The following is a 132,217-nucleotide window of genomic DNA, read 5'->3' as shown; positions in this document are numbered from 1 at the left end:
TTTGTGTCCCAGACGTGGGGGGAGGCCCAACTCCAGCAGCCAGAACTTAATAGTATTTACACTTGCCTTCCCAAGTTGAAAATATCATGTGGTATTCTATGCTTTTTGTTTTTATTCCAAAATATATTTTTAAAGAGGTGTTATTTTTCAACAGATTCACAGGTCAGTTCTTGTGGTGTGGTCACTTGAAACCACAACTGTGTCATTTAAGCTGTGATGTGATAAAGTCATAACCACTTGTTTCTGATCTGTGTCCTCAGCTCACTGGTGGCTTATTGCTGGGTTTTAAAGGTGTTTTTAACTACATGTGGGTTTTTTTTCTAACTTGTGTGTCTTTAAAATTGATTAAATGGTAGTTTAAAAAACCATGTGTGTATGTTTGCTATTTTCAGAGAATTCCATCAGAATGCCAGCCCCCTCATGAGAATGGTAGTCTTCAGTTTGGTGACAGTATTGTTAAGGGTCACTGACTCCTCAACTGCTTAAACACTTTTTTGGGAGGCAGTGAAGAAGAAAGGACCGACTCCTGGTCCATACTGTTGACTTTTTTCCATCTCTCATGTCTGGATCTGGTTTTTGCTTTTGAGTAGTAATACCAGGAGCCCCATTTAGTAAGAGATTTCTCTATCATGATAACTTAGGGGAACTTGAGCATTCTTGGGCACTTCTTGATTGTTAACAAACTGTGGAAGAAGTACCTTATGTTCATTGCTATTGTGCAGAGGCACTGGGCTAAACAAAGAAATAAGTCCAGACACTTTCCATATGGAAGACCTTAGAATATCCACCAGATTTAATTACACCTTTTTGAGATTCTGGGCCTTGCTGAAAAGTAGTGGTAACCAAAAGCAATTTGTGTAGCATTCCTATTCTTGTGCTGGGTAATAAGAGAATTAAACATCTTGCCTTTGAGGGAGCTATTTAGTAATTGCTGGGCCATAGACACCATCAGAACTTTGTTAGATCCCTGGGGAAGTGCAAATGAAATGAAGAGGTGAGGAGGAGGGGGCATGGGAAGGTCTGGGGTGGTTCCTTCGGGCCTTGCCTCCTGGCCTCTTGTAGAATCTTACTGGGATGAGAAAGGGAGTTGGAGAAAGAAAAGCTCTGCCAAGAATTCTATAAAATGTTTTCCACAACAAAATAAGAATAACAGTAAAAAAATATATTCAAGTATATAGAACAGGAATGGGGCTGGGCAGGTGGCTCAGTGGTAGAGTGCTTGCCTTGCATGCATGAGCCCCTGGGTTCCATTCCTCAGCACCATAGAAGCAGAAAAGCTGGGAGTGGTGCTGTGGCTTAAGTGGTAGAGCGTTAGTCTTGAGTTGATGAGCTGAGGGACAGCGCCTAGACCCAGAGTTCAGATCCCACGACAGACCAAAAAAATAAAAAACCCCACAGAAATAACAGGAATTATGCATATTTAATCTATAGTTCTGCCAACAATATGCTTACTATTTGACAATTTTTCTCCCAATTTGGAAAAAGGAGTGATTGTAAAATTTATCATTTTTGGCACTATGATGTGTCTGCTAAAGAGAAAGAACCTATGCTTGTTGATACAGATGGATTCCCAATTCACACAAAGCAACAAAGTTTTGTGGAATTTGGTAAATTTAGAAGAATCTTCAGCACAATATGAAAAAATACTAACATCCAAAGTCCTGTAGGCAATATTGGTGACCTGTCTAAACTCATTAGGAATTACTTACCAGTTTTGTGTGCTTATTAGTTAATTGTCCCCTCCCCTCCTCTATATTAGGCTTCATATAAGCAGTAAAATACATTCAAGTAAATACAACAATCATCCATCATCCTACTACTGACAACCAGTTTTAATATTTTTGGTATATTTCTCATTTGGTGGATAAAGATAAATATATATAGTACTAAATTCTGGAACTTCATTTTGAGTTTAACATACTTCATTACTGTTTCACTTGTGTTTATGTGTATGGACAACAGCAAGAAGAAAAGAATGGATGGCAGCCTTATCCAGATGAAAGAATATGTGTTTAGTGGACCTAGTCCAACACAACACAGCAAATAAGTTATCCTATCTCATTTGTGGTCTTGGAGGCAATGAGGATTGGTAACTATGCATCTCTTACTTTTCACTGGAGCAATGTTTTTACCTAAAGGTATTTTCTGGAGGACTATGAGGACACCAGCAATTAATTGAAATCCTATTAACTCTTACCCAGAAAGTAGATCATAGAACAATTCAGGACACACTCAATATGAGGAACAGCTGTATGATGATCATCTGATTTTCTGAGTCAGTTTACTCATGGAACTGACTGGCATGGAAGAAGCAGGGCACTTGATTCCTGCAGTCACACGCGCCTGGCAGTGGGTTCTATCGGCAGTTTGTGGTGATCTTTGGTGGGATCTGTGTCTTTCTGTTAAAACCCTTGGGTTTTAACCTACATTGAAGTCCAGTGTCATCCGATGGCCCTCTCATCTCCTTGTCTCACCTGCTCCTGCTGCTCTGGCTACCTGACACTTACTGACCACTGAACATAGAGAACATGTCCCCACTTTGGGGGACTTTGTCCTCGTGGTTTCTTGTGCTTCACCACTCTTCTTCCCAACAATGGTCTTTTCCCTCACTTCCCCTTGGCTCCTGCTTCTGCACACCTCAACTCTTTATATGCTGTGCCTCCTGACACCTGCCACTCTACTGCTGATGTTATGCATTGCCCATCTCTCTTATTAGAATAAAGACAGGTGGCCAGGATTTTATCTGTACATCCAGTGCTGCTGTACATCCAATGCTCAGAATTGTACTCAACACGTTATAAGCATTCCATAAATATTTGCTGAATGGTGAGCACAGTCACTTGAGGTGTTTGGAATATAACAGGACTCATTAACTTGGATGAGTAGAATGAGTGACCAAGCTGATCTCACAACCGAGATCTTCCTCTTCCAGTATAGTATTAAATATCCTATAGTTCTCCCATGGTTTACTTATGAACAGTTTCTCTCCTAGTAAGTCTACAGGGGCATTCTGTTTTGGAGACTACCAAAGCTTTATCTAAACCCTTATTATACAACTATTAAGCTGCTTTTTTAAATAAACCATTCCTCACAATCCTGCTTAAATAAAAATGCCACTGCTGGCGGGAGTTTCTAGCCAATGTTGTAAGGAAGGACCAGTTAGAAACATTTTTTTTTTTTTTTATGGCCAGTAACAGAATTTTACTCTCTACCATTGAGCCAGACCTTCAGCCCCAGTTCACATCTTACCTTGACCAATAAGTGTTCTAAGCTTCCTCTAGCTATAATTAATTTTTTCATTTGCAAAGCATGTATCAGTGTAGCATGCAGAGGGGTACAGAGGAAATCCAGGGAAGAGAGGAAAGAGAGATGGTTAAAATGTCTGCTGTGAGTAAACATATGCGGAAGAGGGAGAGAATGTCAGAGAACTTTATCAAGTAGTATCAAGAACTATAAGGTATACACAAAAAGTGAATGATAAACCCCAAGATTAAATAGTGAAAATTCAAAAAGGCTAAGGAGGAGAATCTTAGATATATTCTAGAAAATATTGTGACTAGATAAAGACTATACCATGATACATAGGCTCGAAGATGCCCAAATACATAAGTCAAGGTAAAGTCAATATAGAATCACTTAGTGGGAAATTTGGGAATAGAGAAAATACTGCCTAAGAAGCAAATGGAAAAGCAGCTCTTTAGGCTAAACATTAGTTTTACCAAAAGTTTCAGGAAAAATTATAAAGTAAAATCAGAAACATAAAAAAAGGAATCAGCCGGGTACCGGTGGCTCATATCTGTAATCCTAGCTATTCAGGAGGCTGAGATCTGAGTATCCCGGTTCAAAGCCAGCCTGAGCAGGAAAGTCTGTGAGACTCTTCAATAAACCACCAGAAGTGGCACTGTGGCTCAAGTGGTAGAGCACTCAGTTTGAGCTGAAGAGCATAGGGACAGTGCCTAAGCCCAGAGTTCAAGCCCCATGACCCACCAAAAAATTAAAAAAAAAGAATCTATGGGCTGGGCAGGTGGCTCAGTGGTAGACTGCTTGTCTTGCATGCATGAGGCCCTGGGTTCGATTCCTCCACACCACATAAGCAGAAAAAGCCAGAAGTGGTGCTGTGGCTCAAGTGGTAGAGTACTAGTTAAGCTGAAGAGCTGAGGGGCAGTGCCCAGGCCCATAGTTCAGGCCCCACAACCAACAAAAAAAAAAAAAAAGGAATCCAGTCAGGCGCCTGTGTCTCATGCCTGTAATCCTAGCTATTCAGAGACAGATCTGAGGATTGCAGTTGGAATCCAGCCTGGGTAAGAAAGGCTGTGAGACTCATCTCCAATTAATCACAGAAAAAGCCAGAAATGGTGCTGTAGCTCAAATAGTAGAGTACTAGACTTGAGCAAAAAGAACTTAGGGGCAGCACTTAGGCCCTGGGTTCAAGGCCCAGGACAAGGAAAGAGAGAAAGAGGGTGGGGGATGAGAGTGAGAGGAAGGGAGGGATAGGGCAAGGAAAGGAAAGAAAGAGGGGTGGAGGGAAAGATAAATGGAATTTAGTGCTGCTGAGTAATGTGCTGACCTCATTCCTTTTAGGATAAGATCTCACTGTATAACGCAGACTGTCTTGAACTTGGGGTCCTGTTCCCTTCTGCTATTAGGAGGCATATGCCACAGTACACAGCTCACACTGAAAAAGTAATGAACCTTTACCAAGGAAAAATTGTTGGATCCATTAAGATATGATAAAATGAAACTAAATCTTAGATGAAAATATGGGGCTGGTGGAATTTCAGAACATACCAAGTGGTATATAGGACTTACACATGTTTATGGTATAAACTAATAAAAAAAAAACCCTCAGATAATTGAAGGTGTTAAAACCAATGAGTGGACCTAATGCATTATTAGATGTTAAAAATCCCTGAATGGATCAAATGCAGTATTAGCTCTGTGTGTGTGTTAAAGGGAGGAGGGAAAGTTCACTTGTCAATACATTTTTGCTTCAGAGATTAATAGAGGTTCTAGGTGCCCACTTAGCTTGAATAAGATACTAAGATTCTGGAAATGGGCAGGGGTCATAGGTCTTAAGAAGCAAAGGCACTGGACCTAATGACTTAATTCTGTCCTAAAAATTAAAAATAGGGTATATATAAAAAATGTTGCTGGGTGCCAGTGGCTCATGCCTGTAATCCTAGCTACTCAGGAGGCTGAGATCTGAGGATCACAGTTCAAAGCCAGCCCAGGCAGGAAAGTTTGTGAGACTTGTATCTCCAATGAACCACCAGAAAACTAGAAGTGGCACTGTGGCTCAAGTGGTAGAACACTGGTCTTGAGCTGAAGAGTTCAGGGACAGTGCCCAGGCCCAGAGTTCAAGCCCCATGACTGACCCCCCAAAAAAACAAACAAAAAGACATTGATAAAAAAAAAAAAAAAAAAAAAAAAACCTTTAAAGTGGCTGGGTATTGATTTCCAGTAGTTTCTGACCAGGCAATGTCCATTCTCTTCCTCTTAGTCCACATCATTTTCCTGACCCCTGCTTGATCTCTCTGCTTTCTCTAGGGTCATTCATTGTTCAACTCCCAACTGGTCCCCAGAAGACTGTTCACCCTTCTAAGCTCTCAACTCTGTCTCCTAGCCCACCTTATTCTGATAACATCTCTCTAGAACATCATTATCTACTTCCCCAAGTGGATTGGACTGTGAAGCACTGGACTCTGCACCTTCAGTTTCTGCTAGGAAGAATTTGGTGATGAGAAGAGCTTTCAGAGTCTGAAACAGCTGTGCCCACACATTGAGCTGGCGCTGTGAACAAGTGCCTTGCTTGTGGATTTCATCTGTACTGAATCAGAATTCTCTCCAATTCTAAGTCCTCCTGACCAGGAACACAGGGTTTACATTGTTCCCTCCTCCCTTGCATCTTGTCTGTTCTTCACTCTGTCCCCTGGTGCATAACTTTATTTTTGGCACCATCCTCGTGTTAAGGAACCTGCCTTCTATGTATTTTTATGTAGGAGTATGTAATGCCACAGAGCATCATGTTGCCCCTCTCCTCTCCAGCAATGAGTATCTCAAGTAATGAGTTTGCCTAATAGATGTGTGTTTCACATCCCTAAGAAGTCAGAGAATTCCATGCGGTGAAATTGAAGGGGAGCTTTCCCTTCAAATTTTTGTGTACTTTCCAAAATACAATAAACACATTCTTTTTATGATCCAAGAAGAACAAATTTGTTTTTGTTTTGCCAGTCCTGAGGTTTGAACTCAGGGCCTGGGCACTGAGCCTCTTGTGCTAAGGCTAGCGTTCTACCATTTGAGCCACAAGCACCACTTCCAGCTTTTTCTGTGTATGTGACCCTGAGGAATCAAACCCAGGGCTTCGTGCATGCTAGGCAAGCACTCTACTGCTGAGCCACCTTCCCAGCCCCAAGAAGCATAATTTTTTAAGCAATGTGTGTGAAACTTCTTGGGACATCTATGGAAAAGTGGGCAGGTAGTCAATGAAATATAAGCCATGTGAAGCGAGTTGGAGTGCTGAGGTCATCATCCCAGTGTGCTGATGCTGTGGAAAAAGATGAGGAGACTGAATTGCAGTGCTGAGGGGAGAGTAGTGAGGAATGCAGAGAACATTCCCATTTTCCCGGCCTACAGAAAACCACACCGCAAGGGCTGGAAAGGCGGCTCAGTGGTAGAGTGCTTGCCTTGCATGCATGAGGCCCTGGTTTCAATTCCTCAGTACCACATAAGCAGAAAAAGCCAGAAGTAGCACTGTGGCTCAAGTGGTAGAGTGCTAGCCTTAGAGCTGAAGAGCTGAGGGACAGTGCCCAGGCCCAGAGTTCAGGCCCCACGACCAACAAAAGAAAAAAGAAAAAAAAAAAAAAAACACACTGCAAGTAGAGAACCTGGGCTTATTTGAGCTGTGCCATTACAGCAAAACCTTTATGCTGCATTTGCTAGAGAGGCAAGCCATGTAAACCACAGGGATACCCAAGAACATGGGAAGACACGATTTGGAAACAAAACTGGTGAGAACTCATTTTAGTTACCCTTTGCTGCAAAGGCAGAAAGTGTTAGAGGCCATGAGAGTGCAAGCAGCCCGCAGCACTTGCATCAGTCACAAAACATTTGTTCTCAAAGCAGATATGTGCTGGGCACCAGCAGCTCACACCTACAATCCTAGCTGCTGTGGAGGCTGAGATCTGAGGCTCATGGTTCAAAGCTAGCTTAAGCAGCAAAGTTCATGAGACTCTTATTCCAATTAACTACCAAAAAAAAGCTGGAAGTGTATCTGTGGCTCAAGAGGTAGAGCACCAGCCTTCAGTGAAAAAGTTAAAGGATAGAGCCCAGGCCCCGAATTCAAATCCCAGTACTTCCCTCCACACCTACACAAAAAGAACCCCAAATGGGGCTGGGAAGGTGGCTCAGTGGTAGAGCGCTTGCCTTGCATGCATGAGGACCTGGGTTTGATTCCTCAGCACCATAGAAGCAGAAAAAAAAAGCTGGAAGTGGCACTGTGGCTCAAATGGTAGAGCGCTAGCCTTGAGAGCTGAAGAGCTGAGGGACAGTGCCCAGTGCCCAGGCGCAGAGTTCAGGCCCCACGACCAACCCCCCCCCCCCAAAAAAAAAAAAGATTCTGTTGCATTTTTCTGCCAAGGCTGGCTTCAAATGTTGATCCTCAGATCTCAGCCTCTTGAGTATTTAAGATAATGGGTGTGAGCCACCAGCACCCAGATCCTTCCTTCTTTCATTCCTTGGGTTTTTGTTGTTGCTGTTGTTGTTTTTGCCAGACTTAGGGCTTGAACTCAGGGCCTAGGCACTGTCCCTGAGCTTCTTCTTGCTCAAGGTGAGCAGTCTACCACTTGAGCCACAGCGCCACTTCTGATTTTCTGGTGGTCAATTTGAGATAAGTCTCTCACAGATTTTCCTGCCCGGGCTGGCTTTGAAGCACCATCTGCAGATCTCAGCCTCCTGAATAGTTAGGATGACAGGTGTGAGCCTTTGGCGCCTGGCTTCTCAGCCTCTTGAGTAGCTAGGATTACAGCTATGTTCTACCACATGTAGCCCAGTAACTTTAATTGAAAAAAATTCAATTTCAAAGATATTACTTAAATTAAACATTTCATGTATAAACTAAAAATAAGCACACTGTTTGTATGTCACCTATGTTTGTGTATGTCACCTCAACTCCAGATCTCATGACAGAATTGAAATTGATTTCAGGGGGCTGGGAAGGTGGCTCAGTTGCACTCATGAGGCCCTGGGTTCGATTCCTCAGCACCACGTAAGCATAAAAAAAAAGCCGGGAGTGACGCTGTGGCTCAAGTGGTAGAGTGCTAGCCTTAAGCTGAAGAACTGAGGGACAGTGCCCAGGCCCAGAGTTCAGGCCCCACAGCCGGACCCAAAAAATAAAAATAAAAAATAAAAAAAGAACCCCAAACAACAACAAAACTCCCTGAACTACAACAAATAACTAGAAGTGTCTTAGTATAACAATTATTTGAGGCAGGAGAATGTAGTGTGGAAGAATTGTACAGCAACTCCATTTTCCCCAATGACTGCAAATTCCCCATATCCTCTTGCTGCTCACCCCTCTCATAATTTTCATCATTTCTTTCTAGTCAGTTTTAGATCACAAAATGTTACCCAATCTTTTTTTTTTTTTAAGTCGGTCATGGGGCTTGAAATCTGGGCCTGGGCACTGTCCCTGAGCTCTTCAGCTCAAGGCAAGCCCTCTACCACTTGAGCTACAGTGGCACTTCCATTTTTCTGGTGGTGTATTGGGGATAAGAATTTCACAGCCTTTCCTGCCTGGGCTAGCTTTGAATTGTGATCCTCAGATCTCAGCCTCCTAAGTAGTTAGGATTACAGGTATGAGCCACTGGTGCCCAGCTGCCTAGTCATTTTTAAGTCATTAAAGTTTCTCATTTTAGTACTGAAATGCTGGTCTCAATGATGTAAAAAAACATGAGCTGAGAGTGTGTTCCTTCTCTGGTTTAGATCTGCCTTGGAGCAGGAGCTGGTTGACAAATATATTCCCTCCCTCTCCTTACCCATCCCACCTTGCATCCCGGTGTCTGATGCCCCAGCCATCTGACATTAAAATGTGGACTAAAATGAGGCTTGATTCTAATCCCTTCTGCTCAGATTAGTATCAGGGCTTCTTTGAGAAATATTACTAAAAGCCAATTGGGGCTTAGGTATGGCTTACATGATAGAGCAGCTGCCTAGCAAGCTTAAGATTTTGAGTTTAAATTCCAGTACTGCCCAAAACAACACGCATGCACGCGCGCATGCACACATACACACACACAAGACAAAAACTTCACATGGAGATCTGTATTTGGTGGCAGAAGGAACAGGAGGTCTAGGCAGCCTGGGACCATGGCTGACGCTGAGGTGGGCTTGGCCAAATTCTTCATAGAGAAATTCTCCCCATATTATTCCACAGGACCTGGAGGACATGAGTCACTCCTCGGGGGCAGAACTTGGCCTGGGCATGAGCCTGCACATACCTAAAGCCAGTGTCCAGGCTTGTAGAGAGAGGAGTGGTTTTACCAACAAAGTGGTAAGCAGTTACAGTGACTGGGGGTAGGGGCTCTGGCACCTGTGGGAGGTGGGTTACAAGGTGGGGGTGGGATGGTCAGGGGCCTTAGAGGCCCAGCCCTCAAGCCCACACGAACATGGCTGCTACGGTTGTCTTTTCTTTTTCAATGACGAACTACATACACAGTCCACATGGTCCCTGTGTCTCAAACCTGCTGGGAAACCTGGCCAGATGGTTCAGATGTTTGCTGTGTTTCAAATAATTCAGATAGCTTGAGAGGTTTGGGCGCAGCTCCCCGTTCCAGGGCCACAGCTCCACTTCCTGTGTTGCTATCACCTTTGTAAAAGGACACCTGTCCTTCTGGGTCCTCAAAAATGTAATCTTCTGAGTAGTTGTTCCAGATTTGAAACCGCTGATTTGGACAGTCTGAAAATGGACTTTCATTAGATCAGCTGGGAGCTGTTGTGAAATCCCCTTCCCCGGGCCTTATCCTCAACCAGCTGCAGTTTTGATGTCTACAACAGTTCTTGGCCACAGCAGAAGCGCATCAGCCAACTCGGGAGAAAAACCACGGAGGAGTGTGCTCCGTGGATGTGACTTGGAGGGACAAAGAGGACCCTCGTGCCTGTGTCAGGAAGCCCCCCGGCCGGCTGAGCCCCCCAGGCCTGTGTCAGGAAGCCCCCCGGCCGGCTGAGCCCCCCAGGCCTGTGTCAGAAAGCCCCCCGGCCGGCTGAGCCCCCCAGGCCTGTGTCAGGAAGCCCCCCGGCCGGCTGAGCCCCCCAGGCCTGTGTCAGGAAGCCCCCCGGCCGGCTGAGCCCCCCAGGCCTGTGTCAGGAAGCCCCCCGGCCGGCTGAGCCCCCCAGGCCTGTGTCAGGAAGCCCCCCGGCCGGCTGAGCCCCCCAGGCCTGTGTCAGGAACGACACCCCCCCTCGCCCCCGGCCGGCTGAGACCCCGCAGAGGACCAGTCACACTGGTGATTGTCCAGAGCTCTGCAACTGTCACCGAGTGTAAGGGGTGCAGTCTGACGGGTGGAAGCGGGGAACCACAGCCACAAAGCCCACGCCAGGGGGCTTTTCCAGGAGGGGCCGGTCACCCTCGGTGTCCAGCTCCGGGAGGCGGTGCCAGTTCTTCCGCGTATAATTGTGGTTTATTTCTCTGAATAAGCTTAACTGCAGTGGAAGGTTGGGTCACACGGTAATATAAAGGGTGACCCAGACGCCTAAGTAAGATTGCCCGGAGCACTCGCGAAAATACACTCATCCGAGGTCAGCGGCAGTGCCGCGGGCGGCCCGGCTGCGCCAGCCGCGCCGGCCGCGCCTCGGCCCCGCCCCGGGGGCGTGGCCGCCGACGCCCCGCCCCGCCCACGTGACCTGTCAGTTCCCGAGCCGGGGGAAGATGGCCGCCGGTCGTGGAGAGGGCGACGCGCTCCGAGCCGCAGCCTCTTCTTTCCGCGTCCTCTGACCTTGCCGGTGGTCCAGCGGGCGGGTCTCGCCGAGCTGAGGACTGAGGACGTCGTCTGCGGCCAGAGTGGAGGTAACCAGCGGGGCTTCGCGGGTCGCCGGGGAGTGGCCGGGGTGAGGTGACGTGAGGAGGGGGCCTGAGGCGGGCCGGCCCGGAGGGTCTGGGGCGAGTCGGTGTGGAGGCCGGGCGGGGCGGGCCCGGCGCGGAGCGGGCTCGGGGCGGTGCGCGGCCGGGCCTGGGGGGAGGTGCGGGCGGGAGGGGTGCGGGCGCGGGGAAGGGTCGAGGCTGGGCGGGGCGGGGTGCGGCCTGGGGGAGTTGGGGGTTCGGGTCAGGGGTGGGGTGAGGCCTGGGCGGGGAAGGCGGGGGGTGCGGGCCAGGAGGAGGGTGCGGGTCGGGGGGAAGGTGCGGCCCGGAGGAGGAATGCAGGTCGGTGCAGGTGCGGGCGAGGGGAGGGTTCGAGGCCCAGCGGGGCGGGTGCGGAGTTGGGGGGATGGGAGGGGGCTGCGGGGAGGTGCGGGCCCGGGGAAGGGCGGCGGTCGGGCGGGGCGGGTTGCAGGCTGGGGAGGGTTGGCTGCCTGCGGGGGCAAGGGGCGGGGCGGGCTAGGCCGGGCGGGGAGGCGAGGTGCTGGCTGGACGGGGCTCGGGGTCCGCTGGGCGCCGGGAAGGTCTGCGGCTCGCCTTCCCGGGGCGGGGCGCGCGCGGGGTCCGGGCGGGGCGGGCCGGGAAATGGTGGGTTTTCTTCGGCCAGGCCCCGCAGCCGCTCGCACACCCGCAGGAGAGCCCTGGCAGTCGGTGCTGGTGGGAAGGCCGATGGCCTCCCTGGCGCGGTGCTATTGTTTTGCATGCTTGGCTTTCGCGCGGGGCCCCGCTCCATTGTGCTGCGCGGGCTTTTAAAAGCTTTGCGGAGGAAGGGCGGATTCTTCGCTCGACCGGAGCCCTGCACGCTGCGGCAGGTATTTTTCATCGCTGTACTTGGATGATCTCTTTGTCAGCCAAAGAACGGGATTGTACTTTTTCGAGTTATTTTGGCATATAGAAAGGTTGAAGCCATCGAAGGTATTTTTCTGTAAATAACAGTTTTATGGAGTCATCGCTGCTCCCTAGAGGTGATTTTTTAAGACTGCAGCTGCCCTGCCTGTTTATGTGGAACTGGGGCGTGGCCCCAGGAAACACCTCTTGAGGGTGATTCTAATGTGTAAGGTTCTGCCTACATCTTGACAACACCTGAGAGCAAACAGCTACATTTTAAAAAGAGATCGTGTCAGGTGGAAGTGGAGAGCCAAGGTTGAAAGATGATGTAGTTCTTTGTTCCCTCGTCCTAGTGTGATGGACTGTTTTATCAGTGCCCCGTGAGGGTGATTGTTGAAATACCAATTTGGGGCCAATTTTGTAAGTCTACCCGATGGGATTCTCTGTGGGAATGAGACAGGGTAGAGTATATGAGAAGCTCTTCAAATAGTTTTTTTTTTTTTTTTTTTTTTTTTGTCGGTCGTGGGGCTTGAACTCTGGGCCTGAGCGATGTCCCTCAGCTCTTCAGCTCAAGGCGAGCGCTCTACCACTTGAGCTACAGCGCCACTTCCTTCAAATAGTTTTGATGTACACTAGTTTGAGAATCCTTTTGTATTTTTCTTCACTGTGTGAATGATTTCCAGAGTGACATTGAACTCTAATTTCCAGGTTTTCATTTCTGCCACCCAGCTATTGGAAGCATTTCACCTTCTCCCTAACTCATCCGGCCTAAGTGGTGGGGAGAGGTGGGCATAACCACGCCAAGAAACGCTGCTGTTCTTGCTGGCTTCTCTTCTTTTTGCTCCTTGCCGCACCAGTCTCCAGCCACATGCACAGACTTGTAGTCATCTTCCACCTGTTTCTTCTTCTCTAGTCAGCCACATGATGGAAATTTACTGGGACTAGCTTGAGTCTTGCACTTAATGGTAACCAGTACAGACCAGACTAGACCTCTCCTCCCCTCTCTCCTCTCCTCTCTTCTTCTTTCTTCTCTCCTCTCCTCTCTTCTCCTTTCTTCTCTCCTCTCCTCTTCTCCCCTCCCTTCCCCTCTCTTCAAACCACAATCTTCCAATCTCAGCCTTCCCAGTAACTAGGATTATAAGTGTGAGCCACCAGCACCCAGCCTAGGTTTTCTTTATTCATCTAAAGTGTGCTGGCATCCTTTGTGTTCTAGACAACATCTAGCACTGGGAAAATGGTGGCAGCAATAAGGGAAGAAAGGATAAATGCAGAGATGACCAGAATTTAAAGCAGTCAGGAAAGCCCACTGCTGAATTTCTGACCCCAAATACACAAACAGAATCCTGTAATGAATCCATATATTCTTGAACCCATGTATTTTGATCCCTATCCAGTATGTTGCCAATTCTATTTTAGGCATTTTCCTCTTTTCCTGTTACTTCCCTTTTGCTGAAGAACTGTCTTCATAGGCAAGAATGGCATCTTATTCCACCCATAGCAGAGTACTTGCAAATTACAGGTTCCCAATGAACTATTAGATTGAACTGTTACTGATGTGTAGCTGTGTAGAATGTATTTTCATGTGATTATGTGACAAAAATAGATCACCTTCCCTTAAATAACTAGTTCAAAGGACATCTTTTGGGTAGTTAAGGCAAAAACAGTTTTGATTTATGGTTTTAAAAACTTTAAAAAAATTTCTGCTTAATATTAGTCTAAAGACTAAGAGTATTAACCTTTTTATGTTTTAAGTATCCAAAGATAACCAGGTGCTGGTGGCTCATGCCTATAATCCTAGCTAGCTACTCAGGAGGTTGAGATTTGAGGTTTGTGGTTTGAAGCCAGACCAAGCAGAAAAGTTTGTGAGACTCTTATCTCTAAAAAAAACTACCCCCCAAAACCTGGAAGTGTCACTGTGGCTCAAGTGGGAGAGCACTAGCCTTGAGAACAAAGAGGCTTAGGGACAGCACCCAGACCCCGAGTTCAAGTCCAGGATTGGCAAAAACAAAACAAAAGTATCCAAAGATGACACACATACAGTCTTCATAACAGATTATGGGAGAGGTAACAAGATTGAAAAATCTATGACTTTGAATCTTTGTTTTCTTTAATGGTTGAACTTGATGTCTATAGCTGCTTTTCTTAATTGCATTCTTCCCAGTTTTATGTAATACTGTGATATTAAAAATATTTGGTCCATATTAGGGCTGCTAGATGTTTATGTGAGTGTTTCACATTTTTATGTTAAAGTAACTTCTACAGAACAGTCAGAATAGTACAAAGAACACTTGTCTTCATTCATATATACCAACTGTAAAATAAATGTGATCCTGTTCCCAAAGGTTTCCTAGAAATGGGTGATTGTGATACATTGTTGTATTCGAAGATGTAAAAGCATATGTGAAAGTCTAAAAGCACATGTGAAATGTGATGTATAGATGATATTAGCAGGCAGGGAAGGGCAGTAGAGGGTTGAGGGGAGAAAGGGAGGAGGAGATCCAGGAGAGGTGACACAGAGCTGAGTTGAAGGACATGTTCCAGTTCAGTAGGCGTGCCAGTGCTGGGTCAGGCATTCAGGCAGGTGGATCAGCCCCGGGAGCATGGGACACTCATGGTTGTGCAGATACAGGGTTCTGCTGACTGCCAGGCACTTCTTTGAGCACTGGAGGTTGAGTACTGGGACAGAGATAGTTCCCATTCTCATTGAGCACGTTTATTGGGAGCAGGAGGTACGAGACATTAAAAATAAATGGTGTGTTAAAGTAGCTGAGTGCTTTCTAGAAGAATAAGGCAAGGTTATGGAATGGGGACTGATAGATGCAGAGGTGATGGCTGATTTATAGAAGATTTAGGGAGGCTCGGATCAGGTTGACATTTGTACTAAAACTGTGTGGCCTAGCAGAATGAAGTACTGAATTGTAGGAGATGAGCTTAGGGAGACTGGCAAGGGGTAAAGCAGATCAGATAGAGCCTTGTAGGCCATGGCAGGTATTTGGGATTTTATTTTGAGTGAGAGGATAGTTGTTGGGGTGGGGGAGGGCTGAGCTCAGAATACTTACAAGGTGGTCACTCTGGCTTCTATATGGAGGTGGTGAGTACTAGAAATACTGACACCAGGATACAGTCACTGCATTTGGGTCCTTGTGGTTGGAAACTTATGAGAGACGTGGGATAGAAGAGGCCACAGGAATGTATTGTGTCATATCTGGAGTGTGCCGAATTAGTAAGATTTGACAACCTGATCACTATTTTTGCTTTGGTGTCCTTTGTTTGTAATGGGAGAAAAGTAGAGGGCACCTACTAAGCCACAGGTCCTTTCAGGACAGTATTCTGAATATACCAAAATGTTGTTGATATGTTAAATTTGTTTACAGATTCTAAAAATAAGCACTTTTTAAAAATCACATACACACACACACACACAAAATATATATATAGTTTTTTTTTGGGGGGGGGGCCTCCGGTCGTGGGGCCTGAACTCTGGGCCTGGACGCCTTCCCTCAGCTCTTCAGCTCAAGGCTAGTGCTCTACCACTTGAGCCACAGCACCACTTCCGGCTTTTTTCTTTTTGCTTATGTGGTGCTGAGGAATTGAACCCAGGGCCTCAGGCACGCAAGGCACGTGCTCTACCATTGAGCCACCTTCCCAGCCCACAAAAATATTTTCATAGCGTTAGTATGGCTATATCTACTACTGAAAAATATGGCAGAATATATCAATTGTTTTGCTGATTGGTCAAAAGAATACATATAATCTTATAGCCCCATTTGACAAAAAAAAAATGCTTATTTATTTAAAGAATACAGTGTCTTCTATGGGCCACGAACTGGGTTAGGTGATGAGGACTTAGTATAGAACAACAAATAGTCCTTCTTTTTATATCCTAGTGGGAGAGACTAAGAAAGGGTGGTTAAGAGATGATACTTTTCTGTTATATAAAATAGCTGATATTTATTGTGCTCCTATGTATTAGGCACCATTTAAATCCTTTTACATATTTTACATACAGTTATTTAAAGATGAGAAACTTAGACAGGCAGCCCAAGAGAATCACCAAAGAGGATAGCACAGCAAGTGGTCAAGTCAGGAGTCAAAACCAGCAGCCTGGCTCTGGGGTGCCTACTTTTAATCCCTGCTAAGACTGCCCTTAACAAGTTTTTCTTGAAGAGTCAGCATTGAGATTCATATGCAAGATGAAAAGCTGCATTATTTTTTCCTTGTGATGGTTTTTTTTTTTTTTTTTTTTTTTTTTGGTGGTGGTATGAGGGAGTTAATCCCTCAGCCCTTTTTGTTTTTTGTTAAAGTTATTTTTGAGATAGGGTCTAGTTTATGTCTGGGCTGCCCTGGGTATCAGTCTTCCTGTTCATTACTTTCTGTGTAACTAGAATACAGGGTATACCACCATGCTGTATATTGAAATTTGGCGGGGTGTCTCTAGTTTTTTTCTGGGATTACCTTGAACTGTGATTCTTTTTTTTGTTGTTGTTGGTGGTGGTCGTGGTGCTTGAACTCTGGGCCTGGGCACTGTCCCTCAGCTCTTCAGCTCAAGGCTAACACTCTACCACTTGAGCCACAGTACCACTTCTGGTTTTCTGAGTGGTTTATTGGAGATAAGAGTCTCACTGTCTTTCCTGCCTGGGCTGGCTTTGAACTGCCATCCTCAGATTTCAGCCTCCTGAGTAGTTAGGTTTACAGGCGTGAGTCACTGGTGCTGGCTTGAACTGTGATTCTTTTACTGTTTGCCTCCGGAGTAGCTGGGATTATAGGCATGAACCGTTATGACTGCCCTACAATAGTTTTTTTTAAGTGAAAATAAATATAGATATATCAAGCAAAACAAAATAACACAAGAGCCAATCATCTCTGCCTACCTGTGGCTGCTTTGGTAGAGTGGATCAGAAGGTGTACATCTAAGTGAAAGAAGCAAGTTGAGCAAAGGCAGGTGCATGCAGCAGCATGACAGGTGTGGGCAATAGTGCTTCAGTTGGTCTGAATGGTGGTGTGGTGAGGCTGCATAAAGCAAAAGAGCCAATCTCTGATGCCAGTCTGAAGTATTACGATTGATACTGTAAGTGCGGGAACAAAGAGCATGCTGGGTATTGGTGGTGGTGTTTACAAAATCTCTTACTGGTTTCCAGAGATAAAAATATATGACATATTTTAGAAAGTCAAGGTGTTGTATACATGTCTTTGCTCTGATGATTAAGATTATGTGGCACTAAAAATCCTTACTTTTCTCTTGGTTTTAGAGTCAATTCCTAGAAATTACTGGATCAGATAGCATAAGCTTTGTTTGAGGATTTTGGTTAGTTTATTTCTAACTATAAATCATGTATTTTGTTTGTTTTTAACAGGCAAAGTAAAGGTAGCGACAGCTTTCTACAAAAATGTCAGTTCTGATTTCACAGAGTGTAATAAATTATGTGGAAGAGGGAAACATTCCTGCTCTGAAAGCTCTTCTTGAAAAATGCAAAGATGTAGACGAGAGAAATGAGGTAAAGTCACATGTCTAAAATGAAGTTCTTTTACAGGTATTTTTTTACTGCCTGCTCTGTAACAGGCACTGAGTAAGATAAAGGTGATTCTGGCACATGCCTCTCACCTTTGTTATTCAGGAGATGGTAATTAGGAGGATCATGGCCTTGAAAGGCCAGCCCCAGCAAAAAGTTAGTGTGGTATCTCCCCCCTCCCCTCCCCCGCCATTCCATCGTTTTACCAGGTAAGCCAGAAATAATGGCATGTGTCTGTAATCCCAGCTATGGTGAAGCAAAGATAGGATTGTAGTCTGGGGCCAGTCTCAGGCAAAAAAGTGAGACTTTACCTGGAGAGTCAATGAAAGGAAAAATGCCTAGCGTCCTTTCTCATGTAGTAGAATGCCTGCCTAGATAGTGCACAGCCCTGAGTTCAAAGCATTAAAAAGAAGAAATAGGTGATTCTGGGACTCTCACTCAGGCTTAATCAACTGTTGTCCATTAAGTGCTTCATTAAAATGCTTCATTCTAACATATAAATGATTGAAAAAAGGTTGAATTTAGGATTTGAATTCAAGACTTGAATTCAGGGTCTCTTATTGCTAAGCAGGTGGTCTTACCATTTCAGCCCCAGCCCCAGCCTCAGATTGTGATCCTTCTACCTAAAATCTCTTGGAGAGAGATCACTGGCACACTCCACCAAGTCTGGCTTGGTTGAGAAGGGGTCTCACTAACTTTTTGCCTGCTCACCTCAAACTGCAGTTTTCCTGATCTCTGCCTCCTAATTAGCTGGGAGTACAAGCATGAGCCACTGTTTTTCCCTTAATTTCTTTTTCCCCTAATATTCAGGAAGCTTGACTCCTGAAAATTAAAGCTTCTAGGAAGCTTTAGAGAGCATCTGAGACTCCCTTCCTATGAACAAACTCAACAGACAAGATTAAGAATTAAAAACATTTTTTTCAGTAGTTTCAATTCTGTTCATTGGTTGTACATTCCCACACCTTAGGACTTTAGATGCTACATCTTTAAGAGAAAGCTAAATAAGTTATATGTTATTAATAAACATTGATTTAAGTAAGATAAATGATATTGATACTTCATCATGCATAGAACAACTGAAGGTTATTTGGCATGACTAATAAACATTTTGGATACATTTTTAAAAAAGCAAAGTATGTGTTTATCTTATAAACCTTAAGGAAAATAATTCTGTTTCTTAGAACTATATTTTCAATGGAATGTAATTTTTTTGTAGATGATATGATCTTTATGCAGGTCTAGGTGTATATGTGTATGTTTATATGATATCTGTGTATAGACATGTAAAGATACGTAGACATTGTTTATAATAGTTTTCGAAGTTCTGAGTTTGAACTCTGGGCTTGCATTGAGTGGTAGAACTGGAAAGGCACTGTACCACTTGAGCCAGGCCTTCAGTCCCCTATACGTTTTTTATTATGGTGAAACATATATAACATGAAATTTTCCATCTTAACTATTTAAAAAAGTACAATTGAGTTGTATTTGTACATTGTGTAACATTTTTCTACATCTTTTTCATCTACAAAATTAAAACCATAAATAACTCTCTCTTTTCTCCATTTCTTACCTTTGGAAACTGCCATTTTACTTTATTTGTCCTAATTTGATGCTTCTGGTTATCCTATACAAATAGATTTATATGCTACTTATTTCTATATTTTTGTGGCACTGGTCATTGAACCTAGGACATTGCATGTGGTAGGCATGTGGTATTGAGCTAATTTCCCAATCCTTATTTGTCTTGTTATGACTGACTTGTTGTGACTAGCATAATATATCCTTATATTTTATTCATGTAGTGGCATATAACAAGAATTCTTTCATTTTTAAGCCTAATATTCCATTTTATGGAAAGCCCATGTTTTATTTATCCATTCATCCATGGAGGATGGAAATTTGGTTTGTTTCCCTCCTCTCTGTCTTCTCCTCCTCTGTTCCTTTCTCTGCTGCCTTGTCTTCCCATGCCATCCTCTCTGTTAGCTGATACTGGGGCTTGAACTCCAAGCTTTGTGCTCTTGCTCAACTTGTTCTCTTACTGCTTGTACTCTGTCACTTAAGCCAAACCTTCATTTCTGGCTTTTTTTCTGGTTAACTGGACATTCTCTAATTTGTCTGCCTTGGCAGGCTTTGAACCTTGATCCTTAGATTTCAGCCTCCTGAGTAACTAAGATTACAGGTGTCAGCCACTGGTACCTGGCTGCTTCTATTTATTTCTTTCTTCTTTTAAAAAAATTTTAATGTTTATTTTTCCTTTTAATTTAATTTTTTTTTTTTTTTTGGTTATGTGATACCGAGGAATCAAACCTAGGGCTTCATGCATGCTAGGCAAGTACTCTACCACTAAGCCATATTCCCAGTCCTGCTTTTATTTCTTGACTGTTGTGAATAATACCACTATGAACATGGTATGTTTGTTTTTTGTTTTTGCCAATCCTGGGGCTTGATCTCAGGGCATGGGCTCTTTTTGCTCAAGGTTAGCACTTTACCACTTGTGCCACAATGCTACTTCTGGCTTTTTCTGTGTATGTGGTACTAAGAATCGAACTGAGGGCTTCATGCTTGCTAGGCAAGCACTTTACCTCTAAGCCACATTCCCAGCCGTAAGTATGTTTTTAATGCTGCTGAGTTGATAGTTATTATTGTAACTTCTTATTTTTTAGACAGAGTTTTGCTTTGTAGCTCAGGTCAGAGCTGAACTTATTAACTAAGCCAGTATAGCCTTGAACTCTATATCCTCCTGACTCAGCCTCCCAGGTGACAAACACTGCCATGCATGGCTGTACTTTACTATTTTTGAAAAAATGTTTATATATGTGCACATGTGTGTATGTGTGTATGTATATACACTTAGACACATACATATGTACCCACATACATATTTCATTTTGGTAGGTAATTTTAGTTTAACTCTGTCACCATGAAATGCTTGATATAAAAACTTGTTATTGCAACCAGATACCAGTGGCACATGCCGATAATCCTAGCTACTTAAGCGGATCATGGTTCTAGGCTAGCCTAAATAGACATGTGATGCTTTCTTTTCAACTACTAGCTGGGTATAGTTATATGCCTATCATCCCAGCTATGTGGGAGGCTGAGATTGGGGGGATTGTGGTTTCAGGCCAGCCTATGCAGAAAAGTCTGCAAGACTCTTATCTGAATGAGTCACTAGGCATGGTGATGCAGGCCTGGCATCCTGGCTATAATGGGAATCATAATAGATGGTCCCAAGCCAGCATGTGCCCAGCAAAAAGTAACACCCTCAAGCTAACCAGTTCAGAGAAGGACTGGAGGTATGGCTGAGTGGTAGAGTGCCTGTCTAGCAAGTATAAAGCTTTAAGTTCAAACCTCAGTGTTTCCAAAACATTTTTTTGTTATTACAATAAAATATTACCCAATATTACTCAGTTCTGAAAAAAAATCTTTGTAGAATTTAAAAAATTTGCTTGGACTCCCCTCCCATTTTTTTTCTTTTTTGTTGGTTGTGGGGCTTGAACTCTGGGCTTGGGTGCTATCCCTTGGCTCTTCAGCTCAAGGTGAGCTCTCTACCACTTGAGCCACAGCACCACTTCCGGTTTTCTAGTGGTTTATTGGAGATGAGAGTCTCATGGACTTTCCTGTCCTGGGCTGGCTTTGAACTGTGATTCTCAGATCTCAGCCTCTTGAGTAGCTAGGATTACATGTGTGAGCCACTGGTGCCCAGCCCCTCCCATTTTTTCTTGTTCATATTAATAAGTTTTGGTTACCTCTCTTGGAAACACTTAAAAAATTTTTTTTTTTAATTTTTGCCATCCTGGGGCTTAAACTCAGGGCCTGGGGACTGTCTCCGAGTTTGTTTTGCTCAAGGCTAGCACTCTACCATTTGAGCCACAGCACCACTCTGGCTTTTCTGTTTATGTGATACTGAGGAATCTTAACTCAGGACTTCATGCATGCTAGGCAAGCAGTCTACTAAGCCACATTGCCAGCCCACTTTTTTTAATTTTTAAAATACTTTTTAATGTTATTATAAAGGTGATAAATAGTGGGATTACAGTTACATAAGTCAGGTAATGAGTGTATTTCTTTTTTTTTTTTTTTTTTTTTGGTCAGTCATGGAGCTTGAACTCTAGGCCTGAACGCTGTCCCTCAGCTCTTCAGCTCAGGCTAGTGCTTTACTACTTGAGCCACTGTGCCACTTCCGGTTTTCTGAGTGGTTTATTGAAGATAAGAGTCTTTCCTGCACTGGGCTGGCTTTGAACTTGATCCTCAGATCTCAGCCTCCTGAGTAGCTAGGATTACAGGTGTGAGCCACCGGCACCTAGCAAGTGCATTTCTTTTTAGACAGTGTCACCCCTTACCTTGCTCTCTCTGTTTTTTCCTCCTGCCTCTACCCACTTGAAAACAATTCTTAAACATTTGATCAACTAAATAAAAGAATGTAAGAAAGAGTAGCCCGACACTGTACTTACAGTACAGTTGACCATGATTAGATTCCTGCTTCTTTCTACTCTGTTTATAAACTCTGTAAATCTCTTGGCATGTAAAGAGTGCTCGTGATGTCAAGTCCTTGCTCCTTATTGGACAGTGAAAGACTTCTTTCTCTCTCTCTTGCGCGCGCGCACGTATGTGTGTGTGTGTGCGCGCATGTGCGTGTGCGTGTGCACGCGTCTGTGTGTGTCTGTGTGTCTGTATGAGTCCTGGGTCTTAAACTCAATCAGGGCCTGGGCACTGTCCCTGAGCCTTTTTGCTCAAAGCTAGTACTCTTATTACCAGAGCAACAGCTCCACTTCTGGCTTTTTTGAGTGCTTAATTGAAGAGTCTCAATTAGAGTTTTCTTGCCCTGCTGGTTTCAAACCTCAATCCTCAGATCTCAGCTTCCTGAATAGATAGAATTACAGGCGTGAGCCACTGGTGCCTGTCTCATTTCATTATTTTTTGGTGGTCTTGGATGTTGAACTCATGGCTTCATGCTTTTGAGGCATTCTCTATACCACTTGAGCCATGCCCAATTCTTTTTGCCTTTGTTACTTTTTCAGGGTCTTGTATGTATGGCTGGGCTGGCCTGGACCACAGTCTATTTGTACTTCCCACATAGCTAGAATGACAGGCATGAACTACTACACCCAGCTCTTGATTGAGATAGGGTCTTGTGTTGATACCTGGGCTGCCCTTGAACTATAAGCTTTCCCTGATCTCTGACTCCCAAGTAATTAGGATTACTTGGACACTAGCACCTAGCTAAGACTTTTATTATTTATTTTTATTGTTGCAAAATAACAAAGCTTCTCCCTGGTATGCGGATAGTGTTGAGGTGGGACAGTATTCTCCTGGACAAGAAAATGAAGTGGGCTATAATCTAGCTATTTAGGAGGCTAAGATTTGTGGATCATGAGTCAAAGCCAGGGGCTGAGAAGGTGGCTCAGTAGTAGAGTGCTTGCCTCACATGCATGAGGCCCTGGGTTCAATTCCTCAGTACCACATAAGCAGAAAAAAACGAAAATGGTGCCGTGGCTCAAGTGGTAGAGTGCTAGCCTTGAGCTGAAATGCTGAGGGACAGTGCCCGGGCCTAGAGTTCAGGCCCCACGACTGAAAAAAAAAAAAAGTCAAAGCCAGCACAGGCCGGAAATTTCATGAGACGTTTATTTTCAATTAACCTCTAAATGGCTGGAGGTGAAACTGTGGCTCAAGTGGTAGAGTGCCATCCTTGAGAGAAAAAGCTATGGAACAGTGCCCAGGCCCCTGAGTTCAAGCCGCTCTACTGATAGAAAGGAAAAGAAAGAAAATGAAATGAGATTTTAGAGACAGATTTTTGTTGTGTGTTTATAGACTAAAGGGAGTCTCAAAGGAAGATTTGAACATATTAGTTCCACTGCAGTTATTAGAAGTACGTGCATTCTCTTTGGAGATGACTGTCTAAAAAGGCAATGGTTATTCAGGTCTGAATCACAGAAATAAGTAGAATGGGGAGTTTAGGAATTAGGAAGAACAGAAAGAAGTTGAAATAGTAGATGTTTTTCATTGTGGTCTGGAGGGAAGCTGAGGTAAGAAGGATCTACCTGCGGTGCAAAGTTCAGTCATGCATAGTTCTTCTGTTTCACGTGGTTTCTTTTTCTTGATGTTACTCTAGGCAGTAGAGCAGGCATGCCTTAGTTCATTTGTGCTGCCTTGATAACAGAATTCCAGACTGGATAATTTCTAAAAAAACAGGGTTTTTTTTCCCCTCATGGTTTTGGAAGGTAGAGGAGTCCATGTTCAAGGGGCTGGCATCCAGTGAGAGCCTTCTTGCTGCTTCACAGCATGGTAGAGGCTGAGGGCTGAAGGATGGGTGAAAGAGAAAGGGAATGGAAAAGGATGCAAGGGAGCTGAACTTACCCTCTTATTAGGATCCCACGCCTGCAATAACTAACCTGTCATCACAGTGACACACTAATCTGTCCCTGAGGGCTATGCTTTCATGACCTAATTAAGCTCTTACAACATCTGCCTTTCAACACGGTTGCATTAGGGATTAAGTTTCCAACACTTAACTTTGGGGGATACAGATCATAACAAGGGGATCTACAGCTTATACATCCCAAATTTTTGTAAAGGGATAGTCTTGAGATTTGATAGGGTATGTAAATCTTGATGGGAATGGGACCTTTAATAAGTCATTTTCAAATGCAAGTTAAGACATGGTAAGTTACTCTTTACCTCCATCTGCAACTATAGTTATTGGATTGGTTAAGCAAGAACTAGTAGTTAAAACATAGAGTTCAAGATTCAATTTACAGCTGGGCACTGGTGGCTCTAAGTGTAATCCTAGCTACTCAGGAGGCTGAGATCTGATAAGCCAGCTCAGGCAAGGAAGTCCTCAAGACTTAAATCTCTAATTAACCACCAAAAAAGCTGGAAGTAGAGCTTTAGCTCAACTGGTAGATCACTAGCCTTGAATAGAAAAGCTCAGGGGCAGTGCCCAGGCCCTGAGTTCAAGCCACAGGGCGCGCGCACACACACACACACACACACACACACACACACACACACACACACACACACACACACACACACACACACACACACACACACACACACACACACACACACACACACACACACACACACACACACACACACACACACACACACACACACACACACACACACACCTTTTAAGAATCTAATAAAACATTACACATCACAACTTTTTGTGAAATTCTCAATAATGTAGCTACAATAGGAATACAGTTAACTTTACTTTGCACAGCATATGATAGCTTTCAAAACAGTGCTTTGGACAAATGAAGGTTTTGTTTTTTTCATATGACAAACTAGTGGATTCATCCTAACATTGGTGGCTTCTGGGCACCCTAGGAACCCAGCCTCTGATTTCCTTCTCAGCACTGAGCCAGTTACTTGCCTCAGCTGTATTGATACTTTCCAACACTCTCTATATATTGAGCAACAAGGGAGAAAAGGGCACAGGCCAGCTGATCTCCTTGGAGAGTCTTGGGAGACCTTGCTGAAGAAATGTAATGGGATCATTTGTTGCTGTAGTGCAGGCACACTACTGCCCAACAAAATCCTGCTCCTCTCTGAGAGTGTAGGCCTACAACTAGTCAGACTACTGACACCTTTAGCTCTAGTTAATCAAATTAAAGGCATCTTCCTTGTTTATATTACGGATATTTATGCACACTTTTTTTTTTTTTTTTGGTCAGTCATGGGGCTGAACTCTGGCCTTGGGCGTTGTCCCTGCACTCTTCAGCTCAAGGCGAGAGCTCTACAGCTTGAGACACAGCACCACTTCTGTTTTTCTATTGGTTAATTTCACAGACTTTTCTGCCAGGGCTGGCTTTGAACTGTGATCCTCAGATCTCACCCTTCTCAGTAGCTAGGATTACAGGCATGAGCCACTGGTGCCCAGCACACATTTATATTTTTATTTCATTTTGTGGATCACTTATCTTTGTGAACTATCTGAAGTATAACTGTAATCCCAGATAATAAACAGAGAACTCCTCTGTGACTTGGAAACTACTACCTTAAAAACTATTGTGTAAATTTCATGCACTTAAATTCAGGGTCTGGGTCTGGCTTTAATTTATCAGTAGTAGCAGTGACTTTGATATCTTACCTTTTATCTAGTAAATTCTACCTGAAAGGGATGCTATAGAAAGAATGCCAAGAAATTTAGAGCTGACAGAGGTGTTCATGGTGTAGTAATTATGTCTCTAGTTATGACTCAGAATCATAAACATAATATTTAAGATACTCTGCTTAACAAGAAAAATTGCTCTTTGGAAAGGTGATCATCAAATTTAATGTCTAAAATAGAAGCTTTTTCACCTGGAAAATCTATGTGAAATACACCTCATTCCCTAATAAGTGATGTGCCTGTTTCATAGAATTTCATATCCAAATCAGTATGTAAGAATATCTGTTTAATGTAATTTACTTTTGTATTTTATTTAAACTGATATTATGTTTTAATCCTTAGTTGCATTATCCTATAATTACATTTGTATTTTTACCAGTTATTAGAATTATTTACTTATTTGTATGTTGCTCTCATAGAGTTCTAAGTTCTTTGAGAGTTCATTTACTAAACAAATACGTGAGGAGTGCTGTGTGGCAGTCCATAGACAGTACGGATGCAGCAGCAGAGCAGGGTGTGTCCACCCTCATGCGGTTCACAGGCCTTGCGAAAGATATAAAAGTCAGTTATTAATCATGTAAATAAAAATTAAGTCCAACTGACAATTCATAGAGTACAGAGGAATTAAAGGTGCCCAGAAAGTAGGTGGGAATGGCACAGGAGAGATGGAGAGGCAGACATTTCCTGGTCTGTGTCATTCAGGAAATCTGTAGCCATGGTAAGGATATGAATTCTTACCCAAAGATCAGTGGGACACTGAAGGGTATGAAGCCAAGGAATATTTCACATTGCCATTTAAAGAAAATTACCCATCCTTTCCCCTACCCTAATGCACAGTAAGTAGGTACACTAGTATTTGTGAAATTTAACTTAATTTTTTTCATATTTCTCTTGTGTTTTAGTACTGTTGGTACCCAAAGCTTAACTGATTTGTTTACTCTGTTTCCAGGTCTGTTGTATACCTTGGCACTTTAAGAAAGTGATGTTTATGCTGTGCTTGCAGTAAAGGAGGCTTCTATTGGAGGTGTTTGTTCTACCCCAGGACCACCTGCCCAGCCCTGCCCTGTTTTCAGGGCTAAGGGAGCTATCTCTATATTCACTTTAGAAGCACAGAACACACTGACTGAATTAGCCAGGGTTTAGTCTAAATAATGATATAAGAGAAGGCATAAACTGCACATGTATATTATATGTATAACATCTATGTTATTTGTTTACTCTTTCTCTTGTCTTGCTCTAGATAAAGCATAAATATGATTAAAACTCTTCTATACCCTGTTCTTTCATTATTGTTAGAGAATTTGGTTGCTATAGATAGCCTGAGATTTTGCTTCTATTTCATTAATTTCCAAATCATAATACTGTACATGTTTGCTGATTTTTAATAAATTTACAGTGCCTCAGATTATTGATACTATGGGAAGAAAATTACATTATTTTTGTTTTCAATTCTTCATAACACAAAACTAAAAGTTTAAGGCTGTTTGTAAATGAAAGGAAGACAATAAGTACTGCTTGTGCTGAACTCACCTTCATGGAAAGGCAAATGCTACATATCTAGCAGCAGTGCTGTAATGCATACAGGTTGTCTTGATAATCTCCTGTGTCTCTTCCATTCCCCAGTGTGGCCAGACTCCACTGATGATAGCTGCTGAACAAGGCAATCTGGAAATAGTGAAAGAATTGATTAAGAATGGAGCTAACTGCAATTTGGAAGATTTGGTATATGTTAAAAATCATTTGCTCATTAGTCTCTTTCTTTTTCCTTAACTGTCTTTTTTTTTAAGAAGTCATTCAAAAATAATTGATTAAAAATGGTATCTTCAGACATATCTCACCTTTACCTAATGTGCTGTGTTCGTTAAAGAGTAATTCAGGAGAGAATTTTTTTACTGGTATTGAAAGATCTTGAGTCTTTATGATTTTATATAGAACAACTGGCTGAACAGAAAGCACACATGCATATATAATTGAATGCCTGCCTAGAAAATCTCCATGCATGAGTCATGTTTGCTTCCTTCCTGTGGAAGTCATTATACTTGAAAATATAAAGATACATCCTCTACTGATACAGCTTCTGGATACATCCCAAGAGGTTGTATTTCCTTTGAATTTCCCTTTTTGTTAGAATTGGTTTTGAGTGTCACTTAGCTACATTTAAAAAATCAAATTATTGGGCTGGGAAGGTGGCTCAGTGGTAGAGCACTTGCCTTGCATGCCTGAGGCCCTGGGTTCGATTCCTCAGCACCACATAAGCAAAAAGAAAAAAGCCGGAAGTGGCGCTGTGGCTCAAGTGGTAGAGTGCTAGCCTTGAGCTGAAGAGCTGAAGGACAGCGCTCAGGCCCAGAGTTCAGGCCCCCACGACCGGACCCCCCCCCAAAAAAAATAGGATACTTGATCTTTTATTTAAAAAATAAGGGAGAATAATTATCACATAATTTCTGAACTCTCAACATGGAGCTTTTGTCCTATAATAGCTTGTACATGTGCTTTCAAATCAGATTACAGGCTCTTTACTGTCAGTTGATAGTAATGGTTACTATGGACTTGAAGTTTTGGTGGTCAGTGATATAAGTAGACAGAAAAATCCTTAAGAGAGCTTCAGTAGTATTTTATAGAAATCAATTTGGTATGATTGTTTAGCATGTGAATTCAGCTTTTTCCCCTATTTGGAATGTCTTTTTTTACTTTCAAACATGTAATTTTGTATATGTGTTCAAGGATAACTGGACAGCACTTATATCTGCATCAAAAGAAGGGCACATACATGTGGTGGAAGAGCTGCTTAAATGTGGGGTTAATTTGGAGCACCGTGATATGGTATGTCCATTTTCCAGAGAATAGCGTTAATTAACTGAAATCTTATTAGCAATAATAGATCCATCTTGTATTTTTGTATATAAAGTGATAGTAAAGTGATGATTTTAGGATTTGGTGGACATGGCTCTCACGAATTTTTTCTTCATTATAGAGCTTGAACTCACAGCCTGGGTACTGTCCTTGAGCTCCTTTTTATCAAGGGTAGCACTGTACCATTTTGAGCCACAGCTCCACGACCAGTTTTCAGGTGGTTAATTAGAGATAAGAATCTCACAGACTTTTCCTCTTGTGCTGGCTTTGAACTGCAATCCTTTAGAGCTCACCTCCTGAGTAGCTAGGATTACAGACGTGAGCCATCAGTGCCCAGCTCAAGGATATTTTAAACCCTGGTGGTCTCCCTCTTTTAGAATGTTCTTTGTCTTAATTTTCAGTTTATTTCAAGGTTTAAAATCTTGCTTTACAGATCAGTCAGTGCTTTATCATCATTCTGTTTTTATTTTTTTGTCCAGAGGTCCTATAGTATTTGGAGGTTTCAGGGAAATACTTAAATAATTGAATATGATTGTTGGAATTTCTGCTTGGATAAAGACTTACACGAAGAGGACAAGGACATAGAAAGTTTACTGAAGAAAAAGTTTTAAACAGCCAAAACCAATCTTAAAATTTTGGAGGAGTCCAAGCTGCACAGTCCTTGTTTCAGATTTTGTGATCTAGTGTAAGCCTTAGAGTAATCAGTCATGGTTGTAAGAATTTTGACTCATTCCATGTATTCTTCCTTTTTTTTGGCTGGTCCTGGGGCTTGAACTTAGGACCTGGTACTTTCCCTAAGACCCTTTGTATAAAGGCTAGCACTCTAACAGTTGAGTTGCAGTACCACTTTCTGCTTTTTTGAATAGCTTATTGGAGATAAGAGTCTCATGGGACTTTTCTGCCCATGCTGGCTTTGAATCTTAGCGTCCTGAGTAGCTAAGATTATGGGTGTGAGCCACTGGCGCCTGGCTCATTCCATATATTCTTATATTTTGCTGGAGAATCTTGGGAATTTAAAACTACATAGTAACTTCCTTCCCAAAACAATGGTGTTGCAAAGATATATCCAGCAGGAACTTGAGCAGTAGAATTTTTATGTATGGGTATGATTCGTTTTTATACCCTCTCTCTTTTTCTTTGAAGGGTGGATGGACAGCTCTCATGTGGGCGTGCTATAAAGGCCGGACTGATGTAGTAGAGTTGCTTCTTTCTCATGGTGCCAACCCAAGTGTCACGGGTCTGGTAAGTGTTCATCAAAATATTAATTCGTTAGGTAAGTGGTAAGTTTCCTCAGGGAATGCTTAGGCTACTTACACTTGACTTATCATATCAGTGATTTTAAAATACTTGAGAATTTTGTAAGCTAACTTTACTTTTTATTTTTTGTCAACAAATAAGTCTTAGAGCTAAAAACATTTAGGTAAAAGCATTTAGCTCTAAGAGTTATGGCTATATTTCAAAAGGTAAATTTGAAATCCTTAGGTATCTTGCCTATGGGTATGCATTTTTGCATATAATTTTTCTATATATCTGTTCTATATATTTATACTCTTTTTAGTTTATATGCCTCTATTGAGTTGCATGTTGGCTAGTTACATTAAATGTGTTGACTATAAGAGTAAATGTGTTCATAATAATACTTCGTTAAGGTTGAATGTGTCTTAGTTGCCAGATTTGTGTTAGGAACATTATTTTTCTTTCTTTATTTTTTTGTCGGTCATGGGGCTTGAACTCTGGGCTTGGGCGCTGTCTCTGAGTTCTTCAGCTCAAGGTGAGCGTTCTACTGCTTGAGCCACAGCGCCACTTCCGGTTTTCTAGTGGTTTATTGGAGATAAGAGTCTCATGGACTTTCCTGCCGGGGCTGGCTTTCAACTGCAATCCTCAGATCTCAGCCTCCTGAGTAGCTAGGATTACAGGCATGAGCCACCGGCACTTGGCGTTATTTGTATTTTTAAGTAGAATTGTTTAATTGTTTAATTTTACTTTAAAATACCTTGATAGTTACAAATATCTACCTAAAAGATTGGTTTTCTCCCTGTTTTCCCCTTCTTTCCTCTCTTCCTTCCCACCTACCTGTCCATCCCAGCAGTACAGTGTTTACCCAATCATTTGGGCAGCAGGAAGAGGCCATGCAGATATAGTGCATCTTCTACTGCAAAATGGGGCAAAAGTCAACTGCTCTGATAAGGTAGGTTGGCAGAAACTACCTGTATTCCACTTTGGGTTAGTCTGCATAAAAGGTCTAAGTTATAATCATTTTCATATATCTTCTCTAATGTATTTTATATTTTGTATATTGCTGTATTTTATATGGACATATAGCTTATAGATGGACCTTTATATGTATTACATACTACAGGTGTCTTTTTGATGTTTATGTGTCCTATTAATCATTCTCAGTAGACAGTGATAATGAATTCACTTCTTTCCACCTTCAGTCCTATGTATTTTCTCTAAGTTGTTACAACAGTAAGCTTTCTAAAATTCATATTTGCTTATCTTTCTCATCTTTAAAATCCTAAATTCTGCCCCTGGTATAATGAATGGAGATAAGCCTTCTCTCCCTTTCTCCTGCTGCCTGTACCCTAGACTTGAATACTAGTCTGCCAAATGATTTGTGGTTTCCTGCAGCCCTTGCCCTTGGCCTGGTGTCATGCCCTTTCCTCCTCAGCTTCTCTTGATTCTGGAGGACCAGTTTATTTGATGCTGCCTCCAGAAAGCTCTCCAAAATGTTCTAAATGTTCTATTTCTTTTATTGTTTGTTTAAAAACCCTTAGCACTTACCTCAAAAATTGATGTAATGATCTTATTCTTTCTTTGGGAAAACTTTGGTGGCTTTCACTGTTTCAGGATAAAGCCTGACTGTCTATAATCAGACTGTTGGACTTCAGAAGAATTGAAGGATGCATCTGTCTTTCCTAAGATATGAGAAACAGTGAAAGCTTGTTGAAAATTAGAAGCTGTGTAGCTGTGTGATGGAAAAATTGTTTCTGATTGTAAAAGTTAAATAGGGGCTGGGCAGGTGGCTCAGTGGTAGAGCGTTTGCCTTGCATGCATGAGGCCCTGGGTTTGACTCCTCAGCACCACATAAGCAAAAAGAAAAAAGCCAGAAGTGGCGCTGTGGCTCAAGTGGTAGAGCTGAATTGCTGAGGGACAGCACCCAGGCCCAGAGTTCAGTCCCCACGACTGGACCCAAAAAAAAAAAAATTAAAAAAAAAGTTAAATAGATAGAGTTGGTTAAAGAATAAGCATTTTGTGCAGTGATTCATCTATTCAGGAGGAGGAAGAAAATGAGAGAGATAGGATTTATCTAGGATTAAAATTATATTGATGTAAGTAAGTACTTAGGTGAAAATTTAATTTTGTTAAAATTCATATTTTGAGCTAGTTTCTTCAGTATGTATCTGATTATAGTTTAAAATGCTTGTTTAACAGTATGGAACCACTCCTTTGATTTGGGCTGCACGAAAGGGTCATTTGGAATGTGTAAAGCATTTATTGGCCATGGGAGCTGATGTTGATCAAGAAGGAGCTGTAAGTTTTTTTGTGTTCAGCCTAGTAGTAGAGAGATGTTTTTGGTTTTAGAGAAAGAACATTTTAACTTGGTATATGCCTAGAAAAACTTACTTCCAGTTTTTAAATTGTATTAATGTAGAAAAACATGTATTTTCTTTCTATTCTAAGTATGTTACGTTAAGAAAACTATGATAAGTACATGTTTATATGTTTAATGATACTAATAAGTACATGCTAATACACATAAATTTTGGGAGATCAAATCTATTAACAATAATTTTTCAGTATCCTATAAGCTGCTTGAAAAAGTCTTCAAATATTGTCAAAAGAGCTTTTATGCTCTATTAAAATACTTTTTCCTAAAAAATTTAAAATAGTAGTATAACCTAGCAGATGTAGATACCCTGCCTTCACTACTTCCTTTTAGGAGAGTTTGTCAGTATGGGTGACTTGTCTTTTTGGCTATGTTATTTTAATATGAGATAATCATAGCTAATTAAATGTACAGTTTTTAAAAGAACTACTTAAAATAAGAACCTCTTTGAAAGTGGGTTTTTAGGTCACTGCTAGACAGTATTTATTCACTGTTTTACTTCAGTTTTTCCTATAAATTTTATCATGAAGAATTTTTACTTTGGGACTGAGGACATGGCTCAAGGTAGCACCTGCCTAGCAGATGTGAGGCCCCAAGTTTTGTCCCCAATACTGAGGGGAAAAATAAAAGAATTCTTAGTTTGATGCTTGATCACCTTACTTTGTATTATTTAGTTTAGAGCATGTTTAATTTTTAGTCATTCTGTCAGTTAGTTTCTATTTCATTCCACTCATGAGAGCCTGTTCATTGTAAATATGTCCAGTTTCAAGTCTCACTTAAAGCCTTGAATCCTCCCACTCTTCCTAATGACTGGAGAATTCATATTTCTTTAAAAATCGTAAGTACACCTCCCAGCCATTTTTGGTAGGTATATAGTTGTTGATTTTGAAATCTTACCATTGGAAAGACTTTTAGTGGCTAAAGAGTGTAAGTCAGTTTTATAGTACTTGTTAGCATGCTTGAGGCACTCTGCAGTTGATCTCCAGTACTAAGAGAAAGAGAGAGAAGGATAGGAGAAAGAGGAGAAAGAAGAAGAGATAAAGAACTTAGTTTGTAGGAATGTTTTCTAGAATTTACTGATTTCTTGGAATTTTTTTTTAAGAATTCAATGACTGCACTTATTGTGGCAGTAAAAGGCGGTTACACACAGTCAGTAAAAGAAATTTTGAAGAGAAATCCAAATGTGAATTTAACTGATAAGGATGGAAATACAGCCTTGATGATTGCATCCAAGGAAGGACACACGGAGATTGTACAGGATCTGCTGGACGCTGGGACTTACGTGAACATACCTGATAGGGTAAGTTAGGGTTTCAGATTCGCTTCTGGTGGCAAAGTGGCTGGTAGATTACCTTAGCTGTGTCTTAATCCCTTACAAATTTCTTCATGTCTAACACAAAAGTTGTTATAAGTTTTGTTTCTACTCTTGAAATGCGTAAGTTTAAGACTATTCAATCCTTTTGAAGAATGTCCTTGGTTACTTTTCCTAAATAATTTTGTTATTGAAAAACATCATACTTAGCCAGGTGCTGGTGGCTCACACCTATAATCATATTTACTCAGGAAGCTGAGATCTGAGGTTGAGGTTCAAAGCCAGCCTTGGTGGCAAAGTCCCTGAGACTCATACCTTCAGTTAACTACCAGAGACATGGAAGTGGAGCTGTGGCTCAAAGTGGTAGATGCTTGCTTGAGCAAAAGAGCTTAAGGACAATACCCAGGTCATGAGTTTATGCCCCAGGACTGACAAAAGAAAAAGAAAAAGCAAGCAAGCAAGAAAACATGTCACATTTGGCTGGACTTGGGTTCCTTACCTGTAAGCCATGCCACAATGAAGGCATAGGTGACGGGGTCATGATCCAGGGCTAGCCCTGGGCCACAAGCAGGACCCTGTTTGAGAAATAACTGAAGCCGAAAGACTGGAGGTGTGGCTTAGATGGTAGCATGTCTACCTAACAATCTTGAAACCCTGTGTTCACACCCTAGGACTGCCAGAAAAAGAAAAAAAATGTGACATGTACAGTTAGCTTGTGACTGTCCTTCGTGTATATTGTTGTTAGTCATAGCTGGTGCTATTCATTGTATCGGGACTTAAAGAAATTCCTTTACACTGAAAAGTTTCATAATTTGCCAGACATGGTAATTCATGCCTATAATTCCAGCTACTTGGGAGGCAGAGGTCAGGGAGATTACAGTTTGAGGCCAGCCTGGACAAGACGTTAATGAGACCCATATCTCAACCAATAAGCTAAAGGTGGTAGTGCATTTTTATAGTCTCTAATGTAGAAGGGATAAGTACAGTATAATCTTCTCAGTCTGGGGTATGTTGATTCTAGCACATTGGTGAGGTACAGTGAACGTCATTTGAATCTTGCACTGGAGGAGGAAGCTGTCTTGTGTTCCACTGGCCTGAGCCTGCCCAATAGCCAGATATTCATGGACACTAATCTGAAAACCTATACTCACCCTTAATTAAATGTGGCTCTAGAACCAGTGATAGAGTGAGTTAGTGTTACAGTTCCCATTGGTGTGTGTGTTCCCGCGTGCGTGTGCACACGTGTGCACACGTGCATGTTTGCATTTATGCACATATGCATATATGTGTGTGTGTTAGTTCTAGGACTTGAACTCAGGGCCTCAGCAAGGTCCCTGAGTTTCTTTGCTTAAGACTAGCACTCTATCCTACTTTTGGCTTTTTTTGGTAATTAATTGGAGATAAGAGTCTCAAAGTTGATTTTGAACTGCAGTCCTCAGATCTTAGCCTCTTGAGTTGCTAGGATTACAGGGATGAGCTACCATTGCCTGGCTCCCTTTGGCTTTTATATATAGCATTATCCTAAAGTTTTTAAAAATTATTATGTCATGTCCAAATGTATTTTCTCTTTACTGAAGCCAATGTCATTTTATTTAACTCACATTTGTAATGGTAGATTAACTTCCAAAAGACTAGGTTTTCCAACTTGATTTGCTAAGTTTTTATTTCATGGATTCTAATTTTGAGGCATAGTGTCCTCTTTTCCTTACACTGAAGACTATTAATATTAAGTATTATTATTATTACTATTATTTCTGTTTGTGACACTTTTCCTAAGAAAGTTTTTGAGCAGCTCTATAGTGAGAAACTTTAACATATCAAAACTATCCTCATTTCATCACCATTTGATCTTGTTTTTGTCTTTTCAGAGTGGGGACACTGTATTGATTGGTGCTGTCAGAGGTGGTCATGTTGAAATTGTTCGTGCACTCCTCCAGAAGTATGCTGATATAGACATTAGAGGACAGGTGCGTGTGATTATCCAGCTACTGTTGTTACCTTGGATATATGTCAACAGATCACAATGTTATTATTCCAGCTTTCCTATGGTGATAGGCTTACCTAATACATTTAATGAGTATATTATTATTGTGATTATTATTATATCTTATAAATATTCACATCAAATTAAATTCAGCTAGAAGTAAACCTGAATATTGATAGCTTTTTAGCACAAATGTCCCTTGCTTATACAGATCCATTCATCCTGAAATGGACAGTTTGTGATGGGAGGCCTTGGTAGCAGTGGATGGTGTTTCTCTCTCTCCTTTTTTTTTGCCTTTTAAAAAAAAATAATAACTTTTTTTTAAATTGTCAAAACACCATACAGAGGGATTACAATTACATGAGCAAGGTAATGAGTACATTTCTTTTTTTTTGTTTGTTTGTTTTGTTTTTGGGTCTGGTCATGGGGCCTGAACTCTGGGCTAGGGCGCTGTCCTTCAGCTCAAGGCTAGCGCTCTACCACTTGAGCCACAGTGCCACTTCCAGCTTTTTTTTTTTTTTTTATCTTTTGCTTATGTGGTGCTGAGGAATCGAACCCAGGGCCTCAGGCATGCAAGGCAAGTGCTCTACCACTGAGCCACCTTCCCAGCCCATGAGTACATTTCTTATCAAGCACTGTTGCCTCCTCCTTTGTTTCCCCACACCATCCCCCCTCCACCCGCCCTCCCCCTGCTGCTTTCTCCCCCCTCACCCCCCCAGTTTCTCTCTTTAGCATATGGTTTTGTCTTCTCTTTCCCATCCATGCAGCCTGCCTTTCCTAGGCAACTTGGCAGTGTCTATGGATTTGGCTTCAGGCAGTCACAGCTCATAGAGCTACAAAAGTATTTGTTTTTGCTCAGGAAAAGCAAAACAAATAGTAAAATAAGATCTAGATAACATCAAATAGTAGAAATTTATCTAATACTTTGAAAGCTTAAGATTTTTTTTAAAGTTCCTTTTTTTTTTAATTTTTTTTTTATTGTGAAAATACTGTACAGAGGGGTTACAATTACATGGGCAAGGTAATGAGTACATTTCTTATCAAGCATTGTAGCCTCCTCCTTTGTTTCTCCTTCCTATCCCATCCTCCCCCCACTAAAAAAAGTTCTTGAAGCCTAAAATGACAGTACTTTTCTGCTTTTTTTCCCTAATATTTGGTTTTAAAAAAATCTATTATAGCTAAAGCTATTTTTGAACTAATTTAATAAATAATGTATCTATTCTATGCTTAATACAGTGCTTTTGAAAACTGTATTTCAATTTGGGAGAATTTATTGATTCTTGTTTTATGCTCTAGCAAATCTGAGAGTCTTCAGGTAGGTAGGGAAAGAGGGTTCACAAAAATAGAGACTTTCAAAGGCCTTTTAAAAGATTGTTGGATTTTCATTATAAGAGCGAGCAAGAATGGGTATTTTGACTACAACTATGGTAATAATATGAGAACATTCAAGAAAATGGGCAAGTAAGGACTGTCCTAAAGCTAGTTTTGTGGAGGTGGTGGGGATACTGGGGCTGGGCAAAGATGGAAATAGAGAAGTAGAGCAATCATGCCAGAGCACCACATTTTCCCATATTTGGTGGAGGTTTGTATACCACTGATCTGTCAGTCCTGCTTCCCTGTGTTGGCGTCAGTTTGGCTTTGTGATTATCTAGCTCACCTTGCCAGGTCAGTTGTGGAACAACTTTTTTGGATTTTGCATTTAGGAATCTGATCAGGATAGAACAGGATGCAGAAGGAATGCCAAAAATGATAACAGTAATAATGCTTTATGTCAAAATACATTATTTTACATTACCTTTAGAAAAATTGGGCAGAATTACTTATTATATATTATAGGTGAAACTCCTTAGGTCAGTTTGTTTTTTTCTTTTTCTTTTTTGTTGTTCTTTTTTTTTTCAATGATATGAAAATGTTTACAATGTAAAGTTAGGTTAAAAAAAATGGATACATTGCGGGGGGAGGTTTGGGTTGGGGGGGCGGGGGGAGGCTGGGAAGGAATGGGAAGGGTAAACAAAGGAGGAGGCTACAATGCTTGATAAGAAATGTACTTATTATCTTGCCCATGTAATTGTAACCCCTCTGTACAGTATTTTCACAATAAAAAAAAACAACTGCAAATAAAAAAAATGGATACAAAAAGCTATATCATCTTAACTGTGTGATATATACACCTAGAAAATAAATACACCAAAAGTTTTTCAAATGATGAATTATAAGTTTTATTTATGTTTTATACTTATTTAAATTTAAAATTTGTTGGGGGGGGGTCCAGTTGTGGGCCTGAACTCTGGGCCTGGACGCTGTCCTTCAGCTCTTTAGCCCAAGGCTAGCGCTCTACCACTTAAGCCACAGTGCCACTTCCGGCTTTTTTTTTTCTGCTTATGTGGTGCTGAGGAATCGAACCCAGGGCCTCATGCATGCAAGGCAAGCGCGCTAACACTGAGCCACCTTCCCAGCTTAAATTTAAAATTTTAACCAGACGCCGATGGTTCACACCTGTAATCCTAGCAATTCAGGAGGCTGAGATCTGAGGATTGCGGTTCAAAGCCAACCCGGGCAAGAAAGTCCATGAGACACTTGTCTCCAATAAACCAATAGAAAACTGGAAGTGGTGCTGTGGCTCAAGTGGTAGAGCATAGCCTTGAGCTGAAGAGTTGAGGGACAGCGCCCAGGCCCAGAGTGGGGCTCCCAAGCCCCACGACTGACCAAATAAATAAATGAATAAAAATAAATTTAAATTTTTTCTACACTTGAAACCCTCACTTATCTAAGTAGAGGGATAGAAGTAAACAAAACTGTAAAAGTTTATAATAGGTATCTTTGCACTCCCAACCAAGACTGAGTGTGCTGGCATATTTATGTGACTGGTCTAAGATTGCAAAGTTCAGACAGTGACTCCTTCTAAGCCAATGCATGGTCCTGAAATCAATTGAGTTCTAAAAGTGTAACTTATTAATCACATTGGATTGTTACTCTTAATGTCAAGTAATAATTAAGTTTTCTTAGTCTTCTTCATAAAGAATTTCTCAAAAATAAATCCCAGATGACATACAGATCACTACTTCCCTTCATGCTGCCTGTTATAATGGCTTCTGAGAGAACTGTAATTTACAAATAGCATTTATACTGTATCTTATAGGAAGTATTTATTGGTGTGTTTTAATTACACAGGACAATAAAACTGCTTTGTACTGGGCGGTTGAGAAGGGGAATGCAACCATGGTGAGAGATATCCTGCAGTGCAATCCTGACACTGAAATATGCACAAAGGTAATGTCTCCAAGAGGAGGAATGTTACTTTCCCTTTGTAAAGGAGAGGATAGATGAGTGAAGCAAAGAAGTGGGGGAGGATATAGTCAAAAATTCAATGTATAGCCTATAAAATTAAGGAAAGTGAGGGAGGGGTGGGCAGGGAGGGGTGAGAATGTTGGAAGGGGTACTGATCAACACACTGTATTCATAAACTCCTTTCTACAATATTTAAAATGCTTTCCATGTTAATTTAAAACTTTTTAAAGAATATTTTTTACCAGTGTTTTTATTTCTGTTTACATTATATAGGACCTGCACAAGAATGGTGACTATGAAATTATTCGCTACAAAATACAGAACTAATTAATCTACTACTATATTGCATTATAATTTAAACAAGGCACCTTCTCCCTTTTGTAAAAGTCATCCATCCAATTCTAACAAGCTGTTTTCCTCTTTGCAATGTGAAGAGGTTTTTTTTCTACTGAAAATTACATTTCTGCTGAAAATTACATTGGCTATGTGTACAAAAAAATAGAGACAGGGCTGGGAAGGTGGCTCAGTGGTTGAGCGCTTGCCTCGCATGCCTGAGGCCCTGGGTTCGATTCTCAGCACCACATAAGCAAAAAGAAAAAAGCCGGAAGTGGCTCTGTGGCTCAAGTGGTAGAGCGCTAGCCTTGAGCTGAAGAGCTGAGGGACAGCGCCCAGGCCCAGAGTTCAGGCCTCACGACCGGACCCAAAAAAAAAAAAAAAAAAAAAATAGAGACAATAAGACCCCATGGCACTAAAAAACTCATTAAGATTTTTTTTGTGGCAGTACATAAAATATTATAAAATGGTGTGAAATTGAAATATCCTTCAATAATGAAAAATGGGAGGAGATGGAATAAATTCTTTCATTACCATCCCTATAGTTCCCTTCAGAATTTACATTTACAGCAGGACAAAGGCTGAACTAATGCAACAGTAATACTCACTGGACACTATGTTAGAAATGAATTTTACAACTTGAGTGGGGAGGGGAGAAGAGAGGGGAAAACTGGAGAAAATGAGGGAGGGGATAACAGAGTTCAAAGAAAAATGTACTCATTTCTTAAGTAATTGTGACCCCCATGTTCATCACTTTTACAGTATGTCTCCTAGTTCAACATACGTGCAGCAAACTTGTTTCTGAAAATAATGTAAATTAAAGAATATTTTAAATGTAGCCTACAGAAGAGTCAGATACTTTTAGTCATTTGCATTTGTATAATGTTAAACCTTATCTGTATCTGCAGGATGGTGAAACACCACTGATAAAGGCCACCAAGATGAGAAATATTGAAGTAGTAGAGCTGCTGCTGGATAAAGGAGCTAAGGTGTCTGCAGCGGATAAGGTAAAACCTGCAGAGAAAACATTTTTTGGCAAGCTGTTGGTGGACTGACCTCCACATCTAGTGGACTCAACCCCAGTCCTTTTACATTTAGTTTGTTTTTAATATAAGGTCTTAAACTTTTGCTTGGGCCGCCCTCAAACCTCAGTCTTGTCTCCACTCCCCTAATAGGTGGATTGTAGGTGTGTGCCACCATACCCTACCCCTGCAGGCCATTTTCATTTAGTGTCACAGAGAAATCAGGGTAGCTGAAAACTGGGAATTTATTTATTGGGATTAGGGTCATTGGTTGAAGTTAATAGACATATTTGTGAAGTATAGTATGTGGCAGAATTCTTGATAGACTAAAGAGGTTTTTTTATTCTACTTTACAGTTTTACTTAGTGTTTGGTATGGATACTAATAAGGGAAGAAGGCTGCTATTAGGGGAGCCAGAAGATAGGGATAGTGGAAGAGATGGTAGTGGAGAAAAGGATAGATGTGGCACAAAGGACTCCAAATTTAAGGGTACACCATACTCGCAGATGGTTGACAAGTTGTGGGAGCTTCAAGGTTACTGTGCTGGGTAAGGAGGTGAAGGTAGCTGTGAGATAGCATATGGAGTGTTGGAGGAGGGTGGTCGGTGTCCCTGGACAGTAAATGCTAGGATGACAGATGGGTACTGAGGAAGTACAGCTTTCCTGTTTCAGTAAGTTCAGCGAGGAGAAGGATGATATTCTAGAGGGCTGGGAAGAAACCATTTCTGAGAAAAGCTGGTGAAGAACTGGAGAAAGATTATGGAAAGGAGGGAGATCAAAAGTTATATCGTGTATGTATTCTGTGTGAAAATTTGGAAGTTTCAGATTTTCTGTTCTATAGAAGTATGAAAAACAATACTCTGCCTATACTGTATATGACAGTGTGAAAGTTTTACAGAAAACACCACTCTGTCTATACTGTATATGACTATGTGAAGTTTGAGTAACTTGCCATTGTTTTACAGAAGGGGGACACTCCCTTGCACATTGCTATCCGAGGAAGAAGTCGGAAACTGGCAGAGCTCCTTTTAAGAAATCCAAAAGATGGGCGTTTACTTTATAGGCCCAACAAAGCAGGAGAGACTCCTTACAACATTGACTGTAGTCATCAGAAAAGCATTTTAACACAGATATTTGGAGCCAGTAAGTATCAGGTTTTATCTCTGAATTAAGCTTTGAAATACTGAGTGTCACATTAAAAAGTTGAAAAACAAAAGGCCAACTTCTTCAGTTGTCATTTAACTGGAGAATATAAAAGTTAAACAAGTTATTATTTTCTTGTGAAAAAATAGTCCCACTGTCTAAGAGTCTTTTGCAGTGCAGTATAGTTTTCTGAATTAAGCACATTAAGTAACCATCTTTTAATGCTCCTAAAAAATCCATCCTGTTTTTCTAAGTTCTTCCATCAGGTTTACTTTGTGCTTTTATCAAACATGCTTTGTTTTCTGAGCATTTGTAGTTCTCAACCTTTTTGTTTTGTCCACCACTGGCTCTTCATCCTAGGCATATTCTGTACTTTAAAATCACCTCTTCAAAGTTTTTTTTTTTTTTTTGGGTCCGGTCGTGGGGCCTGAACTCTGGGCCTGGGCACTGTCCCTCAGCTCTTCAGCTCAAAGCTAGCGCTCTACCACTTGAGCCACAGCGCCACTTCCAGCTTTTTTCTTTTTGCTTATGTGGTGCTGGGGAATCGAACCCAGGGCCTCAGGCATACAAGGCAAGCACTCTACCACTGAGGCACCTTCCCAGCCCACCTCTTCAAAGTTTATTCTTAGTCAGCTCCTCCCTTTTCTGTTATTTTTATATTATTTATTTTATTTTTTGCCAGTCCTGAGGCTTGACTTCAGGGCCTGGGCACTGACCCTGAGCTTCTTTTGCTCAAGGCTAGCACTCTACCATTGAGCTACAGCACACTTCTGGCTTTTTTTGTTATGTGGTACTGAGGAATCAAACTCAGGGCTTGATGCATGCATGCTAAGCAAGCACTCTTCTACTAAGCCACATTCCCAGCCCTCTGTGACTCTTTAATCTATTTAACTAGATAATATGTTTGTCTCATTTAAATACTTGTGTTTATTTTTCCTTTTTTTTTTTTTGTCGGCTTTGGGGCTTGAGCTCAGGGTCTGGGGGCTGTCCCTGAGCCTCTTTATGCTCAAGGCTAGCCCTCTACCACTTGTCACAGCACCACTTCTGGTTTTTGAATGGTTAACTGGAGATACAAGTCTTACAGGGACTTTTCTGCCCAGGCTGGCTTCAAGCCACAATTCTCAGATCTCTATTTTTCCTTTCTTATACTTATTATATGTGACTTTTATTCTATTTCTTTGAGATTTTGTCCCCTCTAGATTTTACCACATTCTTTAGGTCAAGAATGACTTCTCTTATCTCTTGAGTTCTCTGTAACATTTAGGATATTGAATATTGTAGTAAAAGACTTGTTACTTGAAAAGGATGCACATGAGAATAGTCTTTCACATGTGGTATTTTGAAACACAGATTCTTTTCTGTGAGAACAAACAAAAATAACTAGTTTCAGAAAGCAGCAGGGTATTGTAGACTCATCGCCTTCCTGTTGGGCTTCTCAGTCATATCTTCTTTTGACATGTGTGTGAGTTTTTGTATTTGATTTTATATTTTAATTTAATTTTATAGGGTCTTGCTATGTAGCATAGGCTAGCTTCTTTTGCAATCCCCTTGTATAGGCACTACATACAGTGGTAGTTTTGTATTTTAAAACATTTTTCTAATTATAATAATAATACATACACATTAAATTTCATGAGTGAAGAGCTGGTTGCTAGTGGCTCATGATGTCTGTAACCCTAGATACTCAGGAGTCTAAGATTTGAGGATCGTGGTTCAAAGCCAGCCTGAGCAGGAAAGTCTGTGCAACTCTTACCTCCAATTAGCCACCAAAAAGTTGGAAGTGGAGGTGTGGCTCAAGTAGTAGAGTGCTGAGTAATAATGTAAGTTTAAGACCTAGTACCAGCACAAAAGAGGAAAAAAAATAAAACACATGAATTTAGTAGAAAATGCACATTCCCTGTTGTCACCAACTTAAAATTATTTCAATGACTTACAGATTTTATTTAAAATTTTACAATTTTTTTACTTTATGTATAGCTTTAAAACTTAAAAATGAAATCATACCATATTATAAAAAGTTTTAATAATTTAGTATCATAATCTTAATTATTCCATGATCTTTCATTATAGATGCTAACAATAACTTTCAATTCTCTTTTTTTTTTTATTGTAAAGATACTATACAGAGGGTTACAGTTACATGAGTGAGGTAATGAGTACACTTCCTCTTGAACATTGTTACCCCCTCCATTGTTTTCCCCCTACCATCCCCTCCCTCCCTCCCTTCCCTGAGGTTCTTTTTTTTTTTTATTGTGATTAAGTGATTACATAATTTCCGGAAATTCACAGTATTGTGGAATAATGATGCTCATTTAAAGTCACAAGTTCATTCTAACTTTCCTGGAGCAAATTGTCTATCACAGTCTGTAATATATAACGGTGCTCACATGTTATATACCATATATGTGATCAGCAGCATGGGGATATTTGGTAGTGGTTCCACCAGATGAGTGGGAGTTCTTTGTTTCTTAAGTCCTGTTAGTTTTGTCATATCACCTAACATTTTGGATTTAGCATCCACTTATCAGGGAGACCATGTACCGTTTGTCTCTTCGTTCTTGGCTTACCTCGCTCAACATGATTCCTTCAAGCTCCATCCATTTCCCTGCAAATGCCATTATTTTGTCATTTCTAATGGCTGCATAATATTCCATTGTGTATAGATAGCACAATTTTTGGATCCATTCATCTGTGGTGGGGCATCTAGGTTGTTTCCATATCCTAGCTATTGTGAACAGTGCTGCAATAAACATGGAGGTGCACGTGTCCTTGTATATTGGTTCCTGTTGTTCAGGGTAGATGCCTAGAAGTAGTATGACTGGGTCGTAAGGGAGGTCAATCTTTAGCTTTCTAAGGACCCTCCAGACTGCTTTCCAAAGTGGTTGTGTAAGTGTACATTCCCACCAGCAGTGTAATAGGGTTCCTCGTTCTCCACATCCCCTCCAGCATTTGTCGTTGGCTGATTTGTGGATGTGGGACATTCTGACTGGGGTAAGGAGGTATCTCAGGGTTGTCTTTATTTGCATTTCCTTCACCACCAGGGATGATGAACATTTCCTCATGTGTTTCTTTGCCATTTTTATTTCTTCATTTGAGAAGTCCCTCTTTAGTTGCCTTGCCCATTTAGTAATTGGTTTGTTAGGTTTGGGAGGGATTAGTTTCTTGAGTTCTCTGTATATACAGGATGTTAACCCCTTGTCTGATATATTGCTGGTAAATATTTTTTCCCAATTAGTTGGTTGTCTTTCTAGCTTGGTTGCGATAGCTTTATCTGTGCAGAAGCTTTTTATTTTAAGGTAGTCCCATTTGTCGAGTCTCTCTCCAACTTGTTGTGACCCTGGGACTCTGTTCAGGAAGTTCCTTCCTGTGCCTATTAGTTCAAGTGTCTCTCCTACTCTGTCCTGCAGTAGTTTCAGAGATTCAGGTTTAATGTTAAGGTCTTTAATCCATTTTGAGTTGATGTTGGTGCATGGTGATAGGCTGGGGTCCACTTTTAGTTTTCTGCATGTGGCTGCCCAGTTTTCCCGGCACCAGCGGTTGAAGAGGCTGTGTTTCTTCCATTGTATGTCTTTGGCTCCTTTGTCGAATATCAGCTGGCTGTAGGCCTGTGGATTTATTTCTGGATCTTCTATTCTGTTCCATTGGTCTTTGGGTGTGTTTTTGTGCCAGTACCATGCTGTCTTTGTTATTATAGCTCTGTAGTAGAGTTTGAAGTTCCGCATGGATAGTCCTCCCATATTGTCTTTATCCCCTAGAATTGTTTTGGCTATTCTAGGTCTTTTGTTGTTCCATATGAATTTTTGGACTGTTTACTGTATTTCAGTGATTGTATGTCATTGGGATTTTAATAGGAATTGCGTTGAATTTGTATATTAGTTTTGGAAGTATTACCATCTTTACTATATTAAGTCGGCCTATCCAGGAGCATGGGAGGTCTTTCCATTTCCTAGTGTCTTCTGCAATTTCTTTCTTTAACTTTTTATAGTTCTCATTAAATAGTTCTTTTACATCTTTGGTTAGGTTAATTCCTAAATATTTTATTTTTTGGGAGGTTATTGTGAATGGGGTTGCTCCCTTTATTTCCCTCTCTTCCTGTACATTATCAGTGTATAGGAAGGCAACTGATTTTTGTGGGTTTATTTTGTATCCTGCTATTTTGCCGAAGTGATTTATGATTTCTAAGAGTTTGGGGATGGAGTTTTTGGGATCGTGGAGGTATAGTATCATGTCGTCTGCAAAAAGGGATAGTTTAACTTCTTCTTTCCCTATGCAGATCCCTTTAATGTCTTTTTCTTGCCTTATTGCCCTGGCTAAGGGTTCTGGGACTATATTGAAGAGGAGTGGAGACAGTGGGCATCCTTGCCTTGTTCCTGATTTTAGGAGAATTGGTTGTAGCTTTTCCCCATTAAGTATAATATTGGCTATTGGTCTGTCATAAATGGCTTTTATTGTTTTTAGAAATGTTCCTTCTATTCCTCTTTTCTCCAGAGCTTTTAGCATGAGTGAATGTTGAATTTTATCAAAGGCCTTTTCTGCATCTGTGGCGATAGTCATGTGATTCTTGACCTTGGCTCTGTTGATATGTTGGATTACATTTATTGACTTACCTATGTTAAACCATCCCTGTGTCTCTGGGATGAAGCCTACCTGGTCATAGTGTATTATTTTTTTTATGTGTTTCTGGATTCTGTTAGCTAGAATCTTGTTAAGGATCTTTGCATCTGTGTTCATCAAGGAAATTGGCCTGTAATTCTCCTTTTTGGTTGGGTCTTTGCCTGGTTTGGGGATGAGTGTGATATTGGCTTCGTAGAATGAGTTTGGGATAGCTCCCTCCTTCTCTGTTTCTCTGAAGAGCTTGAGGAGTATGGGTATTAGTTCTTGTTTAAAGGTCTTATAGAATTCTGCTGTGAATCCATCTGGTCCTGGGCTTTTTTTTGTTGGAAGACTTTTGATAGCTTCCTGTATCTCATTATAGGATATTGGCTTATTTAATTGGTTAACTTCTTCTTTGCTCAGTTTGGGCAACTTGTATTTCTCTAAAAATGCATCCATTTCTGCCCGATTTTCTTCCTTTAGAGAGTATAGCTTTTGAAAGTAGTCTGTTAGAATTGTTTGGATATCTTGGGTACTTGTTGTGATGTTTCCCATGGCATCCCTAATCCTATTAATATGGGTTTCCTCTCTTTTTAATTAATCTAGCCAACGGGCCATCAATTTTGTTTATTTTTTCAAAGAACCAGCTTTTTGTTTGGTTTATTTTGGTTATGGTTTTCTGATTTTCTAATTGGTTAATCTCTGCTCTTAATTTGGTTATCTGGCTTCGTCTAGTAGCTTTAGGTCCCATTTTTTCTTGTTTTTCTAGCTGTTTTAATTGCAACATGAGATTATTTACTTGGTCTGTCTCCATTCTCTTGATGTGGGCACTGAGGGCAATAAATTTGCCCCTCAGGACTGCTTTTGCTGTGTCCCACAAGTTTCTTTGTGAGGTGTTTTCATTTTCATTGAGTTGTAGGAAATGCTTTATTTCTTCTCTGATCTCTTCCATTACCCAGGCATTGTTAAGGAGTGTGCTGTTCAATTTCCATGTATTGGAGAAATTTCTGCGGTATGCTTTGTTATTGAGAGCTAGCTTGATTCCACTGTGGTCAGATAGGATACAGGGGATTATGTCGATCCCTTTGTATTTGCTTAAGTTCCTTGCATGAACTATGATATGGTCTATTTTGGAGAAAGTTCCGTGAGCTGCTGAGAAGAATGTGTACTGTGTTGTTTTAGGGTGAAATACTCGGTAGATGTCAGTTAATTCCGCTTGGAGTATGGCCTCTCTTAATTTGGTAGCTTCTTTGCCAATCCTCTGGTTGGTAGACCTGTCCTTTGATGAGAGTGGTGTGTTAAAGTCTCCTAGTATTATCGTATTGGGATCTATTTTATTCTGTAAGTTTGAGAGCATTTGTTTGACATATCTGGGTGCACCAATATTTGGGGCATATAAGTTGATGATGGTTATATCCTCCTCTTGGATTGTTCCCTTTATTAATATGTAGTGTCCGTCCTTGTCTTTCTGTACTGATTTTAATGAAAAGTTTATTTTGTCAGATATCAGGATAGCTACACCTGCTTTCTTACTGGGGGCATTTGATTGGTAGATCCTTTTCCACCCCTTCACTCTGAGTTTGTTTGTATGTTTGGCTGAGAGGTGGGTCTCCTGAAGGCAACAGATGGATGGGTCTTGTTTTCTGATCCAGTCCTCAGTTCGTTTTCTTTTAATTGGCAAATTCAGCCCATTTATATTAAGAGAAAGTATAGAGAGATGCATTGTTGTCCCTGCCATTCCGTTTTCCTAAGTTTTTCTTCTTTCCTTTCCTCCTGTGCTTGCTCAGTTAGACTTTGAGTAACGCCTGTTTGGGGCAGGCCCCAGTTCCTGCTTGCTTTCTTCAGGTTGTGTCCCCCCTCTTAGAATTCTTTGTAATGCTGGCTTAATGTTTATGTATTCATTTAGTTTTTCTTTGCTATTAAAAGTTTTCAGTTCTCCATCGAATGTGAATGCTAGCTTTGCCAGGTATATTAGTCTGGGTTGGCAGTTATTGGCTCTCAGGGCTCGTATGGTGCTTTCCCAGGCTTTTCTTGCATTCATTGTTTGTGTGGAGAGATCTGCAGTGATTCTAATTTTTTGCCCGTTGTAGTATAGCTCCTTCCTCATTTTTGCTGCATGCAGGATTATTTCCTTATTATTCAGATCTATCATTTTTACTATAATGTGTCTAGAAGTGTTTCTCCTGGGATCTTGCTTGTTGGGTGTTCGATAAGCTTTTGTGATGTAGTTAAGATGGTCGTTTTTGAGGTGGGGAAAATTTTCATTGATTATCTTGTTAAATAGGTGTTGCATTCCCTTGCTTTGGAATTCCTCACCATCGTCCACTCCGATTATGCGAAGGTTAAATTTCTTAGCATTATCTGCTTGCTCTTGAAATTCCCTTTGGTATAATTTGAATGATTTTTTCATATCTGTCACTTTTTGGTCCAGTTGTTGTATTCTGTCTTCTGTATCTGACACTCTACCTTCCATTTCATTCACTCTGTTGACAGTGGCTTCTATTGTGGTTTACATGGAGGAAATGGATCCCTTTATGGATTCAATGTTGGTTCTCAGAGTACTGATCTCACCTCTCAATGAGGTATGCATTACCTCTAATTTGGCGTTTATCTCACTTCTTACTGAGGTTTGTGCAGCTTCTATTTTTGCATGCATCTCTTGTTTGATATCCTATATCTCTTTTGATAGTTCATCCTTGTGCTCTTTCAATTTCTGATCAATTTCTCACTTTATTTCTTGAGTCATTGCCTCCAGCAACCCTTGGATGTAGCTTTTGTCTTTCATTTCTGCTTTGCTCCCACTGGGGCTCTCCCCTGCGTGGCTGCTGGCTTTTGAGGTGAGCTTGCTGTCCTGGGTGGTGGTAAACCTTGTGATTTTTCTCTGTGATTTTCGCATGGAGGTTCAGGAGACTGCTCTTCAATTTTGTTTTGGTGTGTCTGTCTTTGCTTGGTTGCTGATTCTGTATTGGTAGAGAGAGTCTGTGCCTGATCTGGGTTCTGTTGGGAGCCTATTTCCAGTTGCTATTCTGACTTACTTAGGATTCTCAGCTCTCTGCTGTTGATTGCTGTCAGTTCCCGCCTTTGGAAGGGTTGAGCAGCCTAGACTGCTTGTGTTTGCTCCTACAGGTGCTCTTGTGAAGAACAGATGCTCTGGATGCACTCTCCCAAATACTGGAGTCTGCTGATGTGTTTTTGTTTGTTTGTTTTGGGCTGGTTATGGGCTTGAACTCTAGGTTTGGGTGCTGTCCCTCAGCTCTTCAGCTCAAGGCTGGCACCCTACCATTTGAGCCACAGCACCACTTCTGACCCTTTTTGCTTTTGTGATGCTGAGGAATCAGATCCAGGGCCTCATACATCCAAGACTATCACTCTATTGCTGAGCCGCCTTAACAGTCTGAGCTCCTGCTTACTATCAGGTGCTGGCAGCCTGTGTTGCCCAATCCCCAGCCTAGGGTATATGGGTGGAGTTTTGGTGGGGTTTGGGCTTCTCTTGTCCTGGGCCTCCAGGTCATTTGTTGTCACAGGCATGCTTCCCGGGGAGTGTTGTTTCCTGGTTTTCTCCCCTCTGTTGAGGCGTATGCTCAACTTTTTACTTCAGTTGGGAGGAGTTGGTTGTGTTGTTCAGGCGCCGGATCCCCGGGCCTGGTTCCGGCCCCAGCCTGGAGCGCTCCTTAGGCCTGTGCTGATGTGTATACCACGTAGGTTATACAGCCTGGGGGACACAGTTCAAATTTCTTCTACTGTTGGTAGTCTTGACCCAGGGGCGCTGTTCCTGGCTTGGGCATTTAAGCTCCCTTCCAGGGGCACTATTGCTCTGGCCTGGCCAGCAGAGTGTGCTCCACGGGCTGGTGGAGCTCTCAAACAGTTCCCAGTTTTAGTGGGTCCTGTGTTCTGGGTGTTGGGGTAGGGAGTCTAGGTCAGGGTCTGGGGATTCCCTCCAGCTCTGGTCTCCCTTGAGGGATACACTGTCCCCTGTGGGGTACTCACCCTGGAGCTGGTTATTTCTGTGTGGTGTAGGTCGTCAGTTGTTGTTGCAATCCGAGTTCAGTTGGGGTGGTTGCGGGCTGGGTTGGGCGGTGGTGGCTCTGTGTGATTCTTTTCTGTCTCTGCCTCTGTCGAAGCTGTCGGGTCAAAAGTGTCCACGCTCAGGCGGCTTCTTCGCGGGTTGTGATCTGCAGGCAGCCCCCTGTGCCTCTGGGGCCCGGGCGCCCCGCCGGGTGGTTACGATCGCGATGGGCGGGTGGTCTGCCGACAGGTCCCTTTGTCGCGCTGTTGGTGCCGAGAGGCTTTGGCAGGATGGAGCCTCTCTGCTCCGGTGGAGAGTGACGGGTGGGGGTGGGATCCTCGTGGATCTCTCTGTTCCTGGCGATCCGCTGTTCTGCAAACCGGTACCTGGTGATCTGCAGGCGGCCCCCTGTGACTCTGGGGCTCCGGCAGCCCCCGCTGGGCCGGCTGGCCGGCGGCTTGGCGCACTGCCGCGCGGCCAGTGAAGGTTGGGGGAAGGGTCTTCGCTTTTCTCTGTTCTGAAATTCTTCTTTTCTTCTCTTTCTTTTTTTGTTATTTTCCGCCTCTGGTTTTTCTCTGAGTGTTCGTCTTTTTGTTGTTGTTGGTCTCTTGGGGAGATTAAGTGTTGGAACTCGAACTCTCTTTTTGGTTGGAGAGAGCTGTGGCGTTTCCCTACTGCCCCGTCGCCATCTTGGTCCCCCCTCTCAATTCTCTTTTGATGAAAATCTAACTTGTTTTGTGGTAACAACTAGGGCTACAGTGAACAGTGTGCTAATACCAGGGCTTGAACTCGGGGCCTCATGCTCTCATTTGATTTTTCCATTCATGCCTGTTACTCTACCACTAGAGCCACACCTCTACTTCTGGCTTTTTGATGGTTGATTGGAGATGGAGTCTCTCGGACTTTTCTGCCTGGGCTAGCTTCAAACTGTAATTTTCAGATCTCAGCCTCCTGAGTAGCTGGGATTACTGGCATGAGCCATCAGCATACAATTTTTTCTATTTAAGTGTTTGTTATATATACTAAATTTATTATCTCATCCTCATTTTCCTCACTTTCCTTTTTCTCCTTCACAATTTGCCAGCATACATCTTAAAACTAATAGCTATCGTAAGTTCCATGAAATATGGTATTTTTTAAAGACTCTCAACCTATTTTCACACAGATCTAAATGTATACAGTAAGTTTTTCCCCCTAATAATTAAGAAGTGAAAATTGGTATTCTTTTCTACTAATAATGCCACTATGTAACATAGGGATATGGTATGTTTTTAATTACAGGACACTTGTCTCCTACTGAAACAGACGGTGATATGCTTGGTTATGATTTATATAGCAGTGCCCTGGCAGACATTCTCAGTGAACCTACCATGCAGCCACCCATTTGTGTGGGCTTATATGCACAGTGGGGAAGTGGGAAATCCTTTTTACTCAAGAAACTGGAAGGTAAAGATATTTGTACAAAGTCTGTGTATACATAACAATGTTTTCTCTGAAGTAAATAAAAAATACAGCTCTGTATAGGTATTTGTGTGACACAGTTTGCTGAAATAAATTGGTTGGGGTTTTGTGGGACTCGGTTTTCCTCATGGTCATTTGAATTTATTTCTAACATCAGGCAAAACCCTTAGCTGGGTTCACAGTCAGGAGGACATGTGCTCTGGCTACAGCCAACCAGACATTTTCCAGGCCTTGCTTTCTACACAGCTGCCTCCCATCCCTTTTGCCTGGCAAAATTGTGCTTATTCTCAGGACAAGTTTCAGTATTGCCTCACATTTTGTAGAAAGTGTGAGTGAGGGCTCATTTGGGATCAGCACACCTTTGAGAGCTATGGTTCTTAAATCTCATTGGAGGAAGAAGATGAGATCACAGAAACAAAATGGTGTACTTTTATTTTCTGCGCACAGAAACAAAACATCATTTGTGTAATGCAAATGACAAAACACCAACAAAATCTTGACAGATGAGAGTATATGTGAAAGAGTTTGGGGCATCCTTCCTTAGAATGAAGTGGGGCAGTAGGTAGGCACGTAGGTGTGTCCACGGGAAACAAGTTGAAACCACAGAATTAAGGCTTCATATTCCTTTCTCTTTCAGATGAAATGAAGACATTTGCAGGACAACAAATTGAACCGCTTTTTCAGTTTTCTTGGCTTATTGTATTTCTCACCCTGTTACTTTGTGGAGGGCTTGGCTTACTGTTTGCTTTTACGGTTGACCTGAATCTTGGCATAGCTGTGTCATTGAGCTTCCTGGCTCTCTTATATATATTCTTTGGTAAGTCTTCCGTTTTATCTTCTTTGAAAATGAAGAAAAAATATCAAGACTAATTGTTTTACTTAAAACATGTTTGCCTTTTACAACTTATTTTGCCTTTTACAACTTATATGTAATTTTTGTAATTTGGCTAAGAAAATTGATCTTTGCTATTTTAGAAACTGGTTTACAGGAACATGGTCCATAAGCTGGCTGCAATAGTTTTAGAACCTAATAAATTACTTGTTAGTATTTTAGCAGGACTCCTTTTAATTTATTATATTTACTGTATGGCTATTAATTACTTTAAATGTACATCTTTTTTTTTATGTTGGCAAGTATTAGAGCCTGAACTCAGGGTCTGGGTACTGTCCTTTAGCTTTTTCACTCAAGGCTTATGCTCTACCACTTGAGCCAGAGCTCTACTTCTGGCTTTTTGGTGGCTAATTGGAGATAAGAGTGTCATAGACTTTCCTGCCCAGGCTGGCTTTGGACCATTATCTTGATATGGGATTATAGGCATGAACCACTAGCAGTTGGCTGTAAATCTTTCTTTGAAGAGAAGCTATAGCCTTCCCTGTCTGGTTCTAGAGCATTTGACCATAACTGAAAAGGTTACTTTATCTAAATGAAAAGAAGAAAATACAATATAATCCCTGCCATTGGGAGTATCCTCAGTTACAAGTGCCGAGTTGCAAAACTGATCAATAACCTTGAAATGCTTAGCATTTGAATCTGAGCCATGGGACTGTATTTAAGTCATTATCTTTCTGTAATTCTTAGGTCATATTTTAGTCAGCTTGCATTTTTTTCACTTACCTTTTCTGTGATTCAGAAGTTAGTTAAAGAATTCTTTTTGGGTGGGGGGCCGGGGGGAGGTCTGGTCGTGGGGCCTGAACTCTGGGCCTGGGTGCTGTCCTTCATCTCTTCAGCTCAAGGCTAGTGCTCTACCACTTGAGCTCCACTTCCGGCTTTTTTCTTTTTGCTTATGTGGTGCTGAGGAATTGAACCCAGGGCCTCATGCATGCAAGGCAAGTGCTCTACCACTGAGCCACCTTCCCAGCCCATGTTAAGTAATTCTTTGAGGAGTAGATTGGAATGAATGTGAACCATTAAAGATCATACTACTTGGATGTCATTACTCAGTAGTTGACTATTTGGAGAAAAGAACCAGCCTGATTAATGACTGTTTTCAATAACTTTTTTAAAACTGCATTTCAGTTGTCATTTACTTTGGTGGACGAAGGGAAGGAGAGAGTTGGAACTGGGCCTGGGTCCTCAGTACCAGATTGGCCAGACATATTGGATATTTGGAGCTCCTCTTCAAGTTGATGTTCGTGAACCCACCGGAATTGCCAGAGCAAACGACAAAAGCTTTACCTGTGAGGTGAGTTGTTCCCTTTGTTGGAAATAACTTCTAATAATATAAAGAAAAAAAGATTTTTACTTAATAAAGTTTACATTGCACTGTGTTTCAAAAAACAATGGTAAAGGAACCTTTTATATGAAAAATAAAGTAAAATTTAAACGTGCTTACACATATGCTCATGCATTTCATAATGTGTATCTGTCTTGTACATCATCACTTTTTTCTAAAAAAAAGTGTTTAACTCTGATTTGCTACATTTCATTTGTTGAGTTTACTATACACACACACACACACACACACACACACACATACACACACACACACTCTCTCTCTCTCTCTCTCTCTCTCTCTTTTGGTTACCTGTTACCATCCTTTGAAGTTTGTTTTTGAACAGCACAAAGAGCAGAGTTGGTGCTCAAACCAAGGTCTTCATGCAAGCTAGAAAAGTGCTCTTCCATTGAGCAACATCCCAGTACTGCAGACATCCTTTGAGACACGATTTGAAAAGAACATTGGATTAAAATGGGATCCTACTGTCTGGAGCTCCAGGCTAGTGATCTGGCATCTCCTTAAATGAGCATGCAACCTGCGAGCACTCAGCTTCCTTGTCTGTACTGCTCTCTCCTCATTGCTGAAGGATTTCCATGTCTGTGTAAATGATTCATATCCATTAGGAAATTTATGAGAAAATGTCAAAGATGAAAAACACTTAGGCCAAGGAATAAAGAAAGTTGCTTATGGCTTCAAATAAAAAGTTAAATATAAAAAAAGCAGTTAGGAAATTAAAAGCAAAAGAACTTCATTAAGAATTAGCAAAAAAAAAAAAAAAAATAGGACACTAAAGCTGAAAAACTTCCAAATTCTAGTAAGATAAAATACATGTAATTTAAAATGAGAAAAAAAATAGGTCAAACCTTCAAAACTGTATAAGAAAGAAAAGTCAGCCTTCATATCTCTGGATTTTCTACCTTGAAATTCTACCAACCACGAAAGAAAACATGTTTAAAAAAGGAATTTGCACCTGTACTGAAAATATACAGACTTTTCCCTTAAACAATACAGTATAAGAGCTACTGAAAAAGCATTATGTTGTAGTAGGTGTTATAAATAATCTAGTGGTAACAAAGAATGCAAATACTGGGCTTTTTTATTTTCAGTTGTAGAGCTTGAACTCAGGCCTGGGTACTGTCCCTGAGCTTTTCACTCAAGGATAGTACTCCACCACTCTGAGCCACAACGTCACTTTCAGTTTTCTTTGAACCACAATCCTCATATCTCAGCCTCCTGAGTAGCTAGGATTATAAGTGTGAGCCACTGGCACTCAGCTTGTGCTCTTTCATATGATGGATTTGAACTGGTCCTAAAAATCAGTCTCCCATGAATTCTGAGGGAATAGTATAATTAACAGATGGGAATTAATTATTAGGAAAAGGATTTAAAGATGAGAAGTTTAAAGGAAAACATACAGAATAGAATAAAATAATTGAGACTCTATCTCCAATTAACAACAACAACAACAACAAAGCCATGAATTCTGAGGGAATAGTATAATTAACAGGTGGGAATTAATTATTAGGAAAAGGATTTAAAGATGAGAAGTTTAAAGGGAAACATACAGAATAGAATAAAATAATTGAGACTCTAGTTAACAAGGACAACAACAACAACAAAGCCAGAAGTGGAGTGGTGACTCAAGTGGTAGAGTGCTACCCTTGAGCCAAAAAAAAACCTCTCAGGAACAGCACCCAGGCCCTGAGTTCAAGCCCCAGCAAATAATCAGCATTGATACTGAGATCCAAGGTGTAAATAATTCTGTTATTTTTAAGAAGAATTGTTAAAAGACTATTTTACAACTATGTCTAAATCCATAGGTATTGAAGCTATAAATAAAATGAGATATTAGAAAAATTAGTTTATAAATAACATTACTAGGTGTAAAATTCTTTATGATTATAATATTTTCTTTCCCACGTTCTAAAGCCTTCAGTTGGTTTTAGAAAACTTCCTTTGTGCAACATTTGTGGGTCATCTTGACATGGAGCACTGCCTTTTAATCACCGTACAATGAGGCCTGCTGAGGTATCTGATAATCCTTATCAAAGTTCTGCCATAGCTTTCTTCCTTCTGCCTTTAGAGTTACTTTGTATACATTTAACTTTTGTTAATGTTTTTTCCTAAGAGAATAGTGTAAGATGTTGAAAGTAGAGGGTGCCTACGTCCAAGGTCTTTCTGTGCTCAGAACTTTGAAAGCAACATCAAGAAAGTATAGAGCATATGGAAATGACATATGTTCAGGTTATGTGTTGCTTTAGGTAGTTGAGTAATGTTTTGATTGTTTTTTTTCCCAAGGTTTTTGTTTACAGACTACAATAGGCTGTCCAGTGTAGGTGGAGAAACTTCCTTGGCTGAAATGATTGCAACCCTCTCAGATGCTTGTGAGAGAGAGTTTGGCTTTTTAGCAACCAGGCTTTTTCGAGTATTCAAGACTGAAGATTCTCAGGGTAGGATTTCCTTTCTTCTTTTGTTGTGTGTGTCCAGGGGGTGAGGATGCAGTAAATAAATATTATAGTCACCAGATGCTATGATTGTAGCAATTAAATTTTCTGCATACTTGATGCATTATTGTTTAAAAAAAAACCATTTGTTGTATTGCAGGTAAAAAGAAGTGGAAAAAAACATGTTGTCTCCCATCTTTTATCATCTTCCTTTTTATCTTGGGTTGCATTATTGCTGGAATTACTCTCCTGGCTATATTCAGAGTTGACCCAAAACATCTGACCGTCAATGCTGTCCTCATAGCAATTGCATCTATAGTGGGGTTGGCTTTTGTGCTGAACTGTCGTACATGGTGGCAAGTGTTGGACTCGCTCCTGAATTCTCAAAGAAAACGCCTCCACAGTGCCGCCTCCAAACTGCACAAATTGAAAAGTGAAGGATTCATGAAAGTAAGTGCTCTTTAGCTATTACAGAGAATTTTAATGTGTATCTACTACCACAACCATGCTCACTTGGGCTTTAGGGAATGTGTTCTGTGAATGTTAAGGTGATGGATGAAGTAAGTGTGTGTGTGTGTGTGTGTGTGTGTGTGTGTGTGTGTGTGTGTGTGTGTGTGTGTGTGTGTGTGTGTGTGTGTGTGTGTGTGTGTGTGTGTGTGTGTGTGTGTGTGTGTGTGTGTGTGTGTGTGTGTGTGTGTGTTTCAGTGATAGAGATTGAATATATTCTACTACTGAGCTACATCCCTAGACCTGTTGGATTTTGTTGAGTTTAATTAGCTGTTATTCAAGACTATATTTTGTTTTGCTTTTTATTTTGTGCCTATCCTAGAGCTTGAACTTAGGGCTTGAGGTTTCCCTGAGTTTCTTTTGCTCAAGGCACTCCACCACTTTAGCCACAGCTCTACTTCTGTGTGACTAATTAGAGGTAAGAATGTCATGGACTTTTCTTTGAACTGCAATCCTCAGAGCTCAGCCTCCTGAGTGGCTGGATTACAAGTGTGAGCCACTGGTACCTGGCTTCAAGATCATGTTTTAAAAGCTGTTTTAAGATTGTATGAAAAGGGCTGGGAATGTGGCTCAGTGGTACAGTGCTTGCCTTGCATGCATGAGGCCCTGGGTTTGACTCCTCAGCACCACATAAGCAAAAAGCCAGAAGTGGCGCTGTGGCTCAAGTGGTAGAGCGCTAGCCTTGAGCTGAAGAGCTGAGGGACAGCGCCCAGGTCCAGAGTTCAGGCCCCATGACTGGACCCAAAGAAAAAAAAAAAGATTGTACGAAAATTCAGAGAACATACAGAGATATCCTATATGACCTGCCCTCCCACATGTACAGAGATGACTATTATCAACACCCTTAACCAGAATGGTACATTCATTACAGTTGATGAATCTACAGTGACCCATTACGATTCCCTGTGATATAATTTACTAGGGTTTATTCTTGGTTATACATTCTGTGTGTTTGGACATGTGTGATAAGATATTTCCATCAGAATAGTATCATGTCATGAAATAGTATCATTGTCATGAAAGCCTCTGCTTCACCCATCATTTCTTTAGCTCCTCCAACCCTGAGCTTCAGTGATCTCTTTACTCTCTCCACACTTGTGCCTATTCCAGAATATCATGTAGTTGGAAGCATATACTCTGCAGCGCTTTCAGATTGGCTGCTTTTACTTGGTAATCCACATTCGCATTCCCTCCAGTCTTTTCACAATTTCAGACCTCATATCTTTTTAACACTGACTAATATTTTAGTGCCTGAGTGTTCATCCATTGAAGATACCTTTATTGCATCGTTTTAGCAGTTATGAATAAAGCTACTGTAAATAACCTGTGTGAAGGTTTTTCTGTAGACATGTCTTCAGCTCCTTTTGGTAAATTCCAAGGAAAATGATTTTTAGTTTAGTTTTGTCTAAAACTACCAAATTGAACAAGGCCTTATAGTGTGTACCTGTAACCTTGGTAGCTACCTGGGAGGACATGGGGATGGGACCCACTCCAGACCATACCTTGTACCCAAAAGGTTTCAAGAGTTCTACAGGCTCCTCATTTCATCAAGGTCAGAGGCTACTAGGGAACTAACAGTAGTGTAAAATTCAGCATCCAATTCCAAGTCTTTGGGTATTCAGAGCCTCTGATTTGGCAAGTAAATCATAACAGCCTCCACTCTGTCCTGACATGCTGAAGATGAAGTGGTCTGATTTATCTGTAGTTACCTTGCAAACAGTGAAACATTCCCTTCAGCTTGAGGTGGAACCTCAGCTGGGACAAGGACTTTGAATTTCTTTTTTTCTTGTTGGATGTGACTTTTTACCTTCTCAAGAGTCATGTTTAATGTTCTCATGTCTTCTGTGCTTTGTGTAGGTTCTCAAGTGTGAAGTGGAGCTGATGGCCAGGATGGCCAAAACCATCGATAGCTTCACTCAGAATCAGACCAGGCTGGTGGTTATCATTGATGGGCTAGATGCCTGTGAGCAGGACAAAGTCCTTCAGATGCTGGACACGGTACATACCTCTCAAGCATTTCCAAACTTGTCCTTGTTACTTTGTGGCAGAGGAAGGATGCATGACCACACAGTGTACTTTTTGAGTACTCCTGGTTTTTCTAGTCAATTTTCATTCACAAAAGCAACTATTCTTTGTGTAGAAAAAGAGTAGCAAGAGTACATGTTTCATCATGAAGACAATTAAATGATTTGAGTTAATGACAGTGTGAGGTGAAAGCCAAATGGAGCATCTCTCAGGGCAGGTGTGGCACCAGCTGTACTTTGCAGGTAGTTATGGTTATACTCCACAATATGGTAAGGAATCCAGAGAACTTGGAAGCTCTTTGTAACTATGCCATAACTGTGGGCCAAGACCAGTGTGCCTAGGACATGTGCTCACATATATTTTGCTGTGTGTTGATCTTTATTGTATGGATAGCAAATATCTCAAGTAGTTGTACCAAGGGGTTTCAAACAGCAAATCAGTTCGTAAGTACTATGTAACTTCATACCTTTCCTTCCAAATCTTTCTCAACCCTCTCTGATAATTGTTTTCTTGTCAGGGTTTGTTACTGTCAGATGGTGACGACCCAGATTAAACCATCAGTGGAATTTCTGTTCAAATAGAATAAATTTTGATGGAAAATATCTACTTTTAGCATAGTCACTAAAGGATAGCATAGATTTCAAAAAGATATTTTATTATTTTGGACAATTTAAAATTTGTCTCACAACTATACATTTTTTTCTCTCCCACAGGTCAGAGTTCTGTTTTCAAAAGGCCCATTTATTGCCATTTTTGCGAGTGATCCACATATTATCATAAAGGCCATTAACCAAAACCTTAATAGTGTTCTTCGTGATTCAAATATAAATGGGCATGACTATATGCGCAATATAGTTCATTTGCCTGTTTTCCTCAATAGTCGAGGACTCAGCAATGCAAGGAAATTTCTGGTAACGTCAGCAACAAATGGGGACATTTCTTGCTCAGATGCTACAGGTAAAGATCCAGCTCCTAAAGACTTATGTTCAAAGTCATTTTGAAGTGTTTTTTTTTTTTATGGTATCTCTCTTTATCTTAAAAAAATATCATTGGTATGTCACATCACTTGAATATTATACATGACAGAACTCTGCACAAGCTGCTTTCTTGGTCTGTTTTTTCAGGGATACAGGAAGATGCTGACCGAAGAGTTTCACAGAACAGCTTAGGTGGGGAGATGACAAAACTTGGTAGCAAGACAGCCCTCAATAGACGGGTAAGATGTCATTTGTTTTATTAATTTAATTAGCTAATTAATTTAAATTTTTCCCTTTGAAAGCACTGACTGTACCTCTAGGCCTGATTCATTTTAGCTATATATTTGTATTGCAGTTATTCAAGTAGAGTTAAGTTGATGCAACCTAGTCTTTTGTAAATATTGTATTAAACTCTTGTGATAAACATTATTACTGGATTTCTTGAGCTTTGGGAGTTTCAGGGAGTGTCTTCACTTACAGCCATAACCACCTTTGAAACAAGGGAGGAGTCCCTGTCTCTCCCAGCCTGTTCTCAGCCCAGGTGCTAACCCAGATCTCAGTTGGATCAAAACCTGAATGAGATTTTTAATCAAAAGATTGAATGTATTCATTCCTGAACACGTCCAGATTATGCCTGTTGTCCTCATTGCTGTAAATGGGGAAGATGGTATGCAAAAATTTGTGGATTTGTCTTTGTTCTGGCCTCCCTCCTTGCCTAATGTTGGCAGGGTGGGAACTCTCCCGCTACTTAGTGATTCTAGCTTTTTAGACTCCGCAGGTTTCTCCTCCAACATGCTCCTATCTTGATACTGCTGTTTAGGAACAGCTATTGTTTCTTTTTGACTTGCCGCCATTAAATTTGAACATTTTACTTTTTAAAAACCAAGTGTTTTTGATGACAGCCGATCTTTCAGTCTTATGCCTCTATCCTTTACAGGTATGGTTGTAAAGTTGATATGCTGAATGACAGTTGATAGCACTAAATTCAGAGGAATGTGTGATTTGCCATTTTGAATTTCTTTCCTGGGAGCCTAGACTCTTCACCTTTCCCTTGCACCTTGACCTTAGATAAAGATACACCTTTGTTGTGCGGGGTCTCCTCTTCTGAGATGGAATTATCATTCCATTCCACCCTGTGGAGTGCTTTTTAATTCTTACAGAGGTAAAAGGATCATTAAAGTGGCTAGGCTTGTGATATAATTGTCACACACTTTAAAATAACCTAAAAATCAAATACTGAATCCTTAAAATGAGATGGGCTTAGTTGCCATATTATTCTAGGTTTCTGTAAGTATTAAATCTTCCCAGGATGTGAATATAGTTTTCTTTGTACAATGTTGTTTGTTTTTAATGTGAAATTAATTTCACTAATAAATGTAAACTATAAAAGTGCGCTGAAGACAAAGCATTTGATGCAGTTGCCACTCATAATACTTTGTAACTGCTCTATCAAGTTTCTGCCTCAGGAATGGTAACGTGTACTCTTCTGCCACTGATTGAGACACCTTATAAAGCCTGTATTCTCAGACTTGTGTGGGTTTGCTCTGTTTCAGGACACTTACCGCAGAAGGCAGATGCAGAGGACAATCACGCGGCAGATGTCCTTTGATCTCACAAAGCTGCTGGTTACTGAGGACTGGTTCAGTGACATCAGCCCTCAAACCATGAGAAGATTACTCAATATTGTTTCTGTCACAGGTGATTTTAGTTTTTATTATCTGTAGTAGATAATAAGCTTGATGTTATTTTTGTGGTGCTAGGGAAGGATCTCGGGGCTTTCCAGATGCTAGGTGAGCAACATGAGAAACACATCAGTCTGAAAATAATCTTTAAAATTAACGAAGCAATTTAATTGCAGAAACAAAGGGTTATACTGTCTTTATGCTTACATTGTTGGATATCGGTTTTATTTGTGTTAAATGATGAAGTCAGTGTTAGTTGATGGCAAAAATCAGTATTAGTGTACACTATTGTTTTAAAATTTGATGGTTTTAAAAATCTTTCACTTCATCTCAGGTTTATATTATTTCTGTGTTTAAAGATAATTTTATGTTAATATATATAACCGAATATAGTTAACTTAAAATCTAAAATATGAACATTCAGATTGTACACATTACTATGTTGTACATACTACTATGATATTTAGAATTAAAAACATTTACAACAAAATGGAGGATTATTGCCTTCTGACTGGATTCTTTGCATGGAATTCTGTCCTCTACCATATTGAGACTTACAGCAATCACATAAAACTTGTAATTTAGATAATAAAATGGGTTTCTTACTCTGTACATTATTGATTGGTACTTTGTAGTATGTCCCAGTATTAAATGTAAGGAATTGTGTTACTCAGAATTGTGTTTCATACTAAGGTTGGGTTCATGCTCTGAATTTTATTATATATAAAGTTGTGTTTGATATATTTTTGAAAATTAAATAAGGTCTCATCACACTTTGTTTGATCATGGAATTGTTTCACTATATTATTGATAACATTTACATAGTCATTAAAAAAATGTGTGGTAAGTCTCTGTGCCTAGTATCATTTTCAGAAATTAAGCTGTGAATAAGATCAAGTCCCTTTCTCAAGTGGGAAGCCTGAAGGTGGATGTCATGTAGGATAGTGAAATGGAGATAGTACTTAGGCAGTCCTTTCCTCCCAAGAACTTCTCTGGACTTGGCCTCTACCTCTAGTTGCTGCCCTGCTTTTCCTGTTGTTTTCCTCTAATCCCTCTAAATTCGCTCCTGGGCTCTTTTGCTCTCAGCAAAATTATATTTTCAAGTCACCAATAGCTGCCATATTTTAGAAGTCCATTGGTCAAACCTTAGTCATCATATCTGACCCCATCAGCAGCAGTTAGCAATGTTTTTTTTTGTGTGTGTGGGGGGGTCCAGTCGTGGGGACTGAACTCTGGGCCTGGGCACTGTCCCTCAGCTCTTCAGCTCAAGGCTAGCACTCTACCATTTGAGCCACAGCACCACTTCTGGCTTTTTTCTTTTTGCTTATGGGGTGCTGAGAAATCGAACCCAGGGCCTCATGCATGCAAGGCAAGTGCTCTACCACTGAGCCACCTTCCCAGCCCCTTAGCAATGTTTTGATCAGTTCTCCTTGTCACACTTGCTTTCTTCCTCTGCCTTCCAAGTGCAGCACATACTGTGCTTTCCTCCTGCATGCTGTGGTTATTCTTCATCCCCACTTACCATTTAGTATTAGAATGCTCTTGGCCACAGCTCTTTTTTTCTATTTAGACCAATTTTCTTTCCTTTTTTTTTTTTTTTTTTTTTTTCTTTTTTTTGTCAGTTGTGGGGCTTGAACTCAAGGCCTGGGCACTGTCTCTGAGTTTTTTCACTGAAGCCTAGTGCTCTACCACTTTGAGCTACAGCACTACTTTTTGTTTTCTGGTGGCTAATTGGAGATAAAAGTCTCATAGCCTTTCTTGTTCTGGCTGGCTTCAAACCATGATCTTTAGATCTCAGCCTTCTGTGTAGTGGAGATTACAGGTGTGAACCACTGGTGTGGCCTGGCTAGCCGACCAAATTTCATTTGCCATGCTTGCTATGGTTACTTTTTAGATACATGCACTGTGGTTTTTCTTACTTCTTTTTAAGTCTCTGCTTTCAATGAGATCTTTTTGCACAAACAAAACTACCTATCTCTGGTATTCCTTGCTTTATTACTACCCTGCTTTGTTTCACTAATGTACTCATGATCACTTTGTTTTACTGTCTGTCTCTCCCATGAGTAGAACATAAAATACACATGGCAAGGATTTTTGTCTGTTTTGCTATTTCCTCAGTATCCACAAACAATATCTGTGTCACTTTGTGGATTACTAAAAATTGAATGACATAGGAAGTTTTATGTATATATGGAGAAAAACATTCTAAGCAAAAAGAACAGCAAATGTAAAGGACCCAAGGTAGGATTCTGTGAACAACTGGAAGGCAGTGTTGTTGAAATTTGGAAGAAGAATAGTGGCAAGTGATATCAAACTAACTCATCTTCCATGACTTGGTTCTAAAAATTATTTAGAAGATTTAGCAGCTGCTTTTAGATTCGGTACTCGCTTTTTTCTTTTCATGAAGTAGTTCATATGTATCTCCAGCATAGCCCTTGCCTTATAGTTTTACAGTTTTCTTCTTATTTCTTCACCATCATAACCTGGGCCTCCAATTCAGTCCTCAAAGTTCTTACCAGTTTTTGCTTTCAGTTTAAAAGTTCTAGAAGTATGAGCATTCAGTGATAAAAGCATAGTTTGCATATATAAGTAGATTTGCTGACAAAAGGGAATCTGAAGATGCGGGAGTAACACATCTATAGTTGTTAGTAGTAGGGAAAGAAATAACTCAAATGTGAACCAAAAATAAGTAGCTACCTTCTATCAGTTACATAATAAACTGGTAACAATGAAATAAAACAGTCCATGTTTAAAATTTAAAAAACTAATATCAGCAAATGTATCTTTACCAAATCAACGTGAAACTGATTATAATGAAGTATAATGATTATGAATGAAAGGAAGCCTTGGTACTGAAAGTGTGACAGTAGCAACTGTCCACATGTAAGCATGCCCAGTGGTAGAACACTGAATTAGAATCTCCAGAAAACCCTACAAATAGACAGGGTGGTTTGATTAAATATACACATATACATTTAAAAAATATTGTAACTAAGTTGCTAGGTTACTGACACAAATTGCTGTTAGTGCATAAAAAATGGAAGTCTTTGGGATTGTACATGCATCCATAATAAAGAATGGACCAATGTGTTTAGATCTCTTTAAGGCTTAGCAGTAGTATTTCCCTGGGTGAAGTGATATTCTACTATATGTTTGTGGGCAGCATTGAGACTGTGATACATGGTTTAAAAGAAGCAACAATAGCAAATCAAATAAAAAATAACTTTAGAATTAAGGAGAATCATTCTGATGCTTTAGAATCTTTGTTTGACATTATTCTTTTTGAAACAAGGTTGAATTCACAATCCTCTTGCCTCAGCCTCCTGAGTACTAGAATTGCAAGCATGCACCACCACACCTGCCTCTGTCATTGTCTTCAAAAACCAGGATTTTAGAAATTATAAAACACTAGATTTAAATTTGCGGTGTAATCAAATGCCAAATTAAAAAAAATTAAGTTAAACTATTTGTGAATTTGCTGAATGTTTTACTTAACATAGTATTATACAACTGTTAATTTTAACATGTATTTGTATTCCTTACAGGGCGGTTACTGAGAGCCAATCAGATTACTTTCAACTGGGACAGGCTTGCCAGCTGGATCAACCTTACTGAGCAGTGGCCATATCGGACTTCATGGCTAATATTATATTTGGAAGAAACTGAAGGTGTCCCAGATCAACTGACATTAAAAACCATCTATGAAAGGTACTTAGTGTGACATCTTTGTATTTAACTTCATCTTGGGTTGAGTCTCAAAACAAAACAAAATACATAGAAAAGCAAACTGAAATAAAAATAGTAAGTATAAAGTGTGTGCTTTTATACTTCTGAATGCATTCTCACTAATTTATACTTCTGGTCTTTGATCTTTTAGAAATCATCTTATGAGATAGATGAGTGGGATTTCCCTTCATTTTATAGTAAAATGCTAAGCATTATTTCTTGAATAAATATGTCTGGTCTGTCATATCCTGGGCACTGTAATTATCAACACTTGCTAGATGAACACAGGTAGCCTGTACTCCTAGCTACTCAAGAAGATGAGATCTTAGAATCACAGTTCGAAGCCAGCACAGGCAAGAAAGTTCTTGAGACTTTCATCTCCAATTAACCACCAACAAAAATCTGGAAGTGGATATGTGGTTCAAGTGGTAAAGTACTCAGGGTTCGAAGCCAGCACAGGCAAGAAAGTTCTTGAGACTTTCATCTCCAATTAACCACCAACAAAAATCTGGAAGTGGATATGTGGTTCAAGTGGTAAAGTACTCAGGGACAGCACCCAGACCCTGAGTTCAAGTCCCAGAACTCCCCAGACAGCTGAACTCAGGAAAATATTTCTCTTAGGTGGGTTTGTGGGAGCGGGACACTCTGGAGAACTCTTTTTAAAATAGACTTTCTAATGAGTTGAAATTAATCCTAATGCAGAGGACTTGGCTTCTTTTAACAGCACTAATTTCTTTAGCAGCCTCACTTTCCTTGGGACACCTTTACATGCACTTCTAGAAAATGAAAAGGTTTTCAAATTCTCTGCTTTGTTTTTGTTTTTTGTTTGGGGGGTCTGGTCGTGGGGCCTGAACTCTGGGCCTGGGCGCTGTCCCTCAGCTCTTCAGCTCAAGGCTAGCACTCTACCACTTGAACCACAGCTCCACTTCCGGCTTTTTTCTTTTTGCTTATGTGATGCTGAGGAATCGAACCCAGGGCCTCAGGCGTGCAAGGCAAGTGCTCTACCACTGAGCCACCTTCCCAGCCCCCTCTGCTTTATTTTTTTTGCTTTTATTTCTCACTGTAAAACTGACTGAAAGCAGCAATAACTATATTACAGCCTGAATGCTGGGCTCTCTTCACATTTCCTTCATCATATTCATTATTCCATCACTTGAAAACCCAGCTTTACACAGAGTCTTAGGACATGCACAGAATGTAGACCAGTCCTTTGCCAAAATGTAATATGTGTGACCTCAACTATGAGACCCAATAGAAACCTCAAGACACATCTTTACCTAAATCTATGGTTCTGGTGGCATTCTGGTATTCTGGGCTTCCACCAGAATCGCCCATTAAGCTCTGCTTGCAGCATTCTAGAATTTTTGTAGCTTGCAGCTCCTAAGTTTCTAGCTTTCTCCCGTAAATCCGCTGGAACAGTTTCTGAACCAGATTGCCAGGGATAGACACAGAAACAACCATACTTCTTTGGTACCAGTTTTCTTCGTTAGTGAGACTTGTGTCACTGTGACAAAATACCTAAGAAAACAACTTAAAAGAGGAAAGATTTCTGTGGCTCAAGGTTACAGAGGTCCCAGTCTGTCGTGTCGGGAGGGTGTGGCAGAGTGGAGAAGCTGGTTAGGAAGTGGTTAGGAAGCAGAGAGACACAGCGGGTGCTCTGCTCCATTTCTAAAAACTCCATTTTAATTTCCAGCACTTTGTACCTCATAAGAAACTATCAAAAATTTATGTTTTTAAATTAATTGAAATATGTATGTAGACAAAAGAAAGTGTATAATTTAAAGGTAATAATAATTACTTCATCTTGCTTATGAAAAATAGAATGTGAAATATATTGGGAGTGTAAGTATTATTAATCATATAACAAAGTAACTGAATTTTTGCAAGGTAATATTTTTGTTGAAGTAAATATAAAATACTATATATTGGAGACATAGGAAGTGATGTCAGCATTGCTTTTTGATTAAACCAGTTTACTACTTTAGACTTAGGCCCTTGGCAGAATTGCCATCTAAAAGTGGATTAGACCTGGCTTGGAGATACTTTCCTTTTTGGAGAAATAAATAAGTCTCACATTTTTTTGTTGTTGTTGTTGTTGGTCATGGGGCTTGAACTCTGGGCCTGAGTTGTCTCTGAGCTCTTGCACAAGGCTAGAGCTCTACACTTTGAGCCACAGTACCACTTGTAGTTTTTAAGTATAATTGGATATTAGAGTCTCACAGCAGCTTTTCTGCCCTGGCTGGCTTTGTACTGTGATCCTCAGATCTCAGCCTACTGAATAACTAGGATTATAGGCCTGAACCACCAGCACCTGGCAAGTCTCAGATTCTTATCAGTACTTACAAATAATATTTGTAGCTAGGTCAACAAAGACATAAAGACATGATAGACTCCAGTCTTTGAGAATTTATAAGGAATTGACTTAAATAAGGTGATTTGGAATGGAAAACTATACAAAGCCAATTTGATCAACATATTGCAAAGTCATTTATTAGAGGATGTTAGAATAATTTAGATGACTGTTTCTAGTTAGCCATAGTTGAGTTTTTTGATGCTTGTCATTTGAATAATAAAAAGTTTTATTTACAGCCGACAAAAAGCGGCAGTATATAATTGATATTCATTTATTTCATTAAAGAAATCTGATTTGGTAAAAACAATCAGAAAATAGCATTTAGTATTTTTAACACTAGTAGTAAAATTTATTTTTTTAACCCATAAAAAGCCTCATTTATTTTTATAGCAATTTGATGACACATCTGCTGGCATTATTCAGCTGAAAAAGAAAATGTTGGTTCTTGGTGTTTAGTAAAATTGCTTTGTTAAATTATTTTCTAAATTGTTCAACTTTTAACAAATGACATTTGATACTAACACTGGAAAGCAATTTTAGCTAATTAAGTAGATCCCTCTATAAACCATTGGAACATTAAGATGACATACTGTTCATTCAAGATTATTTTAATTGGTACAATTATTGCAATTTTCTTGCAATTATGCGTTGAGCTAAAAGCTTTTGTCTTGATCAGTTGAAGGTTTTTTTTTTGTTAACATACATTTAGAAGAAGAAAGAGTGTAAAATAAAAACTCTAGATACTAAAGATTTTTTTCTCTGCTTTTTATTTCAGAATTTTAGACAGTCATTGATGTATTTTGGTATTAAAGTTTATTTCTGATATTTAGAGTATTTTAGGCAATGATAGACATTTTTAGAGAATCAATTTAAGTAGCTTTCATGAAGATGGTGCTTAATTTCTGTTTTGACACTGCTTAGACAATCTTTTACTCATTATAATGGTCAGAATTTTTTGTGAAGGATAACATATTTCATTTTGGTATTCTTGTTTTTTATAAAAACAATTGGACAAGTTTTGAGAGAGCATAAGAATAATAGCCAGTTTATATTTTATTGAAACAGCTGTTTGTTGAATAGACATTATGGACCTAATTAATGACCTTCATAGATACATTTGATATCTTTAAATTATTTGGTAATATTTGAATGAGTATAATGCTCTTTCCCAAACCAAACTTTTCATATGCTTAAGATAATTAAATCTCCCAATCGTCCATGCCTCGCTTATATCTTACAAACCTCCTCCATCATCCTTTATTTCTACGCCCTTCATCATTTGGAGTGAATCTTGTATAGGCTTGTTTATTTTATATGTGGATTTGAATAGTTTTAATAACATGAAAAAATGAACATTAGTTTAAATTTGTGAAGTTGTTTCATTCCCCTTGTTATAAAAAATATCTTCTTTGTACTGATAATTTTTGTGGTAATTACAATTTTGAGATACTAGAAATATTTATTCCAGACATTGTTTTATGCAGGCTGTTTAGATGTTCTTGTATGCATAGCATAGAATGTTACAGAAATTCTGTATTCTTGATATGATATGATAGGTATTTTTATAGGTATTGAAATTGTCATCATTCAAAATTTATTAAATTACTATCTTGTATTTAATAGTTGTTTCCATCTTTGTTCTCACAACACACTTTACCAGAATGCAGAGGTTAAATATTTTGTCAGTACCTTTATCATTTTAAAGAGATAACCTAATCTAGTCCTTTTGGACATCATAAGATAATTCTCCGTATGGAGAACAAAGTAGGTTTGTACTGAAATAAAAATTATACAAATAGATACAAAAAGATTAGTACAAATAACATTTCACCTAGCTAGGAAAAAATAACAGTGTATTTACTGAGTTTATTCTGTAATATAGAATAAAGACAAATATGTATTGTTGGTTTTGCACTGTTTATATTCATTGTCTTGGTGGAAATTAATTGAAAAAATCTAGATTCTTAAAGGTGAAAGGCAGAATTTGTTTGTTTATTTATTTAGTAGGTTGTGGGGCTTGAACTCAGGGACTAGGTGCTGTTTCTGAGCTTGTTTTGTTCAAGACTATTGTTCTACCACTTTGAGCCACAGCTCCACTTTTCCAGCTTTTGAGTGGTAATTGGAGAGTAGGGTCTCACTGGGACTTTTCTGCCAGGCTGGCTTTAAATTGTGATCCTCAGCTCTCAGCCTTCTGAATAGCTAGGGTTATAGGCATAAGCCACTGGCTAAGGCAGAACTTTTGGAGTTTATTTTGATACACTTGAAAATCATGCCCACTTTTGTTGTTTGAAGAATGAAAATGAAAGAGATTAAACTCTACATGTTTGACCATTCTTGAGTTTATCTTTTTATATTCTGAAATTTATTTGTTTTGTTGTTGCTGCTGGGTTTGTAGCAACATGCAAAAGTATGAGGTAAATTAATTGGAGAATGCTTAAAATTAATTCATTTATTTAGAAAATAGTCTTGAGTACCTAATATGGGCAAGTATTGCTCTAGGATACATCTGTGAACAAAACTGCAGAGATTTCCAGAGAGCTTTGCATTCCTCCAGTGAGTGGCAGGCAATAAATAAATAAAACATACAGTTGCCACATTAAAAAGCAACAGGCCCTGTGGAGAGAATAAAATGTAGACAGTTGGGGAGATGCAGAATGATGAAGGCTTCATATTAAATGAGTCAGGATAGTCCTTGCTGAGAAGGGAAGAGGGTTGTACAAAGGCATGAAGGAGGTGTTTCCAGGTACAATGATCGATTTGGACTAAGGTCCTTAAGACCAGAGAGCACTTAGAATTAATACTTGAGGACCAGCAGCAGCAGGGGTGTTGGTATGGTGAGAAGGAGCCCAGAAGGGGACAGGATAGGAAGGGAGGCCAGGGGAGTGGGTTCATGGACTACTTTTGAAGGACTAGTGACAAAAAGGACCGTGACTTTTCCTCTGAGTAGAGATCCGTTGTAGGGCTTTGGGGAAATTGTACCCATTTCCCTAATGTTCTAGCAGCTATATTGTTTGTACATACTTGGCCTGTTGATGCAGAAAAGTAAATTTTGTAAATTGTATACTGGGAAAAGCATGAACCCAGTTACAAAATAATAATAAGATAAATGAGAAAGTAGTTGGGCAGCTACGTACTCCCCAATGAAGATGAAAGAAATGAGAGAAAATGACACATGGTGGTACTCTATGATTAAGAGGAGGCTAGGTATTGACCTCAGGACACTGAACAAAACTGTAGTTACTCTAATTATTGGTTGGAATGTATATAACTAAACTTTCTCTGTGTCTGGCCTGTTGTGATAGTTTCTTGTCTTATTCATTTTATTTATTTTCTAGTAAAATGATAGATTTAGAGCATAGTTTGGTGTTGTTTCAAAAATTCCTTCTTTCCTTATAGTCTGCACCTCTGGTGTTTAAACCCTTGGTTAACAGTGAAGGAAGGTGATTTTAGTATATTGACAACTGCTAGGTGTAGGGAGATGTTACAGACATTAGAAAAGCTAGTGAGTTGCTTTTGCAATCAAACTAAATTTGATTTATAGGAAATCAAATGTTAAACTTTTCATAACCCATTAGGCTATAAGGATAAAGTGATATAATTAATCAAGACTCTCTGCAGGAATGAGAATCAAAATCAGGTTTATACTGCAGTTTCAAGCACCCTGGTTTTCAGGCCCTTTTCTCTGCTTTCCACCTTTCACACATGGTTCTTCTGCCCCATCCTCCCTTTTCTTCCCCTCATTCTTTGGTCTCATAGTATTCCTTTATACGGCTTGTTATAAGAATTCTTATAAATGCTTGGAATACTTGTCTCTAGGAATTGTAACTTCTCTAAACTGATGGATTCCTTGCTTCCATCCAAATGCTTGGAATAGAGTAGGCATTAGTGGATATGTCTAAAAGAATAAAGAAATCTGATGATGATTTAGATTGAAGAAGGCCTGAGTTCAGGAAGATGGTGGATGAGAAGCCTCACTTTATCTTGAAAAGAATCCTGTCATACAGATGTGTCTTTGGTTGGTTCTATGTATAAATGAAATGTTTTCTTACTACACCAGCTGGCCAGGTGCACTAGAAGTTGTGGTCTTCGTAGATTGAATGTGATTATATATTTCAGGCAACACCTATGGTTTCTGCTTTTTGTTGGTGATAATACTAAAGATATAACAATGTTTTCTTAGGCATTTTCCCATAACTTTGAGTTTGGCTACATTTCTAAGGGTCATACATTTATAATACCTTTACTGAGGTCATGAATGTCATATTGCTTTGTGTTCGCACTTTTAAACCGGGCATTTATACTTCACTTCCTTACAGATTATTATCGGTGTCCTTAGGTTAGATGACTTAGAGGGCTCCATTTTTGGTTTGCTAAACTTTGTTTTGATGTGCACTCACCAAACAAATATTTATAGCTTTTTTTGTGTTGGACATATTCCAGTAGAAGTACCGTCCTCACTCTGAACATGCAGTACATTGAGTGAAGTACTTTCCCTGGATCATCTCTTAGTACCCTGTGTAACTAAGGAGGCAGAGCACTTAAAGTTGCTAGCAGTTTGTGCTAATGAAAAATAAAACGTGTGTGTATGTGTGTGTGTGCGTGTGTGTGTGTGTGTGTGTGTACACATTGCACGTGCATGCCAGTACTGGAACTAGAATTTCAGGCCTCAAGTTCATGCCTGGCACTCTACCACTTGAGCCATATCTCTACTTCCAGCTTTTTGCTGGTTAGAGTTTTAAGGGTTTGTCTGCCCAGGCTGGCTGTAAACTATGATTCTCAGATCTCTGTCTCCAGAGTAGGATTACAAGCATGAGCCACGAGTGCCCAGCTAAAGAAAATGTCCCAAAGTTGTGTGTTTCTAATTTCAACATGAAAAACTCCAACATGTAGGAAAGGCAAATAAGAAAGGCAATTTCTCTAAAATATATTTTACTATGTAAAAATTTTGTCTACTATGTTTAAACTTTTTAAACCCTTTTAAAAATCTTTAAAGTTTCTAATACAGAATTTTGTCTTTAAATATTTTTAAATCTAATTATTGTAGGATTCAGAATTACTAACATTCTTGAATGTCTCAGAGATTTATATCTAATTTTTTTTTCTTCTTTTTTTCTTTTTTCTTTTCTTTTTTTTTTGGGGGGGGGGTCCGGTCGTGGGGCCTGAACTCTGGGTCTGGGTGCTGTCCCTCAGCTCTTCAGCTCAAGGCTAGCACTCTACCACTTGAGCCACAGCATCACTTCCAGCTTTTTTCTTATGTGGTACTGAGGAATCGAACCCAGGGCCTCGAGCATGCAAGGCAAGTGCTCTACCACTGAGCCACCTTCCCAGCCCCTATATCTAATTTTTTGACAGATGACCTTGCCATTATAACTTTGTTTTTGATTATTATTTTCAATAAAAATGCCATTCCAGATTTAAAAAAAACTCTGGAAAAACAAAAATAATGTATAATGAGAATGCTATCTAATTAAAATTCTAAGAGCTAAAGTGGCCTCTATCAGCAATATTCCAAAAGTCCACAAGATGGGAGTATTTCATCAGAAATGTTAGCATGCTTTGCCCTGAACTATACAATCTGAGACTTTTTGCTGTTCTTTAGGAGAAAAACAAGGGTAAAAAAACCAGGTTAAAGAAGTAGTGAATTTCCATTTCTTTAAAAAAAAAAAGTTTCACAGAATCACAAATAATAAGTGCTTATGTACTCACATGAGGTAGTACTAATACTTTTTTCTCCTGTAGTTCTTTTTGTTTGCAGGATTATGGAGTAAGCTCAGGGCCCTTGTGCAAAAGCATTTTATCACTCACTGGGCAGCACCCCTAGTTCTTTCCTAAAATTTGTTAAATTTAACTTTTGGGGAAAAGATGGATATTAAAATAGTATTTTAAATCTGCTTACGCATTTAGTTAAGATTTAAAAATACTAATAGTTAGGAAGTGGTGCTGTGGCTAAAGCAGTAGAGCGCTCGTGTTGAGCTGAAGAGCCCAGGGACAGTGCCTAAGCCCAGAGTTCAAGCCCCACGACTGACAAAAAAAAAAAAAAAAGATAAAAATACTAATAGTGCCAGGTGCCTATTGCTCATACTCATAATCCTAGTTACTCAGGAAGCTGAGATCTGAGGATTGTGGCAGGAAAGACTGTGAGACCCTTACCTCCACTAAACTACCAAAAAAGCCAGAAGTGGGGCTACGGCTCAAGTGGTAGAGTACTATCCCTGAGAAAAATGAAGGTCAGAGACAGTGCCTAGGTCCTGAGTTCAAGCCTCAGGACTGGTAAAAAACAAATAAATACTAAACATTAGAGAGGTCCGGTGCTTATTAAAGATTAACTAGCGTGCGTGTGTGCGTGCATGCGTGTGGGGTGTGTGTGTGTCTGTGTGTCTGTGTGTCTGTGTGTCTGTGTGTCTGTGTGTGTGTGGCTTATAGACTTTTCCTGACAGGTCTGGCTTTGAACTGTGATCCTCAGAACTCACCCTCCTGAGTAACTATGATTACAGGCATGAGCCATTGGTATCTGGCTCTAAAGATTAAATCTTTAAGATAACTTGTGTAGGTTAAATCTTGAGAATAACTTACATAGAAAGGTTTTAGAGTTCAGGCCCCACGACCAAAAAAAAAAAAAAAGAAAGGTTTTGTTTTAAGATAAGATGCACATGGATTATTGATTTTGAGAGAGCTTTCATTATCTGTACCTATTAACTCAGAACTTTGGTTTGGTTTATTTTCCATACAACTGTCCCTGGCTGTATTGTGGTTCATTTACTGCAGCTTCACTGTGTCATAGGTTTTTTTTTTTTTTTTGTTTTTAATACAAAAGTAGTGATTCCTCACCTGTCATGGGACTTAGGTTACAGAAAAGTAAGAATCCGCAAAGCAGCAATAAGTGAACCGTGGTACAGTGGGGACGAGTATCTAACACTGCTGCTTCGTGAATTTTCACTTATTGCTGGGGTCTCTGAACGTAATTCCTGCGATAGATGAGGGATCACTGTATTGTAGTTTGAATTCAGGGCCAACATCTTTGTACCTATGTATACTGGATGGATTATTGGAGGGAAACACCACATCAGCTTGTTGATTGAGATGAAGTCTTACTAACTTTTCCCAGGACCCTCCCAATCTCTGCTTCCTGAGTAACAGCTTTATATTCATGCGCCACCAACATGCAGTTTTATCTAGAGTTATAGTGCCAAACATTTGTTTCGGTGTGTATGATTAGTGTGATGCTTTCTTCAGTTTCTTAAAGGCAACAATTTACATGGACATCTCATTACTTGGTATTAACTTGTGATATTAGTGTTGCCTCAACAGCTATAAAAAGAGATTGATTTTATCTGAGCATTTTAAAGAATCATATCATACTATAAACTCCTGATGGTAAGCAGGCTGAGCTTTTTAACAGTAGATATTATCTTGATATTTGGTCATCTGGGAATTATTTTGCTTCTTAACTCTTTCCAGAAGTCTCTTGTGACTTGTGATCCTTGATGGAAATGATCAGTCACTTGCATTGTTCTACCAAGGTGAGCATCATACCGCCATGCACTGATTTTCAGATGTTCCTTCTCAGTGGAAACATTTTTTTGAATGAAAGCTTCTCCCAATAACTAAAGTCAAATTTACATAAATGAAGTGATTCAGATGATAATATTTTAACAAATTCATTTTGAGCTGTTTTAAAGAATGGTATAAAGTTGAAGGATTGTGAGTGATTATTGCAATTCCTTATTTGTTTAAACGTTTCTCAAGTTTTGGTGTGTAGCCTAACCAATAAGGAGAAATAAATATTACCAATTTTAAATGTTCTTTACAAGGCAATATATTTTACTTAATCTAGAAACTTGAAAGATTAATTGGAATATTGTTTCTCAGGCAAGTTGCCAACAAATTGAGCAACAAGTCGCTCATATTTCTTAGAATTATTGGGAATGTTTGCTGTTTTCCTCTTACTAGGTCTTGTCACCTGGACCATTTCATTTATTTTAAGCACTCTAGTGTCTACTCTGTAGTAGTGTACTGCTTATATAACTTTGTGATCAGAAAATGCCGATCTGGATTTTAAAAAACAATGTAGAGATGTCTATGGCCTTATTTGAACTGGTATAATGGGCAGGGCACTGACTTTTGGTGCAGGCAGACGCAGATCCTGGTGATGCCATTTATGTTTGTGGTGAGATCAGCCACCTTATCCTCTCTAAGCTTAACCTCTCTAAGCCTCAAGTAAATTTACAAATTATATTTTTTTAATTTAAAATATTTAAAAATTGGGCCAGGCGCCACACGTGTAGTCCTAGCTACTCAGGAGACTGAGAACTGAGGATTGCAGTTCAAAGCCAGCCTGGGCATGAAAGTCCGTGAGACTCATATCCAGTAACCACCAGAAAACTGGAAGTGGTGCTGTGGCTTAAGTGGTAGAGCACTTGCCTTGAGCTAAAGATCTGAGGGATAGGACCCAGGCCCAGAGTTGAAGCCCCATGACTGACAAAAAAAAAAAAAAAAATTAATAATTCATAGGGTATTGGGAGCAAAATGGGCTAAAGTACTCTCTGGATTGTTATAACTTTTAAGTGTATATTTAATTTAGAATGTATACAATAAAAAGAATCCTGAGTCCTCAGTGTACCTTAGTCAGCACATTTTACATGGCATGCAGGTGCAAAGCCATTGCTTATTAGTGGTATACTGAGCCTAGGCAGATGCTCACGAACCTTATTATTGTACCTCAGGCTTATTGGTACTTTCTTATACCTGTATTACTAGAATTACAGTGGAGTTATACTTCATTTTTAAACTGAAAACCAAAGTTGCTCAGACATGGATGGAACAGCTCTGATCTCTGTGAAGGCATGGTTTTCTTTCCTTTCTTCAAGAGCTGAGAGGATATACCTGCATGGTGAGGCCTGTGAAGCACCTTCAGAGCCAGACTTTGAACTCAGCTTCCACCCTTTTGAAATGAGGAAACTGGAACCTAGAGAAGTAGAAGAATTTGCCCTAAATCTCCCACAGTTTACAAGTAATTGAGCCTCTGCTTCAAAAAATTAATCTTTATGCATTATAGCCTTATTCTAAATTTTCTGCAGTCACTAAGTTTGAATTAGAACAAAGTCTTTGAAGTAGCAATTAGCCAAGCTCATGCCTATAATTCTAGCTACTTATTAGGATCACAGCTTGAAAACAGACTGGGCAAAAAGTTTGAAGACCTCATCTTAACAGAAAACATTGGGTATGGTGATAGACCTCTGTCATCCCACCAGGGGTAGCAAGCATAAACATGAGGATCACAATCCAGGCTTGTCTGGGTAAAAAGTGAGGATCCTGCCTCAACCAGAACCAAAGCAAAAAGGGATAGAAGTATGATTCAAGTGATAGAGTGCCTGCCTAGCAAGCTCAAAGCCCTGAGTTCAAACTACAGTATTGCAGATAATTAATTAGTGGAAAAGGAAAGAAAGTCAGCCAGATGCCAGTGGTGCACACCTATAATCCTAGCTACTCAGGAGGCTGAGATCTGAGGGTTGTAGTTCAAAGCCAGTTAGGGTAAGAAAGTCTGTGAGACTCTTATCTCCAATTAACCACTAGAAAACTGGAAATGGTGTTGTGGCTCCAAGTGGTAGAGGCTAGCCTTGAGTGAAAAAGCTCAGGAATGGTGCCCAGGCCCTGAATTCAAGTACCATGATTCTCTCTCTCTCTGTCTCTCTCTCTCTCTCTCTGTCTCTCTGTCTCTGTCTCTCTGTCTCTCTCTGTCTGTCTGTCTGTCTGTCTGTCTGTCTGTCTGTCTGTCTCTCTCTCTCTCTCTCTCTCTCGTGCATGCACACAGAAAGAAAGTCATTGAAGTAAATGAATGTTGTCATCTTGGGCAGAGAATAGAGCTCAATGATAGAATGCTGGCTTAGCGTGCACGAGGCCCTGGGTTTGATCCACAGCACTGCCAGGAAAAAGAACGGTGTGGTTTTGTTGTTGAGAGCATAGCAAAGTTGTATTTCATATTTCAAAGTTGTATTTCATATGTATTTCTAGAAATCACGGTTTTCAAAACTGCATTTAATGCTAAACATTTTGCTTCCTCTATAGCGAGGAAGTACTTCATTGGGTCCCCCCGTTAATGCTCTTTCTCCTTGTTATCAAAGGTGACTGTAGAATAGTTACCAAGTGGAATCTTAGAGGTGGTTAAAATGTATGGGATGCTGGAAAGGCAATGTGTAGAGGGCAATTTATAACTGTAAATCTCTACAATAAAAAGAGCTTTCAGAAAGGTCTTAAATTAGTAGCTTAATTTTATACACAGAGGAACAAGAAAAAGAACAGCAAATTAAACTCAGAGCTAGCAAAAGGAAGGGAATAAGAAAGGTTACAGTAGTAGATATAAGTAAAATAGCAGTAGAGTGAAACCAGGAGTTGTTTCTTTGACAAGATCAACAAGATGAATAGTCCACTGTGAGAGTCCAGGCTCTAGTTGGCCCTGGGGCCTGAACCTGAGGCCAAAGTGAACACAGGTGGCTTGAATGGATTCCTCTGAGCATTAGGCACTTCAGCATAGTCGATTTTTCTCAGTTATCTACAGTCTGGAGTTCTGTGTATGATATTTTAATTGGGGGATTTGATTAGGCAGAAAACTCCACAGTTGTACAGATTATAGGTAGAAAAAATCATTCCTATTGTTCTTTTGTTGGATTTAATGTTGAGAGAGTAACTATAAAAACTTAAATTGCAGGGCTAGGAAGGTGGCTCAGTGGTAGAGTGCTTGCCTTGCATGTCTGAGGCCCTGGGTTCGATTCCTCAGCACCACATAAGCAGAAAAAAAAAAGCTGGAAGTGGCACTGTGGCTCAGGTGGTAGAGTGCTAGCCTTGAGCTGAAGAGCTGAGGGACAGCGCCCAGGCCCAGAGTTCAGGCCCCATGACCGGACCCCCCAAAAAAACTTAAATCACATGCCTGGGTAGGAAAAGTGGGCCGTACTGTAGCTGCAGTTATTCAAACACAGATGCCGTCATTTATCATTGGACAGCTGTAACAGACCAAACTGGTATCTCTGGAGCAGGTAGTTGTCACCTTGAAGGGAGAAAAGCCTTAAAGCATTGTATTTGCAAAGAATCAAGATGTGGAACGTGAGGGGGGGGGGAGGGAGGAATGACTGAGAGTTAAAAAACAACTATTTTTTAGTTATAATGGCTTTAACTCATATTTTTCCCTAAAATGAGTTTCTACATAATAAAGTGAGGTAATAACATAGTTGGGTTATATGGTCTTCATCTGCTTTCCTGGCCTTTTTTTTTTTTTTTTTTTTTTTTTTGTCGGTCGGTGGGCTTGAACTCTGGGCTTGCGCGCTGTCCCTACGCTCTTCAGCTCAAGGCAAGTGCTCTATCGCTTGAGCCACAGTGCCACTTCCAGTTTTCTGGTGGTTTATTGGAGATAAGAGTTTCACCAACTTTCCTCCCTGGGCTGGCTTTGAACTGCAATCCTCAGATCTCCGCCTCCTGAGTAGCTAGGATTACAGGCGTGAGCCACTGGCACCCAGCTTTCCTGGGCATTTTATATTAAGTTGTTTCGTTTAAAACCTCTAGGGAAGTGGAACTTGGCTCAAGTGATAAAGCACTAGCTTTTAGTGTAAGAGCTATTGGACAGTAGCCCTGGCCCTGCGTTCAAGCACCAGTATCATGGGCATGAAGTTGAGATCATATTTTGGTGGTTAATTTCACTGGCTTACTACTTTGTACTTATTTAAAAGGTTTTACGTGGGTTAACCCTGTGCTGTAGGTAGGGCAGCATTACCAATGTGGACCCAAGGTTCTGACACCACTAGTGAGATGGCAATAGCAGTTACTTCTGGGTCAGAAACTTGTCTCATGACCTACATGATGTAGTCCTGAAATTGCCAATACTTGGAACACAGGCAACCTAACTCTTAAAAATATGTTAACTGAAATAATTACAGCCTGTTCAAAATCATACGAGTATCTGAACTTGTCCATACTAACAGAGATGGTCAATGACAAAGCTAGTAAGAATAGTTTTAAGTGAGCATATTTTCAGGAATTTACAGTAAAGAAAAAATGTTACATTAAATGATGTGTGGTCACCCTTGTCTCACCTATAATCCTAGTTATTCAGGAGGCTGAGGTCTGAAGATTGTGGTTCAAAGCCAGCATGGGTAGCAAAGTCCATGGGACTCTTATCTCTAACCCTCCCTCCCCCCACCCCCCCCAAAAAAAAAACTAAGTAGAGATTTGGCTCAAGTGATAGAGCATTAAATTTAACTAAAAAAGAAGTTCAGGACAGCTGAACTTCAGGACCTTAGTTCAAGTCCCAAGACTGGCACAAAAAAATAAAAGGCTAAAATTAAAACCCACTGTACAACTATTGGAAGATAATATTTAAAAAGAAGTGGTATTAGAGCTTGGTGCCTGTGGCTCATGCCTGTAATCCTATTGAGACGTAGGACAGTTTGAAGTCAGCTCAGGCAGAAAAGTCTGTGAGACTCCATCTGCAGTTAACCAGCAAAAAGCTGGATTGGAGATATAAATCAAATAATAGAGCAACAGCTATAATCAAGAAAGCTGAACAAGTATGTGAGATCCTGAGTTTAAGCTCTTGTACCAGCCTGGAGAAAACAGAAGGGAAGAAGAAAGAAGAGAAAGAAAAGAAAAGAGGGGAAAGGGAAAAGGGAAGGGAAAGGATGGTATTGGGGCAACTAGGTCTCTATATGCCGAAAAAAGTTGGACCCCTACCTCTCATTAGGAACAAAAGTTATCTCAAAATGGATGAACTTATTCTTTCTCAGGTAAAAGATTTTACCAGTGTCAGAAAAGGTAGAATAAAAATGATTTTTTTTTTTTTTTGGGTCCAGTCGTGGGCCTGAACTCTGGGCCTGGGCGCTGTCCCTCAGCTCTTCAGCTCAAGGCTAGCACTCTACCATTTGAGCCACAGCGCCACTTCCGGCTTTTTTCTTTTTGCTTATGTGGTGCTGAGGAATCTAACCCAGGGCCTCATGCATGCAAGGCAAGCGCTCTACCACTGAGCCACCTTCCCAGCTTCCATAAAAATGATTTTTATTCTAAAAGATGAGAAATTATTTAGGAGGAAAACACTACTCACTCTAGAAATATTTATTGACCGGTAATGTTGTTAAGCAATTTGTGCTAGCACTGGAAATTGGATGGTGAATTAAACCAAACCTATCACAGTTTTGACGGAACTGACAGTCTAGAGGGGGAGGCAGACATTAAAAACGTGATTCCACCAGTGGATATACAATTCCAGGTGTGATGTGTGATGTGCAAAACACTATATGCTCTGGGACATATATGGTAGAGGAAGATGAGCTGTTCTCAGGGAGGGCATAATTGTGTGCAGTATAGAGGGTGTGGAAATGAACTGGGTGAGCTTCTGTGGTCTTTCCATAGGTCTTAGTGGATATAAAAGTGGGTTTGGGATTATTTTTTGTTTCTGATCCATTGGCTGCAGTGCTGAGCAGCTTCTCTTCTTTATGCTCCACATATGACCCAAAATCTCCAAAGTTTTCTGTGAATAGAGAGCCACTAAGAAATGGGCAGATAGCCAGGCGCCGGTGGCTCACGCCTGTAATCCTAGCTACTCAGGAGGCTGAGATCTGAGGATCCAGGTTCGAAGCCAGCCCGGGCAGGAAAGTCTGTGAAACTCTTATCTCCAATAAACCACTAGAAAACCAGAAGTAGCACTGTGGCTCAAGTGGTAGAGTACTTGCCTTGAGCTGAAGCGCACAGGGACAGTGCCCAAGCCCAAAGTTCAAGCCCCACAACCGACCAAAAAAAAAAAAAAAAAGGAAAGAAATGGGCAGAAATCAGGTATCAGTAGCTCTCACCTGTAATCCTAGCTACTCAGGAGGCTGAGAACTGAGGATGATGATTCCAATCCATCCCAGACAGACAAGACCTTGAGACTCTTATCTCCAATTAACTACCCCAAAAAGCAAGAAGTGGCTCTGTGGTTCAAGTAGTAGAGCACCAGCCTTGAGCAAAGAGGCTCAGGGACAGTGCCCAGGCCCTGTCCTGAGTTCAAGCCCTAGGACTGGCACAGGAAAAAAATGGGGATGAGGGGGAAGAGGCAATCTGTATCAGAAAGTATTTGAGGGTATATAGTAGAAGGAAAATTTGTTTCAAGTTAATAAAATTCTAAGGTGATTAAGAGTTTTTAAAGAAACTTTGGCCTGAGGGTGTAGCTCAGTGGTAGAGTACTTACCTAGCTCATATGAGTCCCAGGCTTTGATCAGAACAAAAGAAAATATGTCTTAACTTCCTATTAAATAATGGCATTATTAAACTGTTACTTTCAGAAAAAAGTATGATAGATAATGCCTCTGCATAAGTTCTATTCTAAAGATCTGCTTATATTTTAATTCAAAATGAAATTTTTTCAATGTAATTTAAATTCTCATTTTGAATGTAAGTCATATGAATGGCTTATGTAATTTCTGCCAGGAATTAATATGGGTTTTCTATAAACCACTGTCATTTATAATCAAAATGCTTTAACTTACATTGATGTTGGCATTAACAAGTACTGCTCAATTGGAGGCATAGAAAGAAATCACATTTAAACTCACTGGGAGCTCATTGATGCCTGAGGTTTTAAAATGCTTTCTGTGGGCCATTTAACTGCTGGCAACTTGAGTTCACATGATTCATAATACTAGAAATTTAAATTCACTCTTAATTGAAAAGTGAAGTTACTTAAATTCCTTAAATGCTAACCTTTGGAAAAATATCTGAAAAATAAAGGCCCATATGATTTTGATGGCCTACTGCCAAAAGTTTATCATTTACATAAATATCTCTTTTAGCAGAAGAGTTTAATGTGGTGAGCTCAAAAGGTTAGAATAGAGACTCCAATCTGGAAAGCAGCAGTAGACTGTTGGCTTGTGAACGGCAGCATTGTTTGTGGATTGAGAACACTGTTCGCATTCAGGCTTAAGCTGCGCTGGCATTAAGATTCAGCTAATTTGTTTCATGTGACTTGTCAGCTGTGTGTTTTTATCTAAATCTTTCTAGCCTCTCTTTTTGGTGTTCAGTCCTGAAATAGTGAAGTACCTTTTTAACTGTTTCAGGTCTGGCATGGTAGCCGCTTGGGCAAGTGATACTCTGTGGTAGTCCTCCAGGATTTCCATCTCTGCTTGGTTGAAATGCCCTTTTACTTTATTAAAAGTGGTCCTGTTTCAAAGAGCTTTTCTGTTCTGTCCCTGTGTAGGTCTGTAAAAGGACTTCCTGAAATTCATTGAGATGAAATTGCTATCTTTATCCTTATTTTCTTGACAGCATCCTATTCTTTTCTTGTTTGTTCATTTTGCTCTGGATTTTCCCTTAGATGACTTTTAATATTTGACTACCAGCCAAGTGCTGAGTCTCAGCAGTGAAGTGTTGCTCCGTTAGAACACTGTAACTGTCACTAAAACAGTCAGATTCCCATTTCTCTTTTGAAGGGATGGAGATCTTAAGGCTCCTTTGAAATGGTGCTCATTACTACATCCTAACACTTCATATTGCATAACTGGGAAGTGAGTGTTCGAAGATAGCTCTAGTGATTTTACTATATATACTGTAAATGTAGTCATGCTTAAGTTGTACTGTTTCACATCTTCAATATTTCATCACAGTCACTTCTAAAAGTTTATTCCTGATTCTTTGTAATTCTTGTTGCCCTCTGTCAGCATCCTAGCTTTACAGGGAGCCTCCATCTGCTTTTGTAGGTTGGTCTGTTTTCTGTGTATATAAATGAAAACAAACATTATTGGTTGGATTCTTTTATTTGACCTCCCTCCCTTCCCCCCTCTCTTTCTTTCTTGTGCTGGTCCTGGGCACTGTTCCTGAGCTTTTTTTGCTCAAGGCTAGCACCCTACTACTTGAGCCATAGCTCCACTTCTTACTTTTTTAGTAATTAGAGAGAAGAGCCTCACACACATTCCTGCCTAGGCTGGCTTTGAACCAAGATCCTCAGAACTAGCCCCCTGAGTAGCTATGATTACAAGTGTGAGCCACCAGTGAGCCACCAGTACCCAGCTCTTGACTTTAGTTAATAGAAGAAAACTTAGTGTGCTTGCCTAGCAAGCATGAGACCTGAATTCAAACCCCAGTAACTTTTAGAGAGGAAGGGGAGAGATGAACTGTTAGGATCTCTGATGAGTTTAAAAAAAAAAAAAAAGTGATGGTGTTTTCCAATCTACTTTTCTGTGTTTATCATATATATATATAACCTTTTTTCTAGTTTGTGTAACTTATTTAAAAGGTCTTTATGTTTTCTGCAAAGGGAAGAACTGAATGCTCATGTATTTAAAAATACTGACTTTCAGAAGGGGCCAGTGTCTCAGTTGGCTGTGTGACTTTGGTCAGTGTATGTCGTTTATGAACATACTGTCCTCTCCTGAAACAGGTGGCTTCCAATGTATGATTTCCCTTGCTTTGCTGTTTCCCTAGTCCAGGACTTCATGCAGTGTTACACATGGAATTTTGTGATTATAACAGATTTTTGTTCATTTAAGAAAAAGTATTTTTAAAATCTGACCAAGGTGACTTACATGTTGTTAATACAAGCGATACATTTTAAGTTATGCAAAATTTGGCTTTCTAATATTACTAATGGTGCTTGTTATTTATTTCTTGTTTGAAGAATATCGAAGAATATTCCAACAACTAAAGATGTTGAGCCACTGCTTGAAATTGATGGAGATATAAGAAATTTTGAAGTTTTTTTGTCTTCGAGGACTCCGGTTCTTGTGGCTCGAGATGTAAAGACTTTTTTGCCATGCACTGTAAACCTAGATCCCAAACTACGGGAGATTATTGCAGGTGGGTATTCTCAGCACTTCAGTTTTACTTTTCTGAAGCTCTCAAATATTTCCTGTTTCTAACTTAGCTATGTAAGCTCTCAACACTATGAAAAACCAAGAACATTGAACCATACACTTCTCAGGAGAATTAATGAAATTAAAGACTAGGAGTCTTGACATCCTTTGGGAGATGTTAAGAGAATGTTACCTGCTAAGAAAACCTTTATATTAGTTTTAAGTTGTTAATTTAAATGTATAAGCTGGAACTTGAGGATAGTAACATTAGGATTTTAGGGTACCAGTGTATACACGAGAACACAAACACACCAAAGCTTATTTTGGAACATTGTGTTTTGTTGATACTGCTCTGCTGCCAATCCTTGAGTTTTCCAGGAATTGAGATCGCCTTATTAGTCCTGCAATACTGTGTAAAGTGAAATAAGGCATACACCAAACGACAAATACTGTATGATCTCATTCATACATGTCATACAAAAAACTCTTCTTGTGGTAGAACAGTGCTCAGCACAGTCTGGGAGAGAGAGAAGAAAGGGGAGGAAAGGAGGTCAGTCAGTGGGTACAAAGTTTGCAGTTAAACAGGAACAATAAGTTCTGCCTTTCATTACACAGTACAGTGACTGTAGTTAACAGTTAACTATTACAAAGTTATTTCAAAATACCTAGAAGAAAGCATTTCAGGAGGTCTCATCATAAAGTAATGATGAGTGTTTGAGGTGAAAGATATGCTAATTTCCCTACATCAGTTATTTTACAACATACACATCAGTGAAGTAACACATTGTATTACGTACACATGTACAACTATTATGTGACAGTTTGAAAACTGAGTTGCTACTGCCTTCTTTCAGTTTCAGCGTTATAAAACAGATGTGTTTGTGGGGATGGAATCTTGTTTGGAGATGGATGCATTTTGTAGTTTGTAACCCACAGTTTTAGCTAATATTCTGTATATTAATAAATAGACAAATTTGAGTTGACATTGTAAGACTCCTAAGAGTTGTTAATATATCACAAATAAATCTTTAAAAGGTCATAGTAGAATTGAGTCTGGTAACTGAAGAGAAGAAGCTAGATGTTGGTGACTTTTCACCTAGTGAGAAAAACTTTTATGTATACGTTAGACAATTTTCACTAAAAGCTCAAGATTTCTTGCCATTGATTTTGGAATGCCTGGCAATTGTGATAAAATCATGTTTCTTTCTGGTAAACTAATTACTAGTGTCCTGTTTTCTTTTGCCTTCTTGGATATGGCGGAATCTTCCAGATGTTCGTGCTGCAAGAGAGCAGATCAACATAGGAGGTCTTGCATACCCTCCACTCCCCCTACATGAAGCTCCTGCACGTCCAGCATCGGGGTATAGTCAGCCCCCATCTGTCTGCTCTTCCTCAACATCCTTCAATGGGCCATTCGCAGGTGGGGTTGTGTCACCGCAGCCACACAGCAGCTATTACAGCGGCCTGACAGGCCCTCAGCATCCCTTCTACAACAGGGTAAGGAGGGGTGCACCCTTTCTAAGGATTTGTTCCAAGGAAGTCTCAGAAGTTTTCTGTGTGTGAATTTTGTGTTTTTAAACTATACTTTGACTTTAAAATAGAAAAATGTGAAGTTTAAATATAAAATGAGTGATTTAAAAACAAACAGTTCTGAATGTTAGCCTGTCCCAGAGCTCCCAGGTATTGGAGTGTTAGAGATGATTTAGCTTATTTTCTTGATAAAAAAGTGAACTGCACAAGTTCAGTGGTGACTGGCTTATGCTCTACAGGCATTGATTTCTCTTTGTCAGTTGTTAGATAATGCACCTATAGTATGTCCTGCGTAATCATTTATATAATCATTTACTGAAGTGATAAATTCCTATAATAGGTCCTTCTATATAGCATGGTTTGTATCTTTGATGTATGAGAAAATAATCGGAAAATACTGCTTGGAGTACTCATTAGAGCCAGTTATTACTGTTATAACCCATTGTTAAAGTTTAATGTCAAGTTACATTCAGTATGATTCCTAAATCGAAGATAAAAGCACAATTATCAGTGGTATTCAGACTGTATCAGGCTTAGTTGACTGAAGGTATTTATTGCTACTTACCAACCTTAAAAGCTAGTGTTTCACATAGGAAAATGAGGCATGAAACATAGAAATATACTTTCTGGAACTCTACTCTGGAGCCCATAGCAATTTCTTATTTTTGTTGTCTCTATTAGTTACAAGTAAATTCTCTGGTGATGTGTCTCATGTAAGCAGTGGACTCTCCACCTGTAATACACTTGCTTGTTTAGGGTGTAGAGCACACTCTGGGGTGTCAGGATAGGTAAACTCTGTGAACTTGAGTGCACTCTGGGAACTGGAACCCATGCTAGTGTGTTTGTTCCCTGTGATCCAGACTTTATGGGTCTTACTGGGGTTAATCTTTATTTGTAAGCAGTAGTATTCTAATAAAATTTCACACTATTTTCTGAAGAGAGATTATGGGTTAATGTACATAAGTTACTTGGAACCTAACACAGGACAAGCCTGTAAACACATTAAAAGTAAAGAGAAACATTTGATCCAGAATGTAAGGTGTAAAACATAGGTGCTTAAAAAAAGTATATATTAAATGAGCAACATAAAAATGTAAATAATGTTTTAAGTTTGGGTTTGATGTCTTGTAGACTATGAAGGAGCCTTCATTATTTTTTTGTTTTGTCACTTGTTTTAAAACTTTTGGAATTGCATTGATTGGTTGGTTTCATTTGATAAATCTCATTACACTTTGATTTCTGTAATTGTTCATGCCCTCTTTTGTTACGTGTTTTTCCATAGCCATTCTTTGCCCCATACCTTTACACGCCAAGGTATTACCCTGGCGGTTCCCAACATCTCATCTCACGCTCATCAGTAAAACCGAGTTTGCCCAGAGATCAGAACAATGGCCTAGTAAGTATATTAAAAGGGTAACTAAAATATTAATCTCATAAAAAACAGACACTATTAGAAATTGGGGTTTTTCCTTTCCAGAGTAAAATAATAAAACTTATTCATAAAAATTTTTAAGAAACATAAAATGTATACTGTTTGCATTTCTGGTAAATATCTGTAGAAAAAAATGACTAACAAGTTTCAGTGACAAAATGTTGTGTTTTCTGTCAGAAATTTCTGACTTATAATACAGTATTTGTTACCAAAACCTTAAAAAACAAAACTGTTCATCTGATCATTTCTAAGGTCTTTTTAAAATGGAATACATACATTGTACTGTAATATATACATATATATGTATACATGTTCATATATATATGTATATGTATATTTACACCATGGTATAATAAATAGAAGATGGAGCCAGGCATGGTGGTGCATGCCTATAATCCCAGCACTTGGGAGGCTGAAGCAGGATGATGGTGAGCTTGGGACCAACCTGACTACATAGTGAGATTTTTTTTTTTCTCAAAGGAAAAAGGGGTAGAGGGGTGGGGATTTAGTGGGGGGGAAATTCAGTCTAGTGATGACACAAATTAAGCAGGGTAAGAGAAAAATTATTCAAATGTAGTTTTAACTAATTAATTAAAAGCAAAATACACATGCCTAACATATTAGGGACTCCTGATGATAAAATTAAATTTAAAAAGAAAAAACCTCCCAGCTAATGTAATTTTAATTGAAATTTAAAATGCCATAAAGAGGAATGCTAATTGCCTAAATGTTTGGGTGTTTTACATATTATTAGTGTAGCATTGTGATCATTCATCTTCATGTGATCTTCATACGTGACTCACTCCTGAACCCTGCACCCACACTCTTCTGTTTTATGTTGGTAGGAGGTTATCAAGGAGGACGCTGCTGAGGGGCTTTCTTCACCCACAGACTCCTCGAGGGTAATGAGCAGTCTTGTGGTGTGGAACGCTAGTATCTCATTGCTTCTTTAGTAGTAATGACGGTCATAATTGTGCTGACAGCAGTTCACTAACGCTGCACTTGTGTGATGGGAAGCGAGTGGAGAGTAACTGAATACTAATACTTGTAGCTCGTGGATGAAATATGAGGCTAATGTTTAACTTCTCCCTTTATTTCTTCCTGCTTTTCCCCTTTTCAGTGACATCAGAGGGTCTTTTATTCTTCAGTAAAAAAGGGCAGATTCCAATAGCCACTGGGAACATTCAGTCAGTATTTGTTCCTTAGTCCTGAGCTCTGTTTCACCTTTGACTGTTTTTGATAAACCCTGTAGTTGCACTTGGTGCTATACATGTTGAATAGTTCGAGAAATATCCCAAATCAAAGAGACATGAGCTAGATGGTGTAGACCAAGCACATTTTCTGTAACTCATTCTTAATCTAAAAGTAATTACAGTTAGTGAAACTCTACTTTTTTTTTTTTATTTAAACAACATTTCCAGACAAGCACTAGAGCTAGTTCAGCATGAAAAGGAAAATGTATAAATCGTTTTGCTCTTAACACTTGAAAGTAAGCTTCTTTAAAAAACAAAACCCCCAAAATTCATAGAAGTCACTTGTATGATTATTCAAGACTTTATACTTAGTAACACATGGTCATAATGAGCCTTAAAAATCTTAATTTATTCCATCAGTGTGAAACCAAACTTTTGTTTCTATGCAGATACAATATACCATGCAAATTTGACCTGAAACAATGCTGAAATGCAATATATTAGTTAGAGTTAATGGGTAAAATATTTCATCCTATTTTTTAAAATTTTATTTTATTGCAAAGGTGATATACACAAAGGTTGCAGTTATGTAAGTAAGGTAATGAGGATAGTTCTTATTGAACTTTGCATCCTATATTTATCCATAATTTTTTAAAAATTTAAAACAGTGTTTAGGTAGGCAATAGTTTAACTTTTAATTTCCTTTGAATTAATGTAGTGAGAGAAAAACCATTTTATTGTTTCAAGGAGGAGTTGATGATTCTTAAGTCATTAACATTTCAATTGAAATGTTTAAGAAACTTCAATTATCTACAAATGATAGACATAATCAGCCACAACAATTCTGTTCACGTGCTCAGGGAACCTTTAATCCATGGATCATTGCCACTGTATGCAGGAACAACTTTTAGTTTACTCAGAGAACCTTTTATACAGACAATCATGCATGCAGTGAAGTGCCCTGAGCTAAAATTCCTTAGCAAAGATTTGATGAAAACCAGATACTGTGAAAAATTTGATGCATTCATTAATGACACAGAAATGCTGGAAAAGTAGCTATTCCTTTGCTTTAAAAATGTAGGCATCTAGCTGTAATTAAAAAGTGGCTGAACAATGCTCAATAGGAAATGTACTCATTATCTTCCTCATGTAACTGTAACCCCTCTGTACAGAATTTTTACAATTAAAAAATGTATAAAAAAAAAAGTGGCTGAGACCCAAGCTTGGGTGGTACATACATGTTATCTCAGCATTAAGGAGGATAAGAAGGAGAACTGTTGAGTTCAAAGCTAGCCTGGTCTATACAGAGAGGGATCACTATATCAGACAAACAAACAAACAAATAAATAGAGTCTAGTTTGTCCCCTACACCTTATCACAGGACTACAACATGGAGAAACAATGTAATTCCTGAGGCATGTTTAGAAACCCAATAAAGGTACTCTGACTATATTAATGCCCTTGTTTAGTAAAATAACCACATCATTTATTGCTTTTAAATACTAAAAATAGTTTTGATATAGTGAATAATATAGATGCTTGCCAAGCTTCCTTTGCTTTTAAAAAATTAATAGTAATAGTAGCATTATAGACTAGTACTAAGAAGTAGAGATGTAGTTCAGAACCACATTGAAAACAGTGGTGGAAATGTGAAAACCCTACACGTGGGCTTGTTGGGCATATTCAGGCTGCACAGGAGGGTACTTAACAAAAGTCACTTTCTGAGGCTTTCTAGTGTTGTCTGGGACAGCAGAGCTAGTGCTGTCCACCAACCAGCAGTCTCCAACATGCACTCTGGATGAGAAGGGCTGCTCACACAGGTTAAGAGCTGCACATTTTAAAATACAGTTTTATTGTTATTTAGCAATTGTACAGAGACATTATAATTCCATAAGTCAGGTAATAAGTACAATCCCAGGACAACGTCAGCCCTTCCTTCATTGTCCCTCAATTTCACCCTCTCATCAAGTTGCCTAGTTCATTTTTCACATAGTATATATTGAGTACCATGATTGCATTTGTTCACCCTTCTCAGAAATATTTTTTAAACAAATTGTCATGCTATTACAAACATGGAAGGGAGGCAGACCAGTTAACAAAACAGATCTTTATAAAAATAATTGGATTTTGATCACATTCAGCCAAGGATTTATCAGATACATATATATCCAAGTGTTTAACAAAGCTGAAGAGTTAAAATATAAGCCTTCATGCTAGATTTTTCCTCTAATTTTATGACTGAGAAAAAAACTAATGCCAAATTTTGTGAAAATGGAAAAATAATAGACCCAAGCTCTGCTCTGAGAATATTTGAACTAGATCAAACTAGTGTTTCCACAGAGCAATCTTTTTCAGAAATGAAGTCTGATACACCTCCTGCTTCTAAAATCAAGGAGCTCATTTCTCTGGGCTCACTTTGAACTGACTTTCCCCTTGAGGCTCTTTTAAGGACAGTGTCCTGGGTCTGGTCCAGCTTCTGTGACACAGATCAACTGTGTGAGGCTTGCCTAAGTATGGGATGTAGCTGGACTGATGGAGAGCCAGAAAGTTCCCACCTATTTCGTAGCACATGGTTCTCCAATGTGCTGCTTCCTTTGTCACACCCGGCCTTACAGAGATGCCAGTGATAAGCTGCTAGCCTTGGATAAGTTACCTCTGACTCTCTACTTTCCCATATGGGAAGGTCAGATTTAAGTATGGCTCAGCCTTAATGTTACTTTTATTATTATTGTTGTTAGTATTGAAAAGACAAATTCCACAGAGCTTTAAAGACTCAGAATTCAAACTCTTTCATGTTAAGTAATCTTTATGTCGTAGTCCAATCTGTTTAGATTAGCTCAGCTGTTTTATCTTTTGGTTCTCCTCAGGCTTAAACGGTACCAGGTCACCTTGAATTCCTAGAATTTAGGAGTTTCTAGGCTATTTGAATACTTCAAATATAGTCATGCATCCTTCTTAATGGCAGGAGTATTTTCTGTGAATTGCACTGTTAGGCAATTTTGTCACAGAGAAAATATCCCAGAATGTAGTTACACAATCTATGACTGCTATGACATTATCAGATGACATGCTATTGTCAATCACATGCGGTGCCATGTGGAATAAAATGTCATATAATGCATAGGTATACTTTAAAAATCTGAAAGCTTTCCAGGGAAGTTTTACTTGGACTTTGACCTTCTTTTAATGAAGTTTTTACTAGGAAATGCTGTGCCAACCCTTGAGCAATACTGGTTTGATCTCTATTGAGTCCAGTTACCTATGTATTGCTTTGGAGAGGCAGATTTGCAGTAATTTGAAAGGTGAACCACACAGTCCAGAAATACTGAAAACAAAAGGGAAATTTAGGTGTGTCATAAATACATAATGCAAAAAGTATATGTAGATAAATGTCTATTTTGTCATTGACTAAAACAAAATATATACAAGTGTAATATAGCTGAAATCCATCCCAGCTTACACACACAAAACCATACATGGTATATGAGCAAGTGTAAAGATGCAATAGGAAATCATAACTGCATAAAGTCAACTGGAGCACTTGCTGTGCTCCTGTGATCAGTAAGTTCATAGCCACTTCTGTTGCCATTGCGAGGAGCTCAGGTGTTGTGAGAGTCTGTCCAACACTGTGGGACACTGATTGGCTGAGACTGAGCAGTTTGTCTCTCCTGTAAATTGTGGATTGTGACTACACGGCTATCTCTCAAAGTTCTCATGTATATATACATATAGCATATGAGATAGGTGGTACTTGACTATTAATTATTGGCAAGGTTTCTGGTCAACAGCAAGGTACTAGCAGTTAGGAGATTGGAGTGTCAAAAGTTCTACATGGACTTTTAACTGCACCTTTTTAAGCCCTCGCATTGCTCAAGGGTCTCTGTAGTGACATTTAGATAAACCATTCTGTGACCCTTGTGAAGGGCAGAACCCTTTGTGGAAAGCCTATATTGGGCTAGGTCCCCTCAGTGGCCTTCTGTCTGCATGAAGTCCCACCTCGCCCATGTGACCTGCTGCAGTCATTTCATAGCTACTTCCTGTTGCAGTTGTGAGAGCCTGCACTTTTAGTGACGAGGAATACTATTGATTAATAAAGGTACTTACAAAAAGTATTGGTTTTCACTGAATAGAATGCAATTTATGGAAAGACCAAGAGAAAAAAATAAAATGATGGGCTCACCTGTAACTCACTTTTCTTTCCACCACTGGTTTAGAACCTATAACCCATTACAAATAATCATATGTCCAAACCAAACTGTCTCTCATATTGCCAGGAGAAGACTTGGACAAGAAAGTTAAAGGTGCCCTGGGTAAGGAGCTCTGCGGCATTGTAATTTTGTTTAGACTGTAGGCTTTGGATAGGTGCTCTTGGCATCTCTCATAGCACTTCCTACAGTAGTTTCAGCCAGTGTGGGCACCAGTCACACTTTGAACAATTGTTCAGAGGTGCGTTCTTATTCTTTTGTTTGAAGTTGGAAAATACTATTGTTTTCTTTTTCTGTTTTAATCCAAAAATTTACTTTCTGTGTAAAAGGCTTTGCATCAGATTTCAATCAAGAAAACATTTTTCTAAACAGTTAACATCTTTCACATAAATTTAGTGGTATATTGAAATCCTGGAGTATAGTTAAAAGTTAGACAACAAATAGTGTTTATTGTAGTTGTTTAGAACTTGTGGTTTTTAAAAGATTGCCCTTACAACCAGGTGCTGGTGGCTCACACCTGTAATCCTATCTACTCAGGAGGCTGAGATCTGAGGATCGAGGTTCAAAGCCAGCCTGGGCAGGAATGTCCGGGAGACTCTTATCTCCAATAAAACACCAGAAAACCAGAAGTGGCGCTGTAGCTCAAGTGGTAGAGTGCTAGTCTTGAGCTGAAGAGCTGAGGGACAGCGCCCAGGCCCAGAGTTCAAGCCCCATGACCTACCAAAAAAAAAAGATTGCCCTTACAATGTAGTGTTAAGGTTTCTCTGATAGCTTTGACAGAATATTTTTCAAGTAGTTTGAAGAATAAGTTACATGATAATTATAATAATAAAAAATTTAAAAAGTAGCTACATTTTCAACTAGTAAGAAATAGCTTTTTCTTGTGTTTGAGGTATCATAATGAATTGTAATGTCATTAGAACTACTTTTTTGGTATTTTTGTAAGTCTGAAAGTTTACTTATAATAACTTTGACAATATAAACTAGAAAATGATGTTCTTATGATGGACTCTAGGTGTTGGCTATGTTAAAGGAAAGGCTAGGAAAGCCCTGCTCTTTACCATACCAAAGCAGTGTGATAAATTAACACAGTGATGTCAGTCATCACTAAGCTGTTCTAAGTATTTGAAGAATATTTGCCACCAATTAAATAAGAAAAAAGTGAACAGCAATGGTTGCTTGCTTTGAAATAATTTTAAAGCTTATATATGACTAAATAGTTATGCTAATTGTAGTATTCAGGCATTTTTTTCCTCTCTCTTACCTTTGTGGTTTCTTCAGCTATAAGTCTGGAGATATTTCTTTGAAAAAACGCACATTTAAAAATGTGTTTCTGAGCATTAACTACAGTGTGGCCAGATTATTCCCTTTTATGAAGAAGTCATATGGTAGTCTAATTAACTAAGTCTTTTTTAAATTTAAATTTTATTGTAAAGGTGATGTACAGAGGGGATACAGTTACATAAGTCAGGTAATGAGTACATTACTTTTTGAACAGTATTACCGTTTCCCTCTATTGAAGGGTTTTGTCATTTAAGCTTGGATTTAGGAGAGTATTGATTTGCCCTAGCAACTTTTTTCTTACTAAATGTATGGTGCATGACTTACTCTTTTATTAGAAACATATGGATGATAAGAATATAATTTTAAGCTAACCAAGCACTTGTTACTGAAATGAACTCTGTGAGTGTGTGTGTGTGTGTGTGTGTGTGTGTGTGTGTGAGAGAGAGAGAGAGAGAGAGAGAGAGAGAGAAAGACTAGAGTGCTGCCTGCATACATAATACTTGTGGTTTGATGTTTTGTTTTATGCTCATGTCCTTCACTCTGTTTTATTCCTTCCTTAAAGCTATGTGACTCTGGGTTTAACAAACAGAGACAGGTACAGAAATTCTCAGTGAAATCTTCTTCACTTTACCTATTAGGCTGTTAGATGTAGGCCTTGGCTGCATAGCTCATGCTGTGCTCTTGATAAATCTGAGCTTGTTTCATTGCCTTGGGTTTTATTTTAATAGTTGCTTTTGGCCTTTGCATGGCACTATTTATCAATTGTAAGCTTATTTATTGAATTTACTAAAGATGATAATGTTTTAATCTACTTCACAGTATAAAGAAGTTACCTCAAGGTATTAGTGATAATAATTTTACTTTTACCTAGAGAAATTCTAATTTGTATGCATTTTAAAGCTTAACAATTTAAACAAGCTAACATTTGCTACTTTCAAATGTCTAAATTAGATAACATTTTAAAGTATTTATAAAATCATTATGCTGAAATATAAGTTTTGGCTTCCCCATAAATCAGAAGGAAAATGCGCATGGTAGATGCTGAAATATTATCATGTAAACTATTCTGTGTATTCTCAAAATAATGCATGTAGTTTCTGTTAAGAATTTAGTTACTGGATTGTTTAATATATAGATACAGATTTTTTTTCTTACTGTTTCTTTATCACTTTTGAGCTCTTTTTCCTTGCTTTTTATGAGATTTCCATCAGAAGATCCTTATTTTGGTTATACATAGATTCTTGGTCAAAGTCATTTCTTTTTTCTTTATTTTGAAGTTGGGATGTAGCTTAGTGGCAAAGTACTGTCTAGCAAGTACAAAGTCCTGGGTTTAGGTCCCCAGTACCAAAAAAGAAATGGTCTTTTATTTTGATGGTAGTAGTATTTGAACTTAGGGCCTTGTATTCACTAGGAAGGCTTTCTGCCTTCTGTGATCCATACTCATGGCCTTTTTTCTTTCTTTCTTTTTGATGTTTTAGCAAGAATTTATTTTTTAGTATATCAGTATAAAGTAGGGAGAAATAGAAAAAGAGGTATTTCCTACTCCCCATTCAGAAAGTGGGAGTTAAAGACTCAATTGGGGTTCTATTCATACAGCCCTTTTTAGCTACTTTTCATTAATCGCACTAATTTTAGCATCTGTTGATGGATCTGTACCTTTACTATTGTTGTGGTGTTTGCCAGATAGTATTTTCAACTTTTCTCTTCCACATTTATTAATTATAATTCCAAAAAGGGATACTGTCTTTTTTCTAACATTTATTTCCACAAATATTTAATTGAATCAATATGAACTTACGGATATTTATTTGATGGTCTATAACCCAGCATAAGCATTGTTTATTTTGTTAGTCAAACTATTCTTTTATAAAGTTTGAACCAAAAAAAAAAAAAGTAAGCAGATTATAAATGCTTCCAGAGCAAGGAAGTAGGTTAAACAATAAAACATTTAAAAAATTTAAGATCATTTAAAGATAGATATTATTCAGTAATAACAGACATGAGGTACTGACATAGATACTGACACGGATGAATCTTGAAAACATGCCCAATAAAAGAATGGTCATGTATTGTATGATTCTATTTGTATGTAATGCTTATAGGGATATCTAGTCCCTAGAGACAGAAAGTAACTCATTGGCTTCCAGGGGCTGGGGGTAGGATTTGGAGGGATGCACAATTAGTCTATAAATACAGGGTTTCTTTTGGAGATTTTGAAAATTACTATATTATTATAGTGATGGCTCACTACTATGCAAATAAACTTAAAAGTTACTGAATTGTAGCCAGGCGCTGGTGGCTCATGCCTTTAATCCTAGCTACTCAAGAGACTGAGATCTGAGGGTCATGGTTCAGAGCCAGCCTGGGCAGCAAAGTCTGTGAGTTTCTTATCTCCAATTAACCACCAGAAAACTGGAAGTGGCGCTGTGGCTCAAGTGATATAGCGCTCGTCTTGAGCTGAAGAGCTGAGGGACAGCGCCCAGGCCCAGGCCCAGAGTTCAAGCCCCACAACTGACCAAAAAAAGTTACTGAATCCTATAACTTAAATTTGAGAATTATTTATCATATGTAATCTCAGTAAAGTTGCTTAACAAGGAAAACAAATATGGTATTAAGAATTCATAGACAGATTTTTCATAATACATAGTGACTGACTATTGTCTATAGTAATCTAGGCAAAGTAGAGCTGTGTGTGGAGCTATTAAAACTAAATTATGACTCGTATTTTGCTGTTCATATATTAAAAGCAATTATTCAACCCCGGACATTTATACTTAGTTAAAAACAAATATTTGTTTTGCTGGATACTGTCACGCCTGTAATCCTAACTACTTAGGAGGCTGGGATCTGAGGATCACTCAAAGCCAGCTTGGGCAGGAAACAGTCTGTGAGACTCTTGTCTCCACTTAATCCCCAGAAAACTGGAAGTAGCATTGTGGCTCAAAGTGGTAGAGTGCTAGCCTTGAGCAAAAGAGCTCAGGGACAGTGCCCAGGCCTTAGAGTTCAAGCCCTGTGACTGACAAACACAAAAAACAAAAACAAAAAAAACAAATTATATTATATTCCCTGCCACTAATTTCCAAACTTATATGTACCTATAAACTTGCTAAGACTCCCTAACTCATAGCGTTCTTACTCCAACTGTGTGTTTAATATGATCTGACCCCCTAGCTATATTCATATGTAATATCTGTATGTGTTATAAATAGACTGGTTCTCTATATATTTACCAGTTAGTAGTAAGATTATTATGCTTTCACATTGCAAGTAAATTTAACAAGTGACTAAGAGGCATTTTCAGCTATGTAATAGTTTACTCTTGTCCTGAAAGTGATTTTTAAAAAGGCAGCAAAAATATGTGCTCAATATACTCTTAAGGATATGCTAAATCTTATTTATAATAGACAATTAGATTTAAGAGTAAACAGATTGTTTGGAATATCTTTATCTTCTAGATCAGTTGCTCTGTCATCTCTGTGTTATGGTTACAGCTTCTATAGTCTCTTCTAAAATAGTTGGAGCAAAGTAACTAGGAAATTGATATTAAAGCTGAGAAATCAGGGTCTCGTTCAAATCTACACTTGCTAGCTATTTAGCAAGTGACTTGTAAGGCCTAACTTGGCCTCCTTTGACATTCATACACAGCTCTGTAATGGAGGAGAATCATGCAATCATGCACAGTTGACCAGAGGCAGATCTTTTTTTAGAATGTCACCACATCAGAAAATGTATTTCTTGTAAATAAATGCTAGACTTATTTATTATTTTGACTCTTGTTTCTTCCACCCCCCACCCCCAGTCCTAAGGCTTGAATTCAGGGCCTGGCTGCTGTCCCTGAGCTGCTGCTTCTTTTTTTCTTTTTTTTTTTTTTTTGTCAGTCATGGTGCTTGAACTCTAGGCTTGGGCGCTGTCCCTTAGCTCTTCAGCTCAAGACGAGCATTCTACCGCTCGAGCCACAGCACCACTTCCGGTTTTCTAGTGGTTTATTGGAGATAAGAGACTCATGGACTTTCCTGCCTGGGCTGGCTTTGAACCGATTACAGGTGTGAGCCACCAGCGCCTGGCCTGTCCCTGAGCTTCTTTTGCTCAAGGCTAGTATTGTACCCACCACTTGAGCCATACCTCCACTTCTGACTTTTTTTTTATAGTTTATTGGAGATTGTCTCACAGATTTTCCTGCCTGGGCTGGCTTTAAACTGCAATCCTCAGATCTCAGCCCACTGAGTAGCTAGGATTACAGGTGTGAGGCACTGGCTCCGGCTTTGACTTTTCATTTTAAATAAGAATGTTATATAAGTTTTACTTACTTTCACATGTGTTTAGATTCCATTATTGGAATCTGTTGTACAGGTTCTGAAGATTCCTTGGACACAAATACAGTTGAGCTATGAAAACTTCAACTGTGGAGACTACTGAGGTAGTTTGTAGAAACACTTAAAGCTACTCATTTAATATTATCATTATAATATACTCATTTAAAATTATCTCAAAGATTTTTGTCTTTTGTATTCCTATAATAAAGGTATCAGTAACTTTTTTCTCTTTTTCTGTTTTAACCTCTCTTCTTTCTCTTTTTTAAGGTAGCACCCTTATCTCTTGAAGTTGGCTGTAGACATTTGTGAACTTGGCCAATGCGTGGCTATCATTTAAGAAAAGTGATTTTGATGAGGCTATCTTTGCTATAGTAAAAACTATTGAGTGTAGTTAGATCTATTCCTTAATGCTGTTTCCTTACATGCCACAGACATTGGTTGTACTTTTTCAGTAGGATAACTTACTGAATTTTATGTTATTGCACATAGTTGGCATTAAATGCTATTCATCTTTGTATTTTCTTTGGCTTACCTAGGGATCAGGCCCTGCCACAGGAACAGTGCTGTCACTGAATGCAATGACTGTGGACACCGTGTGTGAGAAGTTGAGGCAAATAGAAGGGCTGGACCAGAGCATGCTGCCTCAGTATTGTGCAACGATCAAAAAGGTGATGCGTACATTGACATGCCTGTTGTCTAGAGACAGGACTGAGGGGCAGAAGACAGGCCTCTGGACCACATACTCCGAGCTGCTCAAAGTGGCCAGGGTCTCAGCTGAAATAGGAAAGCTCTAAATGCAATATGGGATTCTTAGTATTTTATATCCTGACATTACACGTCTATGTCATCTTACAAATAAACCAAAAAATTATAAAGTAGCAGAATTAGTGTTCTATTTTAAGAACGATCTAATATAAGTGCCAAAAATGCGTTGATGAGAAATAGAAAGCTCTAGAAGATTTCAATTTAGCTAAATACTCATCTTTCCAGTATGGAACAGAATATTTGATGGCCTTCTCTTATATGGTTTGTTTTCTTTAGTTGTGCAGGTTGAGTTAATAAAAAAATCTGAAAGATGAAGCTTTTGAGAATGTGGATGAATATGAGCTTCAGATTTCAGAGCATTTCAGAATTCGGGCTTTTGGATTAGGGATACTCCACTGGTAAGGTCTGCAAATATTTCCAAATTGGAAAAACTCTGGAATATGAAACACTTGGTCCCAGATATTTTGGAAAAGGATATATTTAATATATACTTGTGTGATTTAATCATTATCAGAGCAAGCCACACTTACTTCACTTCCCACAAATCCTCAGCTATGTGACACCTAAGATATATAGCCATATTACATTCAGTGAAGCCACCTAGTTTGGGGCTTTCAAGGCTGGTGCATCTGTGGAAATTGGTTTCTACTGAGATCATATTCTCACAGTTCTGGTAGGTACCCTGATACCTGAGATTGCTGAGAAGACATTTCCTATGTGAGATTATCCGAGTTCAGTTAAGGGAATTTTCCCCCACTAAGTTATGTTTTGATATCACAGTGTTAAACAGAGCAATAATAGTTGTTTTTAGTGACTACATACTTTAAAGATTCGTGTCTATGCGAAATGTCTTAAGGGATTAGGAGCATTTATACATACCATCTGACTAATTTTACTTATCCAGAAAGGTTTCAGATAATGTCTGTTTCTCCAGTCCTGGGTTTGTGCTGATCCCTGTCTGCATGAGTCAGCACTGCCTTCCCATGGACAAAGGAGACCTCCAGGTTAATGTCAGAAAGCAAGACTCCAACTCAAGCCCCTTGAGGGGATTTGGTTTCCTTCAGGATAGTAGTTTTCTTCCTGCTGCTCTTTACCCACTGACCCTGGATTTTTGAACCCAGAATAGCAATCCAGTTCTTTCATGCCATAAATTCCTTGGCATTATCAGTAAAAGGCTTCCACCACAAACTGATTCTGTGTACATTTTCTTTTGATTTAACTTACCAACAGGATGTCATGCCTATTGTAAGCATAGAGACTCAAATTTTACAAGTTAATAGAGTCAGTCTTTTTTGGGGGAGGGGGGTGTCCGGTCGTGGGGCCTAAACTCTGGGCCTGGGCGCTGTCCCTCAGCTCTTCAGCTCAAGGCTAGCGCTCTACCACTTGAGCCACAGCGCCACTTCCGGCTTTTTTCTTTTTGCTTATGTGGTGCTGAGGAATTGAACCCAGGGCCTCATGCATGCAAGGCAAGTGCTCTACCACTGAGCCACCTTCCCAGCCCTAGAGTCAGTCTTTATACATCATAAAATCAGTAAGCTGTCTCTATTATTAATAAAGAAGATGATTATTGAGGGAAACAAAAATTTCAGAGACCCAAAAGTGGTAAGACAGTTTGTGTGTGTGTGCATTTAACAGGTTGGGAAGTTAGTGGTGCTGGCCATTCTTTGTGGCTGAAGTTATCTATTAGAATTGGGTCATTGTCACTCTGCATTTAGAACCAACACAGTCACAAAGACAGGCGTTACTGTCTTCTTCCAGTTCATGTTAATATTTTCTAAGATTAAAAAAGAAAAACAAGCCATTGTGTTGTACCCATGTTGGAGTAAGTGGTTTTAGAAATAGTTGGGAGTGTTAGCATATGTGTTGGTCCCTGAAGAGTGATTTGTCTTGAGTGTTTTCCACTTGAAAAAATACAAAGTGGCATATGTTGTTCAAATTCAGCTAGTTTTTCCTAGTTTTTAATGCCTTCCTTAAAACTACTTTTTAATCAGTAGTAATTCAGAATATTTTAGATTTTGTTTGTACTTTTTATGCAGGCAAACATAAATGGGCGTGTATTAGCTCAGTGCAACATTGATGAGCTGAAGAAAGAGATGAATATGAATTTTGGAGACTGGCACCTTTTCAGAAGCACAGTAAGATATTTATAATCTTGTGGCATTTATAGAAAGATTTTATTATAACATATAAAATTATTTATAACATTTTATAAAATTAGAACCAGTAAGTCCTGGCCTAAGCTGATACTTGTCCATATGAAAATCTTCATATTGAGACTGGACAAATAGGACTACCTTAAAATAAAAAGTTTCTGCACAGACAAAGAAATAGCAACCAAACTAGAAAGACAACCAACTAATTGGGAAAAAATATTTACCAGCAAAATATCAAGACAAGGGTCTAATATCTATTATATACTGGGAACTCAAGAAACTAACCCCTCACAAATCTAACAAACCAATCATGAAATGGGCAAGGGAACTAAAGAGAGACTTCTCAGAAGAAGAGATACAAATGGCAAGGAAACACAGAGGAAATGTTCATCATCCCTGGCTGTAAAGGAAATATAAACAAAAACAACACTGAGATACCACCTTACCCCAGTCAGAATGGCTCACATACTAAAGTCAGCCAACGACAGATGCTGGAGGGGATGCGGAGAAAGAGGAACCCTACTGCTGGTGGGAATGTATACTAATGCAACCACTTTGGAAAACAGTCTGGAGGTACCTCAGAAAGCTAAATATAGACCTCCCCTATGACCCAGCCACACTACTCCTAGGCGTCTACCCTGAGCAACAGGAACCAGTATGCAAAGACACAGTGCACATCCATGTTTATTGCAGCACTGTTCACAATAGCCAAGATTTGGAAACAACCCACTAGTGATGAGTGGATCTAAAAATTGTGGTACCTGTATACAATGGAATATTATGTAGCCATTAGAAAGGACAAAATAATGGCATTTGCAGGGAAATGGATGGAAGAAGAGCAGATTATTTTGAGCGAAGTAAGCAATAATAAAGAGACAAACAGCACAAGGTCTCCCTGATATGTGGATGCTAAAGCCAAAATACAAGAAGATATGGCAAAGTAACAGGACTCAAGAAACAAAGGACAGCCACCTGTTTTGTCATATCATTGCTAAATGACTCCATGTTCTAGACCATATATATGGTAGATATATGCATGCAACAGAAGGAAGCCAGAGGAGGAACAGAATAAGTGGGAATAGCCTACACTGAGCAAAAGGAAAGAAATGTAACCATCACCTGATGTGGAAAAAATCACTTGTACTGTCAAAGCTCATAGAATTCACACACTGTATAGACCGTGATAATGACAATTTGCCTTGTGAAAGTTAAAAATGTGTTTGTGACTCTATCACTATTCCACAATACTGTGAAATATGTAAAATTTATGTAATCATCTAATCTCAAAGAAAAACAGTGAGAGAAGGGATGGTGACGAGAGATGGGTGACAATGTTGTCAGACATTTTGTACTCATAGACTGTTTTGAAGAATGGGAACTTCTTTGTACAGCTACTTAAAGATAATAATAATAAACAGGAATATGACCCCTCCCAAAAAAAGAAAATCTTCTCTACTAATTTTATACTTGTGTATACCAGGTGTCATGGAGGATGTACATAGCAGCACTAGGCAGTCTTTGTGCTGGGGCATTTCATTCAAGAATCTGAGGAAGTGACCACACACGGGTTTTCTGTATTGACAAAGATTCTGTCCTTGACCTAGCTCCAGCTAGGCCCCTGAGCTGTCTAGACCTCAGCCTTCAGTGTCTGTCCTAGACAGACACCATAGATGCCGTAGATTGGTGTCTACTGCTATGTAGTTTAGAAAGAACCCCTTCCCTCAACACAAATACCCTTGATATCTGATCAAGTACCTCCTGTGCACTGACTACTTCTAGATTATGTCTGCCCACATGTTTTGTCTTCAAGAGTCCTGGCAAATAGATTTAGTCAGACTCTCCTGTAGCTGATCTTCACCCTACTCCTTGGGTATAAATTCCCACTTGTCCTTGTTCATCCTGTTCTACATTGAGCTATTACAATAGTTCCTGCTTAAATTCACTTTTACAGCTTATATTACTCTCCAGCTCGGGTTTCTTTGACACCCTCCAAGTGCATTTTCTTTTGTCCTCAAGTTCATTTTTAAACTAAAATAACAATATAGTAGTTCTATATATGATTATTTCTGACACTACTTTTTTCTTAGTATTATTAAAATTAAATATAAAAAGATACAGTACAGCTTGGCATTGAGGGCTTGCGCCTGTAATCCTTAGCTATTCAGGAGGCTGAGATCTGAGGCTCATGGTTCAAAGCCAGCCCAGGCAGGAAAGTCTGTGAGATTCTTATCTCCAATAAGCCACCAGAAAACCGGAAGTGGCACTATGGCTCAAGCGGTAGAGCACTAGCCTTGAGCTGAAGAGCTGAGGGACAGCACCCAGGCCCAGAGTTCAAGCCCCACGACCGACCAAAAAAAAAAAAAAAAAAAAAGATATAATGCAAATTCATTAGAAACTTACTTAAGGGAGTATGCTTTCTTATTTCCATTATAATGTTATATTTTTTAAACCTCTAAAGTTTCTAAATGTGACTTTATAGAGATTTTTTTTCTTTTGCTAAGGTTCTAGAAATGAGAAATGCAGAAAGCCAGGTGGTTCCTGAAGATGCACGTTTTCTTAATGAGAACACCAGCGCCACGGTTCCTCATGGTGAATCTGCTCGCCGGTCTTCACACAATGAATTGCCACACACCGAGCTCTCCAACCAAGCTCCCTACACACTAAACTTCAGTTTTGAAGAACTGAATACCCTTGGCCTAGATGAAGGTGCCCCACGCCACAGTAATCTAAGTTGGCAGGTATTTATTAAGCATCATTTTTTGTCTTACTGAATAGGGGCAATTCGCTGCTACGCTGTTAGTGCAGTAAAACAGTCATTCAGGAAACAATGAGTACTCACCTGGGTAAGAATGTGTTCATTCACCTGAGAGGGCCAGTCAGGAAAATTGAGGAAAAGGTAAGGTTTATTAAATTGAGAACCCAGGGCAGCAGCATGGAGTAAGCAGGAAGTGGGCAAGTTAGGATATGGTAAGTGCTACCTTTCTTTCACCGTTTGCTAGAAAATTCAGTTATCATTGGCTAAAATACATAGCCAATGTTATCCTTTCCAGTCTTGCAGTTTGGTTTTCCAATACACACACACTCCACGTACTGCTCTGTCTCTGTCTCTATCTCTGTCTCTTGCCATCTCCCTCCCTCTTCCTTTCCTCTTTTCTTTCTGGGTGTTTGTGTCCCTTTTGTCATCTACTGTTGTGCAGGTAGTATCTCCCATGGGATGTTCTTAGAAGAAGGAGGAGAGGGGAGCAGCATGAACAGAAATGAAAGACGTGTGAGAAGAAGGGAGAATAAAATGAAAGTAAGCAAGGGAAGTAAGCACAGGGTGCACCACGGAGGGAGGGAAATTTACTAAAGTAAACTGCAAGGACCTCTGCATTAAAGGAGGGCTGTACGCTGGAAGCAGAGTGTCTGCCTCATTTTTAAGGTATTTGGTTTGGCGGTAAAAACATTTTCATTCTTTTTCCATACTGTCCACTTTCTTTATTTATACTCTGCTACTTTATTTCTTTAAAGTGAGAATCCATTTTATTATTATCAAATAACTGATGATTTAAGATGAAATTACTTATTTTCACAATAAGTAAGCTTTGATCTCCATTTCAACAGTAGTAGTTATTCATTTCCATTAGATTCCTTTTGAATGTGCCAATCACTCCTCATTCTTGGCTACACTGTACCAAGTGCTTCCATCCCATCATGACAGAAAGCACAGTCTTTATGTAGTAGCAGTTCTCAAACTGCCCTTTAGTCTTAGCTGTCTTAAAAATTATTGAGAATCCCAAAGAACATTTGCTGATGTAAGATTTTTGTTTCATTTTTTTGTGTGTGTGCCTGTACTGGGGCTTAAACTCAGGGCTTAGGTGCTGTCTCTTAGCTTTTTTGCTTAAGGTTGCCAGTCTACCACTTGAGCCATAACTCTACTTCGAGCTTTTTGGTGGTTAATTGGAGATAACAGTCTTACAGGCTTTCCTGCCTGGGCTGGCTTTGGAGATAACAGTCTTACAGGCTTTCCTGCCTGGGCTGGCTTTGAAGCATAATCCTCAGATCTCAGACTTCTGAGTAGCTAGGATTCTAGGTGTGAGACACCAGTGCCAAGTGCTTGTGTAAGTTTCATTATAACTAGTTACTGTATTAGAAATGGAAACTGAACATTTTTCTAGGTATTTATGTATTTAAAAATAAACAAATGACATATTAATAGAAATAACATTTTAGTAGGTGGCTCATGCCTGTTAATTCCAGCTACTGAAACCTGAGGATTGAGGTTTGAAGTCAGTCCAGAGAGGAAACCTATCTTTAGTTAACCAACAAAATGCCAGAAGTGGAGCTGTGGTTCAAGTGGTACAATGGCAGCTATGAACACAGACCATAAGTTTAAGCCCCAGCACAAAAAAAAGAGAGAGAGGGCTGGGAAGGTGGCATGAGGCCCTGGGTTCGATTCCTCAGCACCACATACGCAGAAAAAGCTGGAAGTGGCATGGTGGCTCAAGTAGTAGAGTGTTAGCGTTGAGCTGAAAAGCTGAGGTACAACGCCCAGGCCCACAGTTCAGGCCCCATGACCGACAAAAAAAAAAAAAAAAAAAAAGGAGAGAGAAAATAATTTTTTATTAACAAAATTTAGTGAGGATGGCATGGTTTTGCACATTTCCTAGATGACTGGGTCCTTATGTACCACTGCATTGAATCTGGTGTGACATCATTTGTGTGTGACTCTAGTAAGGCCACCGTGCACTCTGTAGATAAGACCGGTTAGGCTGATAACATCATGAAATTCTCAGGAGTGAGTTTCAACCTTGTGAATCCCCTGCCACCGAGGTGTATATAAAACGCACTGCTTTTGAGAACAGCTGCATTGCTCATGTGGTGGGTAGCTCAGTCCTTCTAGTTTGACTGCATTCCAGGAGACCCTTTCAAGGGGAAGGCTCTTCTTTGCTTCTGTGTCCTAGTTTCAGCCTTTTTCTTATCCTTTCTTATACTTTCCTGGTGCTTTCTCCCCATTCCCTTTTTCCTAATCTGTACTGCTTATTCCTAATAGCTCTTCAAAGATTTATGGCAACTTGAATCCTAAAACTTCATGTTGAAAATAAAACTTAATTTCTTATTTAATTTCACTCTTAACTAGGAACCAGCTACTGGCCTCATGGTTTTATTTCTGTTATCTATCTTTTATTTATCTTTTCTATTGCACTCTAACCTTTTTAAATATGTGTGTATGTGTGTGTGTGTTCGGGGTATTTTGGCATTTTTAAGTATATTGTCTTGATCTGAATTGGAATCATATCATACAAGTTAGAACAGGTTCTTTTTTTAAATCATATTTTGAAGGAGTTGAGTGCTTTATTTTAGAGATATGTCTTAATTCTTTCTCCCTTCCAGGTGCGTTTCTTTTCATAATGTATATTAATTGTACAAAAGCATTTTACTGTGTCAGTTCCATGTATTAAATATACTTTGATCATATTCACCCCAAGGGTAATTTTTTTAATCAATGAAAGTAAATTTTGCCTTACATAAAATTTTAGTTTTGGGCTGGGAAGGTGGCTCAGTGGTAGAGTGCTTGCCTTGCATGCATGAGGCTCTAGGTTCAATTCCTCAGCACCACATAAGCAGAAAAAGCCAGAAGTGGTGCTGTGGCTCAAGTGGGAGAGCGCTAGCCTTGAGCTGAAGAGCTAAGGGACAGCACCCAGGACCAGAGTTCAGACCCCATGACCGGAAAAAAAAAAATTTTTAAGTTTTGAAGTTATTAAAAGCAAGTGCTTAGCCGGGCGCCGGTGGCTCATGCCTATAATCCTAGCTACTCAGGTGGCTGAGATCTGAGGATTGTGGTTCAAAGCCAGCCTGGGCAGGAAAGTCTGTGAGAAAATTATCTCCAATTAACCACCAAAAAAAAAAAGCTGAAAGTGGAGGTGGCTTAAATGGTAGAGTACTAACTTTGAGCAAAAAAAGCTCAAGGACAGCACCTAGCACAAACAAAAATAAGTGCTAAAATGATTTAATATAATTTGTAGTTTTACTTTTAAATTTTACCAAATTTTAAAATTTTTATAAAGCTTTATAATAACAATAGTTCTATTTAAAAGTTCACATTTTTTTTTTGTTAAACTGTTTAGGTAGAATTATTTTAAAAGATCTTGGTATTTTGATGATTTTTTAAAATTGTTAGTGTACACATATACTTCCTAAGCTGGCATTTGTCTTTTTTGGTTGTTTTGGTTTTGCTTATTTGAATTCTTAATTTTTTTTTTCTGTCTTCACAGTCACAAACTCGCAGAACCCCAAGTCTTTCGAGTCTCAATTCCCAGGATTCCAGTATTGAAATATCAAAGCTTACTGATAAGGTGCAGGCTGAATATAGAGATGCTTATAGAGAATATATTGCTCAGATGTCTCAGTTAGAAGGGGGCACTGGGTCGGCGACAATCAGTGGTAGATCTTCTCCCCACAGCACATATTACATGGGTCAGAGCTCATCAGGGGGCTCCATTCACTCTAATCTAGAGCAAGAAAAGGGGAAGGAGAGTGAGCCAAAGCAAGATGATGGGAGGAAGTCGTTCTTAATGAAAAGGGGGGATGTGATAGATTATTCATCATCTGGCGTTTCCACTAATGATGCCTCACCCCTGGACCCTATTACTGAAGAAGATGAAAAGTCTGACCAGTCAGGCAGTAAGCTGCTCCCAGGCAAGAAATCCTCAGAAAGGTCCAGTCTTTTCCAGACAGATCTGAAGCTTAAGGGAGGTGGATTGCGCTATCAAAAACTTCCAAGCGATGAAGATGAATCAGGTACGGAAGAGTCAGACAATACTCCACTGCTCAAAGATGATAAAGATAAAAAAGTGGAAGGCAAAGCTGAGAGAGTGTCCAAGTCTCCAGAACATACTGCTGAGCCTATTAGGACATTCATTAAAGCAAAAGAGTACTTGTCAGATGCTCTCCTTGACAAAAAGGATTCATCAGATTCAGGAGTGAGATCTAATGAAAGTTCTCCCAATCACTCTCTTCACAATGAAGCCGCTGATGGTTCCCAGCTTGAAAAGGCAAATCTCATAGAGCTGGAAGATGACACCCACACTGGGAAGCGGGGAATGCCACACAGCCTGAGCGGCCTGCACGATCCAATCATAGCTCGCATGTCCATTTGCTCAGAAGACAAGAAGAGCCCTTCAGAATGTAGCCTGATAGCCAGCAGTCCTGAGGAGAGCTGGCCTGCGTGCCAGAAGACATATAATCTGAACCGAACACCCAGTACTGTGACTCTGAACAACAATACTGCTCCAGCCACAAGACCCAATCAACATTTTGATGAGATGGAGGGAATTAGAGAGTCTTCTCAGGTCATGTTGATGCCCGGGCCCACTCCAACTACTATTCAGAATGAAAATCTAAAAAGCTTGACACATAAGCGAAGCCTACGTTCGAGTTACACAAGGCTCTCGAAAGATGCCTCTGAGCTCCATGCAGTAGCCCCTTCTGATAGTGCAGGCTTTGGAGAAGAAAGAGAAAGCATTCTTTAAGGAAAACAAGTAGAAGTGGTGGAATGTTAGGCCCTATCACAAAATTGTCCTGAATTTTGAATTCATCCACCGCCTTCATACATTAGGAGTTTATAAACCTCACTACCATTATTATGCTTTTCATTGGCACATAACTCCATAAAATTGTTGAGACATCATGTAAGTATAAAGATAAATCAGAAAGAGCTGGTTTGTTAAGTATAAAGGGCTTAACTTGCAAAAGAAAAACCTAAGGATCCCCTTTGTAGAACAATTATTGAACACACACCTGGGGGAGATGGAACAAAAGCAAATTCATTCATAAGGTGTTTAGATAAGAATTTACAGGTTTTAGGCATGGAGTTGTGGTACCTGCTTAGCAAGGTGAGCCCAAACCTCATTTACCGCCCCCCCACCCCCGGCAAAAAAAAAAAAAAAAAAGGAATTTTTATGTGTTTGGAGTAGCCAGAGACTTAAGGGTGAATTAATTGTAAATTGACAACCAATATTCTATATAATATACAAATTGATGACTAAAAAGGTTTTAAGTAGAAAATATTTACTGAAGAGGGCTTTAAGAAAGTCAGCAATACCCAGAGTAATTTAACAGTTTAGCTGGGCTAGCCTTACCATTAGTACGATTCATTCGGTAACTCTTTAAGTTGTGTGCCCAGCTTTTCTAAGGGATCTTAGCAAGAGTTGGGGGGCGGGGGGGGGAATTTTTTCTTTCTTTTTTTTCCTTTTTTTTTTTTGGTGGTACTCTGAATCCTGTTTAGGACCTTCTAAATGCTAGACTGAGCTGTATCCCCAGACCCAAGCATGAACTCTTCCTCTGCAGAATCAAGCAGATATGGGTAATTTGTGAAATGATGTATGAAGAAACTTTTACTTAAGAACATTAGTGACGAAGACAAGGAAATATTTAATTGGGTAGAACTAAATCATTGTCTTCTATATTAGGGCAGAGTGTGCCAGCTGCATTTGCCCCCTAAATCAGCATGTTAATTGTGAGGAAGGATTATTAAAAGAGGAAGTACATTTTTTGAACATTGAAAAGCATGAAACAGTGTGAGTAAAAACAAGATATAACTGGTGTGACCGTGAAACCCTATTCTTTGCAATTATTGTTCACAGACATTAAGAGAATGATTGCATTTCGGTATTATGTAGGCTAGAGAGGTCCCTGCCATCATGCATTAAAATTGTTTGTCACTTTCACATAGCTTATTATGTAGAATTAGTTCTAGCAGTATATCTTATCACAGGTGGGACTGCAGATGGTGAGGTCACAGCTGTGTGATTACCTAGACAGAACCATGTGTGTGTGTGTGTGTGTGTGTGTGTGCTGCTCACCTACTTGACCAGGCCTTGTGCTGAGAGTTGCTCTTCTGTGTGTCACTGCCTTGACGTTTGAGTACAATGGAGCATTTTATAGTTTACTTTGCATGACCTTTCACAAATGTTTTAGCATTAACAAAGGCAAGGTGTTACTGACATTTATAAATTGTAGTGTTAACATTTTAATATTTATGATATTTATTAGTTTGCAATGTGCTGTAATATTTCAGAGTCAGTGTTTTCCTTTTCAGGTGAGTAGTTGCAGCTTCTTCCTCATTGGAGGATACATTCTCATGCTGTTTGTGAAATTAATACTGGAGTACTAAATGTACAAGTAGATTTAGAAAACAATAAAAAGTTGCATGTCATTCTGACTCATGGAGTTTTATTCCCTATGGTAAATGAATCATTTTGATTAAAAATAAAGAAGTAATGTGTGTGTTTGTTTTTGTCATGTATCAGCAGTTGGTAAAGACTCACAGGTCATAGAGTTGGCAGAAGTGTTCCAGCCACCCCCACAAGTGTTTCTGAGAGAACGTGGCTCTAAAGTCTCCATGCCATCCAGTGCTTTCTCTTAGCATCTCTGACAAAGAGTTCAATGGTGCCATAGCATCTTGCTGTGCATTTCTGTAGCTGAGCAGGCCAGATGATCCAGGTCCTGGAGAACAGCAATCTATTACGGAACATTCTGGACGTTTGCTTTTTCTGACTGATACAGAAATGACAGTACAGATGGGTTACTGAGTCACCATAATTTCTTTGAGTTTGTATGCCAGTTTATGTGTATCTATTCTATTTATAACACACTGCCCAGACTGATGCACACATGCACACTGCTTTAAGCAGGATAAAGATGGATAGAAACCTGGGGCTTGAATCTTGCTGTAGAGTCTTATATTTTATGGACCAGTCTGCCCCCACTGTAAACCACAAGGGAGATGTGTTAATGTGTGTCATATAAAGGCAGGTCTGCTCCTCTTGACAGGGTGCTGCCTGTGCACTTATCTTTGGACAAGCCCAGAAATGACAAAGCTGTTGGTATTTTTCACTCGAGACAACTTGCATGGTGCCAAATGCTTAAGGATCAGCCCTCCTATGCTGGGAAATTTAAGTATACGGAAACTGAAACAACATTTCACTATTGAAGGAAAATTTGTCTTCACATGATGTATTAGAGCTTTATTTATATAGTGCTTAGAATTTAATTGCCTAAGTAATTTGAGCTAAAATTCTCTTGAGAGTTCTGGATCATTTGCATGCTGTAGTACTACAGTGAAATATATGTGACTAATTTTTTTCTTACAAATACTAATCAGAATTTTTTTGGAATGAAATTAAATCTTTTTTTTTTCCTTCTGGCTAAAGTACTAAATTTAAAAGGGTTTAAGACCACATAATTTTGGGTTACACCAGGAATTCTCAGCCTCTTTAGAAGTATCCCATAGTTTAAAAATCCCTGAGTTCCTGGCTAAATCTTGAGCATATCACAGTAGTGGCCAGGAAAAGAGAGAATGAGGAGCTCTTGTTCCCTTTGTCTTATGGTGGATGACTTAAGGGGGAAGAGGTAGAAAAGAAGGTGTGGTGAATTTTTTGGTCAGCATTTGAGACTGGAGCCCAGCCTCTTATCCCCCACCTCACAGGTCCTGCTGACCCTTGAAGGAGGGTAGAAGCCAGTGGGGTACCTTTTTGCTTGGGGTGGGGATAAGGCCTCAGTGCCCATCTGAAACAGTTAGGTAATTCTCCAGGTCATACTACCCCCTGTCATTCCCTACTCAAGCTTAAACCTTGGCCATGATTATACAAATGAGCTGAAAAGTTGAAGTTCACAGTGAGCCAGCACTGAATGCTTTTTAAATGGCTCGTCGCTCTACCAAGGTTGAGAATCCCTGGCTGAGACTGATTAAGTAGAAAGAGACTTTAAGATCTTACGTAATTTTAAACCCTTTCGTGCCTAGGAAGAAAATGCCGTCCTTGAGATAGATAGATCTCCAGAAGATGCAGTCTAAGGTATGTAAAAAATTAGTTTTCAAAGTGTACTAGTATTAAGCCAGCTGTGGGAAGAGTTTTTCCTACTTACGGAATTAATATTCTTACCACTTAGTTTTATCAAATATGAGTTAAGTATCTAGAACAACTGCTAGGAAGTAGCCTTGGTCACCTACATGATGGAAGTTTTTCATAAAATGAGTAACATCCCAGCCTGGGCTCTATCATCCTGACAGCTTTGACCCTGGCCTTTGTGGAGATTGGAAGACATTTCTAGAGCTTGGGGTGGAATCTTTTTTCTTCTTCTTCTTTTTGTGCCAGTCCTGTGGCTTGAACTCGGGGTCAGGGCATTGTCCCCTGAGCTTTTCTGTTCAAGGCTAGCATTCTATCACTTGAGCCACAGCTCTACTTCCAGCTTTTATCATTATCATCATCATTATTATTATTATTTGGTGATTAACGGAGATGATTTGGTGATTAATTGAAGTCCAAGTGAGCTTTAAACTGCATCCTTAGATCTCAGCTTCCTGAGTAGGTGGGGTCACAGGTGTGCACTACTGACACCTGGCTTTGAGTCCTTTTTGAGCAGGGCCTCTGTGGACATGGAGTGAGCACTAAATATTCTGGTTGCCCAGTGCAGTGAGGTTTTTTTTGGAAAATAAAGCATAATGCAGAGGCCCGCCAGGAGGGAAGAACAATTACAAATGTTCTGTGACTTAGGGATCTCACCTTGATAAGTGTAGACAAGGTATAGATGGTGCAAGTAGAGATTTCATGGGAGGCTCCAGTGCTCCGATACTGGAGTCATTTTGTGATCTTGGGGCTGACGGGAAACTGCAGCTGCTGTCACCATCCAGCCTCAGGAGAGAGTTGGACCACCGTCATCAGCCCAGGAAGAGAGCAACGTGCAAAGGTCAAACAGCAGTTCCCAGTGCGTGGCTTTCCCCATCATGCAGCTGGGGCGCCATTAGCAATGGCCATCTATAGTGCCAAAACTGTGAGGGAGATGGTTTTTTGTTTTGGGAGGCAGTACTGGAGGTTGAGTTCTGCACCTCATGCTTCCAAGCTGATATTCTACTATTTGAGCTGCTTCTCTAGCCCTTTTTGCTTTAATTATTTTTTCAGGTAGGGTCTTCCTTTTTTTGCCCAGACTGGTCTAGACTTTGATCCTCTGACATACATCATTCCTGCATACACATGTGCCACCATACCTATCTTGTTGGGTGAGATAGGCTTTTCCTAACATTTTGCCCTGGCAGAGGTAAAAAGGATAACCTTTCACCTCTCGTCTCTGCCTCCCGAGTAGCTGGGGTCACAGGAATGAGCCATCATGGCCTTGGGAAGTATCATCAAAATTCATAAAAAAAATCTAATTGAAGTGAGGACCAATCTAAATTAGCAACAATAATTAATTACATAAAGACAAGGGTGCTGTTCCAGACCACACACAATATTCTCTCTCTGCTGGGGCCAGGTCACTGGCTTAGAGGGAAGCATGCAGTCCTTGCCCTTCTCCTGCCAAACACTGGGGGTGCTGCTTAGCCAGACGTGTGTGTTAGAGGCTGTATCTTGCTTTGTTGGGAATCTAGCAAACATGAATAGCCTATTAACATGAATTGTTCAAACATGAAAACAGTTTACAGATGACCCTTACATTTAAGAAACGGTTAGAAATAATTGTTTCATTCACCATCATTTTCTAATATTAACATTTTATACTTATTTACCTCGTTTTTCTTCAAGGCAACAAGGGCTCTAGACCTTAGTCCCCTGTCCATAGACCCGACAGTGCTTCCTTCTCATTTCTCCTGACAATTGCTTAGCTTCTCATGGTTGGCTTCCTCACCAAATATAAGGGAGTAAAGAAGAAACAGCGGCGTGCAGTCAGCTGGGAAAAAAGATGTGTTCACCTCACCAGTGTAATGTGTTCTTAGTAGCTGTAGAACTTAAATTAGTTAGAATGAAGTGTTCTTTTAATGAAATTTTAGGTAAGAGTCCAAATGTATAGCAAAAAGCATGTAACTTATCTCTACATGACCTGGCATTTCAAGTCTTACAGCATGGTCTTAGGTATCTAATAAAAAGATTGTTATTTTCAGAATTATCATAGTTCCTGACACTTGTAACTACCTTTTAATTTGTGTTTCTGAGAGTTTGTAGGCTGCATATTGTTTTTCAGTGCAAATTAAACCACTTTTATTTTGAAAGACTTTTTTTTTAGTTTGTGTGTGTGTGTGTGTGTGTGTGTGTGTTTCAACCACTATGTTTTGTCTTGAGTTCCTTTCAGTCTTTTTTGTACCCTGAGGTGGTGGTGGTTGTTGTTTGTTTTTGTGTGTTGTCACCACCCTTTTTACCATAAACACCCTCCCCCCTTCCCCAGGGCAGCAGAGTAAAAAAACTCAATGCAGCTCTTTAGGCCAAGCTCTAGATTTCAGAGAGCCTATGGACAGTTACAGAATACTTAAAGGAGGGAATAAAACAGATACAAAATAAACTAGAATAACCACCCTAGGAAACTGTCCAGAAATCCTGTGGCATCTTATAGTATCAAGTGTGACATACCTTACTACTGGGTCTGAGCAGTTCCTTACTGGCTTACCCTATCTGTCACCTGTCTGCCCCTGATAAGCTAGTCTGTTTCTACTTCTAGTAATTTTTCCAGAAAGAGTCCTATGCTTTATTCAATAAACGTCCTGGGTGGGCATCCATAGCCCATCTTGATCAGCTCTAGGTGATGTTTACTTCTCGCCTACTTGTGTGACATAAACCCATTGTTTAGTCTTTAACAGGCGCCCATCGGATAAATTAATGTTAATTATAGAATCAAAGTGGTTCACTCCTGCACTTTACATTAGAATACTGAAAATGTTCAAGTATAACTTACCTATGCTGAACATGTTTTCTCTGGGATCAAAAATTGAGGTATGTAGTTAGAGTGAAAAATAGTGTTTTAGATAATCACGGTCTGGGATGAAGTATTGAGCTCAGACCTTCAGCGTTGCTTTTAGCAAGGGTAGTTTCTTTCTTTTTTGTGGGGTGGGGGGGTCCGGTCTTGGGGCCTGAACTCTGGGCCTGGGCACTGTCCCTCAGCTCTTCAGCTCAAAGCTAGCGCTCTACCACTTGAGCCACAGCGCCACTTCCAGCTTTTTCCTTTTTGCTTATGTGGTGCTGAGGAATTGAACCCAGGGCCTCAGGCATGCAAGGCAAGCGCTCTACCACTGAGCCACCTTCCCAGCCCCAGCAAGGGTAGTTTCAAAGATCTTCCTTACCCATCTTTGTCATTCCTTATCTCAGCCACTGGTTAAATGTCACCTAGGAAAACCATGGTTCGCTGAGACTTCTGGATAGGCCTTTCTGTGTTGTTTGGGGATTTTCCTCATCATATTGAGGATAAGGAACTATTGCAACAATCCCCCAGTCTTATCAACAGTACATCTGACGTCTACTTCATTTTTGTGTAACAGTTCAATGGAACCCTCGGTTCACCTAAAGATCAGGCTCCATTTTGTGGCTCTACTGGGATCCAAAGCTGCCCAAGGACAGGAGGTGGAGGTGGGGGAGAAGTGTGCAAGGTCTGGGATCTTACATCAGGGGATGCTGCTGAGCCAGCGGCAAGTCAGGCTGGAGGCTGGGTGTGGCTCTGCACCTTGAGGATCAGACTTGTCTGTGGCACTTAGATTCGGACATAGTTGCTCAGCGCCAGTTACACATAGTATCTTGTATTCAGCTTTAAGAGCAATTCCTTTTGTTTCCATCTTTTACATTTTACCTTGTATGACATTCTTACTGCGATAAAGATGTCTGCTAAAATCATAATCCTAATCAGAAGGTGGGTCTTAGACGAAGTTGGTTTCCAATTGGCTAATTATTTCCATACTTCCCAAAAGCTGAACAGCTGTGCACTGTGGGGCTGGTTGTAGGGAGACCTGAGCAAGGCTAGGGATGGGGCAAGGAAGGAAGTTTCACAGCCCCGAATTATTCGAAGAACTCTCAGATGATCAGATTGCCACCAGGAATCTGAAATCTGACCAGTGTTTAGGGTTTTTGATTATAAGTATTTGGAATAGACATTCTGTTGCTATCAATTTTTTTCCATTTCCTGGAATTCAGCTCGATAAATACTTTATATGGTCAGAAGCACAAAGGCATTGCTGTTGCTATCAGTTCTTTAAACCCTCTCCAGCCTTCCAGAGGCAAAGGTGACTCACAGTGGCCTCTCCTGGCACTGCCTGAGGGATTTGCTCCTGGCCGGCTCGCACCTCTGCTCCCACTGGGCCTGAACCAGGGTGGCCATTCTCCTGTCCAGAAATAGAGCTCCCCCAGAGAAGCCACTAGGAGAATCCAGTGGTCTACATTCTTGTCTTTAAACAAATTCTTCTGCCATCTAACTCCTTGACCACTGTCCAGGCTTTATATCAGGATTTCGTTCATTCTAAGATGCATCCCCCGACTACATTTTGATTTATCTGACATTAGATTATATCTTAAGACCGCTAGAGTCAACGGTAGTATTTTTTCAATAGTTCCTAAAGTAATAACACATCCTACTGTTGATGAACTCTTGATTAGACTTATTTTGGTGTTACTTTAGTATATGACATGGACTTGTTTTGGATCTTTAGCCATATTTATGGGTTAGCAATGATTTATATTCAACTTAATCCCCCACCCCCAATTAAACATGTTATTTATGTTATCAATTATTCTTCATCCTGTATCCATAACATACTTAAAGTATCATTATGCATTTGTTATAACCAAAGTAGCTTACCTGTGTTCCTGACCATGTCCATGACCTTCATGTATATTAACTAATTTAAACTGTATGACCACCTCATAACTATTGTCCTCAATTCACAAATCCAAACTGAGAAACAGAGATGTTAGTGGTTACCCAGTGTCACACAGCAACTAAATGACCTAGACAGGGTTCAAACCCAGCGTGTGATTTCATAATGCCCGCTCCTGCAGTGAGTGGTTTTCAGTCTTTACTGGCAGGGGTCAGTTGTTCCTTACAGTTTGCTAAGATAGTTTACTTTTAGCTTCATTTGTATGCCATCTTCATCATTAACATTATCTAATTGTTTTAACATGTGATTTGGGGGCTCTTGAAGGGCTATTTTATTTTTAAAATTAATTTTTTGTTATCTTTAGTTATACAAAGGAGTTCCAATTCAACATGTCAGTTTATGAATTCAATGCCTCTTGATCAATGGTTTTCTTTTATCACTCTCTCCCTCTCTTCCAACCCACCCATCCACTCAAGTCACCTGGCTTCAAAGGGCTATTTTAGAAAGGTAAGTTTTTAATAAAACCTTAGAGCCATGTGCATTATATTTATAGAGAAAAAGTCTTGAATGATAAGTTTACGAAAAACAGCCATATGAATTATATTTATAGAGAAAAAAGTTGATATTTTTAATATTGAATGTCCCTTTCCCCACAAATTATTTTTGGCCACTTAATGTTTGATTCAAATTATTGACTTTACATTTAATATCCCCAATCCCATTAGTATCATGGATTAGGCCAACACATCGAAGTTTATACAAGATGCATTCATGTTATTTGCAGTCTACTGTTATCTGGTTTCATATATTTGCCCTTTTGTGTCTGCTGTTAGCATTCTGTGTTAAAATATAATTCTAAGTGCCACTGTGTATTTTCTTCATACTTTAATATTGAATAATAATGCTTAATAAATATTAATAGGTAAATAACATCTATTTTAAAATCATTATTGCAATAGAGTTGTTTTTTTTTTTTTTTTTTAATGACTGTGGTTGCTGTCTCCTAAGGGAAGGGAAATAAAAGGCAAAACTGAGACCCTGTTCTGTCTAAGGATGAACTAATCACCAGAGCTGGGAAAGGAGCAGATGTATCAGGGATGGTGGATTGAGACGGTCCCGTGGCATTTCAGTCTCTTGTAACTGAACTGGGAGTTGTAGACTTTTGACTTTAGGCCCAGACTCCTGGGGCATCACATCAGATCTGACCACTTGCCCGTGTACACCACGTAGAGATATGGTGGTGGTGACGAGCAGAGAGGAGGTCATTATTAAGGAGGTTTGTCATGTGGCCTGGCCTTAGCCTTCCAGCCTGTTTCCAGCCACCTTCAAGATGCAGGTAGGAGCTTTTGATTTAGACAAGGAATTAGATCTGGGGGTGCTAAAGGTGTAAAGAGTTAAATAAATAGTCCTAGCCACAGGGAGTCAGGGTGGCCATGGTGTCAGTCCTTGTTGGGGGTGGGGGGCGGTTCTGGAGACATGTCCTCTGTCCTGGGAGGCTCTGATGCCCCTTTCCCCCCATCTCTCCTTGTGAGCATGGTGTCCATAAATCCTGTCCCTCCTGAGAGAGTGGCTTACGGCAGAGGCACACAGAATGGAGGCAGGGAGGCCACACTGGAAACCTACTTTTTAGTTAATTAGGGGGCCCACGTAGGGAGTCCGCACAGCAGCATTTAGGCAGCCCTTAGGTTGCCCTCTGTCTAATAATCCGAGTGCTCACCACCAGCTGCGTGTGACGAAAGGGACGTCACACGGTGAACTTCTAAATCCTAACCTCCCTGCAAGCTCAACGCTGTGATGAGCCCCAGTTTACCAGTGAGGGTTCTGAGATCATGAACGTTAGAGCCGACCTGACCCTAACATCAACAGAGCAACCCCCGGCCCCACTGCCTGCCCGCTGCGCGCTGCCCTGCCCGCTGCCCTGGCCGCTGTGTGCTGCCCTGCCCGCTGCCCTGGCGTTCTGACTGAACCAGCAGCCCTGAGGCTCACACCCCAGTGCCCCCAGGACTGCAGCTTCACAGCACGCTGCTGGGAGGCAGGCCAGCTTCTGTTTGCCAGGTTCTGGGAGGGAGGAGAGGGGTGAACACACCGCAGTCACTGCTGGCCAGGCCCCCTAGGATCCCAGACAGCCTCAGGCCTGGCAGACCAGGTCCCGGTCCAGGTGTGGATCTGCAGGACATTGGGGACTCGTTGGCTCTTCAATCTTCCTGTGTCCCAACACTGTCTGCCTCTTGCCAATGGGAGTCTGCACTGAGCCCTGCCCGCTGCGGTAAACATAACTAGTGTGAATATATTTAAACTGGTCTCCATGTGTATTTAAAGTTTACACTACCAAATGGCTGGTTTTGAGGCCGCAGATTTTGTATTTGACAAGCGGCCAGACTCAGAAATGAAAGCAGCCAGGAAGTATATCTAAAGAATCTGTGCAGCCAGTTCTCCTCCCCGAGTTTCTATGGGTAAAGCTGCTGGATTGGGGAAGCGCAAGGCCCCTCCACACCTGCCTCCCAGGTATAAAGATGCTCCGTGTCAGCGCTGTGAGCGCTGAGAGCAGGTAGAGACAGAAAACCAAAGGTCAAGCCTGACAAATGAAAGTCCTGAAACTCACTCCTTTGAATCTGTGCTTGGGATGACCTTACCCCAAGACCTGACTCACCGTGTTCTGGTGATAGAGCCACTCAAGTCTCACTGATATTTGGGGGCTCCTAGAGTCAGGAGCATGTTCATTCCCTGCCCAGAAAACAGGAAACACCCAAGGCAAAACCCCACCATTTTTTGGTTTCCCTGCTCCTACCTCCTAGAAGGAAGTGCTTTCCCTTACCTCCTTTTTTTCTGTCTCCTTACTTGATCCTGGCTTACTAGAATAAACCCTTGCTAAACTTCTGTTTGTCAATTTCTTCTTTTGTGACACCCTTGAGGTTTGTTGTTTTTTGTCAGAGATATCAAGTTCCTGTGACTTTCCTGGAAACAGGGCAGTTGAAGAACATTTCCTCTCCTTCCTTATGGGCAAGTTCCTCTTTGGTTTGTACACTTCTGCTGTAACAATGCCATTGCTGCTGGGGAGTTCAGTGGTCAGCACACAGCCGCGGAAAGTCACAGAGCTGAATGGTATGGTCTCAGCAGGAGCCTGGCTCTGTCATCGACTTATTAAAAGATTGTGTACTTGTTGGCTTCAAATTCTTCACCTGTTAAACATTAAAATGATGCTGGCCACTGGTCGCTCATGCCTGTAATCTCAGGAGACTAACATCTGAGAATCATGGTTGGAAGATAGCCAGGACAGAAAGTCCATGAGATGCTTCTCAGCTGAGGGACAGCATCAGGCCTCAGTCCAGTCTCCAGGAGTGGCAATAACTAAATACAATGAAAGCAAAATTAAAAATTGAAGCTGGTAGGTGTGACTCAGCAGTAGAGCACCTGCCTAGCGGTGTGAGGCCCTGAGTTCAAATCCCAGCACTGCCAAATAACTAGTAAATAAAAATTAAAATGTTGAAGGAAGTTGATGATTCCTCAGTGCTTATGATGATATTCAAACAACTGGATCCACATGTCCCCCAACAAATGGCTTACTTAGCACTGAACTGTTACATAAACACAAACTCAAAAGTGACCATAGATCTACATGTAAATGTCTCTAAAGGGGAAAAAAAAGCATCCATATGACTTTGAATTTGGTGGTTATTCTACACACAAGACTAAAAGTACACTCCATAAAACAAACTTACCTTGGGAATGCTGAGCAAAAAAGAAAGCAGATACAGCAAGGGAGAAGCCCAGCATCAGAAGCTTACCCCTGTAATCCAGGCTACTCAGGAGGCTGAGACCTGAGGATCAAGGTTCAAAGCCAGCTCAGACAGGAAAGTCTGTGAGTCTCTTATCTCCAGTTAACCACCCAAAAAACTGGAAGTGGAGCTGTGGTTCAAGTGAGAGAATGCCAGCCTTGAACAAAAACTAAAAGATCTCAGGGTAGCGCTGAGGCTCTGAGTTCAAGTCCCAGGACTGGTATACACAAACACGTAAAAATCCCTCAACCCAGGAAGTATGCCCCCATGCAGCTATTTTGTGAACTTGGCACTGGCTGAAGGAAAACTTGAATATCCTCTGCACCAAATTATCAGATTACTAAATAAATTTCAATCAGCTGAAAAACAGCTTTCAAAACTTTTAGGTAAATGAAATGAATCCTGTCAAGACTGTTTTTGTCTAGCTTTCAGAAGTAGAAGAGTTCTTACCTTTGCAATATAGAGGTATAATGTTCTTTCAAGAGACCTACACATTCTTGTTCCACACTGTAACATATGAAGTACAGAATCCAGGTTCTGAGTATTTTCAGCATGTTGCAACTTGTTCTAGCATGCAGCAGCACTAATCTTAACTGTGTCTAAATTAGTCTACTCCCAGCTGCCTTAAGAAGTAGAAGAAATCAGCCTGGGACTAGTGACTCATGCCTGTAGTCCTAGCTACTGAAGAAGCTGAGATCTGTGAGTTGTGGCTCAAGTGGTAGAGCACTAACCTCCAGTGGAAAAAGCTAAATGATAGCACCCAGGGTCTGAGTTCAAGCCCCAATAGCACACACAAAGAAGTTTTTTCTTCACCATAAAGTCGACTGACAAGTGAGAAATCAGAAGCTTGGCATTTGTTCTGGACAAAAATAGCATGGGTTTGAGGAAAACAGTAATTGGGGATGAAAGGTGGTGTTTTCTCTGTGACCCAGAAACAATGTGTCAAAGTTTGCACTGGAAAATTACAACATTCCCCAGATCCGGAAAAAGTGCACATGTCAAAATCACAAATAAGAGCGTTTTTGCTTGTTCCTCTAACATCTGTGGGACTGTCCAAACTAGGAGGTCACCAAGTCTCTCCATGTCCTGGGGAAAGATGTCACACTCTGGGAGCTGCTGGCCCTACCACTCTGGCTGTGGAAAGAGATGTGCTTTCAGAAACAGTTTCTGGCCAAAATCTGTTACCAGGTTTAGCACAAATCTCAACCTTTCTCTTGGGATGGCCTGTGGAAGTTTGGGTCCTGTGAAGATGGGGGTGGAGCTATTCAATAAAGGCATACTCCAGCCAAATAAGTTCGGTTGTTACATAACTGATTAGGACTTTTGGTGTAAAGAGAAAATGTGATTCAATCTCTTAAAAATCCACCCCTACCTGACCTTTTTCTCCCAGAGCAACATGTAGGACAGTATTCCGTTCAACATTCTTAAAAGGCCTTGCTTAAATATGTCTGTCTTCTCCTCCAAGTAACTTTTGATCATTTCCATAAATCAAATCTACCATTGAGTGCAGTTAAAAAAAACTCTGATGTTGCTGTTAAATAAATTCTGAACGAGGAGCACCTGAACTTCTTCTGAGTATGAGATGCCCAGGTGGACAAGTTTGGGTCACAGTTACTGCCCATCCCTTAGGACAGGAGAATGAGCATGCATCTTTTTCCATCCAAACATAGGTATCAACCTTCAAGTGCATAGGTAAAATGGGTCACTTCATGTGGGCCTTTTCTGGGAAGCTAGCTACCAGAGGATTTACTCAAGCAAGACAGTAAGACAAGAAAGGAGAAGACACATGGTCCAGGAAACAGGGTTCCAAAGAGAAGTGAGTCAAGTCTGTCAAGATTATAGCAAAGGCTCACTTCATATCAATAGCCACGCACCAAAAACAAGTCTCCCTGGGCGAAAGGAAAGAAGCTGAGAAGTTTTGAGTGTATGTCAAATAGATAAACAATAGACATATTGGAAAGTTGAGGGAAATAGGTTATAGGAAAAAAACAGAAAAGGTAAAAGCTTTAGAAAAACAACATATATGCAAGAAAAGAGGCATTGTGTTGGTGTCCAGTTGTGGGGCCTGAACTCTGGGCCTGGGCGCTGTCCCTCAGCTCTTCAGCTCAAGACTAGCGCTCTACCACTTGAGCCACAGCGCCACTTCCGGCTTTTTTCTTTTTGCTTATGTGGTGCTGAGGAATCGAACCCAGGGCCTCAGGCATGCAAGGCAAGCGCTCTACCACTGAGCCACCTTCCCAGCCCTGTGTTGATTTTCTAGTTTAGTATAGAGTTGGTTTTTTTTCCTCCTGTTTGTTTGTTTTGCCAGTCCTGTGGCTTGAACTCGGCTTGGGCACTAAACCTTAGCTTTTTTTTTTTTTTTTCTTGCTCAAGGCTAGAGCTCTACCACAGCTTCTCTTCTGGCTTATTGGTAGTTTGTTAGAAGTAACGTCTCATGGGCTTTCCTGCCCAAGCTGGCTTTGAACTGTGATACTCAGATCTCAGCTTTCTGGATAGATGTGCGCCATGGGTGCCTGGCGTAAAATAGATTTAATAATTAAATATCAACAGATGACTTGTGATGACAGCTGTGCGTGGGAAGAAGCGCAAGAGGACGAAGATGGAGCCACATGATGGGAGGGAAGGACCACGTTCTCTCCTGTGGTAGCAGGCACCACAGCACTCAACGGAGAAGGAGCAGAAGGAGCAGTGGGCCCAGGGAAGGGCTGACGCGGGCAGGGGCTGGGCCAGGGCCGCCTTCTGTCGTCTGGACGTCAGAATGTTCGTGTCTCTCTGCATATGAAAACAAAAAGTGATGAACCCAGAGCCGCCCTGGCGTCTTTTCTCCTGCTCTCCCCTCACTTCGCGGCTGTCGTTCCGACACGCTGCTGAGGCTGCCACTGTCAGCACGAGCCGGGGAGGATGGCCAGTACGACGGGGCGGCCCCCCAGACAGGCTCGAGCCGGAGCACTGGGGCAGCAAGCCTCCCCGCACACCTTTCACGCTCCGTCCCGGCTCCGCGATCCCGAACCCAACTTGCTGTGGGAACGATTGGCTGAGCCTCAGCCAATCACAGGCATCCAACTCTGGCCCGCATCAAATAAAACTGACAGGAGCTGCAGCCAATCAGGAGGCCTCGGAACCTATTTCCGGGAGCTGCATCCACTCAGGCAAGCTCGGCATTGACTTCCGGTTCTCTACCTCACTTTCTGTTCCCTGGCTGTAACTACTACCTGTCCACGTGGTGGGGCGGGACGTTCTGGAACATTCTGTTGGGCGCCTGCCTTCTGGCGTGGTAGACGAGGTTCCTTTGGATCCGCAGCTCACTAGGGTACAGTTTGGCGGGTCCTGGGCCGGGTCTTCCGAGAGCCATTGCGCAGGCGCAGTGAGGCCCGAGCCTGGCTGGCCTCCTCGGGCTGGGCCTGGCGTGGCGCCCGCCGCCTCCGGCCGGAGATCCCACGGTCCCGGGTCCCGCGTGCTGCCTGGGTCTGGGGGAAACCTGGGGCCTGCCCCCCGGGGCGACGGTCAAGCTCCCCACACCCCTCCCGGGAGCCCCGGGAGCCCGCGCTGGGGTCCTGAGAAGGGAGCGGGTTTGGAAGCGGGATGGCGGTGCTCACGCCCCCTCTCCCCCGGCCGCCTCTCCCCCGGCCGCCTCTCCCCTCCCCAGGCCGCCTCTCCCCTCCCCAGGCCGCCTCTCCCCTCCCCAGGCCGCCTCTCCCCTCCCCAGGCCGCCTCTCCTCTCCCCAGGCCGCCTCTCCTCTCCCCCGGCCGCCTCTCCCCAGGCCGCCTCTCCTCTCCCCAGGCCGCCTCTCCCCAGCCTCCCTCTCCCCTCCCCCGGCCGCCTCTCCCCAGGCCGCCTCTCCTCTCCCCAGGCCGCCTCTCCTCTCCCCCGGCCGCCTCTCCCCAGGCCGCCTCTCCCCTCCCCCGGCCGCCTCTCCCCAGGCCGCCTCTCCTCTCCCCAGGCCGCCTCTCCTCTCCCCAGGCCGCCTCTCCTCTCCCCAGGCCGCCTCTCCTCTCCCCCGGCCGCCTCTCCCCAGGCCGCCTCTCCTCTCCCCAGGCCGCCTCTCCCCCGGCTGCCTCTCCTCTCCCCCGGCCGCCTCTCCTCTCCCCCGGCCGCCTCTCCTCTCCCCCGGCCGCCTCTCCTCTCCCCCGGCCGCCTCTCCCCAGGCCGCCTCTCCCCAGGCCGCCTCTCCTCTCCCCAGGCCGCCTCTCCCCAGGCCGCCTCTCCTCTCCCCAGGCCGCCTCTCCCCCGGCCGCCTCTCCTCTCCCCAGGCCGCCTCTCCCCAGTCCCCCTCTCCCCTCCCCAGCCCGCGCCTGCCGGCATCGCCAGCGCTGGGCCCTGTCCACAGACACCGAGGTCCGCGCCCCGAGGCTTTGCAGCAGGGGTTCGCAAGGCTTGTTTGCTCAGAGCTTGTGATTGATTCGTTCTTCCTGCATGCACGGGTAAGTGCTGTCTCCAGCGTGATCCTCCTCACAGGCGCGCGCGCCTCGGTCACCTCCCTTAGCTGAATGGAGACAGAAAGGATTTTGTTGTCAGTCGTGGGCCTTGAACTCTGGGCCTGGGCGCTGTCCCTCAGCTCTGCAGCTCAAGGCAAGCGCTTGAGTCACAGCACCACTTCCGGTTTTCTAGTGGTTTATTGGAGATGAGAGTCTCATGGACTTTCCTCCCCGGGCTGGCTTTGAACGGCGATCCACCAGCGCCCAGCAGAAAGGCTTTTTTTTTTTTTTTTTTTTTTTTAATGACAAAAAAGTAATCCTTGATTTGGTTGGCTTATTTCACAATAAAGATAACCAATGAGTTTTATAATACTCCAAGCCCTTTATGTCTACTTTGGGCAAGATGTATTTAAAGCGCACAGTGTAAAAAAAACAAACTATCAAAAATGTTATTTTGGCCGGATGCTGGTGGCTCACGCCTGTCATCCTAGCTACCCAGGAGGCTGAGGTCTGAGGATCGTGGTTCAGAGCCAGTTGGGGCAGGAAAGTCTGAGACTCTTACCTCCAGACAACCACCAGAAAACTGGAAGTGTTGCTATGGCACAAAGTGGTAAAGTGCTAGGTTTGGGCAAAAGAGTACAGGGACAGTGGCATGAGTTCAAGCTCTATGACTGACAAAAAAAAAAAAAGAAAGAAAAAGTTTCTGTTTTAAGTATGGGTTATCATGGCAGTGAGTGGCACTGATATGGAACATGCATTTAAGATACAATTATTTTTCATGATAATTTGCAAACATTCAAACTGATAAATGGCAAGAAAAATGTGTGAGCATTTATGTTCTTTCAAAATACATTAAGAGGATTATGGAAAAACTTTGCAGACTACAATTCTAAGTGTTTGATCTCCTTTCAGGCCATGTTCAGATTATCCGCTGTTGTGTAAGAACTTGTCCTCAGGTGAAATGTCATGAAACAATTATGCATTATAATACAGCTGTTGACTATCAGTACTCTGTCCTACAGCTCAGGCCTTGGAGGTTGGCTGCGCTGGCCCACCTGTCCTTACTCAGGGTCTGTCTTGTAGCTGTGGTTGGATGGAGGCTGGGGCTGGAGTCTTCTCCATGGTGTCCACCCGCCCTAATAGTACTCGCCCAAAGTGGCAACCCCAGCCCAGAAGTTTGCTCTGCAGCTTGGGCTTCCTCACAAAATGGCAGCCACATGCCAATTGTGAAGGTCCTGAGAAAGACAACCAGGTGGAAGTTGTCTTACATTTTATTGTATTTCTACTACTGGTGCTTTAACACTTTTAAGTCGGGTGGGGGGAAGGTAGGGGTTGTAGTAAAAGGCACCACCCCACCCTCTTGTGCAAGTGGCAAAATTCTAAAAGAAGCCCAGAAGATCAGAAATACTTTCGCCGGGTGCTGGTGGCTCATGCCTGTAATCCTAGCTACTCAGGAGGCTGAGATCTGAGGATCGCGGTTCAAAGCCAGCCCGGGCAGGAGAGACTGTGAGACTCCTATCTCCAATAAACTACCAAAAAACCGGAAGTGGCGCTGTAGCTCAAGTGGTAGAGCGCTCGCCTTGAGCTGAAGAGCTGAGGGACAGCGTCCAGGCCCAGAGTTCAAGCCCCACAACTGACAAAAAAAAAAAAAAAAAAAAAAACAGAAATACTTTCGCAGCCATTTTCCCCCCCATTTGTTTTTGGTTTTGTGCCTTTCCTGAGGTTTGAATTCAGGGCCTGGGTGTTGTCCTGTGCTTATTTTGCTCAAGGCTAGTGCTCTACCATTTGAGCCACATTCCCACTTCTGGCTTTTTAGTGGTTAATTGAGGAGTCTCTTCAGTGTGTCTGCTTGGGATGGCTTTGAACCAACCATCCTCAGGTATCAGCCTCAGTAGCTAGGATGCCAGGCGCGAACCACCAATGCTGGGCTTTTGTAGCCATTTTGGAAAAACACAAACTACCACAGAGCACTTCAGAGAGAAGAAAGACAAATACTCTTCTGGGAGCTAATTCCATCATTCAGAGAACAAGTAGAAAAAAAGAAAGAAAGGAAAACTCGAACTACATTCTGGCTGTGTCCCAGAGTGGTTTTTTAAGAACTATTAATCTGGGGCAGGGGAGCGGTGTACCCCTCACATGATAGAAGCTAAAGGATTCCTTTGCTTTGTTTCTGGGGAGATTAGGAGCCAGTTAGTGTGAGCACTGAGAGACGGGGCAGGGGCAGGCCGGGAAGCCGCTGCGAGCTCCTGGGCCTCCTCTGCCTTTGGGACCTTTGGGACCTGCCATGGAGCCACTGGAGGGCGGTAGGCCGGGAAGCTGGGGGTAGGGAGGGGTTTGAGATCAACACCATGGCCTTCAGCATTCCTTTCGCATCTGATTGCCCCCTCCCCCTGCGATTTTTACTTAGTTGGAAATGTCAGTTAAAATTCACACTCTGCTATAGTGAAAGGGATGTAAAAAATAGAAATGGCTTTCTTTTCAGACACTGTCACCGTAGTGCTCTTGCATATGGCTTCCAGTATGATTTTTTTCCTTCCATTGCGCTGATGATTTGGCTATGGGATCTCAGAAAACTTGGGCTCTTGCCTAAAACTGAGAGTATAAAGGCCTGACAGAGAAAACGTTGAAATGTATAAAATCTTCAATATATACTATTTTTGGATTGCATATCAACATAAAAATGGATTCAATCCCTTGTTTTTATCTAGTTACAGAAAAGTTACACCTTCCTCTGTGTCGGTGTGTAGAAACGGACCAGAATGACTTCAGCCAGTCACTCTGCCTTGAAAGATGTCACCTCAGCGGGCTCATGCCTGTAATCCTACCTACTCAGGAGGATGGGATTTGAGGAGTGAAGTTCAAAGCTAGCAGGGCATGAAAGCCCGTGAGACTTTTATGTCTAATCACAGAGAAAGCTGGAAGTGGCGCTGTGGCTCAAGTGGTAGAGTGCTGGCCTTGAGCAAAGAGAGCTCGGGACAGTGCCTAGACTCAGAGTCCAAGCCCCAAGACTGGCAAAAACAATAAAAAACAAAAAAAGATGTCCCCTTAAAATATGAGCTTGATGGACACAGTTGACTTACTATCCATTTCCAGTAGTCACAGGAGAGCTGTGTCCATACTGAGCAGAAAGAGCTGTTGGCTATTATTCTTGGCTATTATACACAGGGACTCACCTTGCCACTTCCTTTAGTATTGCAATGGTCATTTCAAGTCCAAAACATTGAATTGCAGGAATATGAGTATATGTGCATGTATATTGTTTATGTATGCCCACGTGAGAGGGGCGGGGGTAATTTAGTCATATTTGAAAGACTCACAGTTCATACATTTGTATCCAAGTTACGTTATATACTATGAAATACAGCACATGCATCTTTCAGGTAGGCTGAGATGATCCTTCCCACTGCAGAAGTGGGAACATTGGTGTGTCATTATCCACTCCTGCTTTGGCTCTGCTGAAAGTCAGATATCTCAATCTGTAGAGAAGAATATTTGGGGAAAAATAAATATCCTAGTGAGTTATGGTGGTCCATAAAGTATGACTATCTACTGTGCCCTTTCCTTGGGTTAACAAACAAGTTAATTGTGCTTTAATGAATAAGTTTGAACTATCTTGGCTATCGCTACATAAGACTCGTGGAAGCCGGTGGCACGCGGACAGTCCAGCAGCTGGAAAAGATGCCAGCGCCGTTCCTAAATTGAGAGTGTTAGTGGCAAAGCAAGATAAGCCTGGAGGAGTTTCGTGGTCAAAATTATCCCTGCCATTTCCACCAAATGTTTCCACCGAGGATTGCGGGCGTTGTGTGCGGTGGGAAGTTAGCCTTTTCAGAAGCAGCACGTCGGCGGCTGTGCCCGTGCATGGAGCCTGCGGGGAGCTGGGGGTCTCTACCCGGCCTCTTCTCCCCAGGGACGGGACTCCTGGTTCGGTACAGCCTGCTGCCTGTCTTCCCGTCCCCTGGCCGGCCTGTGCGTCTGTGTGTCTGACTGACAGCGAAGACAGAGGACCAGAGATGGAACAAAGTGGAGACTGGTACTGCAAGAGATGCTTAAACACTGAGAGTGTGTGCTTGGAAAAGGTTAGAATTTTGAGAAACATATTCTTTCTGAGCTCCCAGATAACAATAGAAATGTGAGTGAAATGTTCAACTTTAGCTTTCAGTGCAATACAGTAAATTACAGTTTCTAAAATCCTAAGAGAAACAATCCAAATAAAATATAAAAACAAATTAGCTTCCTGTGCTGAGTTCCTCTTGGTTAATCCCCCAATCTGTCTGCAGAGCTCCTAGGAGTTACGATTGGCCTTTTCAGCTTCCCCTTCACAGACTCTGCCATGTTGTTCAGTGTGCAGGGTGGGGTGGTGTCTGCCTATAATCCCAACACTCAGGAGATCAAGGCAGGATCATCATAAGTTCCAGTCTAGGCCAGCCTGGGTTACAGACGAAGATCAGTCTCCACTGACAGCATGCCCACCTGTGCACTAAGATCAAGCTCCACAGCTTGCCCGCTGTACATGTGGTGAACACTGTTCCATTCGCTTCTTTGGATTTTGTATTTCATCATTTCATGGATTTTCAAGCGTTGCAAAGAGTTTTGCAAGATCAGGATTTAAATGATGAAGTTTGCTGCTTTGACAACTATTGGTTACTCTGTCATTGAACCAGTAATACTCATCAGTATATGGATTTTGAATCAGAAACACTAAGAAATTTGCCTGCTACATAATCTAATCCTTTTGCTTCTCTACCCCAAACTGGGGCGGCTTCAAGCCCTGTGCAAATGTGCGGCTCGGCTGCCAGGGCCGGCTGCTCCTCCTCCTCCAGATTCTGTTCAGGTCTTCAGTGACCTCTGGCATGCCAGGCAGGATCCAGTCAGGAGGTCAAACCACCCCAAACTTAGCCAGTGCCATGGATCGGGGACACAGCTCAGGTGGTAGATCGCTTGGCTAGCCAGCTGCCTAAGGTCCTGGGTTCAAATCCCCAGTACCACAAAAGGTGGTTAGCAAGGCAAGGAGGGGACTGAACACAAGAAGCAGAGGCTGGTCACGGGCAGAGCCGAAGGGAGCAGAGGCTGATCACGGGCAGAGCCGAAGGGAGCAGAGGCTGATCACGGGCAGAGCCGAAGGGAGCAGAGGCTGGTCACGGGCAGAGCCGAAGGGAGCAGAGGCTGGTCACGGGCAGAGCCGAAGGGAGCAGAGGCTGATCACGGCAGAGCCGAAGGGAGCAGAGGCTGATCACGGCAGAGCCGAAGGGAGCAGAGCTGGTCACGGGCAGAGCCGAAGGGAGCAGAGGCTGGTCACGGGCAGAGCCGAAGGGAGCAGAGGAAGCCGTTCCACCAGGGGTGGGGGAGGCAGAGACCGGGAACCCGGAATGAGGAGGGTTTGTACCTGGGGCCAGAACCCTGAAGCCTTACAGCAAGGCCTGGGAAAAGGCCTGGGGGTGGGCAGAGCCAAGGCAGGGCGCCCTCCCCTCCCCCACCCCCTCTCTCTCTCTGGGTGTGGACCCAGATCCTCGGTGGGTGCCAGACACTGGGGGAGTATGGGCCCTGCACACAAACATGTTTTCCCATGTAGGCATAGCTGTGATCAGGTAATTTCTAGAATGTTCCATTTAACATGTCCAGACTGTAGTTGGTTGTGAGTATTGGGAACCACAATAAACAACACTTTGGGTAGTGCGGAGATGGCTGTAAAGTGATTTTTGATTTTCAGCTCCAGAACTTTTACTGGTTCTTTTTATTTATTTATTTTTTGGGTCCAGTTGTGGGGCCTGAACTCTGGGCCTAGGCGCTGTCCCTCAGCTCTTCAGATCAAGGCTAGCACTCTACCACTTGAGCCACAGTGCCACTTCCAGCTTTTTTTTCTTTTTGCTTATGTGGTGCTGAGGAATCGAACCCAGGGCCTCATGCATGCAAGGCAGGCGCTCTACCACTGAACCACCTTCCCAGCCCCTAGTTCTTTTTAATAGATTGTTTCTCTGCTGATACTTTTTATTTGACTCATCATGGTATTTCCCTGGAGTAATAAGTCACTGTGTCCTGCCCAGTGAGTTTTTCAGGCACATTCTTGCTTTGGAATGATGCAGAAGTCACAAAGCCAGAGCCTGATGAAAGTAGGCCTTGTGGAGCCTCGCCAGGGCAGGCTGCATACGCTGGACCTCCTCCTCCATCCTTCCTGCTCTCCCTTTGATTGCCTGCTTGGGCTGTCTTTCTTTATGTTCTATTGTGGGTAATTTTCCCAGATGCGTCTTCCAGTTCATTAATTCTCTGCCTAATAGTCTTTAATCTAGGTTTTAACATGTTCATTGAGTTTTCTGTTTCACTAACTAAAACCCTCCTATTCATCTTCAAATATTTTTATTCATTTTTATGGTGTCATGATTTTCTTTTTTTTTTTTTTGGTCCATAGTGGGGCTTGAACTCTGGGCTTGGGCGCTGTCCCTGCGCTCTTCAGCTCAAGGCGAGCGCTCTACCGCTTGAGCCACAGCGCCACTTCCGGTTTTCTAGTGGTTTATTGGCGATAAGAGTCTCACAGACTTTCCTGCCCAGGCTGGCTTTGAACCATGATCCTCAGATCGCAACCTTCTGAGTAGCTAGGATTACAGGCATGAGCCACCAGTGCCCGGCTGTTGTGATTTTCTTATGTTTGCAATTCCTCCTCTTGTTGTTCTTACTTTATAGCCTTTATATTTCTTTTGTTCCTAATCCTTTTCTTCATTGTATTGACAGATTCTCTCACAGTAAATGGTTTCCAGTGTTTGCTAGATTTTGGAGTTGTAACTGTTGTCTAATCAATAGTAAATGTGAGCTATCTGTGCAAGGCCTTGGCTTTTCTCTTCAGCATGCTTTCCTTCTACCCCACAGGCACCACCAGCCAGCTCCTCACCGCGAGTCACACTCGCATCTCCATCCCACAAGGCCATCTATGGCGTGTGTGTGTGTGTGTGTGTGTGTGTGTGTACACAGGGACTTGAACTCAGGGTCTTCCACTGTCACTTGGCTTTTCTGCTCAAAGCTAATGCTCTGTCACTTGACCCACAGCTCCACTCCCAGCTTTTTGCTGTTTAATTGGGGATATGGACTTTCCTGCCTGGGCTGGCTTTGAACCGGGACCGTCAGATCTGTCTCCTGAGTAGCCAGGACTAAAGGTCATGAGCCACCAGAGTCCAGCTATGATTACACATTTGAGAAGAGCTTTGTGTTTGCATTCTGACCTCAGGCTTCTTTAAGAGCCTCCTGTGCTGTGTTCTGAGATCCCAGGCCTTCAAGAGTCCTGTGTCCCAGTTCCAGCCCAGCTGCCCCAGGTTGCCGCACCTTCTCTCCAATTTCTGCCTGACCAAAGCCCCAGTTTGCTGATGGCGGGCTGGGTCACACTCCCCCAGGACTGCGTAGCCTGTGCACTTTGCACTGACTTTCTGTCCTCACTGCATGGCGTCTGTCCTCTGGAGATTTCAGCCTCCGGTGGAACACCTCATGGTGAACATGAAGTACTAAATAAATGCCTTCTGCTAGGCTTCTCAGTTGACCGTGTGTGTGTGTGTGTGTGTGTGTGTGTGCACTGGTCCTATGGCTTGAACTCAGGGCCTTGAGCTCTCACTTGGCTTTTTTGCTCAAGGCTGGCGCTCTACCAC

At 40.8% G+C, this 132,217-nt stretch overlaps 1 protein-coding gene across 13 annotated transcripts; it reads left to right on the top strand.

Moving 5' to 3' along the window:
* The first annotated feature begins 10,914 nt into the window (after nt 1-10,914).
* Nucleotides 10,915-117,318, top strand: LOC138838615 (kinase D-interacting substrate of 220 kDa). 13 transcript variants are annotated; one of them, XM_070038014.1, is made up of 33 exons: nt 10,915-11,059; nt 17,311-17,451; nt 27,212-27,310; nt 28,310-28,408; nt 29,582-29,680; nt 30,525-30,626; nt 31,874-31,972; nt 33,151-33,348; nt 35,229-35,327; nt 38,516-38,614; nt 39,874-39,972; nt 40,952-41,129; nt 51,010-51,174; nt 51,827-52,006; nt 53,207-53,372; nt 55,704-55,855; nt 56,010-56,299; nt 58,214-58,354; nt 59,095-59,338; nt 59,506-59,597; nt 60,912-61,056; nt 64,586-64,748; nt 83,747-83,925; nt 85,192-85,418; nt 86,734-86,847; nt 87,729-87,785; nt 92,351-92,386; nt 94,128-94,160; nt 98,415-98,546; nt 100,680-100,778; nt 103,298-103,534; nt 111,580-111,631; nt 113,354-117,318. In XM_070038014.1, exons 2-32 carry the CDS (start codon nt 17,344-17,346, stop codon nt 111,628-111,630), a joined length of 4,182 nt encoding a protein of 1,393 aa, XP_069894115.1. In that variant the 5' UTR covers nt 10,915-11,059; nt 17,311-17,343; the 3' UTR covers nt 111,631; nt 113,354-117,318. The 13 variants fall into 13 exon arrangements, with proteins under 13 accessions (XP_069894115.1, XP_069894107.1, XP_069894106.1 ...); XM_070038006.1 differs by lacking the exons at nt 111,580-111,631; nt 113,354-117,318 and adding an exon at nt 107,051-109,992 and having other exon boundaries at nt 30,528-30,626; XM_070038005.1 differs by lacking the exons at nt 111,580-111,631; nt 113,354-117,318 and adding an exon at nt 107,051-109,992.
* Nucleotides 117,319-132,217: the final 14,899 nt, after the last annotated feature.

This window comes from Dipodomys merriami, unplaced genomic scaffold (genome assembly GCF_024711535.1).
Source record: "Dipodomys merriami isolate MVZ:Mamm:240054 unplaced genomic scaffold, mDipMer1.0.p SCAF_285, whole genome shotgun sequence".
Lineage (NCBI taxonomy): Eukaryota > Metazoa > Chordata > Mammalia > Rodentia > Heteromyidae > Dipodomys > Dipodomys merriami.
Note: the sequence above shows the minus strand (reverse complement) of the source record. Positions and strands in the feature narration are given on the sequence as shown.

Coding starts and splice junctions, on each gene's coding strand:
- LOC138838615 (XM_070038005.1), top strand. CDS start 17,344: ATGTCAGTTCTGATTTCACAGAGTGTAATAAATTATGTGGAAGAGGGA. Junction 38,615..39,873: donor ACACTGAAATATGCACAAAG/GTAATGTCTCCA, acceptor CTGTATCTGCAG/GATGGTGAAACACCACTGAT. Junction 58,355..59,094: donor TCCTTCAGATGCTGGACACG/GTACATACCTCT, acceptor TCTCTCCCACAG/GTCAGAGTTCTGTTTTCAAA.